Source organism: Oncorhynchus mykiss, chromosome 5 (genome assembly GCF_057628025.1).
Source record: "Oncorhynchus mykiss isolate SJ-2025 chromosome 5, ASM5762802v1, whole genome shotgun sequence".
In the NCBI taxonomy this organism is placed as follows: Eukaryota; Metazoa; Chordata; class Actinopteri; order Salmoniformes; family Salmonidae; genus Oncorhynchus; species Oncorhynchus mykiss.
Window position 1 is genome coordinate 24344981 of NC_143026.1, and position 135020 is coordinate 24480000.

Here is a 135020-nt window from a genome sequence, read left to right on the forward strand (position 1 = left end):
CGGGGTTCTCCATGCATTGTGCCGACAGAAACAAACATCTCTCTGGTAAGAAGAAGGACGGGGGTGTATGCCTCATGATTAACGACTCATGGTATAATCATAACAACATACAGGAACTCAAGTCCTTTTGTTCGCCTGACCTAGAATTCCTTACAATCAAATGCAGACCGAATTATCTTCCAAGAAATTCTCTTTGATTATAGTCACAGCCGTGTATATCCCCCCCAAGCAGATACCTCAACGGCCCTGAAAGAACTTCACGGGACTCTACGTAAAACCATATATCCTAAGGATGCATTTATTGTAGCTAGGGATTTTAATAAAGCTAATTTGAGAACAAGGTTACCTAAATTCTACCAGCACAATGATTGTTGCACCTGCTCGAGTAAAACATTGGACCACTGCTACTATAACTTCCGCGATGCATACAAGGCCCTCCCCCGCGCTCCCTTCGGCAAATCTGACCATGACTCCATCTTGTTTCTCCCCTCCTATAGGCAGAAACTAAAACAGGTCTCGCCCGTGCTTAGGTCTATCTAACACTGGTCTGACCAATTAGGATTCCACACTTCAAGATTGCTTCAATCACGTGGACTGGGATATGTTCCGGGTAGCCTCAGATAATAACATTGACGAATACGCTGACTTGGTGAGTGAGTTTATTAGGAAGTGCATTGGAGATGTTGTACCAACTGTGACAATTAAAACATTCCCTAACCAGAAACCGTGGATTGATGGCAGCATGCCACTTTAATATTGTTTACATATCCTACATTACTCATCTCATATGTATATACTGTATTTTATACCTTTTATTGCATCTTGCCTATGCCGCACGGCCATCGCGCATCCATACATTCATATGTATATATTTTTATTCCATCCCCTTACATTGTAAGAATAAGGAAGTGGTTGTGAATTTGTTATATATTACTGCCCTGTCAGACTAGAAGCACAAGCATTTTTCTACACTTGCATTAACATCTGCTAACCATGTGCACAATAAAATTGGATTTGAAGACAGTGAATAGGTAAGTTCAGAAAATGGGTTAAGTTTATTAGTTTGAAACCCCGTGGATTCCAAGGATTCTGGCCGAAATCACTAAGTTTAATTGTCCATTTAGTTGGATGTAGTGGAGAATGTCTCACCTTGTGAGGAAATACTGAGAGAGATGCATCACTTGATGAACTGAAAATAGTTTCCTTTCTTATCCAATCAAATCCTTGTTTTGGCATGATGTCACTGTTCAAGCTGTTTTTCCTTAGAAAGACCTACAGCATAGCAGCCCTTTAGCAACCATATCTGTCTTGATCTTCAATATGATAAAGCAAGTGGATTCCATCTTATATTCAAACTTTTACGTTCCTCTTGCATTGATGTCAGTTTGAGTTCTCACGTTAGGATTCAGGCTATTATGGCGAACATTAATGGTCCACATACTCAATGAAATACTTTTTTAATAAACATGGATCATTGGTATGTGTGTCTTTTCGTTTGACATGAACTTGATCTTGGTTTGGTGAAAGAAAAAAGTAAATATGGGGGAATATCCTGTGGGAATTTGAGTGTAAAATATTAAGTGACTGAACAGCAGCAGAATCAGTTTACCACAGCCGCTTGTTGCCAGGTATTACTTTGTCAAAGTCGAGTCAGTCTAATGCATGTCTGCTTCGCTCGTAAAACATTTTAATCAAACTAGGAACGCACGAAAAGATGAATTGCGGGGGTAAAGGGTTGTTTGTCATAGTGGCCTTATTTTATACTGTAGTGTTCCACCCTCCTTGTGATTAAGTGGCTGTCTGATTGACATCATGATGTTCTCAGCTCAGTCTCAGAGACACAGGTGAATAGCTAGCCATGTTGTCCCTATACTGCAATGGCTTCCCTCAGAAATGCAAGACTAATGCAACCAGGAGCTTGTAAGGGGAAACGTTTTTTTTTTTAAATCACCAAACTGAGATGGCCAGCCGTTAGATTGAAAAACACCACTCCATGCAGTGTTGGGACAAAGACAATTCACAGTGAAAGACGGCATGCCACTGGTTAGGAGTCAAAGGTTACAGTGACGTAGGAAGCTAAGAGCGATTGTCTCCTATAGTATGCATGTCAAATATAGGATATGAGGGCAGAGCAGAGGTCAAGTATTTTATGGCATCTTTCAAAGATGCGGTAATGATAGAGGGAGATGTAGTTCTATGTTCTTCTGACAGAGGCTGGATGGAGAGGAAGAGGGAGCATAATGGTCTTGGCAACAGGTCTGCTCTACCTCACTATATCTGTCTCAAGGATATACAGTGTAGCGGTATTTATTAGAGAGGAGTAAAGATAAAGATTTTGTTCGGGTGCCAGGCAGGTATTAACCATGCCGAAAGGAAAAAGAGTAGAATAGAGAGAGTACCACTACCAGACCCACACACATCAGCAGAAGAGACTGCCTAGAGTGTAGTCTGTTTACCAGATAGCCAGTGGAGAGAAAAGAGAATACACACCCTATAAAACCCACATTACAGCACAGGGGTAACCCCACCAATAATACCTCATACAATAATAATAATAATGGCAGAGCAATTGAACAGCGACTTCATACAAGAAAGAACCCAGTCATCAACAGAGAATTTGTAATAATCTGTATTATCTTCCAGTGGAGGAGTGCAGAGGGTATGAATGTGGGGGGTGTTCATAGACACAACAAAGGCCTTAAAAATGTCCACAATCTTCATTTGTACACACCACCTCAATACAGTTCACATAACAATACACAACTTGCAAACAACATTCCTTTTACCTAAAATGTCCACCCAAACACTTCTGGCAGGGCAATATTCCAGCTCTAATGAACTTCAACGGGAAGTGCATTTGAAAATAGAAAGTCTGTTGCAGGGTAAAGCACTGGAACGATAGAGGGAAGAGAAAGAGAACAAGAGATCTTCAGGTGTACTGTCTGACCGTCCGATGGTTTGTTGGTTTGTATGTCAAAGCTTTGCAACAATGTTGCTACTAATCCATGGATCCATAACCTGTGCGGTCCCAACCGATAACAACCACGACCTAGAGCGGTCACACCGATGATTGAGTTAAATACTTTATAAACTACACACGCTGAAAATAAACAAGGACATCTGCAGCATAGCACACACAATCAAACTGTCCGCCAACCAAGAGCTCCTCCCCAGAGAGTTGTCTTTATTTCCTCCTTCCTTACTGCTGATGCGCTCTTAAAGTGGCAGCGCACGGTGAAGGCTCCGTGCAGGATTTTGTACAGTACAGATTCATAAAAAGCAATATATCAGATCTTTACAGTATATCAATGTAGATAGTGGGCTACCTCATGGAAAGAGATTCATGGTCATGGTTTTGTCTTGGTAAAGGTAAAGGTAAAGGTTCCATGACACTCTGCTGACTCCACAGATAACCCTCCACCTCCCAGGATGCTTGGCTTTATAGACTACCTGAGGTTTACCTCTTATGACCTGTGGCCTGTTCTGAAGACTGAGCAGATATAAATATATTATGTAGAACAGATATTATTGTCAGATATCCTGTTGTCTCTATTCAATAAATTTCAATGTGCAAAGTGTGTGTTCCACTGCAATGACTGGTGCCTGTATCTACACCACTCTCCTCACCAGCCTGCTCTGCTCTCAGTTTCTCTGAGCACTCAGTGAGGAGGGCATACTGCCATGGGCACCCTCTGGCAGCGGGGGAGAGTATGGTGGGTGCCAGCTGATTTTTGTTCCACAAGACAGTGCTTTCTCTCTTTACCGTTGACGCTGGCTGATCGTGGTGAAGCTGAAGCACAGACCAACACCACCACAAGGCCTGCAGAGCTGGCTACTCAGCAGGCTGACATCATCTCTGGAGAGATGGGAAATTTGGGTTTGGTTCTTGCCTCAAAGCATGGCATGCAGTATCCTGGTTCAGCGGCATTTCCTTCCTTTCAAAATGGCATGGTTTGGCTCAGAGAAGTGTTAGCATTGAAAATTGTGAAGGTTTATTTTTAGATATTTTAGGTTTAGCCACCCTGGTCTGATATTAAATTACAGAATGAATGATACCCGTTCGTCAGTCATGGAAAAAGTAGCATGTTCTTTCACTGTCTCTGTTTAAAATTAATGAGCTTAAATCTATTTTCAGATGTATTAAAGCCTGCACATCTGCAGACTGAAAGAAAATCTCAAGATTATAAATGCATGTTTTGTGTTTTGACATCTTCTGAAGCTATGCCTGCATATCCTCCAGGTTTCGGAAATTCACACATGATTTCCAATTTCTCCTTTTCCCTTTGCCAAGACTGACAGTTACTTCAGGCCTGTGGTATTGTGTCAGTACAGCAGTTGATGTGTGATATGTATTTACTGCCTTTTAATTTATATTACTGTCTGGCCTGTCATGATTTAAGGACTGTGAATGTAATGGAGCTAGCTTATTTCTATTTAGTACAGATGTAGCTAATTCACTGCACTCTTCATTTATCAAGGCAAATGTCAGGCCATTGAATACTTGGTGCAAAGACACACTAAACTAACGGTAATTAGTCCAATTAAAGCGACCTGACCAAATTCACATAGAAATGTGTGTTATAGATCTGTCAAAGCAGTCTAAGAAGCAAGTCTAAGAAGTGCTATTTCTATGCTGCCCATTCTTAAGTTTTGTTTGTGCCTCTTTTACTTTAGCTTTTGTACACCAGCTTAAAAGAGCTGAAAATACAATATTCTTGGTTATGGAAAATATATTTCACAGCGGTTTAGATGGTACAATGATTATCTACAGTGTACTGCTTGTTTTGTCACATAAACTGAAATTAGGCTAACTATTAGAATTTTAGCAACCAGGAAATGGCAGAGCGATTTCTGCATAGTGCATCTTTAATAGATACATGGGACATTGAAATAGATACTGGTTTGAACATGGTCTTGTCTATCTCATTCTGACTCTGACCCAACCTCTGACATCCAGTAGCTTAACAGGGATGACATCACCGTCCTCCTCAATGTATGGAGTGGTGCTGTTTAGACCACGGAGCAGCTGTGGAGCGTGCGTCTTTGACAGGCCTTTGGCTTTGGGACATCTTTGCCCGCTTTCTCCGGTCTCTTTGTAACTAAAGCCTAGTCAGTACATACGCAATGAGCTGCTATCCCACTGCTGACAGTGACTACACACTGGGAGCGGCTAGATGTGATAGCTATGTCAGGCTAGCTCAGGTGACCTACGGGGATTTAGTACTAAAGTATTTGTAACATTACTGACCCTGCTGATCTCTTGGCCACGGTTTATAGGTTTCTATCTTGGACCAGATCTACATTCTCCGGTCATGTCTCTCTTGCAAACAGTTATCTCAAAGAGACTAACCTGGATAAATAAAAGTTTATGTAGATATTAAAAAGAGTCACAAGGGATGTGATGAGTTGCTACAGTCCCCTGAACCATTTTGGAGATCCCATCCACTGTGAAGTTTTTTCCAATGGGGATACTGGACTGTTCATCATAGAACTGACAAACCAAATCTTGCTAATATAAACCATGTCTCTAGGGCAGGGGTGCACAGCTCCAGTTAGGAAGTTAGCAGGACTAGGATGAAGATGTCCATAGACCCTGATTGGTAACACTTTACAATAAGCTTCCATTTGTAAAGCGTTTATAATTATGTTATTAATGATTATTTAATCACTCGTAATATCGCATTGATCAAAATAATCCAATCCAAAACAATCCAAAATAATCCAATAACTGGCTAGTGTTTGCCAAATAGTGAGCCAATATTTAGCTCCAGTTATTAGCCATTTATAAATGCACATAACCCATATGTATCATCATAATACCTTATTTTCAATGGTTGCAGTTGAACAATAGTTATCTTCTCACTTTTGGGTGTGATGCATTGGTCCCAGGAATATTTATTTATTTGACTAGGCAAGTCAGTTAAGAACAAATTCTTATTTTCAATGACAAACTGAACTTAATGCAGAACGACAAATTTGTACCTTGTCAGCTCGGGGGTTTGAACTTGCAACCTCTAACCACTAGGCTACCCTGCCGCACCAAAAGGCAGGAGATATTACGGTTACCATTTCACACCAGTGTTCACTATACTTGGACTATGACAGAGAAGTGGTAAGTGTGTTGATATAATAATGTGTTAGGAATGATGGAGAAGGAGGAGAATAGAAGAAACCCTGATGAAACCCTGATGCCCTGGTCAAATTTGCATCCAGAACATTATTCCATCATCATTCCTAACACATTACCAGATTATATCAACACACTTACCACTTCTCTGTCATAGTCCAAGTATAGTGAACACTGGTGTGAAATGGTAACCGTAATACCTTTGGTTGGTGAAACAATGGAGGAGGTATCTTCTCACAACATTGAATGTTTTGGTCTTCATACCCACCATTCATTGACTGAACACGTTTAAGAAAGTGTTGAATCTTCTCTCAGGTATGTTATGATGAGTACAGAATACTGCCTATAAGTATGTCTAAGCTCTGAGTGAACACTCAAATCATCTATCAATTATTTATTAGTGACAGACCTATAAACATTTATAACTGAGTTATCAGCATTTATAACCGCTAAAAGTACAACTTATTTTGTAGTGACATACCTATGAATATTTACATCTGAGTTATCAAAATTTCTAACTGCTAAAATGACATCTTATTTTAAAGTGGCAATACACTGACCATTAACAAATGAGTTACCAACATTTATAAGTGCTGAAAAGATAACTTCAAAGGAAGTGGAAATCTACTGACCATTTATTAATGAGCTGCAAACATTTATAACAGCATATAATCTCATCAATACATAGAAAGAACTACATGTAATTTTATAGAAGGATACATTTGGAAAACTATTTTAATTGCAGTGAGGCAAATCTGTAGCCTACCATTGGTATAGTGAGTAGCCTGACAAGGGAGTTGTCTTTTTAAAACATCTTGAGGATAGGGGAGACGCTAGCGTAGAGCGCCAGATTCAAATAAAATGCTATAAAATTCAAACTTTCATTAAATCACACATGTAAGATACTCAATTAAAGCTACATTCGTTGTGAATCCAGCCAACATGTCAGATTTTAAAAATGCTTTTCGGTGAAAGCATATGAAGCTATTATCTGATAGCCTGCAGCCATCCTCACCAGCAGTAAACATAGGAGCTAGCGTAGCAGGCGCTACACAAAACGCTGAAATAAAATATAAAATATGCATTACCTTTGACAAGCTTCTTTTGTTGGCACTCCCATAATTGTCCCATAATTGTCCCATAAACATCACATAAACATTTGTACGATTAATTCCGTCCATATACAGTGCCTTGCGAAAGTATTCGGCCCCCTTGAACTTTGCAACCTTTTGCCACATTTCAGGCTTCAAACATAAAGATATAAAACTGTATTTTTTTGTGAAGAATCAACAACAAGTGGGACACAATCGTGAAGTGGAACGACATTTATTGGATATTTCAAACTTTTTTAACAAATCAAAAACTGAAAAATTGGGCGTGCAAAATTATTCAGCCCCTTTACTTTCAGTGCAGCAAACTCTCTCCAGAAGTTCAGTGAGGATCTCTGAATGATCCAATGTTGACCTAAATGACTAATGATGATAAATACAATCCACCTGTGTGTAATCAAGTCTCCGTATAAATGCACCTGCACTGTGATAGTCTCAGAGGTCCGTTAAAAGCGCAGAGAGCATCATGAAGAACAAGGAACACACCAGGCAGGTCCGAGATACTGTTGTGAAGAAGTTTAAAGCCGGATTTGGATACAAAAATATTTCCCAAGCTTTAAACATCCCAAGGAGCACTGTGAAAGCGATAATATTGAAATGGAAGGAGTATCAGACCACTGCAAATCTACCAAGACCTGGCCGTCCCTCTAAACTTTCAGCTCATACAAGGAGAAGACTGATCAGAGATGCAGCCAAGAGGCCCATGATCACTCTGGATGAACTGCAGAGATCTACAGCTGAGGTGGGAGACTCTGTCCATAGGACAACAATCAGTCTTATTGTCAGGTGCGTGAATGAGGACCCAAAAGCGAATTAACAAACAGAGTCTCTTTAATGATGAACACACGTGGGCTCAGATGGACAGGTAGATTCCGACAGGACAGGACAAGGTTGCAGCAAACACGATGATAGTCTGGTTCAGGCATGAGACACACAAACAAGAATCCGACAAAGACAGGAGCAGAAACAGAGAGAGATATAGGGACCTAATCAGAGGGAAAAAGGGAACAGGTGGGAAAAGGGGTGAATGAGGTAGTCAGAGAAGACAAGGAACAGCTGGGGGAAAGAGGGACAGAAACGGTAACCTAGTACGACCAGCAGAGGGAGACAGGGTGAAAGGAAAGGACAGAAAGACACAACATGACAATACATGACAGTACCCCCCCACTCACCGAGCGCCTCCTGGCGCACTCGAGGAGGAAACCTGGCGGCAACGGAGGAAATCCTCGATCAGCGCACGGTCCAGCACGTCCCGAGAGGGAACCCAACTCCTCTCCTCAGGACCGTACCCCTCCCAATCTACGAGGTACTGGTGACCACGGCCCCGAGGACGCATGTCCAAAATCCTACGGACCCTGTAGATGGGTGCGCCCTCGACAAGGATGGGGGGGGGGGGGGGGAGACGAGCGGGGGCGCGAAGAACGGGCTTGATACAGGAGACATGGAAGACCGGGTGGACGCGACGAAGGTATCGCGGAAGAAGAAGTCGAACTGCGACAGGATTAATGACCCGAGAAATACGGAACGGACCAATGAACCGCGGGGTCAACTTGCGAGAAGCCGTCTTAAGGGGAAGGTTCTGAGTGGATAGCCAAACTCTCTGACCGCGACAATATCTAGGACTCTTAGTTCTACGCTTATTAGCAGCCCTCACAGTCTGCGTCCTATAACGGCAAAGTGCAGACCTGACCCTCTTCCAGGTGCGCTCGCAATGTTGGACAAAAGCCTGAGCGGAGGGGACGCTGGACTCGGCGAACTGAGATGAGAACAGCGGAGGCTGGTACCCGAGGCTACTCTGAAAAGGAGATAGCCCGGTCGCAGACGAAGGAAGCGAGTTGTGGGCGTATTCTGCCCAGGGGAGCTGTTCTGACCAAGACGCAGGGTTGCGAAAAGAAAGACTGCGTAAGATGCGACCAATAGTCTGATTGGCCCGTTCTGCTTGACCGTTAGACTGGGGGTGAAAGCCGGAAGAGAGACTGACGGAAGCCCCAATCAAACGGCAAAACTCCCTCCAAAATTGAGACGTGAATTGCGGACCTCTGTCCGAAACGACGTCTGACGGAAGGCCATGAATTCTGAAAACATTCTCGATGATGATTTGTGCCGTCTCTTTAGCAGAAGGAAGCTTAGCAAGGGGAATGAAATGAGCCGCCTTAGAGAACCTATCGACAACCGTAAGAATAACAGTCTTCCCCGCTGACGAAGGCAGTCCGGTGACAAAATCTAAGGCGATGTGAGACCACGGTCGAGAGGGAATGGGAAGCGGCCTGAGACGGCCGGCAGGAGGGGAGTTACCGGACTTAGTCTGCGCGCAGACCGAACAAGCAGCCACGAAACGACGCGTGTCATGCTCCCGGGTGGGCCACCAAAAACGCTGGCGAATGGAAGCAAGCGTACCCCGAACGCCAGGGTGGCCGGCTAACTTGGCAGAGTGAGCCCACTGAAGAACGGCCAGACGAGTAGGAACGGGAACGAAAAGAAGGTTCCTAGGACAAGCGCGCGGCGACGGAGTGTGAGTGAGCGCTTGCTTTACCTGCCTCTCAATTCCCCAGACAGTCAACCCGACAACACGCCCCTCAGGGAGAATCCCCTCGGGGTCAGTGGAGGCTACTGAAGAACTGAAGAGACGAGATAAAGCATCAGGCTTGGTGTTCTTAGAGCCCGGACGATAAGAAATCACGAACTCGAAACGAGCGAAAAACAGCGCCCAACGCGCCTGACGCGCATTAAGTCGTTTGGCAGAACGGATGTACTCAAGGTTCCTATGGTCAGTCCAAACGACAAAAGGAACGGTCGCCCCCTCCAACCACTGTCGCCATTCGCCTAGGGCTAACCGGATGGCGAGCAGTTCGCGGTTTCCCACATCATAGTTACGTTCCGACGGCGACAGGCGATGAGAAAAATACGCGCATGGGTGGACCTTGTCGTCAGAGAGGGAGCGCTGAGAAAGAATGGCTCCCACGCCCACCTCTGACGCGTCAACCTCGACAACGAACTGTCTAGAGACGTCAGGTGTAACAAGGATAGGAGCGGATGTAAAACGATTCTTGAGGAGATCAAAAGCTCCCTGGGCGTAAACGGACCACTTAAAGCACGTCTTGACAGAAGTAAGGGCTGTGAGAGGAGCTGCCACCTGACCGAAATTACGGATGAAACGACGATAGAAGTTCGCGAAGCCGAGAAAGCGCTGCAGCTCGACGCGTGACTTAGGGGCGGGCCAATCAATGACAGCTTGGACCTTAGCGGGATCCATCTTAATGCCTTCAGCGGAAATAACAGAACCGAGAAATGTGACGGAGGAGGCATGAAAAGTGCACTTCTCAGCCTTCACAAAAAGACAATTCTCTAAAAGGCGCTGGAGGACACGTCGAACGTGCTGAACATGAATCTGGAGTGACGGTGAAAAAATCAGGATATCGTCAAGGTAAACGAAAACAAAGATGTTCAGCATGTCTCTCAGGACATCATTGACTAATGCCTGAAAGACAGCTGGAGCGTTAGCGAGGCCGAAAGGAAGAACCCGGTATTCAAAGTGCCCTAACGGAGTGTTAAACGCCGTCTTCCACTCGTCCCCCTCCCTGATGCGCACGAGATGGTAAGCGTTACGAAGGTCCAACTTAGTGAAAAACCTGGCTCCCTGCAGGATCTCGAAGGCTGAAGACATAAGAGGAAGCGGATAACGATTCTTCACTGTTATGTCATTCAGCCCTCGATAATCTATGCAGGGGCGCAGAGACCCGTCCTTCTTCTTGACAAAAAAAAACCCCGCTCCGGCGGGAGAGGAGGAGGGGACTATGGTACCGGCGTCAAGAGCTACAGACAAATAATCCTCGAGAGCCTTACGTTCGGGAGCCGACAGAGAGTATAGTCTACCCCGGGGGGGAGTGGTTCCCGGAAGGAGATCAATACTACAATCATACGACCGGTGTGGAGGAAGAGAGGTGGCCCTGGACCGACTGAACACCGTGCGCAGATCGTGATATTCCTCCGGCACCCCTGTCAAATCACCAGGCTCCTCCTGTGAAGAAGAGACAGAGGAAACAGGAGGGATAGCAGACATTAAACATTTCACATGACAAGAGACGTTCCAGGAGAGGATAGAATTACTAGACCAATTAATGGAAGGATTATGACAAACTAGCCAGGGATGGCCCAAAACAACAGGTGTAAAAGGTGAACAAAAAATTAAAAAAGAAATGGTTTCGCTATGATTACCAGAAACAGTGAGGGTTAAAGGTAGCGTCTCACGCTGAATCCTGGGGAGAGGACTACCATCCAGGGCGAACAAGGCCGTGGACTCCCTTAACTGTCTGAGAGGAATGTCATGTTCCCGAGCCCAGGTCTCGTCCATAAAACAGCCCTCCGCCCCAGAGTCTATTAAGGCACTGCAGGAAGCTGACGAACCGGTCCAGCGTAGATGGACCGACAAGGTAGTGCAGGATCTTGAAGGAGAGACAGGAGTAGTAGCGCTCACCAGTAGCCCTCCGCTTACTGATGAGCTCTGGCTTTTACTGGACATGAAGTGACAAAATGACCAGCAGAACCGCAATAGAGACAGAGGCGGTTGGTGATTCTCCGTTCCCTCTCCTTAGTCGAGATGCGGATACCTCCCAGCTGCATAGGCTCAGCTCCCGAGCCGGCAGAGGAAGATGGTAGTGATGCGGAGAGGGGGGCAACGGAGAACGCGAGCTCCTTTCCACGAGCTCGGTGACGAAGATCAACCCGTCGCTCAATGCGAATAGCGAGTTCAATCAAGGAATCCACGCTGGAAGGAACCTCCCGGGAGAGAATCTCATCCTTTACCTCTGCGCGGAGACCCTCCAGAAGACGAGCGAGCAAAGCCGGCTCGTTCCAGCCACTGGAGGCAGCAAGAGTGCGAAACTCAATAGAGTAGTCTGTTATGGATCGATTGCCTTGACATAGGGAAGACAGGGCCCTGGAAGCCTCCTCCCCAAAAACAGATCGATCAAAAACCCGTATCATCTCCTCCTTAAAGTCCTGATACTGGTTAGTACACTCAGCCCTTGCCTCCCAGATTGCCGTGCCCCACTCACGAGCCCGTCCAGTAAGGAGAGATATGACGTAGGCGACACGAGCAGTGCTCCTGGCGTAAGTGTTGGGCTGGAGAGAAAACACAATATCACACTGGGTGAGGAACGAGCGGCATTCAGTGGGCTCCCCAGAGTAACACGGCGGGTTATTGATTCTGGGCTCCGGAGATTCGAAAGCCCTGGAAGTGGCCGGTGGATCGAGGCGGAGATGGTGAACCTGTTCTGTGAGGTTGGAGACTTGGGTGGCCAGAGTCTCAACGGCATGTCGAGCAGCAGACAATTCCTGCTCGTGTCTGCCTAGCATCGCTCCCTGGATCTCGACGGCTGAGTGGAGAGGATCCGAAGTCGCTGGGTCCATTCTTGGTCGGATTCTTCAGTCAGGTGCGTGAATGAGGACCCAAAAGCGAATTAACAAACAGAGTCTCTTTAATGATGAACACACGTGGGCTCAGATGGACAGGTAGATTCCGACAGGACAGGACAAGGTTGCAGCAAACACGATGATAGTCTGGTTCAGGCATGAGACACACAAACAAGAATCCGACAAAGACAGGAGCAGAAACAGAGAGAGATATAGGGACCTAATCAGAGGGAAAAAGGGAACAGGTGGGAAAAGGGGTGAATGAGGTAGTCAGAGAAGACAAGGAACAGCTGGGGGAAAGAGGGACAGAAACGGTAACCTAGTACGACCAGCAGAGGGAGACAGGGTGAAAGGAAAGGACAGAAAGACACAACATGACAATACATGACACTTATATTGCACAAATCTGGCCTTTATGGAAGAGTGGCAAGAAGAAAGCCATTTCTTAAAGATATCCATAAAAAGTGTTGTTTAAAGTTTGCCACAAGCCACCTGGGAGACACACCAAACATGTGGAAGAAGGTGCTATGGTCAGATGAAACCAAAATTGAACTTTTTGGCAACAATGCAAAACATTATGTTTGGCGTAAAAGCAACACAGCTGAACACACCATCCCCAATGTCAAACATGGTGGTGGCAGCATCATGGTTTGGGCCTGCTTTTCTTCAGCAGGGACAGGGAAGATGGTTAAAATTGATGGGAAGATGGATGGAGCCAAATACAGGACCATTCTGGAAGAAAACCTGATGGAGTCTGCAAAAGACCTGAGACTGGGATGGAGATTTGTCTTCCAACAAGACAATGATCCAAAACATAAAGCAAAATCTACAATGGAATGGTTCAAAAATAAACATATCCAGGTATTAGAATGGCCAAGTCAAAGTCCAGACCTGAATCCAACCGAGAATCTGTGGAAAGAACTGAAAGCTGCTGTTCACAAATGCTCTCCATCCAACCTCACTGAGCTCGAGCTGTTTTGCAAGGAGGAATGGGAAAAAATTTCAGTCTCTCGATGTGCAAAACTGATAGAGACATACCCCAAGCGACTTACAGCTGTAATCGCAGCAAAAGGTGGCGCTACAAAGTATTAACTTAAGGGGTCTGAATAATTTTGCACGCCCAATTTTTAAGTTTTTGATTTGTTAAAAAAGTTTGAAATATCCAATAAATGTCGTTCCACTTCATGATTGTGTCCCACTTGTTGTTGTTCTTCACAAAAAAATATAGTTTTATATCTTTATGTTTGAAGCCTGAAATGTGGCAAAAGGTCGCAAAGTTCAAGGGGGCCGAATACTTTCGCAAGGCACTGTATATCGAAAATGTCCATTTATAAAGCGCGTTTGATCCATAAAAAAAACAGCTTAGAAAAACGCAACGTCACCACAAAATATTTCAAAAGTTGCCTATAAACTTTGCCAAAATATTTCCAACTACTTTTGTAATACAACGTTAGGTATTTTTAAACGTTAATAATCGATCAAATTGTAGACGGGGCAATCTGTATTCAATACATGAACGAAAAGAAAAAAGCTCTGCTCTTCATGTCTTGTGCAACTCACAAAAGTGACCCCTGTTCCGAGTTGGCCTACTTCCTGATAAGACAAAGGAATAACCTCAGCCATATTCCAAACACTGGCGACATCGTGTGGAAGTGGTAGGAACTGAAAGTAGGTTCCTATTAAATTTCTAATGGCAAAGACAATATAGGGATGAGAGATGGGGAAAAAAAAATCTGAACAGTTAGTCCTCTGGGTTTTGCCTGCAACATAAGTTCTGTTATACTCACAGACATGATTCAAACAGTTTTAGAAACTTCAGAGTGTTTTCTATCCAAATCTATGAATAATATGCATATCATATTCTTGGCATGAGTAGCAGGAAGTTGAAATTGGGCACGCTATTTATCCAAAAGTGAAAATTCTGCCCCCTAGCTTGTCTTCATTACAAGTCAGAATAGAAATAGACAATAGATTAAGTATTTAAAATACAACGTAGTTGGTCCCCTTTTGCATCTTAATCTGTTTCCTCCTTGTTAAGCATTTCCCAATCCTTGAATCTGAGACCTTATGGGAATCTGTGGGAGACAAGAGCAATTTATGACAATTTAGCATAGACACTCTAGCTACACATAACTCTACTACTCCACTACAGTGGAGGCTCTTCAGAGGAGGAAGGGGAGGAACATCATCCTCAGTGAATTTCATAAAAATTGAAATTGTAAAACATTAAGAAAGTTATACATTTTAGACAAAACTACACTAAATATAATCACATCACCAAATAGCTGATTAAAACACATTATTTTGAGAAGGTCTACAGTAGCCTCAACAGCACACAGTAGGGTAACACCATGGAGTAGCCGGAGGACAGCTAGCTTCCGTCCTCCTCTGGGTACATTGACTTCAATACAAAACCTAGGAGGCTCATTGTTCTCACCCTGTCACGACTTCCACCGAAGGTGGCTCCTCTCTCTGTTCGGGCGGCGCTCGGCGGTCGTCGTCACTGGTCTACTAGCTGCCACCGATCCTTTTCCCTTTTCTTTTGGTTATGTCTGTTTTGTGTTTCACCTGGTTTCTTTTTGGTTAATTAGGGGGGGTATTTATCTCAACATTTCCTTTTGGGGTTTTGTGCGGGATTGTTTTCATTTGACTGTCAGTGAGTTTGGGTTTCGTTTTCATTAGTTCATGTTTAACAGGTGGTTTTTCCCTGGACTGTGTTTGAGTGGGGTTTCGTGGCTACTGCTGTAGTCCGGTGTCCTGTTATTTTTTGACCTGGTTGAATAAAACGCCCTTTTCTTTGGAACTTGTTTCTCCTGCGCCTGACTCCACACCCACATCTCCTTGGGGAGATCTGACAGAATCCCGCACCGTAAATCATGGAGTCAGCAGGAGCGGACGCTCCCACCCCGTCCATGGAGGAGCGTGTTCAACAGCACATGCTGGTATTACACCGTTTAGGGACAGCTATGGATCAGGTGTTGGCGAGAATGGAGAGATGGGAAAGGAGCGGCCTCCCTACCTCGTCTTCAGCCACTCTCCAGCCTGCACCACTACCTTCTCCGGCAGCGTCCGGCCCCAGCGGGATTCGGCTCGCTCTCCTGAGGGACTACGATAAGACGGCTGCCGGGTGTAAGGGGTTCCTGCTCCAGCTGGAGCTTTACCTGGCGACTGTTCACCCGTCCCCCACGGGAGAGGAGAGTGTCAACGTCCTCTGCGTCTTCTGCCTTTCGGGTAAAGCCCTGGAGTGGGCCAACGCGGTCTGGGAGGGCCCGGACTCGGCGAGGGACCATTACCCAGAGTTCACCTGCCGCTTCCTGGCGGTGTTCGATCACCCACCAGAGGGCAGAGCGGTGGGTGAACGACAGTTTCACTTAAGGCAGGAGACGAGGAGTGCACAGGATTTCGCGCTGGAGTTCCGGACCCTGGCCACCGGCGCAGGGTGGAATGACAGGGCCCCGATGGACCATTATAGGTGTAGCCTGCGGGAGGACTTCTGCAAGGAGCTAGCCTGTCGTGACACCACTCTCACTCTGGATCAGCTAATACACATGTCCATCAGGCTGGACAACTTGCTGGCTGCTCACGGGCGTCCTGATCAGGGTCTGTTCGTTCCAACCCCCAGCACTCCTGCTCCGACACCAATGGAGCTAGGGGGTGCTGCCAAAAGGGCCACCGGAGGAGGAGCTGATTAGTCTCTTCCTCATTGATTCTCCTGCGTTTCCAGTGGTGCTGGGTTTTCCCTGGTTGGCAATCACAATCCTGAAATTTCATGGAAAAAGGGGGCTCTTAAGGGGTGGTCAGAGGACTGCTCAGGTAGGTGTGTGGGAGTTTCCATCGGTGTAACGATGGTGGAGAGTCGAGACCACCCCCGAGTATGCCGATTTGGCAATTGCCTTCTGTAAAAGGAGAGTGACCCTGTTACCACCACATCAACGGGGGGATTGTGCGATAAACCTCCAGGAAAACGCTGCACTTCCCATAATTTGCAAATAAATTCATTAAAAATCCTACAATGTGATTTTCTGGATTTTTTTTCTAATTTTGTCTGTCATAGTGGAAGTGTACCTATGATGAAAATGACAGGCCTCTCTCATCTTTTTAAGTGGGAGAACTTGCACAATTGGTGGCTGACTAAATATTTTTTTGCCCCACTGTATCTCCCTCACTAACTTTAAGAATCAGCTGTCTGAGCAGCTTACACAGCCCATCTGTAAATATCCCACCCACCCAACTACCTACCTCATCCCCATATTGTTTTTATTTACTTTTTTTGCTCTTTTGCACACCAGTATTTCTACTTGCACATCATCATCTGCACATCTGTCACTTCAGTGCTACATTTTTGCTAAATTGTAATTACTTCACAACTATGGCCTATTTACTCCTTACTCCATTTGCACACACTGTAGATATATATTTTTCTATTGTGTTATTGACTGTACTTTTGTTAATCCTATGTGTAACCTTGTGTTGTTTTTTGTCTCACTGCTTTGCTTTATTTTGGCCAGGTTGCAGTTGTAAATGAGAACTTGTTCTCAACTGGCCTACCTGGTTAAATAAAGGTGAAATAAAAAATAAAATATTAATTGTCCGCATAATGGTTGCATTCAGATTTTGGCTATACCTACAGTGTCATTGCCATTTGGGATGTTATGAACATCAACTTTTCTCAATCTAAGGAGTTTAAGATGACAGAGTTGTTTAAATGTATGTCTACTCTGGATGGATGTAGAAACATCATTGATTTATTCGTACCATTGCTGAGAATCTATGCAGGCAGCAGGTAGGCTAGCGATTAGAGCTTTGGGCCAGTAACCCAAAGGTCGCTGGTTTGAATATATGAGCCGAGATGGTGAAAAATCTGTCGATGTGCTCTTGATCAAGGAACTTAAACCTAATTTGCTCCAGGGGCACTGTACTACTACCACATTTCACTGCACCTATCCAGTGATTTGTTTGGTTACTTTTTTGGTTACTACATTATTCCATGTGTTATTTCATAGTTTTAATGTCTTCACTATTATTCTATCATGTAGAAAATAGTAAAAATAAAGAAAAACCCTTGAATGAGTAGGTGTGTCCAAACTTTTGACTGGTACTGTATATATTGTTTTGTCTCTGCCGTTCCCAAATTAGTTAAATTCCAGATCATTCCAGTCAGGGTTACAGTGATTTCAAATCCTCCTCCTATCATAAAGTCGTCCAAGCTTTCCAAATACTATTGCCCTGAAGGCGTTTATTCAACACGGTCACAGTCACGTGTGATCTCGATTAAAATGTCCAGTCTCTTTACCATTGTTATGGATTCCCCTTTGATGCCTCATTGCTGACAGGTGCAGTATAATCCAAGTTTAGCCCAATGCAGAGACACACGGTCAAAATAACATTGCATTTATCCCATGTCATACCAAGGAGACAGAACGATTACTGTAGACTAATGGGGGTTCTCCTCTGAGAAATCTTTGAGCTTTGGGCTCTGAACAAGACAGAGGATGGGTGTTGTCCCCTTGGATGAGTTGGATCTCCACGTCCAAATGGTTATATCCCACTAACTCCCCCAAGAAAGGAAACTGTCACCATGATCATAAGAAGAATGTGTCAACATGGTTGTCATGTGGTCGGCTTTCATGCCTATCTGTCTTTAAATCGCTGCATGAGACCATAATCCATCCATGGGTGTTGATGACATTCATGCCCACTTGAATCCTACTATTACTTTGTCTTTAATCTTTGTGGTATGATCTGCCACAATGCAGTTTCCCACATTTGAAAGCATCAACAGTGTCTTTGTGGGTGACCTCTCATGTGACCTCTCTGTGTTCACATCTGCTTGTAAGAAGATTCATCTGGTATGAGTGGTACAACACTGGTGGTACATTGCCGAACAGTGGTACATTGATTGAATCGAATGAACTTCAACAAAACATGTTGTATTGATCCATGGTGGCTGGAACATGCGTGCATCAGCTTTTTATTGGCTATTGTGCATTGACTCCCATCTAATCTACACGTGAAGCTATACTGTGATGCTTCGTTTAACTACGTTAATTTAAAACTCCATTCAGCTTTTAAAGTACGGAAATGGAGCAGTTATTTGTCCAGGCATAATATTAATGATTGTCTTTTAGGTTATAAAACTAGATAACAGTCTTCGTCACGAATGTACCAATATTTTAGATGAAAGTCTGAATTGTGTGTGGATTGTGGTCTACAGCAGTGCTTCTCAAACAGTGAGTTGGGACCCTGCCTTGGCTGATATTTTTGGCCTGGAGACTTTAAACCATTCTAAACTGTGTCCTGGCTAGAAACATTGATTGTGCTTGTTTTGTAACAAACAACTCAAGAAGGTTCAGGATGGGTTGCTGCACCAAACAGTTTAGTCAAATCAAATCACATCAAATTGTATTTGTCACATGCTTCGTAAACAACAGGTTTAGACTAATAGTGAAACACTTACGGGTCCTTTCCAACAATGCAGAGTAAAAGATAAAACAAATAAAAAAAGAATAATAGTAACATGAGGAATAAATACACAGTGAATAACGTATAACAAGTAAAATAACATGGCTTTATATATACCAGTACCAAGTCAATGTGCAGGTGTACAAGGAACTAGATGCTCTCTTCTATCCAGCTCTCTACTGTGCTCTGTTGTATAGGCAGGCCTCCTTGTATTCCAGCCCAGGTTGCTCCAGGCTTGCTTAGTTCATACCATACATCTGATATTTCTCAACACTGAGAGATGACCAACCTTCAGGGAAGGTTGTACAACCTGGCTCTGGTTAGCAGCTACTCAGCTATTTTAGGCTCACAGCTGCAGAAATGCTGTGGTCTCTTGACTTGGACACCTGGACGTATGGATGGAAAATGTGTGGGAGTGAGACACGGGACCTTTCTCCCTGGAGCAGGTATTTTGTGCTGTACCACTGCAGCTAGGAGAAACTGTGGAGGTTTGCTGAAATATTCTGAAACACTTTTGGAGGTTTGAAGGCATGAGCCTCATGCATAATGTGTAGTATTATGGTGCACATAGACTAAAAGCTATACTCGTGCTTTGGGCCTATGACATTTGTCCCTTATTACATTTAAGCTCACAATAGAACAAAGAGGAACATTACTATTGTACTGTGACGCACACAGATACTGTATGGTCATATGTTTTATTTGGTTGGTTATTTTATGGAGCCATCCCTTGTATAATTTTCTAGACCTCCCCGCTATTTGCATTGAATTTAATGTATATGATTACTGCCCCTAGGGGGCGCTGTGACGTCAATGGGGAGCATTAGTGGGTTCATGAGGTCTTGGTTTCTTGAAGTCTTGGTTTCTTCTTCAATCATGGAGAATGCCTGATACTGAGCACTACTAACTCCATCTCATCATTCCAACCTGTTAATTCAGGTATGTAATTTGCAAAGGTAGAATATGACTCAATAAAAATATTGAGATAACATGGTTAACTACATAGTCCATGAGTTTGGTGATGTTCGAAGGTCATCGAAGGAAGTTTTAATCAAGTTAATGATTGGTATTTAAGTAATGGAGGTTCGCTAGGTTGCAAATGGTTTACATGTACATTATAATGGCTTGCATGCAAGCAAAGGGAACAAGATGGCGTCCAAACGTTTTGTACTTTTTCAACCATGTTTTTAGCTCCTATTTGGTTTGTTTTCTATGAAAAAGTCATAGTTCATAAAAGTAATATACAGTACCAGTCAAAAGATTGGACACACCTACTTCTTTATTTTTACTATTTTCTACATTGTAGAATAATAGTGAAGACATCAAAACTATGAAATGACACCTTCAGGTGTTATCGGACACCGATATCATGCTTCCGGACAAGCTGAACACCTTCATTGCCTGCTTTGAGGATAACACAGTGCCACCAACATGTCCTGCTCCCAAGGACTGTGAGCTCTCGTCCTCCATGGCTGACGTGAGTAAGACATTTAATGGTGTTAACCCTCGCAAAGCAGCCGGCCCAGATGGCATCCCTAGCCGCGTCCTCAGAGCATGCGCAGAACAGCTGGCTGGAGTATTTACGGACATATTCAATCTCTCCCTATCCCAGTCTTCTTTCCCCACTTGCTTCAAGGATGTTCACCATTGTTCATGTACCCAAGAAAGCAAAGGTAACTAAACTAAATGACTATTGCCCCGTAGCACTCACTTCTGTCATGAAGTGCTTTGAGAGGCAATTTAAGGATCATATCTCCTTCACCTTAGCTGACACCCTAGACCCTCTTCAATTTGCATAGCGCCCCGATAGGTCCACAGGCGTGCAATCACCATCGCACATCACACTGCACTATCCCATCTGGATAAGAGGAAAACCTATGTAAGAATGCTGTTCATTAACTATAGCTCAGCATTCAACACCATAGTACCCTCTAAGCTCATCATTAAGCTTGGGGCCCTGGGTCAGAACCCCTCCCTGTGAAACTGGGTCCTGGATTTCCTTATGGGCCGCCCCCAGTTTGTGAAGGTAGGAAACAACACCTCCACCATGCTGAACCTCAACACAAGGGCCCCACAAGGGGTCTGCCCAACTCATCACCGGGGACACACTGCCTGCTCTCCAGGACACCGACAGCACCAGATGTCACAGGAAGACCAAAAAGATCATCAAGGACATAAACCACCCAAAACACGGCCTGTTCACCACGCTGTCATCCAGAACATGAGGTCAGTGCAGGTGCATCAAAGCTGGGACCGAGAGACTGAAAAACAGCTTCTATCTCAAGGCTACCACCCGGTTACTCAACCCTGCACCTTAGAGGCTGCTGCCCTATCTACATGGAATTACTGGTCACTTTAATAATGGAACATTAATCACTTTAATAATGTTTGCATACTGCTTTACTCATTTTATGTACAGTGCAGTCGGAAACTATTCAGACCCCTTGACTTTTTCCACATCTTGTTACGTTATATTCTTATCCTAAAATTGATTAAATTACTACACACATTACTCCATAAATGACAAAGCAAAGCACGTTTAGAAAATTGTGCAAATTTATACAAAATAAAAAACAGAAATACCTTAACATAATTATTCAGACCATTTGCTATGACACTCGAAATTGAGCACAGATGCATCCTGTCTCCATTGATCATCCTTGAGATGTTTCTACAACTTGATCTGAGTCCACCTGTGGTTAATTCAATTGATTGGAGATGATTTGGAAAGGCACAAACCTGTCTATATAAGGTCCCAGAGTTGACAATGCATGTCAGAGCAAAACCAAGTCATGAGGTCGAAGGAATTGGCTGTAGTGCTCAGAGATTTTTAAAGGGGAAGGGTATCAAAAAATGTATGCAGCGTTAAAGCTCCCCAATAAACCAGTGGCCTCCATCATTCTTAAATGGAAAAAGTTTGTAACCACCAAGGTCACCCTGACAGGGCTCTAGAGTTCCTCTGTGGAGATGGGAGAATCTTCCAGAAGGACAACCATCTCTGCAGCACTCCTTCAAACAGGCCTTTATGGTATTGACCAGACGGAAGCCATTCCTCAGTAAAAGGCACATGACAGCCCGCTTGGAGTTTGCCAAAAGGCACCTAAAGACTCTCAGACCATGAGAAACAAAACTCTCTGGTCTGATGAAACCCAAATTGAACTATTTGGTCTGAATGCCAAGCGTCACATCTGGGGGAAACCTGGCACAATCCCTACGGTGAACCATGGTGGTGGCACCATCATTATGTGGGGATGTTTTTCAGTGGCAGGGGCTAAGAGACTAGTCAGGATCGAGGGACCGATTAACTTCTTTGGGACTGGGGGGCAGTATTGAGTAGCCTGGGGGGTAGTACTGCTACTCAGGCCCAAAAGCTAGAATTTGCATATAATTAGATTTGGATAGAAAATACTCTGAAGTTTCTAAAACGGTTTGAATGGTGTCTCTGAGTATAACATAACTCATATGGCAGGCAAACACCTGAGAAAAAAACAGGAAGTGCGAAATCTGAGGTTTGTAGTTTTTCAAGTCATTGCCTATCGAATATACAGTGTCTATGGGGTCATATTGTACTTCCCACGGCTTCCACTAGATGTCAACAGTCTTTAGAACCTTGTTTGGGGCTTCTACTGTGAAGGAGGAGAGAATGAGAGCTGTTTGAGCCAGAGGTCTGGCAGAGTGCCATGAGCTGATCACGTGTGCGCCCGTGAGAGGTAGCTGCATTTCATTGCATTTCTAAAGACAAAGGAATTCTCCGGTTGGAACATTATTGAAGATTTATGTTAAAAACATCCTAAAGATTGATTCTATACATCGTTTGACATGTTTCTACGAACTGTAATGTAACTTTTTTGACATTTCGTCTGAACAAGTGATCGCGCATTATGCATTTGGATTACTGGGCTAAACGCGCAAACAAAAAGGAGGTATTTGGGCATGAAAAAGGTTCAGAACACCTCCATAACAAAGGTCAAGGGCAGAGAAAGCTTGTTGGACACTAAGAAAGCTTTATTGTAGAGCATTTATCACAAAATCCAGGGAGGGGCCAGCTGAGTATAAGACTATCATCTGTATATAAATTGATGAGAGAGCGTCCTACTGCCTGAGCTATGTTGTTGATGTAAATTAAGAAGATTGTGGGGCCAAGGATTGAGCCTTGGGGTACTCCCTTGGTGACAGGCAGTGGCCGAGACAGATTTTCTGACTTTATAAACTGGACTCCTTGAGAGAGGTAGTTTGCAAACCAGGCCAAAGATCCCTCAGAGACACCAACACTCCTTAGCCGGCCCACAAGAATGGAATATCAAGGCACAAGGTGAGACCCAAATGCAGACACAGGAGGCAGATGGTTGAAGTCTTACAATGTTTATTAATCCAAAGGGGTAGGCAAGAGAATGCCATGGACAGGCAAAAAGGTCACAACCAGATCATAGTTCAGGAGGTACAGAGTGGCAGACAGGCTCGTGGTCAAGGTAGGCAGAATGGTCAGGCAGGCAGGTACAAAGTCCAGTAACAGGTAAGGGTCAAAATCGGGAGGACTAGAAAAAGGAGAATGCAAAATGCAGGAGACAGAGAAAAACGCTGGTTGACTTGGAAACATACAAGACGAACTGGCACAGAGAGACAGGAAACACTGGGGAAAACATGCAACACCTGGAGGGAGTGGAGACAATAACGAGGACAGGTGAAACTGATCAGGGTGTGACATGGAATGGTCTACCGTATCAAAAGCTTTGGCCAAGTCAATAAAAGTAGCAGCACAACATTGCTTAGAATCAAGGGCAATGGTGACATCATTGAGGACCTTTAAGGTTGCAGTGACACATCCATTACCTGAGCGGAAACCAGATTGCATACCAGAGAGAATACTATAGACATCAAGAAAGACAGTCAGTTGATTATTGACAAGTTTTTCCAGAATGTTTGATAAACAGGGCAAAATAGAAATAGGCCTATAACAGTTAGGATCAGCTTGATCTCCCCTTTAAGTAAAGGTCAAACTGTGGTTGCCTTCCAAGCAATGGGAATCTCCCTAGAAAGGAGAGACAGGTTAAAAAGGTCGGAGATAGGTTTGGCGATGATAGGGGCAGCAACCATAAAGATGAAATGGTCTAAACCATCTGACTGAGATTATTTTTGGGGGTCAAGTTCAAGGAGCTCCTTCAGCACCTCGAACTCAGTGACTGCCTGCAGGAAGAAACTTTGTAGCGGGGCAGGGGAAAAGAGGGAGGAGCATCGGGGAGAGTCGCATTAGAAAGGGTGAGAGATGAGGAACTATTTGACGGGCAAGGAGGCATGGCTGAGTCAAATAGGAATCCTGACTTAATGAAGTGGTGATTAAAGAGCTCAGCTATGTGCTTCTTGTCAGTAACAACCACATCATCAACATTAAGGGACATGGGCAGCCGTGAGGAGGACGGTTTATTATCCAGGTCTTTAACCGTTTTCCAGAACTTCTTGGGGTTAGACCTGCAGAGAGAGAACTGATCCTTAAAGTAACTAACTTTGGCCTTCTGGATATAAAATATAGCCCATCACTGATAATATACATAATTCCAGTGTTCTCATGAGCTGCGTGATGCATAGTGATAACTACTATTGAAATTGATTCTGCACTAAATAATAAACACATGCATATAGACTGAAATACTATCGAATCACCATGATAACATCATCTCCTGCTCATGATTAGAAAACATTGCTACTCACTCCTGTATATTGATGCATTGCCTGTATGCTAGCCTAGCAAAGGCTACTTCCTTCTTTTATTACAGGGGATGACTCCCCATGATGGGGTGTGTGTTCACCAATCTGCCTGAAAGCTGGTATTGGGAACAAACAAGTAGCTAGCTATATAATAGGCTACCTCTGAGGCTAATTCTTTTTAGCTAGCTAGTTTGTAGCCACTATTGACTGACAACAGTAGAGTAGCAACATGGTTGATCCTCGCAATCAGTGACATCCCCGCAGCAGCCAAACATTGAAACATGAGCATATTGAATGACGCGGACGAGGTTCAAACGCACCTAGTGAGCATTCACAAAGAAAATATGATATCAGAACACAGCACCATAGCGAGAAACATCTAGTTACACAGCAGCGTTGATGCAGAGCAAGAAGCGATCGCATATTAGCAGTAGCAGCAAACTGCAGCAGGATGAGAGAGCAGACCCATAAAGCTTAAATACCCACCCAATATGGTAGCCGTGATTGATACTAGCCTCTAATTGGTACCATCTCAGCTAATGCTTCAGCTGAGGCGGGAGCACTTGGGTTTCCTTTCTAAACTGGCTTCTCTTAAAATGTATCTACATTTTTTTACTTTTTTAAAGTTTCACTATTATTCACTATTCACTATTCACTGAGGAGGATGGTCCTCCCCTTCCTCCTCTGTGGAGCCTCCACTGATGGAGTTAAACCATTTTTTTAACTTGAGATCTATTTTTTATACTTAACATGGAATGTGAAAATACTTAATACTACAATACAGTTGTAATGTATACTGAGTGTACAAAACATTAGGAGCACTTTCCTAATATTGAGTTGCACCCTCTTTTGCCCTCAGAACAGCCTTAATTCGTTGGGGCATGGACTCTACAAGGTGTCGAAAGCATTCCACAGACATGCTAGCCCATGTTGGCTGGATGTAGACCATTCTTGAGACAAACAGGAAACTGTTGAGTGTTGCAGTTCTTGACGCAAACCGGTGCACCTGGCACCTACTTCCATACCCCATTCAAAGGCTCTTAAATATTTTGTCTTGCCCATTCATCCTCTGAATGGCACACATACACAATCCATGTCTCAATTGTTACAAGGCTTTAAAATCCTTCTTTAACCTGTCTCCTCCCCTTCATTTACACATTGAAGAGATATTTATGTTGCATGAAAGATTGATTTAGGTGAATTTAATCTCCTTTAAGATATAATACTCACAATGAGGGAGAGGGTAGACACACTGTATGTACTGTACATAAAGCGTAGGTAAAGGTCACTTGTATCTGTGGGAAAGGCTACTGGTAATCATATTATCCCAAACAATATGGTGTTAGGTGATTTTAACACGGCAAAGCACCTCTTCAATGCAAAATATGTATATAATTGTATTTAACCTTTATTTAGCTGGGCAAGGAGGTTAAGAACAAGTTCTTATTTACAATGACAGCCTGGTTGTGATACATCCTGTAATTGAACCAGGGTCTGTAGTGACACCACTAGCACAGAGATGCAGTGCCTTAGACCGCTGTGCCATTCGGGAGCCAATATAAATAAGTCCACCATATCCTATCACAAAGTGACAGGGTATGTATTGAGTTAAGAGTGCAGATATATTTCTAGCTGTCAAAAGATGCTGAGGGAACATTGTTTCCGTTAACGGCAGGACGGACTAAATGGAAGGATGTGCAGTAGACGCCTGCGAATCATCATCTTCTTGTCTGGTTCCTTTCATGTTTGACACAGGAAGGAAGTGTATGAACGTACAATATAGAGAAGAATGAAAAGAGGCAATAATAACACACATAACCAAAATAACATAATAACATAATAACACTACATAATAACACTACATGACCAAAAGTATGTGGACACCTGCTCATCGAATATCATGGGCATTCATATGGGTTGTTCCCTCTTTGCTGCTATAACAGCCTCCACTCTTCTGGGCTTTCCACTAGATGTTGGAACATTGCTGCGGGGACTTGATTCCATTCATCCAGAAGAGCATTAGCGAGGTAAAGTGCTGATGTTGTGCGATTAGGCCTGGCTCACAGTCAGAGTTCCAATTCATCCCAAAGGTTTTGGATGGAGTTCAGGTCAGGGCTCTGTGCAGGCCAGTCAAGTTCTTCCACACTGATCTCGACAAACCATTTCTGTATGTAGCTCGTTTTGTGCACAGGGGCATTGTCATACTGAAACAGGAAAGGGCCTTCCCCAAACTGTTGCCACAAAGTTGGAAGCACAGAATCGCCAAGAATTTCATTGTATGCTGTAGTGTTAAGATTTCCCTTCACTGGAACTATCCCGAACCATGAAAAACAGCCCCAGACCATCCTTCACCAAACGTTACAGATGGCGCTATGCATTGGGGCATGTATCATTCTCCTGGCATCCGCCAAATCCAGATTCGTCCATCGGACTGCCAGATGGTGAAGTGTGATTCATCACTCCAGAGAATGCTTCCACTGCCCAATGACGGCGAGCTTTACACCACTCCAGTTGATGCTTGCATTGTGCACGGTGATCTTAGGCTTGTGTGCGGCTGCTCAGCCATGGAAACCCATTTCATGAAGCTGACGTTGCTTCCAGTAGCAGTTTGGAACTAGGTAGTGAGTGTTGCAACCAAGGACACACTATTTTTACGCACTACACGCTTCATCACTTGGCAGTCCCATTCTGTGAGTTTGTGGCTGAGCCGTTGTTTCTCCTAGACTGAATTCACTCATTTGAAGGGGTGTCCACATACTTTTGTATATATAGTGCATTTTAAGTCTTTGTTCACCAGGGCACTTGATTAGCAAACTCGGAGAGGAAAAGTAAATGTAGTAAACATTAAGTGGTAGGAAACCACACAGCTTGTGTGCTAGTAGGGGATCAAGGAAGGCTTTGCAGACTTTCCAGATGTAATAAAGGCATCACTCAACACAATCTATCATCTGGAAGAGGTCGAACACTCACAATTGCATGCAAAGCACTTCCTAAAAAATGAAGCATTCTAATGCCATAATTCATTCTCTTTTGCTAATGGTCCCACACTCCCAAACATGATGCACTGTAACCATGACTACAGCCAATGATTTCTGCTAATACCTTAAAAAACACATTGTTGCACCACATGTCACTTCAGCAGACAATTCAATTCCATAAATTTGTCACACATGACACCGACAGGTCTTTACTTTGCCCCAAGTAAGCCTCTGCCCTCTGGCCATGTCTTAACACACCATCATTTAACCAAGTTAATAGAACTCGTCCATGCAATTGTGCACATCATTGGTCAAATTGAATACAAGTTTTAACAGTTTCCTCACATAACTTTTCTTGTCAAATAACGAAGATATTTTGAGAAACAGTGAATACATTTAAAATACTTACCTTTCTTCAGTTATACCCTCTCTGATTATGGCAATAAAATACAGTTTCATGGTTATTGTGTCGAGATTCATGGTTATTGTGTTGGTACTGTAAAATACTGGTGAATGGTCCTGTTTACAGATATAGAGATACATACAGTGAGGGGGAAAAAGTATTTGATCCCCTGTTGATTTTGTACGTTTGCCCACTGACAAAGAAATTATCAGTCTATAACTTTAATGGTAGGTTTATTTGAACAGTGAGAGACAGAATAACAACAAAAAAATCCAGAAAAACGCATGTCAAAAATGTTATGAATTGATTTGCCTTTTAATGAGGGAAATAAGTATTTGACCCCCTCTCAATCAGAAAGATTTCTGCCTCCCAGGTGTCTTTTATACAGGTAACGAGCTGAGATTAGAAGCACACTCTTAAAGGTAGTGCTCCTAATCTCAGTTTGTTACCTGTATAAAAGACACCTGTCCACAGAAGCAATCAATCAGATTCCAAACTCTCCACCATGGCCAAGACTAAAGAGCTCTACAATGATGTCAGGGACAAGATTGTAGACCTACACAAGGCTGGAATGGGCTACAAGACCATTGCCAAGCCACTTGGTGAGAAGGTGACAACAGTTGGTGTGATTATTCACAAATGGAAGAAACACAAAAGAACTGTCAATCTCCCTCTGCCTGGGGCTCCATGCAAGATCTCACCTTGTGGAGTTGCAATGATCATGAGAACGGTGAGGAATCAGCCCAGAACTACACGGGAGGATATTGTCAATGATCTCAAGGTAGCTGGGACCATAGTCACCAAGAAAACAATTGGTAACACAGTACGCCGTGAAGGACTGAAATCCTGCAGCACCCACATGCTCCCCCTGCTCAAGAAAGCACATATACATGCCTGTCTGAAGTTTGCCAATGAACATCTGAATGATTCAGAAGACAACTGGGTGAAAGTGTTGTGGTCAGATGAGACCAAAATGGAGCTCTTTGGCATCAACTCAACTCGCTGTGTTTGGAGGAGGAGGAATACTGCCTATGACCCCAAGAACACCATCCCCACCGTCAAACATGGAGGTGGAAACATTATGCTTTGGGGGTGTTTTTCTGCTAAGAGGACAGGACAACTTCACCGCATCAAAGGGACGATGGATGGGGCCATGTACCGTCAAATCTTGGGTGAGAACCTCCTTCCCTCAGCCAGGGCATTGAAAATGGGTTGTGGATGGGTATTCCAGCATGACAATGACCCAAAACACGGCAACAAAGGAGTGGCTCAAGAAGAAGCACATTAAGGTCCTGGAGTGGCCTAGCCAGTTTCCAGACCTTAATCCCATAGAAAATCTGTGGAGGGTTGCCAAACGTCAGCCTCGAAACCTTAATGACTTGGAGAAGATCTGCATAGAGGAGTGGGACAAAATCCCTCCTGAGATGTGTGCAAACCTGGTGGCCAACTACAAGAAACGTCTGAACTCTGATTGCAAACAAGGGTTTTGCCACCAAGCACTAAGTCATGTTTTGCAGAGGGGTCAAATACTTATTTCCCTCATTAAAAAGCAAATCAATTTATAACATTTTTGACATGCGTTTTTCAGGATTTTTTTGTTGTTATTCTGTCTCTCACTGTTCAAATATACCTACCATTAAAATTATAGACGGATCATTTCTTTGTCAGTGGACAAACGTACGAAATCAGCAGGGGATCAAATACTTTTTCCCCTCACTGCCCATGATATAATTTGCATATCGCAGTGTGATGAGGACAAACTGACCGGAAAATTCTGTGGGTTCTAAATATTTACCCTTCTGGTCCTCTGTCATCTGTTATGTGTTCTGGGAGACAAACAGTACAAATTGTGTTGTTAGACATTGTGCTAATCAACACCATAGCTGGAACACAGCTACTGTAAAGTTTTGTGCATGATGGAAAATATGTCTCAATATTTAACATTTTGTTCTTTATTGCAATGATGTCTAGTGAAGATTCCAAACGGAAGATCAATGTTATTGCGTTGAGAGTAATTCTTCACAAAGTCTCCAAAATGAATGGCACTGCTACTGAAAGGGTGCTCTTTGAAAGCAAGGGTGTTAAAGAAAAAAAAAACACGGTGCATCCAAGTGCAACTGCTGCTCCAGTGTGTTATATCACTGGTGACCAATGACAGAAACTCCAAGAGTTGATGCGCTGACCATCTATCTGAGTAATTACTATGGAAAATTGAAATGTTTCTTTACAGAAATACTAGGTCATCTAAAGTACTGAGGAACAGAAGCAGACATTAAATGCATTGCATTTCAGAGCCTAACTTTGCCAGGCATTCAAAATGTCACTGATGTGGTGGTTCAGGAAACACTTGGCAAGGAGTTTGTAATAGTAATAGTAATTCTGTAATCAAATCTTATTAGTTACATGCGCCGAATAAAACAGGTGTAGACCTTAGTGAAACGCTTACTTACGAGCCCCTAAACAACAATGCAGTTAAAAATAAAAAAAAGTAACACGTAATTAAAGAGCTGCAGTAAAATAACAATAGTGAGACTATATACAGGGGGGTACCGGTACAGAGTCAATGTGTGGGGGCACCGGTTAGTTTAGGTAACATGTACATGTACAATGAAGTCGGAAGTTTGCATACACCTTAGCCAAATACATTTAAACTCAGTTTTTCTCAATTCCTGACATTTAATCCTAGTAAAAATTCTCTGTCTTAGGTCAGTTAGGATCACCATTTTATTTTAAGAATATGAAATGTCAGAATAATAGTAGAGAGAATTATTTATTTCAGCTTTTATTTCTTTCATCTCATTCCCAGTGGGTCAGAAGTTTACATACACTCAATTAGTATTTGGTAGCATTGCCTTTAAATTGCTTAACTTGGGTCAAACGTTTCAGGTAGCCTTCCACAAGCTTCCCACAATAAGTTAGGTGAATTTTGTCCCATTCCTCCTGGCAGAGCTGGTGTAACTGAGTCAGGTTTGTAGGCCTCCTTGATCGCACATGCGTTTTAAGTTCTGCCCACAACTTTTCTATAGGATTGAGGTCAGGGCTTTGTGATGGCCACTCATCTCTTGGAGACAGAACACGTCTCCTTCCTGAGCGGTATGACAGCTGCATGGTCCTATGGTGTTTATACTTGCGTACTATTGTTTGTACAGATGAATGTGGTACCTTCAGGCGTTTGGAAATTGCTCCGAAGGATGAACCAGACTTGTGGAGGTCTACAATTTTTTTCTGAGGTCTTGGCTGATTTCTTTTGATTTTCCCATGATGTCAAGCAAAGAGGCACAGAGTTTGAAGGTAGGCCTTGAAATACATCCACAGGTACATCTCCAATTCTCTCAAATGATGTCAATTAGCCTATCAGAAGCTTTTTCTGGAATTTTCCAAGCTGTTTAATGGCACAGTCAACTTCGTGTATGTAAACTTCTGACCCACTGGAATTGTGATACAGCAAATTTTAAGTGAAATAATGTCTGTAAGCAATTGCTTGAAAAATTACTTGTGTCATGCACAAAGTAGATAGTTTGTTAACAAAATATAGTTTGTTAACAAGACATTTGTGGAGTGGTTGAAAAACAAGTTTTAATGACTCCAACCTAAGTATATGTAACTTCCAGCTTCAACTGTAGGTAGAGTTATTCAATTGCCTATGCATAGATGATAACAACAGAGAGTAGCAGCGGTGTAAAAGATGCAATGCAAATAGTCTGGATGGCCATTTGATTAGATGTTCAGGAGTCTTATGGCTTGGGGGTAGAAGCCGTTTAGAAGCCTCTTGAACGTAGACTTGGTACTCCGGTACCGCTTGCCGTGTGGTAGCAGAGAGAACAGTCAATGTCTAGGGTAGCTGGAGTCTTTGACAATTTTTAGGATCTTCCTCTGACACTGCCTGGTATGAAGGTCCTGGATGGCAGGAAACTTGGCCCCAGTGATGTACTGGGCCGTACGCACTACCCACTGTAGTGCCTTGCGGTCGGAGGCCGAGCATTTGCCATACCAGGCAGTGATGCTCTCGATGTTGCAGCGGCATAACCTTTTGAGGATCTGAGGACCCATGCCAAATCCTTTCAGTCTCCTGAGGGGGAATAGGTTTTGTCGTGCCCTCTTCACGACTATATTGGTGTGCTTGCAACCCCTCAGGAAGTCCAGTTTCCAGTTGCAGAGGGAGGTGTTTAGTCCCAGGGTCCTTAGCTTATTGATGAGCTTTGAGGGCCCTATGGTGTTGAACGCTGAGCTGTAGTCAATGAATAGCAATTCTCACATAGGTGTTCCTTTTGTCCAGGTGGGAAAGGGCAGTGTGGAGTGCAATAGAGATTGCATCATCTGTGGATCTGTTGGGGTAGTATGCACATTGGAGTGGGTCTAGGGTTTCTGGGATAAAGGTGTTGATTTGAGCTATGAACAGACTTTCAAAGCACTTCATGGCTACAGACATGAGTGCTATGGGTCGGTAGTCATTTAGGCAGGTTACCTTAGTGTTCTTGGGCACAGGGACTATGGTGGTCTGATTAAAACAGGTTGGTGTTACAGACTCGGACAGGGAGAGGTTGAAAATATCAGTGAAGACACTTGCCAGTTGGTCAGTGCATGCTCGCAGTACACATCCTGGTAATCTGTCTGGCCCTGCAGCCTTGTGAATGTTTACCTGTTTAAAGGTCTTACTCACATCAGCTGCGGAGAGTATGATCCCACAGTCTTCCGGAACAGCTGGTGCTCTCATGCATGCTTCAGTGTAATTTGCATCGAAGCGAGCATAGAAGTAGTTTAGCTCGTCCGGTAGGCTCATTTCACTGGGCAGCTCTCAGCTGTGCTTCCCTTTGTAGTCTGTAATGCTGTAATGGTTTGCAGGCCCTGCCACATCCGACGAGTGTCAGAGCCGCTGTAGTACGACTCGATCTTAGTCCTGTATTGACGCTTTGCCTGTTTGATGGTTCGTTGGAGGGCATAGCGGGATTTCTTATAAGCTTCCGGGTTAGAATCTCGCTCCTTGAAAGCGGCAGCTCTAGCCTTTAGCTCAGTTTGGATGTTGCCTGTAATCCATGGCCTCTGGTTGGTGTATGTATGATCTGTGGTCACTGTGGGAACGACGTCATCGATGCACTTATTGATGAAGCCAATGACTGATGTGGTGTACTCCTTAATGCCATTGGAGGAATCCAATAACATATTCCAGTCTGTGCTGGCAAAACAGTCCTGTAGCTTAGCATCTGTTTCATCTGACCACTTTTTTTGTTGAGTCACTGGTGCTTCCTGCTTGCCAAATGGAGCGTGATGGAGAGCTTTGTCTTAGAACTAATTAAGAGTAATCTTGGAAGGAACTGTGATCATGCAGAACTCACTTTGGGAAGACAATGTACTACAACTATAACATACTATCAGACCTGGGCAGAAAATAGTTGTATTTTGTATTTTATTTGAAAATACAAACTTTTTCCAAATACTTGAGGTAGTTGAATATAGTTTATATAGAGTTTCAACTAAAAGGCTAATTAAAATACAGGTATCAGAATTATTTTAGTTAACATTAAGATTTAAAAATATAGATATATTTGATGGCTGCCAAATACTTGACAAAAAAACAAAAATTACAACAGTTAGTTGAGTTATATTGTCATAAGCACAGGGTTTGGAGGGCTCTTAGATATGAATCCTAATATAGCCTATAGCCTAGAATTAAATACATGAGGGACATGGAATCACCTCAACACTAGAGTAGACCCCATTTGCAGCTTCAAAATTAATAATACAGTAAAACGTATTTTACTGTAGTTCTTATACATGTGTATTATTACAATAGCAACATTGTGGTTACATAGGACTTTATAAATTGCTTTATAAGTTCATAATAATGGGGTTATTACATAAATGGAGTAAGGAACAGTCACTATTCCTCTTGTGTACAGTAGTTATAAAAACTCAGCTCATTGCTACAGAATTAAAATTGAATTATCAAAGTATTATGTAACAACATGCTAATAATATGCTGTTCCAACAGTAATTACAGTTTGAGTACACAGGCACAATACTAATTTGTTAAGTGTTACTGAGAATGCTAACAGTAATAAACTATGACTAATATGTGTTGAAAGGAAATGAAATATCCAAAACTGATTCTTGAATAAACTACATCCGAGATAGTTGGAAAATCATGTTAGTTGATATTCTGAGTAAACCATCCCTTTTAATGATGGTATAGTGTGTGTTTGAATCAAGAATACTTACCCGCAGATGGTTTGCATATGGTTCAAAGTTGTTTTTTTCTAAGCTTCCAACTTGCTGTTTGCACTGCAGCATTTTCAGGTATCGTAAAATTATTTGCAGCTTTCTACCTTTTCAGTGTCATGTTGAAAGAGTCATACAGTAGTTGAGCGTCACAACTTATTTATACTTATCTGTACAAAATATAGGGGGAAATGGACATTCAAGAGAATGGACATTTACAGAATGTACAGATAGAAATGTATTGTGTAGATCAAATATGACTGTCAGATAGATTGAATTACTATATTGTGTTCTCTAGTAATTATATTTCTATCTTCAACATGCAGTTCCAGATAAAGCCTTGCCATTAGTTGAAGGGATCCAATCCAATAGTTTCTGAATGGTAGTCACTTCCTGAGATCTTTAGTCCCCAAAATGGAGTTGCTGCTTTCTCAGATCTGTATTCAAATCGTTTTAAAAACAAGTTACTTTCTGAGATCTGTATTCAACTAGTTTTGAAAAAGTAGTTGCTTCCTGAGATCTGTATTCAAATATGTTTTCAAGTAGTTGCTTTCTCAGATCTGTATTCAAATCGTTTTAAAAAGTAGTCACTTTCTGAGATTTGTATTCAAATAGTTGTAGTCCCCTCCAAAGTAACTATTTGTTCACCCAAAATAAATAGTTACTTTCCGCAAAGCATAGTTAAAACTGTAGTTATCCCAGGTCTGCGTACTATTAGTGATAATACTACTGTAATACCAACATGCCTTGAAGTGATGCTGGCAGGCTGAGCAAGATTTATAAAATTACCACTAGCACTATTACATTTCTGTATATCGGAAATGTCTGAAGGTGTTTTTAATTCCCATCTGAGCCTAGATGAGGAAATCCGTTGTACACTCATGGACATCTGGTCAACAAGCCGGATAATGTTAATAGACTGAGTTCGGTGGAGCATCCCAACATGTGTTTATTGCTGATATAAATTATGACCACATCGAGGTCCTGAGAACCTGGCAGTGTCTGCTGCCAGCCAGGAGGAGTGACTGTCAATGACTGTGGAAGGAATCACTCCAATGAACGTTCAAAGACTCACATCAAGGACGCAGGCCAGCGTTCAATGACATCCCACAATCGTCAGCAGAAGCTTTGGAGGCACTGTTTAAATGTTCAAATGACCATCAGCTACAAAATGTAAATCATTTGAAAGCTAGCTATATAAAGGTAAACGTTTGAGTTTGACGTCATCGCAAAGGTTTCATTTGCCTTTTTCCTGTAAGCTCCTCTTTCAATTTTATAAATATTTAGCCAGAAACATTTTCCAACATCAGGTTCTCTACCTAATATACTGTAACTACACTGAACAAAAATATAAATGCAACATAACACAATGTCAAAGATTTTATATAAGGAAATCAGTCAAATAAATTCATTAGGCCCTAGTCTATGGATTTCACATGACTGGGAATACAGATATGCATCTGTTGGTCACGGATACCTTAAAGAAAAGGTAGGGGTGTGGATCAGAAAACCAGTCTTGTGTGACCACCGTTTGTCCCATGCAGTGTGACACATCTCCTTCGAATAGAGTTGATCAGGCTGTTGATTGTGGCCTGTGGAATGTTGTCCCACTCCTCTTCAATGGCTGTGTGAAGTTGCTGGATATTGGTGGGAACTGGAACACACTGTCATGCACATCAATCCAGAGCATCACAAACATGCTCAATTGGTGACGTGAGTATGCAGGCTACTAGAGATCTGGGACATGTTCAGCTTCCAGGAATTGTGTACAGGTCCTTGTGACATAGGGCCATGCATTATCATGCTGAAACATGGCACGACAATGGGCCTCAGGAACTCATCACTGTATCTCTATGCATTCAAATTGCCATCGATAAAATGCAGTTGTGTTCGTTAGCTTATGCCTGAGCATACCATAACCCCACCACCATGGGGTACTGTTCACAACGTTGACATCAGCAAACCATTCGCCAACACGACGCCATACAAGTGGTCTGCGGTTGTGAGGCCAGTTGGATACACTGCCAAATTCTCTAAAATGACATTGGAGGCGGCTTATGGTAAAGAAATTAACATTCAATCATCTGGCAACAGCTCTGGTGGAAATTCCTGCAGTCAGCATGCCAATTGCACACTCCCTCAAAACTTGAGACATCTGTAGCATTGTGTTGTGTGACAAAACTGCACATTTTAGTATGGCCTTTTATTGTCCGCAGCACAAGGTGCACCTGTGCAATGATCATGCTGTTTAATCATCTTCTTGATATGCCACACCTGTCAGGTGAATGGATTATCTTGGCAAAGGAGAAATGGTCACTAACAATGTAAACAAAATTTGAGAGAGCTTTTTGTGCTTATGGAACAATTCTGGGATATTTTATTTCAGCTCATGAAACATGGGACCAACACTTGACATGTTATGTTTATATTTTTGTTTAGAGTAAAACCTTGAGTTTCAGTAAGTCATAACTAAGAAAAATGGAATGCAGGTATAAATTCTAATCGGAGGAGGCCCAAAAAAGGCCCAAAAAAGTCCCACAAATATGAAACTCATTCCCAGCACCTGATATGACGTCATACGGAGAACACAGCATGTAAATCTCATTATCTTAATTTACCGTGGGTCATAAAACTGTAGCAGGAAATAGAGGGAAAGGATGAGCGAGGGGAGCTTCAGCGTGTGAATACACAAAATTAAAGAGCTTCCTGGAAGGGGTAATATGTCCCACGTTTGATGTTAAGTCCCCTATATGGGGGACTTTGGTTCTGGACCGGTTCCGACTGACATTTTGGTGTACAAAGCACTCTGTGAACGCCGCAGGGTCCCTTGCCTTATAGTGCCATGAAGGGCCATCTGTTGGCTCTCCACTTCCACTTTCTCAGCGGAACTGTCTTGAACTGTCAGGTTTCAGATCCCACATTTACATAAGGAGTGACGTCACATTTCCAGGAAAACATGACCACTTTCTTTTGGTCACAGACAGACAAAATCACTTTGTGTTTATAGCTGAAGTTGTAACAAGTCTTAGCACATTTGAATGGTGTCTCAGCAGCGCTCAGCAGACGTTCAGGAGAAAATGATCTGTCGTCAGTTATATGAAATATTGCCAAGTATGATCATATTTATTTTAATTATGAGTAGGTTGAAGTCTTATACAAAGTTTAGAATGTTTAGAATGCATTTCAGTCATTTCAAGCCCTATTGCCCCACTTTTGTTGAATAGGAAAAAAACAATATATGATTGTTCATATTTTCATAAGATTTGTACTATGTACTTGAGCTTGTGTCCTCAAATGTGACTACAACAGCCATTTCTAGCCATTTTTTAACAGAAAGGTGAGTTCCAGACCTTTCTAAAACTATGCATTCTTGCCATTTGTTCATGGCCATCTCATGAAAAAGAACTACATTTGGGTATATCTATTTGGGTGGAAATAATTGTTTTACTCATCATTCAATCAATATGTGTATGAATATAGTGGGAGTAAGAGAACGAAATAGAGAGAGAACAAAATGAGGAGAGAAGAAAAAATGAAATAGAGAGAGAAAGTTGGAGAGGGTAAAAGAGACAAAAAGAAAGCAAGAGAGACGAGGCATCTTTGCATTATGACGTTCCGACTACAACAGCCCAACACACTAACTCAGCCAGAGGTGCTTCATCTGCAGACGCTGAGCAGAGCAGTGCTGACAGAACCTGTATAAACATGAACAAATATGGGTCTGAAGCCACCAGCCCAGCGGACATTTTATTTTGACGCCTCCATTTGACGTCTTCTCTGAGGTGAGAGCTCCTCTGAGCTTGGTATGATGATGCATGTATATATTTAAAATAAAATGATGATGTGCTTATCCTTAGCCAACATCCTACCTTATTCCACTGAGAGATTCACTTCCAGGAAAAAGAGGGCAATCCTGGCAACGTCCCAAAACAAAATCAGATTGGTTTTGGAGAGCACAACTGCAAAGCAGCCATTTTGTGTGTTGTTTGCTGATGTTTTTTGTGTGGGCTCTGGTATTAGACTGGAAGGCAGTGCAGTAGTTCCCTGAGCCTGGTGAATACTCATTACAAGTTGACAAAGAAGTGATTCAGAGAGCCCAGGCCCAGTGAGAGGATTACACAGGTGTTGTTGAAGGATGCGCAACTGGGATTTATGATACACACTATTTGGCTGAGACTGTTTTGGATTTCCAATCTCCATCAGCTACAAGGCAAGATGATCACCCTCAGTATAAGCGACATAATCATTTGATAGTCACTCATCACTCCAGTTATTCTCTACAAGTAGTGGTGGCTGGTAGACATAGATATAGAAGGATGGGCTCATTGTAATGGCTGGAATGGAACAGTATCAAATACATGACATCCATGTGTTTGATACCTTTCCATCCATTCCATTCCAATCATTACGATGAGCCCATCTTCCTATATCTCCACCCACCAGGCTCCTCTGTCTACAAGTGATGAGAAGACACCCAGGTCCATGTAAGTAATCTGCTTCCAGGTGGCAACACTTCCCTCCTTACCTCTCTACTGTGATAGATCCCCAGCAGCATACCCCTCTGCATACCACTGCTGGCTTGCCTCTGAAGCTATGCAGGGTTGGCCTGTAGGTCCCTGGATGGGAGACCAGATGCTGCTGGAAGTGGTGTTGGAGGGCCAGTAGGGGCCACTTTTCCCTCTGGTCTAAGGAGATCCTAGGGCAGTGAAGGGCACATTGCCCTGGATAGGGTGCTGTCTTTTGGATGGGACATTAAATACGGGTCCTGACTCTCTATGGTCATTAAAAATACCATGGCACTTATTGTAAGAGTAGGGTGTTAACCCCAGTGTCATGCCTAAATTCCCAACCTGGCACCATTCCATCATGGCCACTTAATCATCCCCCACATTCCTAATGGGCATATAGATCTCTAGCTGATGTGTGGTGAGTGTTTTGGCACAAAAATGGTTGCTGTGCATCACATTGGTGTTGGATGAGATGAGTTCCCTCTTACTATGTAAAGTGCTTTGAGTATCTCAGTTGGTAGAAAAGTGCTATATATATCCAATCAATTAATATAGTGTTATGACACAAAATGGCTGTTTTGTATCACTCCGGTGGTAGATAAAATGAGTAAATACCATAGAAATGCTAACTGTTTGCTAAGTTCTACAAAGATGCAATTCATCTTCCAATTCATCTTCCACGTTGGGTGAAATATTCAATACATTTTAGCTGTGTCCTATACACCTCCTGAAAATGCTGTTGAACCATGATTGTTAACGGCTGGCGCCATGAACTGGCTCTATTGCAAACATCTGCAGCAATCAGTGAGATGACCAAATGGAGGATTCCTGTCATTGTCACTAGGGATAGGGATTGTGTTGTCAATAGGGATTGTGTTGTTCATATTTTAATGTTATTCGTCTGGAGGTAATCGCTTTCCGTGGTCCTTTCAACCTTCCTCTTCATTAGCATCTAACATTAGATTAGGCTCTATTGGTTGCTTCAACTTTGTGCTGCATGACCTCATAGTAGTTTTAAGTTTAAATTTTTGTAGCCTTTTGCTATTGAGTGCTAAGGGCTTGGGAGATGCAATCGCTTCAGTTTCAGCTCCACCCTCAAATATCTCCACCAAATCTCACCATATAAATCAAAGGTCATTAACCATGGTGCTGTAGAACTGTCTGATGTGCAGGCTTTAATTCCACCACTAACACATATCATTTAACTAATCAAGATCTTGATGTGTAGCCATTGTGTTTGCGCCCGACTAAAACTTTGCATTTAGAGGCTGGTGACCACTAATGTAAATCAAGTCACATTGTAGACTGGGTGAGGGTCAAACCAGGGGCTAGCATTAACAGAAGCCTTACACATGGAACTAAAGGAAAGACATGCTAATGTCAGTTGTAACCTACCATAACAAACTCCCACGAAATAGGTGAGCCAGTCCACTCACCAACATCTTCCAAAATAGTTACCACAGTTCAAAAGCTTAATCAACCATTGTGTCATCAATAAAATGTACACTGAACAAAAATATATTAACACAACATGTAAAGTGTTGGGTCCATGTTTCATGAGCTGAAATAAAAGATCGCAGAAATGTTCCATACTCTCATATTTTGTGCAGAAATTTGCCAAGATAATCCATCCACCTGACAGGTGTGGCATATCAAGAAGCTGAGTAAATAGCAAAATCGTTACAAAGGTGCACCTTGTGCTGGGACAACAAAAGGTCACTCTAAAATGTGCAGTTTTGTCACACAGCACAATGCCAAAGATTTCTTACATTTTGAGGGAGCATGCATTTGACATGCTGACTGCAGGAATGTCCACCAGAGTTGCTGCCAGATAAATTATTGTTCATTTCTCTACCATAACCAAAAGGCAATGTCGTTTTAGACCGGCCTCACAACCACATATCCAGGATCGTCTGAGACCAGCCTACCGGAAAGCTGATGAAACTGTGGGTTTGCACAAACTGGCAGACCATCTCACGGAAGCTCAACTGAGTGTTCATCGTCCTCACCAGGGTCTTGACTTAACTGCAGTTCAGCATTGTAAACGACTTCAGGCAGATGGAAGACAGCTTGTATGGCGTCATGTGGGTGAGCGGTTTGCTGATGTCAATGTTGTGAACAGAGTGCCCCATGGTGGCGGTGGGGTTATGGTATGGGCAGGCATGTGTTACGGACAACGAACACAGCTGCATTTTATCTATGGCAATTTTAATGCATAGAGATACAGTGACAAGACCCTGAGGCCCATTGTCGGCATGATAATGCACAGCCCCATGTCACAAGGAGCTGTACACAATTCCTGGAAGCTGAAAATGTCCCAGTTTTTCCATGGCCTGCATACTCACCAGACATGTCACCCATTGAGCATGTTTGGGATGCTCTGGATCGATGTGTACGACAGCGTGTTCCAGTTCCTGCCAATATCCAGCAATTTCGAACACAGCCATTGAAGAGGAGTGGGACCACATCCCAAAGTCTTAATCAACTCTATACAAAGGAGATGTGTCACGCTGCATGAGTCAAATGGTGGTCACACCAGATATTGACTGGTTTTCTGATCCATGCCCCCACATCACTGTGACCAACAGATGCATAACTGTATTCCCAGTCGTGAAATACATAGATTAGGGCCTAATGAATTTACTTCAATTGACTGATTTCCTTATATGAACTGTAAATCAGTAAAGTTTTTGAAATTGCTGCATGTTGGGTTTATATTTTTGTTTATTACAGATAATCATTCATGTCTCATACAATACAGATACCACGTTTGAGATTTGTTCCCTTATGTTGTTGTGTGGCTCGCTGGTTGTCAAGGTGATTTCTCTCCATCTTACTCCCTGTGTCACATTGTTTATGAATAACTGGTTATGTGTTGGTTATTTACTGTCAGTCCCCCTTCTGGACAATAAGTAATTGGCCAAGAGTCTGGCAAAACTCTGTGTTTGCATACTTCTCAATCGCCTGGCTCTCTTGCAGAGGAAGATTCAATAGGCTCGCGATCACCGACCTGACAGTTTGGTCAACGCTATGTTTGGTCATGTCAACCTAAACTTTGACATTGTGCGCCTTTTTTGGTCAAAAGGCAAAATAACATGTAATGGTGTGGAATGCTCAAGCACTATTCTTAGTTACTCCAGAAAAGGTGCTGACGTTTAAGTGATAAACAGATAAACAGCTAGCTATCTAATGGCCACTCCGCTCATATAGGACTGATAAAGGCCTAGTGCACAAATTTGGTGGGTGACATTTTTTTTGCCCCCAATATATATTTTTAAATGTTAAGTGTTTTTTTTTATTGTGATCAGCACCCCTACTTTCTGCGGCTATGAGCTACCTCCTAAAGTAGTATAATCGGCACACTACTGGGTAACACTTTATTTGGATAGTCCATCTGTCGATGCTCTACAGACTATCAGCAACATTTCAACTACTACCCCTAACCCTAACTTTAATCCTTATCCTAACCCTAAACTTAACCCTTAAGTTAACCCTAACCTTAACCCTTACCCTAACCATTATTCTAAACCTAAACCTAGCAAGCAGTTGCTTAACAACAGATAGTTTGTTGATGTATGACCATCTGTAGAGCATCTACAGATGGAAAATATGGACTATCCAAATAAAGTGTGACCCACCAGTGTGCTAGCTTTCTTTCTCTTTTTGTTCTCTCCATCAGACTGTCAGATTATTTAGTCCTAGTCCTGTCATACTACAGAAAGAGACCAATGTAAAGGATTTTATCTTCAGAGACGATGTAAGAAATTGATTCAACAAAGATAATAGTATACAGACATCACTGCGTCTGTTTTAAACATCTCTCAACCATTTTCACCAATGACAGGAGAGGAAATACCTCTTATGACCCATGGTGCATGATAATGACAGCTTGGTACCGAGGTCGTGTCAGAGGCCTTGTGTTTTCACTGCTGATAATTGTAGTGTTTTGGTGATGAAAGTCATGAGCTGGAACTCCGTTGGTTAGATGTATTTGTTTTCACACTCTTTACTTCAAACATCTGGATTTCTCTGGCTGCCTGCTGTTCGGTTAACCATTTGACCATGTCCTTGAGGTCAATGCGAACAGTATTCTTTCATTACAAGTGTTTATGTGAAACATGAAGTCGCCAGAGCAATATATCTGCCTGCTACTGTAGATATGGGACAAACATTTGTATTTGTTTTTCTGTGTTGAAAACAATATTGTTGAAAATGTGTTGAATACATCTTGAATAAAGTTACTGTGTTATTACTTTGGTAAATATGTAAATATCCTGTGCATTAACCGAGAATAGTCCATGACAAATTTCAAAATGATTATCTAGTGTTGTTGTTACTGCTTAATTTCATGTAACAACAATCAGCATTTGAAATCCGCTGTAAATACTTACAGTGGCAAGAAAAAGTACTGTATATGACCCCTTTGCAATTCCCCGGATTTCTGCATATATTTGACATATAATTTGATCTGATCTTCATCTAAGTCACAACAATAGACAAGGACAGTGTGCTTAAACTAATAACACACAAATTATTGTATTTGTATTGTCTTTATTGAATACATAATTTAAACATTCACAGTGTGGGTTGGAAAATGTATTTGAACCCCTAGGCTAATGACTTCTCCAAAAGCTTATTGTAGTCAGGAGTCAACTAACCTGGAGTGGAATCAATGAGACGAGATTGGAGATTTTGGTCAGAGCCGCCTTGCCCCATAAAAAACAACATTTGAGTTTGCTATTCACAATAAGCATTGCCTGATGTGAACCATGCCTTGAACAAAAGAGATCTCAGAAGACCTAAGATTAAGAATTGTTGCCCTGCATAAAGCTGGAAAGGGTTACAGAAGAATCTCTAAAAGTCAGTCCACGGTAAAACAAATAGTCTGTTAATGGAGAAATTTCAGCACTGTTGCTACTCTCCATAGGATTGTCCGTCCTGCAAAGATGACTGTAAGAGCACGACGCAGAATGCTCAATGAGGTAAAGAAGAATCCTCTACTGACTCCTAATCCCGCATGCGGGAGCGTAATCATCGCCTGAAATGAATTAGCATAACGCAACGGACATAAATATCCCTAGAAAATATTCCTATTCATGAAAATCACAAATTAAAAATATTGAGACACAGCTTAGCCTTTTGTTAATCACCCTGTCATCTCAGATTTTCAAAATATGCTTTACAGCCAAAGCTAGACAAACATTTGTGTAAGTTTATCGACAGCCTAGCATAGCATTTTGTCCAGCTAGCAGCAGGTAACTTGGTCACGGAAATCAGAAAAGCAATCAAATGAAATCGTTTACCTTTGATGAGCTTCGGATGTTTTCACTCACGAGACTCCCAGGTAGATAGCCAAAGTTCATTTTCCCCAAAATATTATTTTTGTAGGCGAAATAGCTCTGTTTGTTCTTCACGTTTGGCTGAGAAATCGCCCGGAAATTGCAGTTACGAAAACTGCGAAAAATATTCAAAATTAGCTCCATAATATCGACAGAAACATGGCAAACGTTGTTTCTAATCAATCCTCAAGGTGTTTTTCTAATATCTATTCGATAATATATCCGTCGTAACAATTCGTTTTTCAGTAGGACCGATTGGAGTAATGGCTACCTCTGTATTTTACGCGAGTGTCACCCTGGGAGTCATCAGGTGACCACTTACGCAATGTAGCTGCCTACGGCTATTCTTCAACATAAATGCGTAAAACTACGTCACAATGCTGTAGACACCTTGGGGAATACGTAGAAAGCGTAAGCTGGTTGATAGCACATTCACAGCTCAATAAGGACTCATTGGAACGCAGCGCTTTCAAAATATGGGGCACAACCGGATTGGATTTTTCTCAGGCTTTCGCCTGCAACATCAGTTCTGTTATACTCACAGAATATCTTTACAGTTTTGGAAACGTTAGAGTGTTTTCTATCCAAAGCTGTCAATGATATGCATATTCTAGCATCTTGTCCTGACAAAATATCCCAATTAAAACGGGAACGTTTTTTTCTCCAAAAATGACAATACTGCCCCTAGAGTCGCAACAGGTTTTAAAGACCTACAGAAATCTCTGGAAGATGCTAACATCTCTGTTGACGAGTCTACAATACATAAAACACTAAACAAGAATAGTGTTCATGGGAGGACACCATGGAAGCAACTGCTGCCCCCAAAACTTTGCTGCACATCTGACGTTCGCAAAAGAGTACCTTGATGTTCCACAGCGCTACTGGCAAAATATTATGTGGACAGATGAAACTAAAGTTGTGTTGTTTGGAAGGAACTCACAACACTATGTGTGGAGAAAATAAGGCACAGCACACCAAAATCAAAACCTGATCCCAACCGTAAACTATGGTGGAGGGAGCATCATGGTTTGGGGCTGCTATGCTGCCTCAGGGCCTGGACGGCTTGCTATCATCGACGGAAAAATGAATTCCCAAGTTTATCAGGACATTTTGCAAGAGAATGTAACGCTATCTGTCCACCGATTGAAGCTCAACAGAAGTTGGGTGATGCGACGGGACAACAACCCAAAAGACAGAGAGAGAGGGAGGTCATGTGTAGATGAGCTCCCACATTTTTTTAGATAGATTTAGAGTTAGACAAACTTAGATTTCTTGGCAGGGATATATACAGGATATTACCCTAAACAACATAACCTTCCAAATCAAAACTCCAAGCCTACTACCTGATTTTTGGATGTAATTACTTGGATGCTTCCTACATCTAGGATTATTATTCCTAAACTATACATCAAATGCTCTGGCAAACAAGCAGAGACCTGAAAACACCATCCAACCTGGAGCTGAGTGAGTAATGCTTAGTCTGAAGCTATTTTTGTTCTTTAAAAAAAACGTTTTTAACTTTCAAAAGCCAATTACAATGATATATTTGACTTATTAAAACCTGTCACGGCTAGACGTGCCGCTAGCGGGACACCTCGACAACATCCGGTGAAATTGCAGAGAGCGAAATTCAAAATAAAGAAATATAAATATTTAACATTCATGAAAATATATGTGTAATACATCAAAATAAAGCTTAACTTCTTGTTAATCCAGCCGCTGTGTCAGATTTCAAAAAGGCTTTACGGCGAAAGCACACCGTGCGATTATCTGAGGATACAAAACCATGAAAACATTTTTCAACCAGGCAGGTGCGACACAAAAGTCAGAAATAGCGATATAATAAATGCCTTACGTTTGAAGATCTTCTTCTGTTGGCACTGCAAAAGGTCCCAGTTACATCACAAATGGTATTTTTGTTCGATAAAGTCCTTCTTTATATCCATAAAAACTCACTTACCTCACTACCTACGCACTTCAGTCAATAATCCATCGGTTTCCCTCCATCAAAATGCATACAAAATTAATCCCAAACGTTACTAATAAACTTTTCCAAACAAGTCAAACAATATTTATAAACAAACCGCAGGTACCCTAACATGTAAATAAATGATACAATTTAAGACGGAGAATAGTATGTTCATTACCGTAGATAAATAACAAAGAACGCGCTTCCATCCACGTACATGGAAACACTACAGCCAAAATGGGAGCCACTTAGGAAAACTACAACTTCTAACAAATTTTTCAAAAAACCATCCTGAAACTCTTTCTAAAGACTGTTGACATCTAGTGGAAGCCATAGGAACTGCAATCTGGGAGGATTTCGCCTTATAATAAAAGTGACAGCCATTGAAAACAGTGGTAGGCTGAATTTTTTATTTTTTGGGGATGGTTTGTCCTCTGGGTTTCGCCTGCCATATCAGTCCTGTTATACTCACAGACATTATTTTAGGTTTTAGAAACTTTAGAGTGTTTTCTATCCAAATCTACCAATGATATGCATATCCTAGCTTCTGGGCCTGAGTAACAGGCAGTTTACTTTGGGTACACTTCATCCTGATGTGAAAATACTGTCCCCTAGCCCAAAGAGGATAAGGACTGAAAGCTGAGGCTACCAAGCTTTGCTAGGACAAAGAGTTACAACTTCAATTAGCACACCCTGTGAAGCGAGAGGTGTCGAAGCCTTTGAGCCCAACAAATGGCAAGCTACCCCACCCAGATCCAGAGGCCTTGAAGCCCCCTCCTGCTGTTCAAAGACCGTCCAATGGCATTTTATTCAAGAAATCTGCCTCCATAAATAAAAGCTTCCCCCAAGTGGGTGACACCTACTCCCTGCTGCACTGCTGCTTGGATTCCACCTGGCGATCTGTACATTGTCTGCCCTGGCCTGTCTCCCCCTGTCTGGTCTCTCTCTGGATCAGTTGAAAGTGTGGGTTCACAGCTCCAATCCAGATGTGTTGGTCATTACTGAAACGTGGTTAAGGAAGAGTGTTTTGAATACTGATGTTAACCTTTCTGGTTATAACCTTTTTCGGCAAGACAAATCTCCCAAAGGTGGGGGAGTGGCAATCTTTACCAAGGAACACCTTCAGTACTCGGTTGTCTTCACCAAGTCTGTCCCCAAACAATTTGATTTGCTGGTTTTAAGTACTAAACTTTCAAATATCTCTTTGTTGACTGTTGCTGGGTGCTATCGTCCTCCAACAGCACCGGCCTGTACCCTACCTGCCCTAAGCTCTGTCCTGGCCCCTTACACCAAGTCTAAATTTGTCCTGCTAGGTGACCTAAAGTGGAACATGCTTAAACCACCTGACCAAGTCCCAAAGCAATGGGACTCCCTAAATCTTACTCAGATTACCAATCCCACAAGGTATGACTCCAAACATCCAGAAAAGGCTGCTTTTCTTGATTTTATCCTCACAAATAATCCTGATAGGTATCAGTCTGGTGTTTTCTGTAATGACCTTAGTGATCACTGTTTTACAGCCTGTGTTTGTAATGGCTACTCAGTGAAACAACATGTCCTGATTTGTCATAGATGCTTGCTAAAAAACTTTAATGATCATGCCTTCCTTCATGAACTGGCCTCTGTAAAATGGTGTAGAATCAGCTTGTTCCCTTCTGTCAAAGACGCTTGGACCTTCTTTTTTAATATTTTCAGTGGTTTTGTTAACAAGCACGCCCCCATAAAGAAAATGAGATTTAAAAAAAGGTTCAGCCCCTGGTTCGAACGTGATCTTACAGAGTTACTCCACCTAAAGAATTGCATTTGGCAAAAGGCTCAGCACACACATACTCAAGCTGACTGGCTATCTTTCAGGGAAATAAGTGCACTTAGGCTATCCAGAATGCCAAAGTTAGTTACTTTAAGGAGCAGTTCTCTCTCTGTGGGTCTAACCCCAAGAAGTTCTGGAAAACTGTTCAAGACTTGGAGAATAAACCATCCTCCTCACAGTTGCCAATGTCCCTTAATGTTGATGATGTGGTTGTTACTGACAAGAAGCACATAGCTGAGCTCTTTAATCACCACTTGATTAAGTCAGGATTCCTATTTGACTCAGCCATGCCTCCTTGCCCGTCTAACATTTCCTCATCTCCCACCCCTTCTAATGCGACTATCCCCAATGCTTCTCCCTATTTTCCCCCTGCCCCACTACAAAGTTTCTCCCTGCAGGCAGTCAATGAGTCCGAGGTGCTAGAGGAGCTCCTGAAACTTAACTGCAAAAAAACATCTGGGTCAGATGGTTTAGACCCTTTCTTCTTTAAGATTGCTGCTCTTATCATTGCCAAGCCTATCTCCGACCTTTTGAACCTGTCTCTCCTTTCTAGGGAGGATCCCATGAATTGGAAGGCAGCCATGGTTCATCCTTTATTTAAAGGCGGAGATCAAGCGGATCCTAACTGTTATAGGCCTTTTTCTATTTTGCCCTGTTTATCAAACATTTTGGAAAAACTTGTCAATAATCAACTGACTGTCTTTCTTTATGTCTATAGTATTCTCTCTGGTATGCAATCTGGTTTCCGCTCAGGTAATGGATGTGTCACTGCAACCTTAAAGGTCCTCAATGATGTCACCATTGCCCTTGATTCTAAGCAATGTCATGTTGCTATTTTTATTGACTTGGCCAAAGCTTTTGATACGGTAGACCATTCCATTCTTGTGGGCCGGCTAAGGAGTATTGGTGTCTCCGAGGGGTCTTTGGCCTGGTTTGCTAACTTCCTCTCTCAAAGAGTGCAGGTTATAAATTCAGAAAATCTGCTGTCTCAGCCACTGCCTGTCACCAAGGGAGTACCCCAAGGCTCAATCCTAGGCACCACACTCTTCTTAATTTACATCAACAACATAGCTCAGGCAGTAGGAAGCTCTCTCATCCATTTATATGCAGATGATAGTCTTACACTCAGCTGGCCCCTCCCCAGATTTTGTGTTAAATCCTCCGCAACAAAGCTTTCTTAGTGTCCAACAAGCTTTCTCTACCCTTAACCTTGTTCTGAACAGCTCCAAAACAAAGGTCATATGGTTTGGTAAGAAAATGCCCCTCTCCCCACAGGTGTGATCACTACCTCTGAGGGTTTAGAGCTTGAGGTAGTCACATCATACAAGTACTTGGGAGTATGGCTAGACACTGTCCTTCTCTCAGCACATATCAAAGCTGCAGGCTAAAGTTAAATCTAGACTTGGTTTCCTCTATCGTAATAGCTCCTCTTTCACCCCAGCTGCCAACCTAACCCTGATTCAGGTAACCATCCTACCCATGCTAGATTACGGAGACATAATTTATAGATCGGCAGGTAAGGGTGCTCTCTTGCGGCTAGATGTTCTTTACCATTCGGCCATCAGATTTGCCACCAATGCTCCTTATAGGACACATCACTGCACTCTATACTCCTCTGTAAACTGGTCATCTCTGTATACCCGTCGCAAGACCCACTGGTTGATGCTTATTAATAAAACCCTCTTATGTCCCTTATCTGAGATATCTACTGCAGCCCTCATCCTCCACATACAACACCCATTCTGCCAGTCACATTGTTAAAGGTCCCCAAAGCACACACATCCCTTTGTCACTTGTCTTTTCAGTTCTCTGCAGCTAGCGACTGGAAAGAGCAGCAACAAACACTCAAACTGGACAGTTTTATCTCAATCTCTTCATTCAAAGACACAATCACGGACACTCTTACTGACAGCTGTGGCTGCTTTGTGTGATGTATTGTTGTTTCTACCTTCTTTCCCTTTGTGCTGTTGTCTGTGCACAATAATGTTTGTACCATGTTTTGTGCTGGTACCATGTTGTTTTGCTACCATGTTGTTGTCATGTTGTGTTGCTACCATGCTGTGTTGTCATGTGTTGCTGTCTTGCTATGTTGTTGTCTTAGGTCTCTCTTTATGTAGTGTTGTCTCTCTTCTCGTGATGTGTGTTTTGTCCTAAATTTATATGTTATTTATTTATTTTTAATCCCAGCCCCCGTCCCCGTTGGAGGTCTTTTGCCTTTTGGTAGGCCGTCATTGTAAATAAGAATTTGTTCTTAACTGACTTGCCTAGTTTAATAAAGGTTAAATAAAATACATAAATAAAGACAGACAGACAGAAGTAAATCAACAACAGAATGGCTTGAACAGAAGAAAATACGTCTTCTGGAGTGGCCCAGTCAGTCCTGACCTCAACCCGATTGAGATGCTGTGGCATGACCTCAAGAGAGAAGTTCACACCAGACATCCTACGAATATTGTGGAACTGAAATAGTTTCATAAAGAGGAATGGTCAAAATTCCTCTTGACCATTGTGCAGGTCTGATCCGCAACTACAGAAAACGTTTGGTTGAGGTTATTGCTGCTAAAGGAGGGTCAACCTGTTATTAAATCCAAGGGTTCACATACTTTTTCCAACCTGCACTGTGAATGTTTACACTGTGTGTTCAATAAAGACATGAAAAATTATAATTGTTTGTGTGTTATTAGTTTAAGCAGACTGTTTTTGTCTATTGTTGTGACTTAGATGAAGATCAGATAACATTTTATGACCAATTTATGCAGAAATCCAGGTAATTCTAAAGGGTTCACAAACGTTTTCTTCCCACTGTATCTGTGCAATTTAATGTAAACCATAACCAAATACCTGAAGGTGTACATCCCTCTCCTAACTCCCTTGTCCTCTCTAATACCATGATCTACCCGCTAATCCAGCTCAAGTCTCCTTTTGACTGTGACAGGGAGTTGTTAGGCCCTGCATCTTGAATGGACATCCATGTTTGACTTCAGCAGGATGGACTGTATCTGCAAGGTTTACTTATGACTCAGACACAAGAACACCTGTGTTGTTTTAAAGAGACTTTTGATTTGTTTATTAGTCTTGCCATCTGTTTGGCAGATTTAGCTTGTGAATGTGTCTGGGCACTAGCCTGTTTCAACCTTTTGTCCTACAGTAGGCCCTTGTATCACACCTTTACTTTATACAGTACACATCATGTGTTCTAAATCCATTTTTGAGGGACCCCCACAGTGTGCACATTTTTGTTTTAGCCCAACACTTACACATCAACTTATCAAGTGCTTGGTGACATACTACGAGGGTCCTGACTGTTGTGAAGTCAACCTTTTGGTTACATTACCTATAGTGATGACTTGCAAGTTGGAGGTGGCTTACATACAAACAAGACACGCTACCCTTCAGAGAGGTCACGGTATACGTGTCAAACACATGTGAAGCCTTCACCTCCGTTCAATAAAAAGAGACAACAGGGTAACCCTCTCACCTCACCACCAAATAAACGTCCCATGTCTACAGGGACTGTCCCCCTCTCTAGTGCACTCCAACAGACTGTCTCCTCATTTTGCTCAGGCAGCCCAGGGAGATTTTAATTTATGTGACTTCACGAGCCATTCATTAGTGTTTGTTTATGATATGTAAATATTTATAACGCCCCAATGTCAAATGATCACCTCTTCTGGAATGCGAGCTACAACAAGTACAGACAAATCCTGGATGGACACAAAAGAAAAGAACGTCATGAGCCCCATGCCCCTGTGTTTTTCTACAGTTGGTATTGAGCAAAACTAAGATTAAATGTGTCCACGTCCTCTGTGGTCTTGGGTTAAGCTTCCGTTTCCATTGTTGTGATTGTGTTTAGATACACAATGACTCCACTTCCAGAGAAGAGGGTTGTTGGGAGCAGAGAGAAGCAATGTGTCTGATTTGACTCTGTTTGTGTTTACATAGTGACAGTGTGTTTATGGAAGATCCATTAAATGGCTGAGGATGAAGTCATCCCCAAAGACTTGAAATACTTTTATTTTTGAGAGAGAAGTCTGAGTTAATGGTAGCACTTAAAATGGCTAAAGTTATAGTGTGTGTTTACAGTACATGAATGCCTAATGTATATGTTTTAGGGTTAAGATAAAAACAGTGAGCACGAGTATGTGTGTAAATGTTTACATTTGTCAACAGACTGCACTAACTAGCGTAACTGTTTGTGATGAGCAGGAAGTGACATGTTGGAAGTCTTGATTGCTACAACATTACTCCTATGACCTATTCCTTATGTGGATGGTAGGACTAGGATCGGTGTTAAAGATAATTGATGACCCCTTTCTATTGTCGTGCCCTCTACAGTGTGAAGGAAGTTGTGCGAAACATAGTGGTGCATTTGGGATCATTTGAATGGTATATAAATCACCATAACCGATTCATGTCTACTTGATAAGGTTTTCTTTGTAATGCCTCAATTTGAAATTGAACTCTATAGGTACAGTATGAGTTCACTGAGAACTGACTTATTTCAATGAGTATATACAGTGGGGAGAACAAGTATTTGATACACTGCCGATTTTGCAGGTTTTCCTACTTACAAAGCATGTAGAGGTCTGTAATTTTTATCATAGGTACACTTCAACTGTGAGAGGCAGAATCTAAAACAAAATCCAGAAAATCACATTGTATGATTTTTAAGTAATTAATAAGCTTCGGTCTATTGGTCTATTGAATATAGTGTCTATTGAAATAACGTCAACCTGTCTTCATATAGTCCCTTGTATCTCAGTTGGTAGAGCATGGCACTTGCAGTGCCAGCGTATTGGGTTCAATTCCTGGGACCACCTGTATGTAAAATGTATGCACGCATGACTAAGTCATTTTGGATAAAAGCGTGTGCTAAATAGCATAAACTGTATAATCTCTAAATAGAGAATCCAAGTTTATGACAATGGATATTAGAGACCTATGAAGATGTGCTTTTTTTCTGTCTGTGCATCAGTCAGTTATCATTAGCAGGTTGAGGGGCCAAGTATTTGTTCAGGCTATGTCATAATCAATTACAACAGCATTTACGACCTACAAGGTGTTCTTGATTAAATAACTGAATCGCAATCTTTTTGGGTAATACGATCATCAGATGAACCTGAGGGAAACTGAGGGAAAAATCAATCAGTTAGGAAATATATTTTCGACAAGAAACAGAAAGGATATCTCCAGGGATGTGTTCCGCTCCCAGCTATGTTATATTAATGATGAAGAGGAAGTGTTCAATATAAAACAAAGTGTTGAATTTGGCTCCTCTTGGAAATCTTTTTGGGTAATACGATCATCAGATGAACCTGAGGGAAACTGAGGGAAAAATCAATCAGTTAGGAAATATATTTTTGGGTAATACGATCATCAGATGAACCTGAGGGAAACTGAGGGAAAAATCAATCAGTTAGGAAATATATTTTCGACAAGAAACAGAAAGGATATCTCCAGGGATGTGTTCCGCTCCCAGCTATGTTATATTAATGATGAAGAGGAAGTGTTCAATATAAAACAAAGTGTTGAATTTGGCTCCTCTTGGAAATTAATGGGGCATTTGCGCTTGGCTTGGCTTCCACGCAGAGCACAGTTAGTCTGTTTAGGTGATATGCGCTCAGTTGAACTGTAATTGCGTAATTGAGACCAGTGAAGCGATTACAAATAGGTGGTAGAGACCAGAACCAGGGGTAGCATTTGTTTGGAACCCTCTGTCAACAAGCATGTCAATTTGAGACAGCTGTTTTTAACCATATAAAAAAGTGAATCATTGTACATTCACCATTACTGTTCAAAAGCAGAAAATAGACATAATTATAATTACAGTATAGACCTATAAGAGTGGATAATGATGAGAGGTGTCCCCTCAATGTAAAAGTACAAGTATTTCATCCTCCTTTTTCCTTCTGCCTCCCTTCTGAGGACTTCATAAACATATGGTACAAATTAACAAAGGTGACCCCCCCTAAGGCAAGTCTACAGTTAAAATACTATACTGTCCTTATGACATGTGATCTCATCAGCATTTACATGCCTACTAACTGTGTCCATCGGATGTGGACTTTTACAGTATATGGGGTTTGCGGGGTTGTATTTTACAGCTCAAATCACCGACACAAAACACCACTCATGTTCCCATAAAATCCGCTTTTTCCCCATTCCCCGATGCTTCGACACAACGGCAAAAAATGTGTCTGTTTCCTGCCTTTTTCAGCCTCACAGCATCTGTTAAACAAATGAAAGTGTATCTCTGTCAGAGATAAAACTCATCGGTCAGGACTAGAGATGACGAGGGGAGAAAATCCCCCATCATTTTGTTCTCTGATAGATTTGGGTTGTTTTATAAGTGGCAGCTACTCACCATATGCTTTTGTCATTATTTGGGACGTGCATAAATGGAATGAGTCATATACAGTTGTCTTGAATGAAAATGCAACTCAATACTCAATATACCCACATGCATTTTTCCATCGTCTGTCTTCGCCCTCTAATTTGGTGGGGGACATACCCAGAATCAGGTATCTAGCCATCCTGGGGCATTTCTGCATTATTTCAACTTTGAAGTTCATTAACTCTTATCTAGTAAGCTAAATGCAACTTTGAAGAATGTCCCTTCAGCTGACTGCAGCCACCCAGTACTTTACTGTATAACAGAGGTTGTGGATGGAGAAGATGAGCTGTGTGTGTATTATCAGTGGGAGAATCAGCCTTGTCTCCCGCCTGATGTGTGTGTGTGTGAATACATGTGCATGCATGTGGGTGTGTCTCTCCCTCTCTCGGTCTCTCTGTCCCTCTGTCTGTCTTTGTGTCTAAGGATTTGTCTGTGTAGGGAGACAAGGAGAGTGATGGATGGCAGGGAGGCTGGATATCTCACTCCAAGTCTATTTTGTCTGGGGAACCTGGATTAAGATGGGCAACAGATGACTGAAGGGACTTAGTTATCACAGGGCTATAGTCGAGACCTGTGGTCAGTAACGAATGGGCAACAGTTGCCATGGCGCCATTGAATGCCCTGCTTTGGGGCAGTTGGGGGGTCATGTGTAGGGACTCGCTACGGGAGTCTCAACCTATTGAATGCCCTGCTTTGGGGCAGTTGGTGGGTCATGTGTAGGGACTCGCTACGGGAGTCTCAACCTATTGAATGCCCTGCTTTGGGGCAGTTGGGGGGTCATGTGTATGGACTCGCTACGGGAGTCTCAACCTATTGAATGCCCTGCTTTGGGGCAGTTGGGGGGTCATGTGTATGGACTCGCTACGGGAGTCTCAACCTATTGAATGGAAGTCCATCATGCATTCATAGATGTGTTGCTTTGTGTATTTGATTTTAATCAGACACGTGAGAGCTGATTCTTTTAGCCCCTTATGTGTTTGATACCAGGTTTCATTTGGATTAACTTGGCTCATTCAGTACCACTCTACTGCTTTACTGTGACTGTTCTCCCTATTTTTTTCCATCCTCTGTCTTCTCCCTCTATTTTTCTCTCTCACATACAGTCACTCTCTCCCTCTCTTTCACTCTTTGTCCTGAGTTGCCAGCAGTCATTTAAAGTACTTAATTAAAAATACTTTAAAGTACCACTTAAGTCGTTTTTTGGGTATCTGTACTTTACTTATCTATTCATATTTTTGACTACTTTTACTTTTACTCCACTACATTCCTAAATACAATAATGTAATTTTTACTCCATACATTTTCACTGATGCCCAAGGGTACTCGTTATATTAGGAATGCTTAGCAGGACACGAAACTGGTCCAATTCACACACCTATCAAGAGAAAATCCCTTTTCATCCCTACCACATCTCATCTGGCAGACTCACTAAACAGAAATTCTTTGTTTGTAAATTATGTCTGAGTGTTGGAGTGTACTTTTGATACTTAACTATATTTTTAGCAATTACATTTACTTTTGATACTTTAGTATATTTAAAACCAAATACTTTTATACTTTTACTTAAGTAGTATTTTACTGGGTGACTTTCACTTTTACTTGAGTCCTTTTCTATTAACATAACTTTACTTTTACACAAGTATGAATATTGGGTACTTTTTCCACCACCGGTTGCCAGTAAGAACAACAACATACCACTTCAATGCAGCAGCCCAGCTAACTCCAACAGTAAGAAAGAGGGAGGGAGGGGGAGAGAAAAGAGAGGAGGGAGGGAAAGGGACAGCTATTTAAGGGCTGTAGCTGAGGAATGGGGGTCTGACCAGAATGCTTCTCTCTCAGTTTAAAAGGCCTTTTATCCTCCTCTCTCTTTCTTTCCCACTCTCTCTCTAGCTCGGATCCTCTGTAGGGTCTAGGTGAGGAGAGCAGGCGCCTGAGCTATCAGTGGCAGAGGGGCTTTTCGGAACAGAAGTGTCATCAGGTTCGAGCACAAGGAGAGAGGTTCCGGAACAGTCTTCAAAGTGGACATCCTTTCATTCCCCTTTATTTAATGTGCTGGGTTCCAACGAGGCAATTTGTGTGAGCTGGTGCTGAAGGCTGTGGTGGCGTAGCTCTAAACTGTCTGGTCTGCTAAAGGTAAGAATGAGAGATTCATTTATTTTTACCTGGATGAAACTGATCTTGGATCTTTGAATGAGTTGTTGCTGCTATTTAGATAATTGATTACTGTGTCCATATTTATAAATATATAAGTCTTCTTGACAGTCAATTGAGATTATTGATGACGTGATCAAACCTTGTGACACTTACATTTATTGTGTTTAGTTGTTCCTGATCATTTTGGAGATATTTATAGATTTATATTTTTTATTGTAAACATTTTGGTTATTAAGGTCAAACCCTTGAAAACATACTCAATTCAATTGCCTAATTCAATTTGACATCCAGGTAATTGAATAAAGTGTTTATGAAATATGAATAAGAGAATGTGGAATAATACGTTTATCATACCAAATGAATGAATGACTTCTATGAAGCCAATGTACATTTGAAATAAATGGGAAAGAAGCAGGATGATCTCAATCAGAATGCAATACTGTCATAATACTTATCCAACAACTGTGGCTTCATTGTTCTCCCTCTGCCAGGCTTCGTTCTTTATTTAGCGACAGATGGCTCTCATTGCTCAGCTTGGCTGACTCGCTAAAGGGAACCAATTATGGTTTATAGGGAACGAATATTAACATACTTCATGCATGCTGAAACTTCTGGGTTTGCCAGTTTGACCCAAGGCTGGGTCTGTGTGATAGAGATGGAGGATTGGGAGACAGACAGAGCAAGGAGAGCATTAGCTGGGTTGAATAACTGATGAGTAATAGAACATGTGGAGGAGTCATCCACCTCTTTGGTCACCTGGGGCTACAGGGCTTAGAGCCCATGTATGATGTATGAATGGCATAGAGCCAAAAACATTTTTCCAGACTCTAGATCAGTGAACTGACTGGACAATGTGCTTTAGAAAATAGGAAAGTGTGTGTGTGCGTGTCTGTGTATATGTGCATTCTTATGTCTGTGAAAGGTGCAGTGGTGTGTGTGTGTGTATGTCTGTGTGTGAGACATGCAGACATGTGTGTGTGTGGGTTATTCAGGAAGTGTCCCCCCCAGGTTTCTGGAAGTCTTTTGCGGTCTGGTGAATAATCGTTTGTCTGTGGGCGACGCAATTATGGTCTTGTTTTATATGAGCTTTCTATTAAGGAGATTACACAGCAGGAGCAGCAGCCGTTGATGCAGCCTTTTCCAGTGTGAGTCATGAGATAAAACAGGCACACTGCATGTCCATTTATTTCAAAATCCATTTGCTCCGCTTAATTGAAATCTCACCGCATGCTGTGTGAGTGGATGATTTTCATAAGGTTCGCACTCTGTGGTCCTGATGGACAGTGCTTTAAGCCTGTGTGTAATTTACACAGTAGCCTAGTGGAGAACCAGGCTTCTCTAAACAGGAAGCCTGGGGAAGTCCATGGCACAAAGTCAGCTAAAAAAGTGTTGGGAACCCGGTGTAAATCAGTGACGCCTCACAACACGTCAAACCAATCAAATGCCTTGCTTGGGCGGAGGTGCTCACTAGATTAGGGTCGTAGGTGCAACAGTGTGGGAGCTACAGGTGAACTTTTGTTTGTTTGTTTATTAACCCAGTGTTAATCATTACACTCTTCATAGACTTATCATATAGGTCGAAAACACTGTTGCACATGTCCTACAGGCTCACATTTGTAATATTTTCAGTTGATCATATGGACAATTGTAGCCTAATTCATCTATGCTATCATGCTATCTACAACCTAAAAGGGTTCTTCGGCTGTCATCATAGGGAAACCCTTTAAAGAACCATTTTTAGTTCCAGGTAGTACCCTTTTTGGTTCCATGTAGAACTCCATATAGGGTTCTACATGGAACCCAAAAGTGTTCTCCTATGGGGACAGTTGAAGAACCCTTTTGGAACCCTTTTTTCTAAGTGTAGTTAGTTTTCCTTGACAATGAATTAACTGATAAAGACCATTTTATGTGGCACATACAGTACACAAAGTTTATCCACAAAGTTTATCATTGCAAATATGTAGTATAATGCATGATGTCAGTCTCAGATATTAAAATCGTATTTTGCTTTTATTTAAAACGTGTCACGCCCTGACCTTAGAGATCCCTGTTTATTCTCTATATTTTGGTTAGATCACAGGTGTGACTAGGGTGGGTACTCTACTTTTTACATATCTATGTTTTCTTTTTCTTTGTTGGCCCAGTATGATTCCCAATCAGAGGCAGCTGTCTATCGTTGTCTCTGATTGGGGATCATACTTAGGTAGCCCTTTTTCCCACCTTCAGTTGTGGGATCTTGTCTTTTTGTGTTGCATATGTTGCACTCCTACCTTTACGTTCGTTGAGTTGTTTATTGTTTATTGGTGGAACATTTATAATTAAAGAAAATGTACGCCTACCACGCTGCACCTTGGTCTTCCTTTAACGACGGACGTTACAGAAGATCCCACCACCAACGGACCAAGCAGCGTGGTCAGGAGGACTGGACCTGGGAGGAAATCCTGGAGGGAGCAGGACCATGGACAAGGGCCGAAGGAGGAGATAGAGGCAGCGAATCCATTTCACGAAACCTCCAGTGATGATCGATGGCCCAGAGCCTGTAGTGATGATCCATGGCACGGAGCCTCCAGTGATAATCCGCGTCCCGGAACCTCTAGTGATAATCCATGGCACAAAGCCTGTAGTGGTAATCCATGGCACGAAGCCTCCAGTAACGATCCATGGCCCGGAGCCCATAGCGACGATCTATGGCAAGGAGCCTGCAGCAACTGTCCCCAGTCCGGAGCCTGTGGCGATGGTCCGCTGTCCGGATCCTCCGGCGACGAGCCGCAGTCCAGAGTCTTGGGCGACGAGCTGCACTCCAGAGCCTCCGGCGGGGGTTCCCAGTCCGAAGCCTCCAGCGGTGGTTCCCAGTTCAGAGCCTCCGGCGATGATCCACGGTCCGGTTCCTCCGGCAACGATTCACGGTCCGGAGTCTCCGGCGACGATCTACGGTCCGGTTCCACAGAAGCGGAGGGATCAGCGTAGGGAGCGGGGGCTACGTCCCGAACCGGAGCTGCCACCGAGGGTAGATGCCCACCCGGACCCTCCCCTATTCCCCTATAGGTTCAGGTTTGCGGCCGGGAGTCCGCACCTTTGGGGGGGGGGGGGGGGGGGGGGGGGGGGGGTACTGTCACGCCCTGACCTTAGAGATCCCTGTTTATTCTCTATATTTTGGTTAGGTCAGGGTGTGACTTGGGTGGGTACTCTAGTTTTTGTATATCTATGTTTTCTTTTTCTTTGTTGGCCTAACATGGTTCCCAATCAGAGGCAGCTGTCTATCATTGTCTCTGATTGGGGATCATATTTAGGCAGCCCTTTTTCCCACCTTCAGTTGTGGGATCTTGTCTTTTTGTGTTGCATATGTTGCACTCCTACCTTTACGTTCGTTGAGTTGTTTATTGTTTATTGGTGGAACATTTATAATGAAAGAAAATGTATGCCTACCACGCTTCACCTTGGTCTTCCTTTAACGAAGGATGTTACATAAGGTCAATGTTACAACTACTTCTGGTACAAAGTCACAGATACTTAGAGGTCCTTTGGAAAGAACTGGTATATGTTGGCCCAGAGCAATACCAAAGTGTTAGATGCAAGAACCTCAAACCCCATGTGCGCCTCACAAAAGACCTCATCCAACATCAACATCAAGTCCAGTTTGACATTGCACAGAAAGTCAGCAGGACCATTGGAGAGCAGACGGACCTCATGCACAGATAAAGACTGTGGTCTGAAGACAGGGTCTGGAAAGCACTCAGTCTCAAGTAGATCTGAAGACATCAACCATAGTAAGTGGGCATCTTGATCAGAAGGTTTTTGCTTTGACACCTGGCAGGTTCTACCCAAACTTCCAGAACTTACAAATAAACCTGTTGCACAAATTGGACTATGAGGAACTAGTGTTGTGGATCAGGAACCACAAACTGAACACCGTGAGAAGAACAAACTGTTCTCTCTTTTGTAGTGGAGATTTTAGCATGTCAATTTTGGTGGGGCAAACTCCCCAACATTTTCTTAGATGCATGCCATCAAAGCAACTACACAACACTAAACAATACATTAATTGCAATATAACAGTGACAAACGGTCCCAACAAACTATTAGGGCCTACAAAAGTCCCAACAGCAGTCCCAACACCTTACCACTACTACACCTGGCATCATTGGAGCCTTGTCTGGCAGCAAAACAGTTCATTCAGCCTCATTTACTGCCTTTAAAAAGACATACCTGATATTTGGACAAACTATGGCATAAGGGGACGACGAGCAGCCCATGTTCTGATTTATGTCAATGTACATTTCTAAACTAATAGATATACTGACTACGTCCGTCGGATTGCCTCTTATCCACTTGTGCCATAGTTTGTACATCTCAATTGTCATTAGAAACCACATTTGTTTAAACAAGTCAGCCATATCAGCTGTGTTTTTTTAAAGGCAGTAAATGAGGCTGAATGAACTGTTTCGCTGCCAGACAAGGCTCCGCTGATAGCCAGGTGTAGCAGTGGTAAGTTGGGACTGCTGTTGGGACAGCTTTATGTAGGCCCTAACAGTTTGTCGGCACCATTTGTGACCATGATAGTGCAATTAATGTATTGTTTAGTGTTGTGTTGTGTAGCGGCATTGCTGGCAGGCATCCCACTTTTTTTTGGGGCCCCACCAAGATTTACATGCTAAAATCGCCTCTGCTTGGTTGTAATTGTTGTCCTGCATGCCTCTCCAAAGGACTTGAATTGCCCTCACATACACCCTTACAGATGGATGAGGTAGCACAATTGTGACAGCAGTCATGTTTGGTGATATTGGTTTTGTGACCTTATCGTCAAGGAGCTGTAACAGTTTCACCTGCCTGTAGCTGGTACTGTTTGACACATACTGTCTCATCTTATCTGAAAGTGCAACAAGCTGTCTTCCATGGTATTGGATAAAGGAATGTTATCTTGTGCCGTTCCTACCCGCTCTTCCATATGGCTGTATGTAGGACTCAAGATCTTGAGGTGGTCCGTAGTTGACTACATGATTGACTTCCTTAAAGTCTATCCCCATTCCCAGTGGTGAAGTAGCCATCACAACTCTGAGATTAGATTACTAATCTTTCAAGGCTGAGATAATGTGCAGTTTTATGTGCTTGGGTGTCTCTGAGGGGTACATGTCCAAAAGCCTATTTCCCAGTGTGTCCTCTGCTCCTGCTGAATGCACAGATTTCTCCCCAAGGAACTGGTGAAAAACCTTGGACAGCAAAGGTCAGTCTTAAATTCTCTCACAGAATATGACGGTCCTTGAAAACGTCTCTACAGGGTCAGAAGACACCTTCTACCCTACCAGTCGGATGTTGTCCCTGTCAGGACATTTCACCACCGCAACTCATTGCTGCATACCCAGGTGCTTCATTATGATCTTCCTTGTAGCCTTGGAAGCTGTAGCTGTGACGGCCAATACAGGAACTGATAGGAGTGACCACAGCTGGCCAACCATTCCACACCACTTCAATACAGAACCTGGAACTGGTATGAGTGACCACAGCTGGCCAGCAATTCCACACCACTTCAATACAGAACCTGGAACTGGTATGAGTGACCACAGCTGGCCAACCATTCCACACCACTTCAATACAGAACCTGGAACTGGTATGAGTGACCACAGCTGGCCAACCATTCCACACCACTTCAATACAGAACCTGGAACTGGTATGAGTGACCACAGCTGGCCAACCATTCCACACCACTTCAATACAGAAACTGGAACTGGTATGAGTGACCGCAGCTCACCAACCATTCCACACCACTTCAATACAGAAATTGGAACTGGTAGGAGAGACCGCAGCCCGAACCGTTCCACACCACTTCCGAAAAGCAGCCTCCTTCCCCTGTCACTTCCCCTTTTATAGGAAATGGGATAAAAACAAGAAAATATGCATTAGCTGTCATAATAAAGGACTAAAAAATACTGGTTCAATGACAAAATTGTCATGTTAAAGCTCAAGTGTGGCCTTTGTGTTAATTTAAAGGAGTGACATTTTAAGAAAAGGTCCAACTGTCATGTCTACTTCCGCTCCTCCCCTCCGGTGTTCAACGTCGCCAGTTTACTAACCACCGGTCCTGGCATTCATCATTACGTGCCCCTGGCATTCATCATTACGCACCCCTGACATTCATCATCATCTACACCTGCACTTCACCATTAGGCCCACCTGGACTCCATCACTCCATCCTACCTGGTCGGAAAACAGTGTCGAGCATAAAATGTACCACCCCCTTCATCAAGTGTGTGGGGGGAGGGTTCTTGAAATGTAACATCCAATTAAAATATTGCTGCTGGGAGACCAGTCAAACCGCTTTTCCAATACACAATTCTCCAGACCTCCAAGGGAGGCGTGAAAACTACGTGATTTTGGAGGTATCGGAACGCGAGACAACTTACACAGTAACTGTTGTCGGCAGTATTCTTAACTAATCTTACTGTAAGTAAAATAAGTTAGCTACTTCGGGCATTTAAATCATCATTGCTGTCAACCTGAGAAAAACTGTTATCTGTGGAGTCACACTTCCCCCAGAACTCAAAGAAGAGGTCACCTTAGACACGTGGAGAATTTTGAATGGGACATCTGTTACTACTTGGCCCCAGTCAGGGTCATGAGGTGGAGGGGGCGGATGCTTTATGGGTCCTCTGCTATGGGGCTGCTTAACAGAAAGAAAGTGACAGGCCTCTGTTGGTGTGGGGGATGTGTGGCTGGACAGGCCTCTGTCATGGGCGTGCAAGTGTGCAGGGGGAGGGGGGAGACTGGTGGTATAGTGGCCCCCTTGAGGCCTTTGCCTCAGGGCCTGTCCTGCTTTTGGAGATGGTATTTCCCTCTCATTTTGACCTCCACTCAGTAGAGAGTGTGACGCCTCAAATATGCAGTTTCTCTCTAGTTATCTTTACCGATCAGATAGAAATGTAAATCTTTCTGTTACATGACCCCAAAAATGTTTTTGTTCATGTGGAATCATGTCTAGTCCAACTGTATGTACCCTATCGAACTATCTTTCAACATGTAGTTTCAGGTGAACACAATTCAGGTAAAGAAAACCCATTTTGAATTAATCTGACCCTTCTCTACTCTTTATCTGCTGTAGCTTTACCAGAGAACTAACCCAGAACCTTCGATCCACATCCTATTGAATAAAATAATGACATCACTGTATGGAAAAACATGACTGCAATACTCATGTGGATTGATCGACTGATGATGTAATTCTTGATTTTCTTTGATCATCTTAGAATACACATGGCCATGTATGGGGCACGGGTTATTGCCTACATATGCAAGATCTGTGTCAAGGAGCGCATACAGACTTTGATATCAGGGCCTGGCACTATAAATCTGCTGGGGCGTCTAGACGGGGTGTGTAACAAGTTGCGTGTGGGACTTGGGGTGCAGATGGCTCCAAACGGCCTGTGAAAATGTTCAGCTTTTTTATTCACTGCTCTCACTTTCTTGGGGATCTGCCAATGAAGCAGTAGTAAATCTGCTGCGATATCCTGCCAAGCATAAAACCCCACACGCTACTTAAACAAAACGTATGAGGCAATGTGATTATTCAATGACATCCTAATTATTGTCAACTACTGTCGAGCTTCTATATTTTATTTTGTCACTTGTTTGTAGCATTATCTTGTGGATAATGATAATTGATACAATTCAGAGTTGGATTGAAGACTTTCTATTTCATTGTGCTGCAGGCGCTGGGAACATAATGTAACAATACAGATCAGATCGGAAACATATGACCCTGCAATGCATGCCATATCTCAAACTCAGGGCGAGGCAGAGTTTACTACTACTTATTGGCATCTCAATAATTTTTTACAACAGCAAAACCAGGCACAACCATTTAGTAATACCTACGTTCATCTGTATGCAGATGGAGGGATGCGCTGTCTAATGAAAATAAGGTGTTTGTGTATGTGTGTATGGGTTATGCTTCACATGAGGGAGAGATCTGTGTGTGTGCATGCAACTGCATGATCACATGTGTCTGTGAATTTGTGTATGTATGTGTCTGTATGAACCAACAAGTCACCTCATGACCTCAGGTATTGCACTCACTACACTCTCACCCACTAAGTGGAAAGATTCCCCAGCTGTTCCAGCAGCTTGGTCAATCAGCCCTTCCTGTTCCCATTAACGGAAAATAAAAAATCCCAAGGGAAAAACGAAATGAGCAAACAAGCAGATGTGCATGATCGACGGCTGTGTCTGGCACAAACCGGGAAGTCCTGACATGCTGTTAACGCCGCTGAGACAAGAGTTTAGAGACTGTTTTCCATAAGAGGTACACCTTGCCACGCTTCACTCCAACCGTTCCCATGGATATGGTGTTATGAAATACAGAGCGAGAACTGAAGACTCCATAGACACCAGATCCTACTCACTGTGTCTGTGTGTAGGTGGTAGTGATGAGTGATAGTGGTGAAGAGAATGTTGCTCTCTCAGCTTCCAATGGAATCAATGAATTGTTGAGTTAGAGATACAACAGACTAACCATGGTTACAGTGCCTACGGGACTATGTCTTTGTTTGTAAAGGGATTGTGCTGCAAGACTACACATTTGGTTTAATTTGCTCAACAAAATAATATTTACTATCTGAGACAAAGAAACTCAACAGCATATTAATGAGGGGCGTGGGGGGGGGGGGGGGGGGGGGGTATTTTTACAACGATACTGACGACCTACAGAGGAGTCTTGTGTGAGCAAAACAACTGACATGTACGTGTTTGTGAGAGTCTCATCTTTCCACAGAGGGGTCACATTAGTGTGTAGCCCAAACAGTTCGGATTCCAAGACGCTTGTGGGGGTCGTAGAGCAAAAAGGAGTCTCATCTTTCCATAGAGGGGTCATAATAGTTTGTAGGCTGAAGACGATTTTGTAAGAAGTCTGATTTTTGGTATGTCTCATGGTCTGACAAACACTGCTCTAGCTATGTCACCTTTCACTGTGAAAGTGTTACATACTGTAGGTGGATGCTGTGGATTGAGACACATGCAATGAAAAAAAACAGATATATCTAGCTTAAACTGACAGATTTTCATGGGGATTTTTCAATTATACAAATTACATTTCCGCGTGGGTGCGGGAATCGACCTTAGGGGGTTTTAACAGTTTTTATTTCTCTCTCCGTCTGTGACACCCCATATGGGACCGACCATAATGCTCTGAATTGAGCAGCCAGGCTGCCCATTTCTCAGAAAGGTGATACAGCTGTGATACAAGTAACCCTGGACCTGCAGGAAAGCTTGTCTTAAGCTTCAGGGGGAATTTAACTAATTGCTAAAGTGTCTGAGCATAAAGGCTGCCCCAGTCTGGACATACAGTATGACTCGTGTGTTAATGCCTTGGTCTTGGACAAGGCAAAACAGATGTCCTGGATCTAGGGCCAACATTCCTCATCCCTGTTTTCCATGTGGGAAAGTTCACAGTTCCACGCCAGGATGGGAGAAGAGTTATAAGGCTCCAGTAATTCTGTTTTAAAGAAAACACTGATATTTATTTATTTTTTCTTTCTAACAAACGTCTCCCTAAGTCCCATGGTGAAAGGGGATGTCCTTGATCAACCCCATTCTGAATCTGAATTATGTGTCCCTGAAATCGCAGGGTGTCCAAAATATATAACTCAAACGAATAATTATAATTTGTTCTGGGATTTTTAATAGGTGTGAATATCATCAATATTTCTGACCATCTCTTGCAGTTAAACTTTAAACCTTCCACTGAGATTCTTTCCTAGCAGATAGAAATGGATTCTGTTACATCTTTATCTCTGCAGACACTTCCAACCCAAAACACACACACACACACACACACACACACACACACACACACACACACACACACACACACACACACACACACACACACTTAAACTTACTGCCTTTTTAACTCATCCTCCCATAATCTACAAGAGATTAGGACTAAAGATAGGGAAAACCTCCCTGCTGCTCTCAATTTCATACACAAACACAGCAAAACCATACACTTCTGAAACAACTCATGAATGAATGAAATCCCATAATTTGGACTTCCCCGTTTCATCATTACACAACACATTTGCAGATGTTAAAATCTCGGTGTTGAGGTCAAATGTGTTGTGTTATATCTGAGTGTTGATTCTAGTGGGGTTAACATCAGTGGGATTGAAATTGACGCCACCTGCGGTGAATAAATAAAGTGTTATTTGAATCACAGTGGAACCAACACCAGGTGGTGTTGTTGTAACTCAACTGAATTGAGTTAATTACCGGTAACATTGAATAAAAATGATATGGGAGGGGTATCATTGCCATATTTCCCAGCATGTTTTGTTGCAGGTTGCTTTTTAGATGAGTTTGTTAAATATATATGTATATATATATATATATATATATGTATATATATGTATATATATGTATATATATATATATGCACATTGATTGATTCAATTTTCTTATACTACACAAAGATAAATAACAAATGTTTCTAAACTAATCCAATCTTTAAGTGGTTGGACTTATTTCCCTTGTTATTGAGATGGTTGTTCCTGTTTAGTTGGTTTAGGTAGTCTCGTTCATCAATCTTCCCTACCTTGACAGTCATTCTATCTGCAGGTTGCGGGTGAGTAAAAGGTCCAGGTGTTGGATATCCTAACTCTGTTTCGATTCCAATAGGAATGATATAAATCAGATTTTATTTGTCACATGCTCCAAATGCAAAGGCGGTAGATTTAATCATGAAATGCGTGTGTTTGTGTGTGTGTTTTCGGTATGCGTGTGTGTGTGTATGTAGTGTATATGAACGTGTGTGGGTTTTGAGTGTCAGTGTAGTGTGTGGGTGTGTGTGTGTATGTATAGTGTGTACTGTATAGTCATGTGAGTATGCATAGACTCAGTGCAAGACAGGGTCAGTGCAGATGCTCTGTGTAACCATTAATGAACTATTTCACAACCACTAGCAAACACAGTCATGGGTGGTACAGGTACATCTAAAATTCACTCGAAAGGCACCCTCAGAAATAAATCTGCAAATAAGGCTTTAAACCCTACAGCGCTAAAACAACACTGTAACACCACAGGTGTTGATTCCCTAACACTGAGAAAGTGTTACAGCAGCAGCTCTTCTAAAGTGTTAATTTAACTCTGAAATTTCAACACCCATGGTGTTAGGGACCCAACACTCTTGGAGTGTTAGTTTATCAACACTTTGAAAAGTGTTAGTTTAATGCAAGGTGGGTGACATACACACTAAGGTGGTGTAAAAAATATATACATATATACATCTATATACAAATTTGCTGTATACTACCCTTTCTACCAATATTGCCCTCACCAGGGAAGAGATCAGCCAACACAAACTTCTAACCCTTTCAAGAAAAGCAAGCAATTTAGGTTACAATTAATCTAAAATATGTCAGTTGCTAAACTCCGGAATTTCTGGGTATTGCTAACTAAGAAAAGTACGTACATGTGGTCCACTCATCATCCACAGAGGCCGTAAATCAAGAGTCTTAGATCCAACAATATTGTGTAGGATCTTAATTTGAGCCAGTTTGCTAAAACAGGAAATGTGAATTATGTGGATTATAATTAAGACATTTTTGTAAGGGTTGATACATTTTTTGTAAGAGAAAATCTGACATTTCTAAGTGAAAATTAAACTTCAGAAGCTTTTTTAAACCTCAAATACAAGTTTCTGTAGTGTATCCTTGACTCCAGGGAATAATGGGGTCCTTGTAATCAGCCTATAACAGATTAACTGCACGTTTGAGTTAGAAACTGACAAATACAGACTCCATATTGATGCAGAGTGTCACGTGGAGCAGAACAGGTGAACCCAAGAGCAGACTCAGATGAGGAGACCGGGATGAGTTAACCAAGGTATTTATTGAAACGGGGGGGAAGATTGAGTGCAGGCCAGGGGAAGCTCGGGCAGGTTGCTGGAAACCAGGTGCGGATGCTGAGGCTGGAGCGAGAGGTGTGGTGACAGGGTAAGCAGGTCCTGAGGGGAATCCAAGGGAGTGTAGAGTGGGGAATCCAGGACAGAGTAGCAGGACCGACAAGAAGTCTAACTGGAGACAGGGACCAGAGTGGGCAGAACTGTAGCGGAGAGGAAAACAGCATCAGGCAAGGAAAAACAGCCACAACAGGAACAAATGGCTAGAACCATGGACTGACTGGCAGCGATTACAATCTGCCAGTGTGGATGTGGCAGGACTGAGTATTTGTAGAGGTCTTGATTATGGAACAGGTTGCAGCTGGTGGGGATCTGCTCTGACTCCAGCACACCTGTCTCCGGCCACACAATCTCACATACACACACAGAGAGAGGGAGAGAGCACTGGGGGAGTGGCGGCAGGTCAAGGAGACACCGGATGAGCACTAGAGGGCGTGGCAGGAGCAGATGTGACACAGAGGTCGTTGGTTTCACAATCTCTGGTGAAGCGTTTACCTACAAATGTGGTAAATAACTTATGGGGTCAATTTGTGATGTGTGTATACTAAACACTATGCTGAAACAGTAGACAGAGCATCCACTATAACATAACCCAAACAATGAGTCCTCCAATTACTGGGTGGGGAGAAATGCCTCACTCATTGCAAGACAGTGGAAGAAAGAAATTTGAGAGGCAGATAGGGTGGGAATGGAAAAGGAGCGCTGGAATTGCCATCACAGGTGTACTACCGACTGAGCCATGGGCTTGCTATAACATTATTTCCACTGAAACCAGAGAGTAGCAAAATAGATGCTCAATAGAGCTGACAGAGTCTATAGTGAGCTGTCATGGGTTGGCTCATCTCTACAGGTCTGGCGTGCCACCTTTCCACTCTGCGTGAAACCTCGTGCCCTTGCCGTTTGAGCTGTCAACTTTGCAGAGTCTACTGTGATACGCATCACTGATGGCATATGCAAAAAAAAGGATATGTTTTCTTTTCAATTATTTTAAAACCTGAAAGGGGTTGATAGCCACAATAATATTGATTGATCAATATTTTGCCTCATCTGGGGGCTTGTTATATTACGTACAACATTAAACTGTCTTAGATCAGGTATGACGTGAAAGCATGTGGGCTGTAACATAACCAGTAGTCAAGTAGTATTTATTATGTTCAAGTGGAAATCAGTGGGGGAGAGTAACACTCTGTGCCAACTGCTGAATTTGCAGTCTATTGTGAACTAGAAAATAGGGCTGGGCATGATCAATCCTACCAGACCTGTGGATTGGCATACCTTCAATGGATCAACCAGGGTCTTGCTACAGTAGTGTCTCCCCTCACACCCACCCAACCTTTGGAAACACTAAACTCAGTCATTCCTCACTGTTTTCCCATGCTGAGGGAGAAGAACCGTTTGATGTTTCTTCCAATCCGTCTCCCACAAATTACAGGACTACAGTGTCCAGCATATGAAGTCATCAGAGTGATCTGCAGTGTCCGGTGGGAATATAGACTATTGGCTGAATCCTAACATGAGATATGTACAAGTAACTCAAACTGTTGCCCCAAATGCACAACTCATATCCATCATGACAGCTGGTGCATAGACCAGCAACAATCATCAGAAGATCAGAAGATCTCCACTTCTTGCAGTCTTTGACCATCTTCTTAAAGCATAATTAATGCAAGTTCAGTTTACATATTCAGTTCTCAAGCTAGGATCTGGCCCTGTGTGTGGGTGTGCATCCCCAGTTTAATGCATGAAACAGCTGGTAAGACCAACATGTACAGTGTGGAGTTAAATAAATCCTATGGAACACAATTTTCCATCCAAACTGCTTATTGACACTAGAATGATCGTGGTGTCAGAGGAACTGGGGTAAAATACCCAGGAAGATTCATCACCGAGCGCTGTGACAGGTCGCTCAAAGAGAAAAACAGGGATGGGATTGTTTGTAGATCAAAAGTCCTCCCTCATGACCATTTGCTGTGAACATGCCCGGTACATACTGATAGGATCTTCTTTTGAGCATTTTCTCACAGCAGGCAAATAATCCTGCAGCAACAGGAAATGTCAATTATTGTGTGGATTACAATTAATTTACATTTTTGTAGGGGTTGATGCATAAATCAAGTCTGACATTTTTAAGTGGAAATTACAAACTTTAGAAGCCTTTGTAGACTTCAAATACGCTAGATGTTTGCATTTCCTGCAACAACAGGGTGATACAGTAAAAATCCTACATCTGTATTCACTTTTGATGGGTACAGAGGTGCAACATGAAACTAGAAATAGGCAGGGTGTCATGCCTGCTCTCCCTCTCTGGAGCTCGAGGGCGCCAGGCTGCACACCTGTCACCTTCATTACGCGCAACAGCGCTCATTGGACTCACCTGGACTTCTTCCCTTTGTTGATTGCCTTCCCTATTTCTGTCTGCTTCCCCGTGTGTTCCCTGTGTCTTCATTAATGTTATGTGTTTATGTCCAGATGCTGTCCTGTCCTATGTCCGTTGCTCAGTAAATGTTCACTCCCTGGGTCTTTGGCTCCGAGGGGGAAGTTATTTCAGGTCTCAGGGTGCATATGTTAATCTCTAAAAGCTGTTGGGGGGGGGGGGGGGGGGGGTCTTCTACTAAGCTAACATATGTAATTATTTTAATTTATTTTGCTATTTGATTTAGAATTTTAGGACCCCTTTTTATCATGACACAAGGCGTGACCCAGATGCAGACACAGGAGGCAGATGGTTGGAGTCTTACAATGTTTATTAATCCAAAAGGAGTAGGCAAGAGAATGGTTGTGGACCGGCAAAAGATCAAAACCAGATCAGAGTCCAGGAGGTACAGAGTGGCAGACAGGCTCGTGGTCAAGGCAGACAGAATGGTCAGGCAGGCAGGGACAAAGTCCAGAAACAGGCAAGGGTCAAACCCGGGAGGACTAGAAAAAGGAGAATAGCAAAAAGCAGGCGAACGGGAAAACCGCTGGTTGACTTGGAAAAACATACAAGACGAACTGGCACAGAGAGACAGGAAACACAGGGATAAATACACTGGGGAAAATCAGCAACACCTGCAGGGGGTGCAGACAATCACAAGGACAGGTGAAACAGATCAGGGCGTGACACTTTTGGTACCCCAAAAAGATATACCTATACCAAAAAATGAATCATAAAGATTGAGGTGTCTGTCCTATGTGTATAAAAGAAAGCTCAGGAGATATATATATTTTTGGACACATATTTAACCCCTTATTTTTGTTAGCACAAAACTACTACACACTTCCATTCATTTGTTTGGGTTACCTTGAGAAGAGTATCACGACAGAGAAAAATGAAAAACACCATCATGTTCGTGAGAGTCTCCCCTGGTTTGTAGTGGTTTGTAGGCCACAGGCATTTTTGTGAGAAGACCCATTTTGGGTTGTCTCGGGTCTGACAAACACTGCAGAAGCTCGGCCATAAGCGGATACAGTGGATTGAGACGTAGCTCATGCAAAAAAAATGTTATTATGTAACTTAGATTGATGCACGGGCGTATCAATAAACTATTTTAAACACATATCTTACAGGTCCAATGCAGCCGTTTTTATCTCGATATCAAATGATTTCTGGGTAACAATTAAGAACCTTACTGTCACGCCCTGACATTAGTTATCTATGTTTTATGTATTATTTTGGTCAGGTCAGGGTGTGACAAGGGTGGGTATGTGTGTTTTTGTCCTGTCTACGGTTTTTGTATATCTATAGGGTTTTTGTATGTCTAGGTAATGTAGGTTTATGGTGGCCTGAATTGGTTCCCAATCAGAGGCAGCTGTTTATCGTTGTCTCTGATTGGGGATCCTATTTAGGTTGCCATTTTCCATTTTGGTTTTTGTGGGTTATTGTCTCTGTGTAGTTGCATGTCAGCACTCGGTCTATATAGCGTCAAGGTCGTTTTGTTTGTTTAGTGTTCTTTATTAAAAGAAGAATGTATTCATATCACGCTGCGCCTTGGTCTCCTCTATATGACGAGCGTGACACTTACTGAGATTGTTTTAAATTAAAATAGTCAAAAAGTAACTAAAATGACAATTTCTCAAACAATAATTTTGCTAGGACTGTCTGGGAGTTGCCTGAGTGGGGTGGGGAAAATTGAAAACTAGCTGTTATTGGCAGAGAGGTTTAGACTCAATCTTATTGGTCTATTAACTAATTTACCGCATGGTAGTGCTGAGCGATTAGTGTTTTTTGACGTCGGTTCGATTATTGAAAAATAATCACGGTTTTCGATTTTGTCTATGATAAAAAATGGTAACATTAAATGCACTATGCATTATGTGGATTGAATGTTGTACCACATAAAACAATTAATAAAAGCCCCATGACGGTAGAGACTGCCCATTACTGCGTATCACTTATTAACCATAATTTATTCACATTATTTTACCTTAATAAAATATTACATTTGGCAGAGTTGCAAAGAAAAATCCATATCTCAAACTCGCCAATAAAAAGAAAAGATTAAGATGGGCAAAAGAACACAGACACTGGACAGAGGAACTCTGCCTGGAAGGCTAGCATCACGGAGTCGCCTCTTCACTGTTGACGTTGAGACTGGTGTTTTGTGGGTACTATTTAATGAAGCTGCCAGTTGAGGACTTGTAAGGCATCGGTTTCTCAAACTAGACACTCTAATGTACTTGCTCAGTTGTGCACCGGGGCCTCCCACTCCTCTTTCTATTCTGGTTAGAGCCAGTTTGCGCTGTTCTGTGAAGGGAGTAGTACACAGAGTTGTATGAGATCTTCAGTTTGTAGGCAATTTCTCGCATGGAATGGCCTTCATTTCTCTGAACAAGAATAGACTGACGGGTTTCAGAAGAGGGGGGATACAAATAGTATGGGTAGCCATTTGATTAGCTACAGCCCTGTTGATGAGAATGGGTGCGTGCTCGGTCCTCATTTTCTTGTAGTCCACAATCATCTCCTTTGTCTTGATCACGTTGAGGGAGAGGTTGTTGTCCTTGCACGACAAGTTCAGGTCTCTGACCTCCTCCCTATAGGTTGTCTCATTGTTGTTGGTGATCAAGCCTACCACTGTTGTGTCATCAGCAAACTTAATGATGGTGTTGGAGTCGTGCAGTCATGAGGGAACAGGGAGTACAGTAGGGGGGCTGAGCACGCACCCCTGAGGGGCCCCCGTGTTGAGGATCAGCATGGCGGATGTGTTGTTACCTACCCTTACCACCCGCCCGTCAGGAGGTCCAGGAGCCAGTTGCAGAGGGAGGTGTTTAGTCGCAGGGTCCTTTGCTTAGTGATGAGCTTTGAGGGCACTATGGTGTTGAAAGCTGAGCTGTAGTCAATGAATAGCATTAACACATTTTGTCCAGGTGTGAAAGGGCAGTGTGGAGTGCAATAGAGATTGCATCATCTGTGAATCTGTTGGTGCGGTATGCAAATTGGAGTGGGTTTCTGGGATAATAGTGTTGATGTAAGCCATGACCAGCCTTTCAAAGCATTTCATGGCTACAGACGTGAGAGCTACGTGTCGGTAGTCAGTGGTCGCTTTCCTCGGCGGGAAAATACACTAAAGGGTTAGGTGTCAATCACTCACAACTTATATAGACAGTGTTCACCCTGTGAGAATATGTAAATAAAGAGAGGGAGAAAATATTTGAATCTTTTCTCATTTACATCTGAGTGAAACCCATTGATTAGAGGGGTTAATGACATACACACGGGATGCCGCTACATCTCAAACTTCATCCCTCTGGAATGTTATGGCCTTTAGTGTCCGGATTTAGCATTGTCAGTTTTACTGGTGCTGTTATCTAGGGTATAATAGACAGAATGCAGTTGGGATGTGCAGGTGTTCAAGTGTAACAACCTCCATTAGTCTGGACAAAAAAGTTATGTTGACTGCTCGTTGATCTATTTTTACCGTCTTGTTGTTCACGGAGTGCACAGGTTATTGTCTGCCTTTACAAGTTTTACAGTCAGAGTGACCCTGTGAAAATGTAGTTATCCATGTGCGTTATTGAGGCTATCTTTGACTTAATGTTTTTCGTTTACCTTCCAGGGCCCCTACACTGTTTTTCCAGATTTGGCCAGTCTTTGTCCCGATATTCCTAAAGCTGAGTCCAGTTAAGAGAGCCAAACATGAGTACTAAAAGCATTCTAGGCTGCCTCTTCCTGACTCTCCTTTTCAGCCTCTGCCAATCTGGGCTGGTGAGAAAAATACTTAGGCATAAACGGGCAACTCTGACAGCCACGGGAGGAGACAACATAACCCTCCCCAGTGCTGACCAGCCAGTGGTCTTCAACCATGTCTACAACATCAACGTCCCTGCTAGCTCCTTGTGCTCAGTGGACCTGGATGCGCCAGGAAGTACCAGCCTTGAGCCCCAGGACGCAGTTCCGCCATCAGGCCTCCACACCACCGAACATACCATGGATGGGCAGAACCAGATTGTTTTCACCCACCGCATTAACATTCCTCAGCAGGCGTGTGCATGCACCGAAGGGTTCCCGGATTTGAAGGACCTCCTGAGCAGGTTGGAGATTCTGGAGGGAGAGCTGTCCACGCTGAGAGATCAGTGCACTACTGGAGACTCTGGCTTCTGCAGCGCTCAGCCAGTCACAGGTACTGTACTGTATACTCGTCAACCTAATCACCTCCAGCTTCTGATTGGCTCATTCAACCCCTCTCCTCTCCCCTGGTCATCACTGTAAATTATCATGTGCTCTCACTTAACTTACCTGGTAAATAAATGGTTAGGAAACACAACACAACAGTTAGGATACTGCAAATAATATAATTGGGACAAGTTTAGGGTGTTTTGAAGGTTAAAGGGTTGAGAAATCCTGGTATATTATAGAATGCTTAGGATGACTGTCACCTCATCACCTCCCCTTCCTTCAGAGGGACATCTGTTTTACTCAACCTCTGGGAAGCTTCACTGGAATTGAATGTGGGGTTGGGCTTAGCAGTGCTTTCTCTTTTACAGGGAAAAATTCTCTTGAAAATGGAATGAACATCGAAGCATGGACATACTCCGTGCTGATTAGAAGATTGTTATTCAGGACATAATTGGGGTTTCAAATGTCTCTGGTCTATAATGATAATACTTGATATATATATTTCGAAATTACATTTGTTAGAGAAGTAGATTGGGGGGGTGAGGGGCAGGATTATGATTCAGAGGATTGTAATCACTTAACTCTGCTCCTTTAGGTGAAGTGGGGACCAAGCCTTACTGCAATGGCCGTGGCAACTACAGTGCTGACACCTGTGGCTGTATTTGCAAGCCTGGCTGGAAGGGACCCAACTGCACTGAGTCTGAATGCCCCAATGACTGCCAGGACCAAGGTCGATGCATAGACGGGAAATGTATCTGCTTCGAGGGCTTTGGCGGGAACGACTGTTTGCTTGAGGTTTGCAAAGTGGACTGTGGTGAGAACGGACAATGCACTGGCGGGGTCTGCATCTGTGCCGAGGGTTTCATTGGAGAGGACTGTTCTCAGACGGACTGCCTGAACAACTGCCTAGGCCGTGGAAAGTGTGTAGATGAGGAGTGTGTGTGTGAAGAGCCCTGGACGGGTTCTGACTGCTCGGAACTCATCTGCCCCAACGACTGCTATGACCGTGGACACTGCGTCAATGGAACCTGCTACTGCGAAGAAGGTTTCACCGGGGAGGACTGTGGGGAGGCAACCTGCCCCAGCGACTGCATGAGTCATGGTTTCTGTGTGAACGGCCAGTGTGTCTGCAGCGCTGGCTACACCGGAGAGGACTGCTCCAAGCTCACCTGCCCCAGTGATTGCAACGATAGAGGTACCTGCTTCAATGGCATGTGTATCTGCGATGCTGGCTACCAAGGAGAAGACTGTAGTCAGCTGGCTTGCCTCAACAACTGCCATAACAGGGGGCAGTGTGTCAATGGGCAGTGCCACTGCGACGTAGGCTACCAGGGAGAGGACTGCTCTGAGCTCTCCTGCCCCAATAACTGCCTCAACCGGGGCCGCTGTGTCAACGGACAGTGTGTATGCGATGAAGGCTTTGGTGGAGAGGACTGCAGTATTAAAACCTGCCCCTCGGACTGCTATGGCCGTGGAGACTGTGTGGACGGCCAATGTGTCTGCTATGCTGGCTTCACTGGTGAGGACTGCAGCGAGCTGAGCTGCCCCAACAACTGCCTGAACCGCGGACGCTGCGTTGACGGGCAGTGTGTCTGTGATGAGGGCCTCACAGGGGAAGACTGCAGTGAGAAGCGCTGTCCCAATGACTGCCTGGGCCAGGGATACTGTGTGGATGGAAAATGTGTCTGCCAGGACAGCTATGTGGGTGACGACTGCTCTGGACTCACCTGCCCTGATAACTGCAATAACAGGGGGCTCTGTGTTAATGGGAAATGCATTTGTGAGGAGGGATACGTGGGAGACAACTGCGGAGAGCTGAGCTGCCTCAACAACTGCCAGGACAAAGGCCGCTGTGTGAATGGACAATGTCTCTGTGAAGAGGGATACATCGGAGAAGACTGCTCAGAAGGTAAGAATGGTTTCATTCAACTGACCCACTGATTTGAGAGAGAAAAAATAACGGAATAATTGGGTTTAGTTCATTTGTTAACATTGCACGCTTGATACTTTCATGTGCTGGTTGAATGCCACATTAAATCCAATTACTTATTTATCCCCAAATACCATTTTAATTAATTTCAAAGGGGTTTTGCAAAGGATTAAAACTTCCATCTATGATTTCCTCTGATGCCAAAAGCTGTGCATTTCAGTTGTCTGTACTTCTGTCTCAAAGATCTTTGGCGGTCCAAACCACTACCAGATGTGAGTCTGGGGAAAGCATTAGCTTTGTGTGGAGGATTGTTAGTGGCTGAGTGGCTTTGGATAAAAGTGTCTGCTAAATGGCATATATACAGTATATTATATATTATTATATTGAGGGCATGGGAAACTTAGTGTCTGAGATAGTAAAAATCTCTGACAAAAATATAACTATTTTCTGTCCCTCTTTTTTCTTTCTTTCTCGTTCTCTTTAGTTTCACCTCCAAAGGGCCTGACCGTAACAGAGGTCACCACTGAGACAGTGGACCTGACCTGGAATAATGAGATGCTGGTGACAGAGTATCTGATCACTTACGTGCCAAATGGTCCTGGGGGTCTGTATCAGGAGTTCACAGTGGGCGGAGACAAGACTGCTGCCACTGTCAGCGAGCTGGAGCCTGGCATCGAGTACCTGATCAACGTCTATGCCATCCTCAGCAACAAAAAGAGCATCCCAATCAGCGCCAGGGTGGCCACATGTAGGTCATGCCCGTTTAACTAGGCTTGCGTAATAAGACATCTTGCCTAAGATGTGAGAACTTGGGTCTCTGAGCAGTCTGGGTTCATGGGAATGTGATCCACTTTAGAAAAAAAAATTACAAAAACATTTGCATATTAACTGTAATCAGAATGCTATTCAGTCCAGTGGAGAAAATTTCACAGCACAATGTTTACACAAGGCTTTCTTTTTAAGAATAGGTGATTCCAACACAACCACTAGATTTGACTGATGCTTAACAAGTTTTGAAACCACACACTGTCTCGATGCACAACATCTTGTCATCAGGCATAACATATTATTGTATCTCGCTCTGTCCTGCCAGATCTGCCAGAACCAGAAGGCTTGAAGTTTAAATCGGTGAGGGAGACCTCAGTAGAGGTGCTGTGGGATCAGCTGGACATTCCTTTTGATGCCTGGGAGCTCTACATCCGCAACACGGTCAGTCTGTCTATGTCTCTTTGCAATCTATCCACCTCTCTGCAAGTGACGTCTGCTGGATCTTGCCTAGAATTCCACTAAACAGCAGGGACAAGATGACAGATTTTCACAAGCTGGCTTTGTTCTTTTAGTGAGGAGATCTTGAAATACTTGGCTATTTATCATGTCCAGTGAAGTAGCAATAACTATCAGGGTTGGGGTCAGTTCAGTTTTCAATTAAGACAACTCAAAATAAGAAGGTTAAAAATTAAACATTCACAATAAACCACAAATTGCTATTACACTATTGAAGCGTGCTGTACTTTACACTTTAAAGAATGGCGCTGATGTGAACCGGTACGTGGAAAATAACTGCATTGCCTCAGATCACAAATCTGGGGGCTTATTATTACTGCCACGTTTTCTGCTCAGCTGCTAATGGCAAAGGTCTGGGCAGCCATAACCCATAATACCCTTCATATTGTTCCCAAGTTCATTTTCACAAAGGGCTGCATCCTCATTATAACAGCAGCCAGTAGCCAGGACATGCTCAGCACTGTTTATTGCTAATCCCATTCTCCTCAGCGCTTGGGCTTTATTGCCCCATACATAAAATGTAAGGACCTGTAATCCATGATCAGCACTTCATCTCTATTACTATGGGCCAAATGGGCTTTGTTTGCAGCATTCTTATCTGAGGTAATCAAATAGCTGCTAAAAGAACCATGAGAAATGTTTATATTGTAGCAATTGTTATTGTTTAACTCAACATTAACTGTGTGAAATATTGATTTTGTTGATCCAAAGGACAAATTGACGTGGCTTACCTCAGTTAGCCTGTTGGATATGTAAGTAGGCTATGTAGCATGTATGAATCCAGGAAATTGTATATTAAAAACAGTATGTATTTGTCCTTTCAGAAAGAGGAGAGTGGGAAAACCCTTACCACCCTTCCATCCTCCCAGACCTTGTATGAGCAGACGGGGCTAGGTCCTGGTCAGGAGTACGAGGTTTCAGTGGGCGTCATCAAGAACAATACCAGGGGACCTCAGTCTACTAAAATCATCACTACCAGTAAGCTTATGTAATGTTTGTTCCCCCTAGTCAAATGCAGATCTGTATGTGCAAACTGGGAAGCCAACTCTTCTGACATTGTCATGCCATGCATGAATGAATCTAAACCAGGCTTCTCCCACTCATCCTGGCGACCACCCACATCCCATGGGGAGGATAAGGAAAATGCCTACACCTCACAAATCACACAAGCAGACAGAGGAACAACTGAACAGATCAATTTAACTGTCAATCATGGCATGAGGATTAGATGGAAAAAGTGGCTAAACCCCCATTGTCGTTTCACACAGTCCAGTTTAACAGTCTTTTTTTGCAAAAGAGAACAATGCTGAGTCTCAGCCCAGCCTGCATATTACAATAGAGAGCATTTGTATCTTTCAAGGAGCCCTGCCATAATCTTTTACTGCCAACTGTTTAGTCCATACATTAAGGTCAAATGGGTTTCTAGCGTGAACTATGCGACCTCGTCTATGGAAAAGCCATTTCATTAAAAATTCCTTGTTGATGGAGCCTATAAACATATCTTCTCCTGACTTGTGCATAATTTATTTATACAGGCTTAAGTTCAGCACAGCTTTCAAGAATGAGGAATGAAGAAGTAGGTGATTTATACAGTGTGAACGAACCTATGGCCTATTTCACCCGGTGAAGTCACCACAGCATGGAGTTGAGAAACTTCTCCTGAACACAGGAACTTACCAGAGGTCCTGTCAGAACACAGATCAGTGAAATCACATACCAAACAGTCAGAGTAACCAAACTGTTAATTACATTTGTTATGCCATAATTGTAACAGTGTTATGCAGGTCTTAAAATGTAGTTAAAGTAAAACCAATACTCCTTGTGTCCTTGTGTCTGTAGCCCAAAGGGAGGACTTAAAACATGTGTGTGATCATTGTCCATAACAAACAGCACATACTTTCACCCTTTTAATTCCTTGTGATTTAATCCTTATTTTAGCAGGTAAATTGACTGAGAACACATTCTCATTTACAGCAACGACCTGATGAATAGTTACAGGGGAGAGGAGGGTGGGTGAATGAGCCTGCAATAGTCATCCTTAACATATTGTATTCCTTGGGTCCCTTTCCCCCAGGGATTGATGGGCCCAGGCAGGTAGAGATGCGTGATGTGACAGACAGCTCAGGCTTGGTCACCTGGTTCCATCCCGTGGCTCAGGTGGATGGTGTCACCGTGTCCTATGGCCCCAGTTCCGACCCCACAGAGAGGACCAGCGTGGACCTGTCCACCTCAGACAAACAGTACAGCATTGACAGCCTCAGCCCAGACACTGAGTACCAGGTGTCCCTGGTCTCCAGGAGGGGAAACAGCACCAGCGATCCAGTCACTGAGATATTCACCACAGGTTGGGGTTTTATTTTATCCACTTCTGATAAGTGCACTCCTGATAAGTGCAAACTGTGTTTGAGCACACTACAATTTTACAGTCCCAATTCAATTCCATGTCCAGTCCATTCTTTTAAGTGTACCTGATAACAGGTACACTTGGATTGATCAAGAGTTCACTGTCAACAGTCTTTATTATATTCCTTTCTTCTTCTTGCATTGTTACAGACCTGGATGCTCCTAAGGACCTGCAGCCACTGGGCCAGACAGACAACAGCGTCACACTGGAGTGGAGAAACAGCCGGGCAGACGTTGACAGCTACAGGGTGAAGTACAGCCCTATCTCTGGGGGTTCCCATGGCGAAGAGGTGTTCCCCCGTGGGTCAGGAGGCAACACTCAGGCAACTATCACTGGTGAGGGTCAACCATGACCAAATCCCAACATGCAATTATGTCAGTAGAAGGTATAAGGACTTTTTTCAAGATAGGATTCGCTATGACTTTGTTACTCTTGATGTCAATTCAATCAGGTACTCAAATCCTTCTCTGTTCTGCTCGATTGCAGGACTGAAGCTAATCAGGTACTCAATTCATCTCTGTTCTTCTCCATTACAGGATTGAAGCCGGGTACAGAGTACGGAATTGGTGTGACCGCCATGAAGAATGAGAGGGAGAGCCTGCCTGCCACCACAAATGCAGCAACCAGTGAGAGCATACGTTGACACGTTTTCATAGGATAGCCACTGTTCAACAGCAGTCCAAATATCCACCACCATAAGTGACCACAGACACTCTGCAGTCGTAGATATATATATATATAAATAACTTTCAATGCAACAGATTATTAGGGAACAATATGAGGCAAACATAGGTGCGTTATGAGGTTCTGATGTTTCTAAGTGGTTTGGGAAACAATCTTCAAACCTCAGAACTATCATAGAACAGAATGAAATATGAAAGCACTATATTATCCATTGTTAAAACAGAAGAATTATGTTTATATCACTACCCTATGAATTGAATATGAATTGTACCTAAGGCTTGATAATCACTGATTGAAAGCTTTATACCCCTTTCCTCCACAGACTTTGATGGGCCCAAGGACTTGGAAGTGAGCGAGTCCACAGAGACCAGCATGACGCTGGTGTGGAAGAGACCCCGAGCCAAGATCCCCATCTACAGGCTGGTGTACATCTCCAAGGATGGCCGGAGGGAGGAGGTGGAGGTCCCTGGAACAGCCACCTCCTACAACCTAAACAACCTGACCCCCGGCATGATGTACACCATCACCCTGGTTGCTGAGAGGGGCTCAAAGAAGAGCACACCTGCCACCCTGTCCGCATCTACAGGTGAGGGTTGAAACAGAATCTTCACAACTGAATCCACCCTCGTATTGCAAGGGACAAATATGTGTGGTTGATCATTTAAGAAAGTAGTTTCAGTTCTGCTTTCTGCAAATAGTAATTTTCCAGTATACAATAATATTTTGCCAATTTGAAGTCATAGATTTGGTTTCAGGTCTGGGTAAAAAACATAGTCTCTTGTGGGAAACATTCAGCAAGTGCTAAACGTATGGATCCTATTGTACTGCTAACAGTTTTGAATTGCATTTTATAATCCTAAGAGATAAAGACATCTGTAACAGCTTTACCAATCCAAACATATTTTACAACACAAGCTCTTGGGAGTGAAATCATTTCCTCATATACATACCAATACTTGACAGAAGAATGTGGAATTACTAAGGGCAAGGGTCCGGTAGTTGTAGGCTGTAACTTACTTTATTAGTGGGACAAAAATAGACAACACTGAGGCCAACAGTAACAGTGCAGAAAGACACACAATCTCTAAATGTCTTCTTTATCTGAATTTGTGCCTTTGTGTTTCTCTTGTAGCCTCTTTCACGTTTTACATAGCCAACCCTGCCCCTGAGCTTACCACTCCCATAGGCTCGGAGGACAATATCATTAGTTTTGTGTCGTTAGACCCCTCTGACCCAGACCTACAGATCTCAGGGATGGGGCTTGAGCTCGAGGATAAGCTGGGAGAGCTGACTGTCTCAGTTGTAACGTCCGAAGGATTTGAACTTTCGTGGGAACCAAAGGCACATGTTGTCTATGATAGTTATATTTTAGAATGTAGAGACACTCTGGGATTATGGGATGTAAAAGAGGTCCATCTCCATGGAGATGCCAAAGGTTCTAGATTTCAAGGCCTGAGGGAATCCACAGAATATCGAGTAAAGCTTTACGGAGTAAGCAATAGCCAAAGATCCTCTCCGCTTGAAGCAGTCACAGTTACAGGTATATGCTTTACTTTTGGGCTGCATGCCTTCAGTACAATAGATATCCCTTTGTTGTTGAACATTTCTCATTTTAAGTCTACCTGGATAGCAAAGTCAGGATTTGAACAAAGGAGTTGAGAAATTCAAAACCAAACCTTTCACGTTTTGCATGATGGTATTGTGATTTTCAACTGCAGTGCATCAGTACGCATGGCATGATATTAGAGGTTTGAGATAATACCATCTTTACAAAACGGCCATTTGGCTTCATCCCATCCAGTCACTTCTTGCATGCTGAGGACGGCAGTCCTAAAACGGAAAGTGTTAATTTCAAACTATGAAGAGGAATCCATGCCTTCTCTATTCCAGAGAAATTCAGATGAAGGACATTACTAAAATTGGTTATAGCAAATATAGCAATGGATACTGGGACTATAAATGCTGTCATTTGCAGGGCATAATTTGCGGCTTTCTGTCAGCAACAATACTATCTATTGGTTGTTTAAAAACACGTTATGGAACCCCCCCCCCCCTCCCCCAAATAGGTTTGTTATCAGAAAAGTTGATACCTTCTAGCTGAAGAGATAAAGCATTAAGAAAATCAGTGAATTCCATGGAATGGCAATTCAAGGAGGTTACAATGTCTCCACTGTTTCCCTGCAGATCAGCATGACATCCAGAAAAGTCAATTAGACTACATTTGCACACCAATTTCCTCCTTCATTGGAGTTTTTAAAAGCACCCAATTTGTTCTCTGTATGTCTGTGCCAACAAACTCATCCACTTCACTGTCATTGCTTGCGATCCCATTCACATTGCATTTTCATTCTGAAATGTTTACAGTATTGCTTGCAAAGGACAATGTTAAAATAGCATATTATGCATCTTAAAACAACAAGACATGAATCAAACTCTAAAGTGTTCCACCAGGGTTCTGTTCCAATATCCTTGCTTGCATAGTACACTAGTGGTGACCTAATATGGATATTGGAACATAAACAAAGTTGTAGGATAACTTTGGCAGTGCATGGCTTCTTCATCCATTTGAAGTGTACTGGGTACTGTCACTACGGTGGACTATTCGGAACCTTCAAAAATTAATGGCCCTCGTAAAAGGGCCATTAATGCATGAGCTGCTCAGTGTAAATGTATGTCTCCGATGCATGTGGAAGTTTATGGTCCCTGACAACAAGAAAACCTGCACAGCACCATAGAGAGAAAATGGTGATGAATGCAGAACTATTCCTTCCAAACCTCAATGGGAGAAAGTTAGACAAAAGACAATATACCTTTTGTTACTGTAATCAATCATTATGCTTTTGTGGGTACTTATGTTCATCTTTTACTCTACCAGTTATTTCTTCTAACCAGATCTTCTTCCCACAGGTTAACCACTCTTTTTGTTTTTCTTCTGCTCCTTTAGAGGTTACAGGTTACACATTTAATCCTTTTGAATGTACTTTCATTTAGCACCCAAGTCTACCTCTACTGATGTAGTCGCTCTGAGTGTCAAAAGTGCTCAGACGACACAGTCTCCTGACACAGGAGCTGTTCATCCAACAGTCCTTCCCCTGGCTCCTCTGATCACAGAGGGGCCTACATCTACATCTCTGTACCCCACGGGGGACATCCCCTCTGGGGCTGAATCTGAACCAGAGGGCTCCAGCCTGGAGACGCTAGGGGACCTCAATGTCACAGACGTGAGCCCCACTAGCGTGAGGCTAGCCTGGTCAGCCCCAGATGAAGCCTTTGATAGCTTTTTGGTGGAGGTGAATGCTCTGTCAGGGATGGCACAAGCTCATGTGACCACGGTACCAGGAAGCGCCAGGAAGACCCTTGTAGAAGGCTTGTCCCCTGGGACACGTTATGAGGTTTCGTTGTATGGGAAGGTGGAGGGGGAGCAGTCTCTGCCTCTTCATGCTTTTGCCAATACAGGTACATGGAGCAGTGATTCTTTCATAGACATCCATAACCATCGGTCATCTTTCTCTCCATCCCTCTCTCCATCCTATCCTTATACATGTCATACATCCTCCCGTTCATCCATCTGTCTTTGTATTCGTGTGTTCTGTGTCATCATAACTGACTAAGAAAGTGCTGCTGAAACACATCACAGTTTAATCCCTGCAATACATTGTATAGTTGATGTGAAATATATGGAATATATAAAGCAGGGTTCCCTAATTTGCGGCCCGCGGGTGATTTTATTTGTTGTTGCATTTTATTTTTTATTGTTGGACATAAAAGACTAAAACCTCCAGCAAATCAACTCCAAGTGATTTCAATTTTGGAAATGTATTCCAAAGTATTCCCACACATAATAAAGAGATACATGTGATCGTATACAAATGTAAGCAAGGTTTGAAATTTGTTTGGGCTTCTTGCGGTCAATTTGCAGTATACAAATTATTTGTAATTATGTTACGGCCCCCTAACCATCCGCTCAAGAAAGAAATCGACCCTTGGCTGAATCTAGTTGATGATCCCTGATTATGGGATATAAAACATAATATGATGTGAAATATCGATTTATGATATATTTCATATAGTGTATATTTTATTGACTGTACTATGATCTGTTTGTCTGCTAGAGGAGCTGAGGCCTGTGGTGGCCAACCTCACAGTCTCTGACGTGACATGGGACAGCTTCAATGTGTACTGGACTCCCGAGGACGGGGAGTTTGAGAGCTTTGTCATTGAGGTGACAAACTTAGAGGGAGGTCCAGAGAGTGAGAACCTCACCCTGTCGGCTGATGCCTTCAACCTGGGCATTTCTGGCCTGAGTCCTAACACTTTGTATAGGATTGGCCTGTACGGGCTCCACCAGGGCTCCTTCCAGGAGCCGGTGTATACTGAAGCCACTACAGGTACCTATGAATGGAGGTGTCCCCCAAGGTTCTGTTCTTATCCCTCTCTTTCTTACTTTTTCTTCACTGTGCCTTTTGAGCAATTTCTCTCTATTCCAGTTGGGATCTGTGGTGAACAGCATACACACACACCTGCCTGTTTCCATTCACATGCAAGCATCCACAGCACTGCACGTAGCAAGCAAGATCACTGACGTAACCCTTCAATGTAGCCTTTTTTACCAATGACAATGTTTCATTCTAACAACACCATGCCATGTGTCATTCTTACCCTCCAGCCACTGTGTCAGTCTTTCACCACAGGGCAGGGTGCTGGGCATCACCCACACAAACCCTTACCTTATAACTGAAACAAGCAAGCTGCCCGCAAGTGACCAACCTCACCCTGTCTCGCCCCCTCTTCACATTCCATCCCATGGCCTGAGTGCATGAAGCCCTCCCCCTGCCATTACATGCATCGTGGTGAGTTTTGATGTGCTGCAACGATTGCAAAAGAAAACCAAACAACACCTCCTCCCCCCCATCCACATTAAACAGTGTCCATTCGCCATCATTCCATCAACCTCCCCCCCCCCCCCCATCCTCACAGACTGAGTAATTAACCAATAGCTTGTTTGCCTGTTGGAGTCATGCTTTAACTGAGTGGCCAGAACGGCTGAGTGACATTAGAGGCCTATGTATTGGTTTCAGTACGAGAGAGACTGGAAATGTAGGCCTAATAGTATACAATGAACAATGGAGGCTGCTGAGGGGAAAACAGCTGGCTGGAAAGGAGCAAATGAAATGGCATCAAACACCTGGAAACCATGTGTTTGATGTATTTGATACTGCTCCAGTCATTACCATGAGCCTGTTTCTCCCCAATTAAGGTGCCACCAACCTCCTATGACAATGAATACTATGTACTGTGTGCGTGTTGTAACAACATTAACTCCTCTTTTGCGATATTATTTTTGTGAAACATTGTTTATTCCAACTATAGTGCAACAAAAACGGCAACTTATTGTCCTACTCAATGTAATGTGTGTGCATGATTTGAACTTGTTTGTGAATGTCTCTTGCACATAAGTGTTTTCCCTTTCCCTTGTCAACAAACTCTTCCAAAGGCATGGAGTGTTTTTAACATCATCACCCATCCATATTATTAACATCATAAGTGAATGGCTCTCCTGCTTGGGTTTGGCAATGTACTATCTCACCAACAACATGTCCACTGTCTTCTAGCCCAGGGTTCTCCAACTCCTGTCCTGCAGAGCTACTGAGTATCCATGCTTTTGTTCCTGCCCAGCACTAACTACAGGTTACAATTGTTTACTATTTGAAACAGGTGAGTTAGTGCTGGGCTGGAACAAAACCTTACATTACACACCCAGTAGCTCTCCAGCACCGGAGTTGGAGAACCCTGCCGTAAGTCACATTCTGACACTAAATTCCACCGTACACTTCTGTCAAAAAGCATACTTGTCAAGTCTAGCAAATCTGAAGCCACCTTTTATTTTCATAGATATCCTGTCCTGTTGACTTTCTTTCTCTCTCTGGCACTTTGGCTATCTGTCACTTTCCCTGTTTGTGTCTATGTCAGTGTCTTACTCTGTCTTGTCTGAACAAACACTGAACAAAACATGCACATCTATTTTTAGAATAAGAGCTAGTCCTGACCTGGCTTAAATTGGAGTAATGATGATATCACTTACACTTTATATGGCACAAATGCTATTATTATTCATGTGACACATTATGATGAGTACTGATGTGTTACACTGCAATATATTTTTACCTTTCTTTAGTCTTCACCACATCCCCAAAAGCTTGCCGTTGTATTGTCAGAATTAAAATGTGCATGTCATTCATTTTTCATTATATTCAAAGACTATCGAGAATGGCAGGTGTGAGGTGAGTGCCATGTGAAATTGCACTTATTATTCTCATTTATCTTTGATAAACAAAATCATCTACAATCTATTATCATCCCCTTAGATAAATAATTGAACATGTAGCAGACAAACGAGTGATTTCATAGGCAATAGGCATATTGCTTTTAACATTTTAGCTTATTTAAAAATCCAATAACTGTTTCTTCCTTTAGTGAGCGAGCCAGTGGTTGGCAATCTGTATGTATCTAATTTAACGTCAGAGAGTTTCTCCATCTCCTGGAATGGCACTGAGGGAGAGTTTGACGGTTATGTCCTGGAGATTATTGATTCAGATTGGCTGAAGGAGCCAAAGGAATATAACATATCCCAGAATGCAATGTCTCATGACATCACAGGGCTAAGGCCCAGCACTGACTATATAGCCTACCTCACTGGGATTGTCAAGGGATCACGAACCCATGCCGTCAGTATTATTGCATCAACAGGTATTTCCATTTTGTTTGTTTTGTTTATTTCTAAAGCCAGAACGAGCGCATGATCACTTTGCTCCATATTGAAGTTTGCAATGCTTTTCTGATAATTTTTCTTGAGCACACATACTTATTATATAAAATACACATTTTTAGTGACTACCCATTGACTTCATTATAATCTGGGTCACTTGAAGTTTTTGACACTGGATTAAATGGAAAACAGTTCATTGAGGGGACAAAAGGATAGTAACAGTGTGCCACCCTTAAAAAAATGAATGAATGCTGACTTTTCTCTCCTTTGTAGCTGCAGAGCCTGACTTGTCCAGGCTAGTTGTTTCTAACGTTACCTCAGACAGACTTTCACTGTCATGGAGGAGGGGGGAGAAGGCTTTTGATAACTTTATAGTAGAAGTCAGAGAGTCTGCTTTGCCCTCGCAGGCCATGGGCCGCACCCTGCCTGGAGCGGCTCGCGCCACAGTTATGACTGGCCTCAAAGGGAGTACAACCTACGACATCAAACTGTACGCTAGCTCCGCTGGACAGAATACACAGCCCCTATTCGCTGTAGTCACCACAGGTATTGCATCGCATGTATTTTTTCTCCATATGTTACATTATAACATATTATAATTCCGAATTCAAAAGCTATTACTCTTAACTAGCTCATGAGTGGTCAAACCCCGACTATGAAAATAATCATAACTTTATAGTTCCAGCCATAGTCCTAGACTGTCAAACAGATAACGTCTAATTTTTATATCACACTCCTCATCTCCCCTAATTCAAAATCACTGTTCTCTTTTGTCCAGAGGCAGTCCCACAGTTGGGCTCAATAGCTGTGTCCGAATCTAGCCCCGATAACTTCACCCTGTCCTGGGGCACAGTGGCTGGTCACTTTGATGGCTTTGTCATCCGGGTCGGTGACCCTGAACAGCTGTTTGATACACTGGAGTTCACGCCGTCTGGCGAGGTCCGTAACATTACAGTCACTGGCCTAGTGGACGCCACTGACTATGACATTGAACTGTACGGTATTTCTCATGGGCGCCGCACCCCTTCCGTTTTAGCCCATGCTGTCACAGGTACTACGTAATTTACTCAAATCTTACCACTTATGTTGAAACACTGACAGGGTGGAAATGTGTGTCCCAGTTGCCAAAGAATTACACATGACCTCTCCAGGGACCCACCCAGGTTTAAGCGGGACAAATTTGCATGCTTTGAATAGTGAGGCGTGATGGATACAGTATTCTTGGATGAGGATCTTTAGTGTTTCAACACCACCTTTTATCTACATGACATGTCCACCGTTTTTAATTAGGAGTTTGTCACCCATTTATAAACATGATATCAATCTATTTAGGCTATGTGCATGACTAGATTCTCCTAATTGAATTGGGGCTCTACAAGTCATAGGGCCAACTGCGCCGAAGACAGCAAGTACTTTTGCAATCATTGCCACATCAACTACCATATGTATTCTCACCACGTCTTAACCCTCCTCTACCCGACCCTAATCCCCCCTCACCCCAAAAAACTCCCGCTCCCTCCAGCATCATTACCCAAAGTGGAAAACTTGACCATTTCTGAGATCACCCCATTCGGCTTCCGCGTGTCCTGGAGGGCGCATCATCCTCAACAACAGGAAGGGGCTCCCTCTACTGGTGGCTTCGGCCACTTTCACATAGTGGTGTCAGACTCAGGCTGGCTACTGGAACCTCAGGAGTTCATTGTCCCTGGCAACCAGAGCTTCTTGGACATCTGGGGCCTGATCACTGGCATAGGCTATGAGGTCAGGCTGACTGGGGTATCCAGTACTGGGCTGGTCTCCCGCCCACTGACCACAGTGGCTGTGACAGGTACCACCCACAGAGGCGTCATGGCTGTTGAAAATGAGGGGGCATGAGCCCCCTACCAATTTGATCAATTTGTAGGATAAAAGGTATACAAGATATAGATGATTTTTCTCACAATTAATTGAAATACATTGAATTCGGTCATCAGTGCCCCCTCAAAAAATAAGGTGCATGATGCCTCTGGCCACACTACACACACTGTAGGCTGAAATTATAAGATGCACACAAGTAAATTGGAGTTATGATTCGGCCTTGTACAAAGAGGCTTCTCCATCACAGTGAGGTGTCACTTGGGACAGCTTGAGGGATTGGTCACTATTCAGTCGAAGTGAAAACACAGGTTTACTTTACTTACTCAAGGGGTGATTGATTCCCAACTTGTACTTTTACTGTATCACAAACAACTAGTAGGCCTTTCCACTGTAATCTTCTGAGAAAGGATGAAATATTAATGCCATCAATGCTTTACTTTGGTGGGGAAGCCTCAACACACAACCCTACTACCTCCTCCAACATCTCACTTACTTTTCCAGAGCAATCTGATTACTCTTAATGTTTTCTTCATCCTCTTCATGTTTGAAGCATCATGGAGGTCTTGCCTGTTTTTTCAGTTTGAAGCTTAATTGTTACAGCGAAGAAGTGTGTGGTGCTCTGCTTTTTCCTCTCTCCAAAATATGAAAATATGTTTTCATATTTTAAACTGTGTTTTCCCCTCAGATTTCTCATAACCCTGTGAACGTTACGGTGTAAAGGATGTCATTTTCAGTGGACACATATCACTGTCACTAAGAATGGTTTGAGGTAGGCTAAGCAAGCAACATCTAAGTTTCACCTGTAAATATTAGACTGATAAGGCGTTTAAAAAACAGTCTTTATTTCCAGTTGAAAATGTCTGAGGACGGTTATGGACCATTGATTGGATAGTAGGCCTAGCCTATAAGTAGGAAAACACAGACAAATCAACATGGCATTTTCAGCATGAAATGTCAGTTGACCTAACCACTCGTTTTCTTATTTACCTTTGAATGCACTGAATGCAGGGCTGGCATTGAGGATGCATGCGGTGTGGATGGATTATTTTGGCCAAATCCTTGGCTTGATGCAACAATCACGGAGAATAGTAATTGTGGATGTTGACTTGCTAATTGACGTCAATAAATGTCTCCACAACCATGAACGTGTCTATTTCTCAATAAAATAACAAAGGAATGCAAAGCACCTTGACGATTTGAAAGCATGTCAGAGTGGTGGTAGCAAGTTCATGAGAATTTAACCAAAAACTAGGAGTCCTACTCTCTCACCTTTTCCATCTAGTCGCCGAAAGTTGCCGTCGTCAAATTTGTTTTCTAGTAATTGGGTGAATGTTTCTCGACAAATACGTCGAATTGAATTCTCTTTCCAACCAGAGGCTGAGCCAGAAGTGGAGCACATGTTTGTCTCGGACATCACTTCAGACAGTTTCCGCCTGGCCTGGACCGCAGATGAAGACATGTTTGATAGATTTGTGATCAAAATTAAGGACTCCACAAAGTTTGCGCATCCACAAGAAGTCAACGTCCTTGGTGACGAGCGAACCAAGATTTTAACGGGACTCACCGGCGGCACCGAGTACGAAATCGAGCTGTACGGTGTCACTTTGGAACAGCGCTCCCAACCAATTACCGGTGTTGCTCGAACAGGTATTTAAAGAAAGGGGCTATTTTCTGACAATCTGAACTATCAGTAAATGCCAAAGCACAATGTGGTCTGCATCTCACATCTCTCGTCTGGTTTCTCTGGAAACAGGTGTCTTGATTACAAGATGCAATACTGATCTTTGTTTTGACTGGGTTTTGTAATAATACCTTTTGTTTTTACTGGTTTCCTTTTCCAAGGGGTATGCCTTCAGGGATATATCTAAATTGCCACTGATAATTATTTTATGTATTAATAGATCTAGGCCTGTGAGCATCAAGGGACCAAACAAGTGGCTCCTGAGTGGTGCAGCGGTCTAAGGCACTGCATCTCAATGCTTGAAGTGTCACCACAGACGCCCTGGTTCTAATCCAGGCTGTATCACAACCGGCTGGGATTGGGAGTCCCATAGGGTGTCGCACAATTGGGCTAGCGTTGTCTGGGTTTGGCTGGTGTAGGCCGTCATTGTAAATAAGAATTTGTTCTTAACTGACTTGCCTAGTTAAATAAAGGTTACATTTAAAAAGTTGGTTTTGCATGTCTCTTTTTCCCCATTTGATATCCTTTTCAGGAATATGGAGACACATGTTTTTGCATTAGATTGTGCTGCTTCTTATGCTTGGATTTAAATGCAGCTCAAAGTCCATGTGTTCTGATGCCCATTATAGACCAATTTTCATAGCCTATACATTTTACTGGCCACTAAACTGGTTAAATTGTGGTTACTAAACTGGTTACATTTTTTTGTAGCATGTTTGACAAAAGTTGAATGGTTTGGTTCATGCATTGAAATGTGCTCCCTAAAGAGCACACTTTTTAGCCTTTTGGGAAGTGTGATACTGATGCACCCCAGTTGATCTGTAGATTGCAGTGGGTTTCAATCTTACTCTGGCTGGGGTGATTGTGGTGGGCCTTTGTTGGTTTTCAGCAAATATGTTTTCTCACTGGAATTTTGTGTGTCTTTGTGTGCCTTTCAGTGTGTATATTGACACACCATAGGGCAATAGGCCTATTCCGTTGAATAAACTGACCTCAGTAAAATCGATTCCTGATCAAAAATCAAACTCAAACAGATCAATCTAACTTTTCTCATTTTTTTGCTTGCCTTTTTAACCCTGACCCCATCGCTGTGCCAGGCCTGGGCGCTCCAAGAGGCATCCGCTTCTCTGAAGTGACTGAGTCCTCGGCCATAGTACATTGGATCATGCCTCGTGCCAGAGTGGATAACTACCGCATCATCTATGTGCCTCTCCAAGGAGGTGAGTGAATAGCCTCATATCTTATAGTGGCAGTAAAGTCTACCCATTATAATAAGGATATTGGACTGCGTTTATATAGTACTTTAGGCCTCAAAAGGGCTTCATGTGGCATGGGGGGAGGAATTTCCTCTCCTCCAGTATTTTTCAAATTGGACAAAGCACTCTCTCTAGTGGAATATAGAATAATCACACGGTTTCATCACACAATAATTTACACTAGTGTAGAACTGTGAATATCTGCAGCTGCTACCAAGGAAGGAAAGGAAACCAGTTCCTTAAAGTGGATTTCGCAGTACGATTTAACAGCACCATTCAACATTTATTTACTTCAGAATAGAAGAACGTAAAGTAGCATAAATGCAATATTTTCTCTCATCAACAGGCAGCCCAATGACAGTGCTAGCAGATGGGACTGAGACCCAGGCCATGTTGCCTAACATGTTGCCAGGAGTGACCTATCAGGTCACCATCTTTGCTGGGAAGGGCCTGGAGGAGAGTGACCCGGGGACAGAGAACATCACCACAGGTGTCCGACTACTCTTTAGCATACATTTACACATTTGACCTTTTACTAAATACATGAAATGATATGACACGTTTGCATTCAAGTGCTTCAGTGCTATGAGGAGGATAGACAGAAGTCTCTGTGTCATGCATAGACATTATGAGCATTTCATAAATCATTAGCTTCATACATTCATACTCAACAGCACATATGGTACTCCTCTACTCTGTCCACCCCAGTCAATTATTCCTGGAAAAAGTATGACATCATTGCATTGGGTTGTTTGCAGGTCATAATATTGTCAGTACAGGTGTTTGTTTTCTGAAGCTGTTGTGGCTACAGGCCTATGTGTGTAACAAAGCTGTGTATTTTCCTCCTCCTTAGCTCTGGACAGGCCTCAAGCTCTTTCTGCTGTCAACGTCACTGACACAACCGCCCTGCTGCTATGGCAACCAGCTCAGGCCACTGTCGATGGCTACGTCATCACCTACAGCGCAGATTCAGGTTTGTGTGTGTTTCACAAGAGGCCCAAGGCACAGATTGCCAGGAGCTGACATGTATTTATGTACATTATGTATTTGTATCAATGGTATCCCTCATCACTAGCCAAAGAGACACAGCACAATAGGACTGTTGGTGGAGGTAACCGGGTGGTGATATTGTCTCTTTCCTCTGCTGTCTGCAGTGTCCCCAGTGATGGAGCACGTTTCTGGGAACACGGTGGAGTTTGAGATGGGCTCCCTGGTCCCTGCCACACACTACACAGTAGGGGTGTACGCCATGAGGGAGGCACAGAAGAGTGGCACCATCACCACTGAATTCACAACGGGTAGCTCTCCAATCAGATGCTTCATATAGGAGTATTGGGTCTGATTTTCAAACAACAATCAAACTGTGTAATATTTTATTGTTCATAAATTCAATGAAGTGCAGTATTGTATTGTCCATGAATTCAATATTAAGACATCTGTGATATCATTATTATTATTTGTTTTTTTGTTGTTGAATTTTACCCCTTTTTCTCGGCAATTTCGTGGTAGGGGCTCGGGAGAGACGAAGGTTGAAAGTCATGCGTCCTCCGATACACAACCCAACCAAGCTGCACTGCTTCTTATCACAGCACGAATCCAACCCGGAAGCCAGCCGCACCAATGTGTCGGAGGAAACACCGTGCACCTGACAACCTTGGTTAGCGTGCACTGCGCCCAGCCCGCCACAGGAGTCGCTGGTGCGTGATGAGTCAAGGATATACCTACCGGCCAACCCCACGGACCTCCCGGTCGCGGCCAGTTGCGACAGAACGCGAACCCAGAGTCTCTGGTGGCACAGCTGGCGCTGCAGTACAGCGCCCTTAACCACTGCGCCACCCGGGAGGACCTGTGATATCATTATTTAACACGTTTAACATGTGATCCTTCAACTTTCCTGTTTGTGTCTGTAGATGTGGATTCTCCTCGTGACCTGGCGGCCACTAATGTCCAGACAGACGGTGCCACTCTCACCTGGAAGCCTCCGCGTGCCGCCATCACCGGATACATTCTCACCTTCACCTCACCCGACGGCACAGTCCGGGTACGGGTTTATGAGTCCGCACACTGGCCCCCACTATCGATCATCAATGGCTATTTTACAGCTACATTTTCCAAAGTGCTTTACATTATGAATAAAGATTGATTTGATTTGAATACAGGAAGTTGTCCTGAGCCCGACAGCCACATCGTACAGCATGAGTGAGCTGAGTGGCTCTTCAGAGTACAGCGTCAGGCTACAGGCCATCGCTGGAGCCCAGCGGAGCCGCCACGTCACCAATGTCTTCACCACCAGTAAGTAGACTGCTACACACACCACCTCCTTCCCATCACAGCTTTACAATGGGCAGATCTCAAGTGATGCTCTATTTCCTATGTACTATGTAGTGCACTGTTCTTGATGTGTGTGTGTGTGTGTGTGTGTGTGTGTGTGTGTGTGTGTGTGTGTGTGTGTGTGTGTGTGTGTGTGTGTGTGTGTGTGTGTGTGTGTGTGTGTGTGTGTGTGTGTGTGTGTGTGTGTGTGTGTGTGTGTAGTTGGAGGATTATACAGATACCCTAAGGACTGCTCGCAGGCTCTGCTAAATGGAGACACGATCTCTGGCACCTACAACATCTACCTGGGAGGGGACGAGAGCCAGCCCATCCAGGTCTACTGTGACATGACCACGGACGGAGGAGGATGGATGGTGAAGAACACACACACACACACACACACACAAAGTCTAAACTCCAGGTTTGATTGGCTTGACCTTTACATGTTTGTGATAACACTGAAGCCAAACCACTGACATCAGGGCTTGTATATGACAGGTTCTGTCAACTCTCTTTACAGGTGATCCTGAGGCGCCAGAATGGAAATCTGGAGTTCTTCAGGAACTGGAAGAATTACACCGGTGGCTTTGGGGACATGAATGATGAATTCTGGTTTGGTGAGTCCACATCTCTCCACCCTTCCTTTATTTGTATTTTATTTTCTCCCTTTATTCAGTATTTGTGGCCAATGCGGAAGTCAAACCACAATCATGGGGTTGCATCACCATGCTCCAACCAATTGAGCCATAGGAAACAGGAATGGCACTGTGATGTTATTTCCTGTCGTTTCAGGTCTGGCCAACCTCCACAAGATGACGGCATCAGGCCAGTACGAGCTGCGTGTGGACCTGAGGGACAACGGGAAGTCGGTCTACGCTCAGTATGACAAGTTCACCATCGCAGAGCCACGTAGCCGCTACAAGATATACTTAGGAAAATATAGCGGCACAGCAGGTAAGGACAATTATAACAATATCTGTGTTTATTAGTGCTCCTGCATAGAAAATCTAGTCAGATCTAACTTGATTAAAATTCCATTGAAAAATACCAATACACTTTACAGTAAAAAAAAAGTTACAATAAAAGACACAATATAACTGTGATTGAACTATCCATATTTCTTCTCACCAGTCAATGTGTTTCTCTTGTTTCCTAGGTGACTCTATGACCTATCACCATGGTCGGCCCTTCTCCACGTACGACAATGACAACGACATTGCAGTAACCAACTGTGCACTGTCCTATAAGGGTGCCTTCTGGTACAAGAACTGCCATCGTGTCAACCTCATGGGAAAATATGGTGACAATAGTCACAGCAAGGTACAGAAAGTGTGGCCTACTATGTATTGACTTCCTTTCTGCTATCACAAAGTGTGTGTGTGTATGTGTGTGTTTGTACGTGTGCGTATATTATATTCTTGTCAGAGTATGAAACGAGATTATTACATGTATTATTTATTACACATACACACATATTTTGAAATACTGCGGTGTGTGAAATGTAAACATGTTAAAAAAAAGTATCCTTTTTTTCAGGGTATCAACTGGTTCCACTGGAAGGGACACGAGCATTCAATCCAGTTCGTCGAGATGAAGATTAGACCCGTCAACTTCAGAAACGTTGAAAGCCGACGGAAAAGATCATAGACTTAATACCTGTACATGGTTATATTGTGAAGATATGTGGTGGAGGGTTTGGAATGGTCAGAATAGGCACTTTTGTGTGTTTGATTTGTTTTATTCTTTGCGTTCATTGGAGAACGCTCAAGCCAAATATGGCTCCTTATATTATGTCCAAAGATATTTGAATATGCCAATTAAGAGTAAGGCAGTTTGATTATGAAATGTGAAACAATGAATGGAGATTTCGGTTACACTTATTTTTATGGTGAGGGTAAAAAGAGTCCTACTGTAAGTTTCACTCTCGCTCTTCTGTTCTATTCTCCCACACTGTTACGTTCTCTTTCTGGCTGTTGATTAAAAAAACTGTATGAGCACCGTTAAGCTTTTCAACTAGGCACATGGAAATAATAACGTGGCTTTATGCCACACCCCTCAGTCTCCCCAGACGTTGAGGGACGGGGAAATAAAGCTATCGAGGTTAAAGGAAAATTCCACTCAAAAATGATATTTTTGTCCACTGTTGATACAGTCCTACAATGTTTTGCATGTCAGCAGATACGTTTTCAAGATACTGGACTTTCAAGAAGCAAAGTGTCACTTGCCACATCAGCATAATGATGTAAAACGCATCATATGATGATGTGACAAATGACACTTTGCCTCTTGAAAGTCCAATGTCTTGGAACCTTGCCTGCTGACCTGCAAAACATTTTGGGACTGGATCAAAGGGGGATGAATGAAAAAAATACAAATAAAATTGTTTCCTTGTACAGACCTGAGGGCAGGACTGACTAAACTGGGTATCATTTGTTTCATATTGAGTGATTGATATTTCAAATGTCATTTTATATTATTTAAACCTATTGGAGTTCATTAACAGTATGTCCACAAATACAACAAAGCAGGACAACTATTCTTGAGAAGATTATGGTAGTGATTTTAACCACTGACATCATTGAATACCGGTTTAAATTATGCCTGACATTTTTTTTCAACTGAATAAAAAACAGACGTCTATATGAAACCCTCAATACAATAAAATATACTTTGTTAAAAGGTGTCGGCATTTTTCTTGCTGCCAATGTCAAACATAGCTGTTTCTTTACTTAAAAGTTTCCCTTCAACAGCAGATGGCAGTGTTGAGTGTTCATGTGTTCATGCCTTAATCATGAGAAAAGCACTCATCAGTATGCGTCACACAGATTGAGAGCATATTAACCTCACTAGGGTACGTGGGACACTAGCGTCCCACCTGGCCAACATCCAGTGAAATAGCAGAGCGCCAAATTCAAAAACAGAAATACTCATTATAAAATAGGCCTAAAATAGCTCAAGTATTCAACAAACAATAATCCACATCAACTTACTAGACTACTTCTGTAAAAGTGTCTCTTTAATGTTGTCTTTTTGTAATCTAGGGTAAACAATAAAAAAGTAAGCTCAAATCAAAAGGATTACATATGCTGTGGTGTCATGTACCTACAGAGTGATAATGTGGATATTTTGGTAAGGGGGACATGTGAAAGCAGTGAAGAATGTAGAGCAGCAGATAGATAGCTAGGGGAGCCAGCCTGGTCTGGGATCATGTGGTTCTACAGGTCAAGTCAGAAGAATCACACATGTATCCCTATCTCCTCATGTTAAAGGCTTAATTAAAGGCCCATGACTTAATTTGAAAAACCACATAACAGTAGCCCCGGTCACTTTCATGTTGACCCATACAGAATAAAAATAATACATCTGACGCAGGTATCAATTTATGACAGTAATGTAGGTGAAGAAAAACATGGTGTGAAATAGTTGCAAAGACCATAAGGCTGTGTTTACTGAAAAGTCCCTGGTTGATATTGTGAGCATTCATCATATACCATGTACATGTAGCACACAAACTAACATCCAGCACACAGGCAAGCATTCCCTTTCGGTAATGCCATGATTGGATGATAATATTACTAAACAGTAATACAGAACAATAATATTTCATAACTAGGCCTGGATGAAATCAGCTTTTTGATCAAGTTTATTTGTCTGCCTTTTTAATCCATTACATTAAATGTACTGTATTGCAGTGTTTTGATTGATGATTTCAAATCCTACTTGAGGGGTTTAAGGAAATTCTTATTTAATCTGTCTGTATTCATAACATATGAACTTGGGTTGCAGGAGATTTCCACTGGGACATGATTGCATGTACTGAATACATTATTGTCCATTTAATTTATAGGGCAACCTCCCACCCCATCGACAAATACACATTAGAATAGAACAAAAATATTATTACGCAACATAATGAACAGACATGAACAGTTAGACACATATATCATACATTGTCACACACATAATGAAATAGAACATCTCTATGGTCACAGATAAATAGGGTCAACAAGTTCAGTAGACCAAATACCGGCATGTTAGTTGACAAATGAATGGATATTTAATGGATAATGTACTGTATGTCAATAATTCTACAGTTGGATGTGAGCCTTCATCACATCCTATTTTTGGTCCAGATTCTGGGTACTGGTGGATGCCATTCATTCCTCGGAAGGTCAGTTCTTTGCCAAGGACATTTCAATTCTCTCACACTAGACAAGTTCCAACAGCTTCCTTTGTATCTGTGGTGGAATCTGACTGAGAGCAGTTGGGTTCATGTCGACAAGTGTTGAGTATATAATAATAATAATTTGAAGAGGCGACTCTGGAATGCTGGCCTTCTAGGCAGAGTTGCAAAGAAAAATCCATATCTCAGACTGGCCAATAATAATAAAAAGATTAAGATGGGCAGAAGAATACAGACACTGGACAGATGAACTCTGCCTAGAAGGCTAGCATCCCGGAGTCGCCTCTTCACTGTTGACATTGAGACTGGTGCTTTACGGGTACTATTTAAAGAAGCTGCCAGTTGAAGACTTGTGAGGCATCTGTTTCTCAAACTAGACACCTTAATGTACTTGTCCTTTTGCTCAGTTGTGCACCGTGTCCTTCCACTCCTTTTTCTATTCTGGTTAGGGCCAGTTTGCGCTGTTCTGTGAAGGGAGTAGTAAACAGCGTTGTACAAGATCTTCAGTTTCTTGCCAATTCCTAGCATGGAATGGCCTTCATTTCTCTGAACAAGAATAGACATGAGTTTCAGAAGAAAGTTCTTTGTTTCTGGCCATTTTGAGCCTGTAATCGAACCCACAAATGCTGATGCTCCAGACACTCAATTAGTCTAAAGAAAGCCAGTTTTATTGATTCCTTAAGCAGAACAACAATTTTCAGCTGTGCTAACATAATTGCAAAATGGTCAATGATCAATTAGGCTTTGCGTGTACTGGAGTGATGGTTGCTGATAATGGGCCTCTGTACGCCTATGTTGATATTCCATAAGAAATCAGCCGTTTCCAGCTACAATAGTAATTTACAACATTAACAATGTCTCCACTGTATTTCTGATACATTTTGATGTCATTTTAATGGACAAAAAATAGCTTTTCTTTCAAAGACAAGGACATTTCTAAGCGACCCCAAACTTTTGAACAGTAGTGCATATCAATATATATGTATATATCTTTTATTTTATTTTTTATTTCACCTTTATTTAACCAGGTAGGCTAGTTGAGAACAAGTTCTCATTTACAACTGCGACCTGGCCAAGATAAAGCAAAGCAGTGCAACATAAACAACAACACAGAGTTACACTTGGAATAAACAAACATACAGTCAATAATAAAATAGAAAAAGTCTATATACAGTGTGTGAAATGAGGTAGGATAAGGGAGGTAAGGTAATAAATAGACCGTAGTGGCAAAATAATTACAATTTAGCAAGTAAACACTGGAGTGATAGATGTGCAGAAGATGAGTGTGCAAGTAGGATACTGGGGTGCAAAGGAGCAAAATAAATAACAGCATGGTGATGATGGAGTTGGATGGACTATTTACAGATGGGCTATGTACAGGTGCAGTGATCTGTGAGCTGCTCTGACAGCTGGTGCTTAAAGTTAGTGAGGGAGATATGAGTCTCCAGCTTCAGTGATTTTTGCAGTTCGTTCCAGTCATTGGCAGCAGAGAGCTGGAGGGAAAGGCGGCCAATAGAGGAATAGGCTTTGGGGGTGTATATCTCCGAGATATAGGACAGACACTTCCAAAACTTATTCCATATGATTTATATATTTTACTGTCTTTTTAGCCATTTATGAATGTGTTATTCAATGTGTTTCTATGGGCTATAGTAAATATTACAGGCCAGATTCAATATTTTATCAAATCATTTCTAAATATATTTTATATATATATGAAATATATATATATACCTAAAAGGGTCCTAAAATTCTAAACCAAATAGCTAAATAATCCATGGTAGGACCATCTTCAAACACTTCCATATGTTGGTTTAGTAGCACCTTACATGTGGAATGATCTCCAATGCACTTTAAAATTGGAGGAATTGGAGCCTCTAGGGCATTTCAGATGGTTGTTAGGGGACCTTTTTACTGAAGAATGTGTCTGTTTTTTATCATTGTGTTTAGCTTTTCGTGCATTGTTGTGTATGATAAAGTGTATTTTAATGTGCATATGAATGTGTAGTTTGATGTGTTTATTTGATGTCGATGTGTATTGTGGTGCTATGCAGGGCTCATCTGGAAAAGAGACCTTGGTCTCAGCATTGACTTCCTGTCAAAATAAAGGTCAAATACAATGGTCAAAAGTAGTGCACTATATGGGGAATAAGGTGTCGTTTCAGATCTGTCCAATATTCCCCCAAAACAAAGCGTATGTGTGTGGCAACCTCCATAAGGTTATACTCAGATCACTCTCAGAGGCCCCATAGAGGTAGACTCACTCTGAAAGTCACGTTGCTTACTCCCCAAGATGTTATATAACATAATATATACTTTGGGTGTGATCCAAAATTCTAAATGTTTAATGGAAGCGTCATTGCTGTGCATTGTTCCAGTCAATGTTTGCTCAGCTTTATGTCATTATTTAATAGCTGCCAAAATGATAGACAAGCTGTTCCTAAGGTTGTAATATAATTCATGACATAACCAACCTAAGTGTGGTGCTTTTTCAGAAAGCCCAGTTTCCGCATCTGGTATTTTGTTCTATTTTCCCATGTCATATGAGTCCTTTAATAACGACTGTATTAGCATGTGTATATATAATCCAAAATGTAACTATGAAAAAAATGCAATTTCCGTACTGCATCACTAACAAATTAGTGATGACATTCTCATTGGTGGTGAACTACTCTGTATGCAAATTCATCAACGTTGTGTATTACCAGATACATATTCCCTTTATTAGTGCTATTTGACTTTCGTTATTTAGGCCTACCCTATTGAATCAAATAGGCAATGAAGAAATAGTTTCACATTTCCACATGGTATTAGTCCACATTGTGCAAAGGTTAGAGGACATCCGGAGGGAACCTGTTTCACATTCACCATGCTATTTAGCCTCAGTGGTACCAATTGGATTGCTATTAATCCCGTTTTTCAAGGAAATCTTTTCCCAAGAGTTTGTTATAATGTCCGTGTTATATTTGAATTGGCTGTACTTTCACAGTGCAGAGACCCTGACACTGTGGCCCGACATATCTAAATCATCTGACACAGGCTTGTCACAGTGCTTCCACGCTTTCCACACTACTGTAAGAGAATTGTCATAGAAAAAATACATCTCTGTAAATAACACAGGGGATGCTCCATTTTATGCTTCATCTCATCGTTTTTTGAACTGAATTGTTCATGTGAAGGCCCTAAAGAGGTGTGTTTGTATAGAACACGCATGCCCATTCCAGAAAGAGGCCAGGTTGAAACTGAAGCCAAAGCTCAATCTCCCAATCTTAATGACTATATCCATTACGTCTGAAATTATAAAGACTATGCAAAAAGATGACAGGGTTGGGCATACAGACTGAACAAGTCTGAGCCTGGGGATCCAGTTGCAAATGATTGTCTTCAAGGAACTCACTATTTGCCTTCTAAGAACTCACTTGTTCACTCACGTTTCTCTGCCAAGAATGATCAGCCCAAATATTTGTTATTGGATGGAGCCCATGTTCAACCCAAAGATCCTGGTCAAACCAGAAGCAGACAACAGATGAGGGGGAGGTGTATTCGAAGAGGTCTCTGGGAGCTGTATAGTCAAGGTTATCTGTGACGGTTCAAGTGTTTTACAACCCATTAGTGTAGTAATAATGCAGTCAATAGGCCGACATAGGTGAAAGATGATCCAGCAACATGCTAGGATATTACATTTTACATGAACAATATGTGATGATCAGTATCTTTCTAATCATAGAGGCTTTTCTATTCCCATACTTAAGAATCGATAACATGAGACAAATTGCCCTCAAGACACAAAGGGCTACGGGGAATATTTTGCAGGATTGTAATTGCGAATGTATGCCCCCGGATCACCTCTACTGACATCTTGAAGATTTACGATGGATGTATTTAACGAATGTGTGCTAGCAATTATGGGTAAGAAAATGAGAGTAGGCCTCGCCTGATCAGGGTGACAGAGAGTGTCAGTGATCCCCCACGTACACACACACACACACACACACACACACACACACACACACACACACACACACACACACACACACACACACACACACACACACACACACACACACACACACACACACACACACACACACACACACACACACACACACACACACACACACACACACCTATCAACAGCGTGAATTATCCCCTCTAATGGTCATAAGGGCTGTCATATGAGATAAAAGATGCTGCTCATTTAGTTAATTGCTCAGGATTTGATCAAATGTATGGAGTTTTGTTGCTATTGTTCCTTTAAGTGGAAAGGAGCAATTTGTGCCCAGGCACTATAGGGCCAGGTTTGTATTTGTATTTGTATTTCTTAGGGATCCCCATTAGCCACTGTTGAGGCAGCAGCTACTCTTCCTGGGTTCCAAACACATTAAGGCACTTACATTACCTATAAAACAAAAGATAAAACAGTACATCATATAACATTATTACACCACTACATATCTACAATACAAAATGTATAATACCACCATACAGTACAACAATATTACAATGCACGTGTGTGTACAGTGCGTGTGTTAGCGCTTGTGTGCTTATACGTGTGGCTATACCTGTGTAAGTGTCTCTTCAAAGTCCCAGCTGTTCCATAAGGTGTATTTTACCTGTTTTATAAATCTGATTCTACTGCTTGCATCAGTCACCTGATGTGGAATAGAGTTCCATGTAGTCATGGCTCTATGTAGTCCTATGCGCCTCCCATAGTCTGTTCTGAGGATCGTGAAGAGACCTCTGTAGGCATGTCTTGTGGGGTATGCATGGGTGTCCGAGCTGAGTGCTAGTAGTTTAAACAGACAGCTAAGTACATTCAGCTTGTCAACACTTCTTACAAAAACAAGTCCTGATGAAGTCCATCTCTCTTCCACTTTGAGCCATGAGAGATTGACATGCATATCATTAATGTTAGCTCCCCGTGTACTTTTAAGGGCCAGCCGTGCTGCCCTATTCGGAGCCAGTTGTAGTTTTCCTTCTTTGTGGCACCTGACCACATGACTGAACATGAGGCAGAGCAGTGCTTTATTATGGACAGACTTCTCCCCATCTTAGCTACTATTGTATCAATATGTTTTGACCATAACAATTTACAATCCAGGGTTACTCCAAGCAGTTTAGTCACCTCAACTTGCTCAATTTCCACATTATTCATTAGAAGATTTAGTTGAGGTTTAAGGTTTAGTGAATGATTTGTCCCAAATACAATGCTTTTGGTTTTAGAAATAACTTATTCCTTGCCACCCATTATGAAACTAACTGCAGTTCTTTGTTAAGAGTCATCCGCATACACACGGGCTTTACTCAAAGTCGTTAGTAAAGATTGAAAAAAGTAGTGGGCCTAGACAGCTGCCCAGGAGAATTCCTGATCCTACCAGGATTATGTTGGAGAGGCTTCCATTAAAGAACACCCTGTGTGTTCTGTTAGACAGGTAACTATTTATTCACAGTATAGCAGGGGGTGTAAAGCCATAACACGTACATTTTTCAAGCACCAGACTATGATCGATAATGTCAAAAGCCACACTGAAGTCAAACAAAACAGCCCCCACAATCTTTTTACCATCAATTTCTCTCAGCCATTTATCAGTCATTTGTGTAAGTGCTGTGCACACTATAAGCGTGCTGAAAGTCTGTTGTCAATTTGTTTACTGTAAAATAGCATTGTATCTGGTCAAACACAATTTTTTCCAAAAGTTTACTAAGGGTTGGTAGCAGGCTGATTGGTCGGCTATTTGAGCCAGTAAAGGGGGCTTTACTACTCTTGGGTAGCAAGGAAGGATGGGACAGGAACATAATTAAATGGCTAATTAATAATTTTATTTTACGTTTTATTTAAGTCATGACGGTCATTGTTTCTAAGACAACATTTTAAACCATTTTCAAAATAAGAATCCTTTTATGGTACTTTGGGTCATCATTTCTCTCTCACTCTTCCCCTCCCTCTCCCTCTCTAGTATGACTTTAGCCCTATAGCTTTAGCTGTGACATAACAGACTCAGTCAGCCCCAAAGCTTCTGCAGCATGGCCTCTAGGAGAGAGATGCAGGCAAAGAGGAATGAAAGCTCATTCAGAGCAGCAGGTTTATTTTAGGGTCCTACTGGATAAAAGTAGATTAACTTCACAATGAATCCCTGGGTACTCAGACGCAGGAGTCAGGTCCTCAGAGGCTCTGCTGGAGCACAAATGTTTTTAAATCTCAATCTGTGTTATGACTGCTAAGTATAGATCTGATCAAATGTCATACCGGTGATGTGTCCAATTTTGACGAGTGCCATGGGGGGACTGGGACATCAGGGCAGCATGCTTTAGTTAGGTGGAGAGTGTATTTGGTGAGTTAAACTGTGGTTATAGTTGTCTCCAGACCATATAGGGTTCACTACAATATGAAAGTTAATGTGCATTGAGAAAATGTTCATTATGTTTAACATGCAATATTTGTTAGAACACACTTCAGTAAGTGCTGTGTCTAGAGGTTTCTCTTTACACGGTTGGTCCATTGCTGTGTGCCACATCAGGGGTTGAGGTGGTACAGAGACTGAACACGCTATTTTGTAAGGTTCATCTCAGTGCAAAGATGCCTTTAGGTGGTCAATTTACACACGAATATTGTTGTTTGAACACATACCGTTTACTGTTAAGTACCAACTGGCATTGAAGGAAAGATGGACAACACATAAGTTATCCTAGTCTTTGTCAATTCAGTTCATATTATCCTTAAGAGTCTGTTGAGGTACCAGTAAGTCAATCTAAGTAAGACAATAAAAAAAACTCTCCTTCAAAAGAAGTCAGTTGAAGCTAGAGATACAGTATCTGGTTATTTGCATGAGCTGCATCTCAATTCACTGCATCCAAGCTACAGCGATGTTTGACAGACCATGAGACACCCCGAAAATTGAAGAATATGTACATAAAGATATATGAATGAGTGATGGTACAGAACGGCATAGGCAAGATGCAGTAGATGGTATCGAGTACAGTATATACATATGAGATGAGTAATGTAGTGTATGTAAACATATAAAAGTGGCATTGTTTAAAGTGGCTAGTGATACATGTATTACATAAAGATGGCAAGATGCAGTAAATGGCATGGAGTACAGTATATACATATGAGAAGAGTAATGTAGGGTATGTAAACATTACATTAAGTGGCATTGTTTTACATCAATTTTTCCAATATTAAAGTGGCTGAAGTTGAGTCAGTATGTTGGCAGCAGCCACTCAATGTTAATGGTGGCTGTTTAACAGTCTGATGGCCTTGAGAAAGAAGCTGTTTTTCAGTCTCTTGGTCCCTGCTTTGATGCACCTGAACTGTCCTCGTCTTCTGGATGATAGCGGAGTGAACATGGCAGTGGCTCGGGTGGTTGTTGTCCTTGATGATCTTAATGGCCTTCCTGTGACATTGGGTGGTGTAGGTGCCCTGGAGGGCAGGTAGTTTGCCCCCGGTGATGCGTTGTGCAGACCTCACTTCCCTCTGGAGAGCCTTACGGTTGTGGGCGGAGCAGTTGCCGTACCAGGCTCAGCTACCTTAGCTTTCTTGGGAACAGGAACAATGGTGGCCCTCTTGAAACATGTGGGAACAGCAGACTGGGATAAGGATTGATTGAATATGTCCGTAAACACACCAGCCAGCTGGTCTGCGCATGCTCTGAGGACGCGGCTGGGGATGCCGTCTGGGCCTGCAGCCTTGCGAGAGTTAACACGTTTAAATGTTTTATTCACGTCGGCTGCAGTGAAGGAGAGTCCGCAGGTTTTGGTAGCAAAGAGAATAACACGAAACGAAACAGTCCTGTCTGGTGACATACACAAAGACAGAAAACAATCACCCACGAAACACAGGTGGGAAAAGGCTACCTAAGTATGTATGATTCTCAATCAGAAACAACTAACGACACCTGCCTCTGATTGAGAACCATACCAGGCCAAACGCAAAACACAACATAGAAAAACGAACATAGACAACCCACCCCATTTCACACCCTGACCAACCTATAACAAAGACATAACAAAATAACTAAGGTCAGAACGTGACAGTACCCCCCCCCCCCCCCCCCCCCCCAAAGGTGCGGACTCCGGCCGCAAAACCTGAACCTATAGGGGAGGGTCTGGGTGGGTGTCTGTCCGCGGTGGCGACTCTGGCGGTGACCCTCGTCACCGACCTCGGACTGGGGACCCTAGCAACGGGTCCCGAATGGACGGGAGATTCCGGCAGCACCGGACAGGCGGGAGACTCCGGCAGCTCCGGAGTGAAGGGCGATTCCGGCAGCACCTGAGTAACGGGCGGCTCTGGCAGCTCCTGACTGGCGGGTGACTCTGGCAGCTCCTGACTGGCGGGCGGCTCTGGCAGCTCCTGACTTGCGGGCGGCTCTGGCAGCTCCTGACAGACGGGCGGCTCTGGCAGCTCCTGACAGACGGGCGGCTCTGGCAGCTCAGGACAGACGGGCGGCTCTGGCAGCTCAGGACCGAGGGACGGCTCTGGCAGCTCAGGACAGACGGGAGACTCTGGCAGCTCAGGACAGACAGGAGACTCTGGCAGCTCAGGACAGACGGGCGACTCTGGCAGCTCAGGACAGACGGGAGACTCTGGCAGCTCAGGACAGGCGGGAGCACCTGTAGGGAGGAGACGGAGAGACAGCCTGGTGCGGGGGGCTGCCACCGGAGGCCTGGTGCGTGGAGGAGGCACCGGATAGACCGGACCGTGGAGGCGCACTGGAGGTCTCGAGCACAGAGCCTGCACAACCCTACATGGCTGGATACTCCCCGTAGCCAGGTCAGTGCGGCGAGGTGGAATAGACCTCACTGGGCTGTGCTGGAGAACCCTACGGATGGTGCCATGTACCCCGGCCTAAGGAGACGCACTGGAGACCAGATGCGCTGAGCCGGCTTCATGGCACCTGGCTCGATGCCCACTCTAACCCGGCCGATACGAGGCGCTGCGATATAACGCACCGGGCTGTGCTTGCGCACCCGGGACACCGTACGCCTCACGGCATAACACGGTTCCTGCCCAGTCCACCTCTCTCCACGGTAAGCACGGGGAGTTGGCTCAGGTCTCCTACCTGACTTAGCCACACTCCCGGTGTTCCTCCCCAAGAAAACTTTGGGGCTGCCTCACGTCCCAGCCACGCTGCCGTGCTGCCTCCTCATTCCACCGCCGCTCAGCTTTCGCAGCATCCGGCTCTACTTTCTGGCGGCGATATTCCCCAGCCTGTGCCCAGGGTCCCTTGCCGTCCAGAATCTCCTCCCATGTCCACTTCGTGCAACCAGCTAGGGACTAAAGTCCAAAAACCTTCACGCCATGCAATCATCAAATTGTACTTGGTTCAATTTCAATTCTGTCATAAATGGGTAGCAGGATGATTTGTTTGTGTCTGGGGGTACATAAAGATCTATGGCCTTAAGATATCACTCATAGACATTCCAGATCCTTTATGAATTAGGATAATTGCATATAGGCCTATCTGCGGCTATGGGGCCCTGGCCTGTTCACCGGACGTACTGCCTTTCCCGGACCTGTTGTTTTCAGCTCTCTGGGGATGGCGGGAGCGGTGGAGATGCTCTGGATGGTCGGCTATGGAAAGCCAACTGACATTTGCTCCTGAGGTGCTGACCTGTTGCACTCTCGACAACCACTGTGATTATTATTAGACCCTGCTGGTCATCTATGAACATTTGAACATCTTGGCCATGTTCTGTTATAATCTCCACTCGGCACAGCCAGAAGAGGACTGGTCACCCCTCATAGCCTGGTTCCTCTCACAGTTTCTTCCTAAGTTCTGGCCTTTCTAGAGAGTTTTTCCTAGCCACCATGTTTCTACAACTGCATTGCTTGCTGTTTGGGGTTTTAGGCTGGGTTTCTGTACAGCACTTTGAGATATCAGCTGACGTAAGAAGGGCTTTATAAATAAATACGATTTGATTTGATTTGATTCACCAAACCGTAAACAACCAATAAAATCCTTTGTGGCCCTTAAAACAGGCATTTTCTGCAGGCGTTACAAAACCAAAGCACAACAGCAAAGCTTCTGTCCTGTTCACAATGCACACATTGATCTCGGGTCAGCCCTGCTGTGAAATGCATGCATTGGCCCATTAACAAACGCAATTTATGGGGACACACCCACACTTCATACAGTACCACAATTCACTCTTACTAATCAGAGCTGATGCCATCTCTGTCATTTCCACAGTGCCTACTGCCTATTGAATTACCAGAGACCAGAGAGATCCCCACTATACTGTACCATCAGTCACTCGCAATTAGATATTCAGGCTCACACGTGGGGCGTAATCTTTCACTTTAAGTGAATTAAAAACGCCAATTTGGGGTCTCTTGAGATCGAGGCTATCATCTGTAGACAGCATTACATTACAGCATCACAGAGGATTACATTTTTTTTATCCCTTTGAAAGCATGACGTTATTCGCCTATATCGATTTCTAGTTCAAACGTGACATCAATTATCCCCACAGCTCGTATCTCATTATTTTGTTTCGCTATCACCTGCAAACCACTCTCTTTTCAGGCTTTGCATTGAAACAATGTGTTCAAGAGGTAATTGAAATGTCGTCAGAAGGCTTTGATTTCACAGAAATCCAAAGACGGTGGATAGATGTTTCAAAGATGTTTCTTTGTCTTGATATCCATCCATGATTACAGGCTACTGCCCCAACCAAGAATGATCAACCGTCAAATCTCAGTCAACTCTAATAACCTTAGGTTGTTGCCATATGAAATGGTTGGCATTCTAGACTAGGTGTGTGTTATCATGGCACCAGCCAGACAGACACTACGTAATCTAATCTATTGCTCCAAGGCAAGCCACCATGTCAGCGAATTACACGCTTAATGGTTAACTCTAAACGAGCATTTACAACATTCATTCTATTACAGGGCAGACTGTCGATCTAGCATAATGCACCCAACAGTATGTGACTTGGCTCGAAAGTCATCTTAATTCCCCTTTAATGATTGTTGATTATGACAGGTGACATTACAGAGTTGGCTGCTGGCTATCTGTGTGTCAGGGTATGGGCAATGTGAAGTCGAGCATAGGTTGAGCTGAGGTCAACTATTTCTACTCTAGTCCTCACAGTATAAGTAGGGCCAGGTGTTTTCCCTGTCCATGTGACCTGACCAGAAAAAATGTTTGAGTTGGAGGAAACTCCTGACCCTACTTATGAGCCTTATAGCAAAAGCATTAAGCCGTCTACCGGCCTTTAACTAGCTAAGCACGGGCTTGACTTAACAGCTTCAGTGTCCCACTTTAGCTCAGGTGGTGAGGTAAGATTAATCATGGCAGCGGCTTAAAGCCTGACTCCTCAAATAAAAGCCTTGAGAGATTGTGTGGGTGTCTCAATAGCGTCTAGTGGCTTCCTTGATCCTTGTCTCCTTTCCTTAATTTGGTGCACTATTGTGATTGGACTGGACAAGTGAAGTCCAATTCCCAGCAGAGTTCAAATACATGCGTATTTAAATATTTGTAGTTTAAATCAGGGGTTGGAACTGGTTCAGGAACAGATCCGAAAACCAATAAAGAAGGACATTGTCTGAGGAACATAATCAGAACCCGTGAATGAATGTGATCTATACTGTTCCAGAACAGAACCATTATTTTAAAAGAATGGGAACTGGTTAATAACGTTATTTTACGTTCCATGCATTTTTTTCCCAGTCCCACAAAAAACACAACAAAGCACCTACGCAAAACCCTCACTTGTCACTCCGGAATTTATTCCAGTGTCTGCCTGCCAGCTGGAAATCTTTGCCAGTGTGTGTGCATGTGTAGTCCACCTGCCCCTCCCCTACGAAGCATAGGCTACAGTACCCTACTGACATTACAAGCGTCATTCATGGAACTCTCGGAAGTTCAAAGATATTCAAAGTTCCTTTATGGAAGCCGCTCCTCTGTAGGTATAATTCTGTGGGCCTAATTCAGATAATGCATGTCATAACAAGATGCCCAGCACTTCAAGCCAAGCCTCTTCCGCCACCCTCTCTTGCTTTCTCCCCGGCTGCAAAATTTCAGTCGCATCACGTGCCCTACATTTCTCTGTCCAATACATGTAAACAACTATAGCTTGCCTTATACTCCATATTCAAATAATGTAGCCCGAATCATATACTTCTACTTCAAGTATTAGAAAATATTTTCAAATAATTTCCCATAAATACTATTTGAAACTATTTTCAAAAACATTTCAAATACCCCTAGGAACAAACAGAAGTGGGTTCAAAAGTATAATGAGTATTCAAATATTTGTATTTGAAAATACACTGTCTGTATTTGAGTATTTTCACGAAATACATGCCAATACTTTCCAAGTGTATTCCCAAATACGTTTCCAATATTCTGCTACTACTACAACTACTTATCCAAATAGTTATCTAAATACATATACATTTTAGTCATTTAGCAGATACACTTATGCAGAGCAACTTACAGTTAGTTCATTCATCTTAAGATAGCTAGGTGGGACAACCACATACTGTATCACAGTAATAATAGGTATATTTTTCCTCAATAAAGTAGCTATCAGCAAAGTCAGAGCTAGTAACAGGAGAGAAAGGTCAAGTGTGAGTGTTTTCATTTTTTGGGGGTGCTGTGTGGTTATTTAAGATACTCTTTGAAGAGGTAAGATTTCAGATGTTTTCGTAAGATGGGCAAGGACTCTGCTGTCCTAGCTTCAGGGGGAAGCTGGTTCCACCATTGGGTTGCCAGGACAGGGAAGAGCTTGATTAGGACCTGCGGAGCTCCCTGTGTGAGATAGGGTCGTACTCTACGGATGTTGTAGAGCATGAACCTGCAAGAGCCAGTCACTGCTTTGATGTTGGCAGAGAATGACAGGGTGTTAGGAATCTGGGAGGGGGACACCGTGGAGTTGTCAACCGTGATGGAGAGGTCTTAAAGAGGCAGGCCTTCCCCAGGAGGAAGAACAGCTCTGTCTTGTTGAGGTTGAGATTGAGTTAGTGGGCCGACATCCAAGCTGAGATATCTGCCAGGCAGATACTTACTTTAAAGTGTTTTTGAATATAATTGAAATACAATAAATAGTATTTGAACCCAGGTCTGATTCCTAGTAAGTTTCCACCATATTGCATTTCCCTGTCCTGGGCTCTTAGACCAACATGAATAAAAGAAAAGAGGTGAGTGTGACTGTGAGTGTCTGCACCTTGGTGGCTGTCTATATCTGAGCATGGTGACAACGAGGGGAGGCAAGGGGATTAGCTGCCTCCTTCGACTGGCAGTGATATAACAGTCTCTAATAATCCATTTCCTAGAAGAAGAAGATAGAAAAAAGAAGGTTAGAGGCTTATAATCACTCTGACTGACAGGAGAGTAAATCATTAAGCCTGCCAGTGATATATGGAGTGATTTAATTATTTGTTTAAGAAAGGCTGTCTGTCAGGACGATTGGGTTCATGTTCATTCTGCTGACCTAGGCTACACGTATCTGACTTATCTACTCCAATGCACACAGTTTCATTGATCTGACCAAAGACCGCAATGCATGAGTGAACTGTGAGCGACAGACAGAGCAAAGCATCAGAGAAAGATGTTGACATCGTAATGCCTCGGTCCGCACTCCAAGCTGACTTCAATGGGATTAAGTATGAAATCTATGTCAGTTGGCATGTTAGGGTTTCAGTAGCTACTTTCTAGGCTAACGAGGAGAGGGACTTTGTTCCGTAATGACTTCCAAGAGATCTGATTCTGAGAGTTTGCAATCCCACAGATATGTATGGCAAATATTAACAGAGTATTGTGTAATGCCAAAAGCCCCATACATCCTCCTTCTATCAGGGCTTTTGAAGACAAGCAGTAGTCTGAATCCTTTACTTATCCTTAACCCCCTAACATAATGCTATTTCGTTTGTTTGACTATACTCAATGTATAGCCTGCTTTTGTGTCTCTATTCTTTTTAAGATAACTTTAAATTAACCTTTAAAGTTGGCAGTCAAAAACATAATTTTCCTGTGTTTTATATTTACACACTATGAGGTTGGAATAATACTGTGACATTGTAAAATTATGATAATGCCCTTTTACTGTAAGAGTTGTTTAAAAAGACCACCTGAAATTTCAGCCTGTTTGGGTGGGATGGAGTTTTGGCCTGCCTGGTGACATCACTAGGCAGTAAATTAGTTAATGGACCAATAAGAAAGGAGTTCCTTACCTCGCTGCCAATAACAGCTAGTTATCAGTTTTCCCCTCTCCACTCTGATCACTCCCAGACAGTCCTAGCGAAACTCTTGAGAAATTGTTCTTTGCTAAGAAGCTATTTTCTTCTTTTTTTAAAACAATTTTAATTGAAAACAATCACTGTAAAGTACTTAATTGTTAACCAGAAATGATTTGATATTGAGATAAAAATGGCTGAATTGGACCTTTAACGTAACCCTTTCTCTATGTTACTTAAACCTTCTACATGTATTCTAGTACGCTCAATATAGGTCACCAGACATGGTGCAATCAATATGGTGAAACGACTGGACACTTCCTCTAGTTTTAAGAGATAATGACAGCCTGAGACTCAATATAAAGTTATTTTCAAATATGTGCAGGTATGGTAGGTTATGACAGGTTATGACAGGTTATAAGTTCAACAAGTTGCCATTCTTAACTGGATGTACATCAGCAGTTTTCCATCTTCATGGATGAATTGCACCAATGTATCTTTTGCAACATGCCCTGACTAACCTCAGAGATGAGATCCAGTTCTAGCCCTAAGGAGGAACTGCCAGAGAAGTTCAAATTTACAAAACATACCAAATATTTTCAAGAAAGTACAGTAAAGTCTACATTATATGGCAAAATGTATTCACACACAATTGAGCCACAAAGTTACCGCATGCATGTACTGTATGTTCAGAAATGGGGATTAGGGGAAGTTTAAAGAAAGCATTTTTAATTGAAGAAAATTGTTTTACCCTAAATGATAAAGTGCATATAGTACATAATGGAGGTCCCCTAAGATACTCACTAAGCTATTTAAATCCAATAATTGTATCTTCAGGCATTCAAGCACTTGAATAGTTTATTTCCAAAACAATATGTTTCACATTTGTGTTTTTTCCTCAGAAATCATTGCTTATGGGTACTTTTGTGTGTGTGTACAATATTACTGTCCTCAGATGTTTAATTCATGGATTTTAAATGTGAATGCTATATATCCACTGTTTAGCTGGAATGGAATGTTTGTATCATGTATATTTGACTGTGATATGTGGTTGTCTTACCTAGCTATCTTAAGATGAATGCACTTAATGTCGCTTTGGATAAGAGCATATGCTAAATTACTAAAATGTCAAATGTAAATGTTTTATATACAGATGTCATATTACTGTATTTTCTTTCTTCTTTTAATTAAATATTGATGTCACAAATGTATCATTTGTACAGTTCTTTGTTAAAAATGTAGTTATTTGTTACATCCATATTCAAGATGGCGCTGACAGAGATGGTCGCCTCGCTTCACATTCTTAGGAAACTTTGCAATATTTTGTTTTTTTATGTATTATTTCTTACATTGTTACCCCAGGAAATCTGAAGTCTTACTACTTACGCCGGAAAGAACTATTGGATACAGTTGAAGTCGGAAGTTTACATAGACTTATGTTGGAGTCATTAAAACTTGTTTTTCAACCACTCCACAAATTTCTTGTTAACAAACTAGAGTTTTGGCAAGTTGGAAAAGGACACCTACTTTATAATTCACTGTATCACAACATAATTTGAGTCAATTTGAGGTGTACCTGTGGATCTGTGGATGTATTTCAAGGCCTACCTTCAAACGCAGTGCCTTTTTGCTTGACATCATGGGATAATCAAAAGAAATCAGCCAAGACCTCAGAAAAACAATTGTAGACCTCCACAAGTCGGGTTCATCCTTGGGAGCAATTTCCAAACGCCTGAAGGTACCACGTTCATCTGTACAAACAATAGTACAAAAGCATATACACCATGGGACCATGCAGCCGTCATATCGCTCAGGAAGGAGACGATTTCTGTCTCCTAGAGATGAACGTACTTTGGTGCGAAAACTGCAAATCAATCCCAGAACAGCAAAGGACCTTGTGAAGATGCTGGAGGAAACAGGTACAAAAGTATCTATATCCACAGTAAAATTAGTCCTATATCGACATAAACTGAAAGGCTGCTCAGCAAGGAAGAAGCCATTGCTCCAAAACCGTCGTAAAAAAGCCAGACTATGGTTTGCAAATGCACATGAGGACAAAGATCGTACTTTTTGGAGAAATGTCTTCTGGTCTGATGAAACAAAAATAGAACTGTTTGGCCATAATGACCATCGTTACGTTTGGAGGAAAAAGGAGGAGGCTTGCAAGCCGAAGAACACCATCCCAACCGTGAAGCACGGGGGTGGCAGCATCATGTTGTGGGGGTGCTTTGCTGCAGGAGGGACTGGTGCACTTCACAAAACAGATGGCATCATGAGGGAGGAAAATGATGTGGATATATTGAAGCAGCATCTCAAGACATCAGTCAGGAAGTTAAAGCTTGGTCGCAAATGGACAATGACCCCAAGGATACTTCCAAAGTTGTGGCAAAATGGCTTAAGGACAACAAAGTCAAGGTATTGGAGTGGCCATCACAAAGCCCTGACCTCCATCCCATAGAAAATGTGTGGGCAGAACTGAAAAAGCGTATGTGCAAGCAAGGAGGACTACAAACCTGACTCAGTTACACCAGCACTTATTGTGGGAAGCTTGTGGAAGGCTACCCGAAATGTTTGACCCAAGTTAAACAATTTAAAGGCAATGCTACAAAATACTAATTGAGTATATGTAAACTTCTGACCCACTGGGATTGTGAAGAAAGAAATAAAAGCTGAAATAAATAATTCTCTCTACTATTATTCTGACATTTCACATTCTTAAAATAAAGTGGTGATCCTAACTGACCTAAGACAATAATTTTTTACTAGAATTAAATGTCAGGAATTGTGAAAAACAGAGTTTAAATGTATTTGGCTAAGGTGTATGTAAACTTCCGACTTCAACTGTATAAGAGCAACATCAACTTACGACCAGGAATACGACTTTCCCGAAACAGATCCTCTCTTCGGACCAGCACCCAGAACAATGGATCTAATCCCAGCAGCTGACCGAAAACAACGGCGATGCAGAAGGGGCAGACAGAACAGTCTTCTGGTAAGGCGTTGTAAACGGGCACATCGCTCACGACTTCATCTTGCTCGTGCCGGCTTATAGGCAGAAACTTAAACAGGATGTACCAGTGACGAGAACCATTCAACGCTAGACTGACCAATTGGAAGCCACGCTCCAAGTTTGTTTTGATCACACGGACTAGAATATGTTCCAGTCAGCCTAAGAGAACGACATTGATCTATACACTGACTCAGTGAGTGTGTTTACAGTGTATTGCGAAAGTATTCGGCCCCCTTGAACTTTGCGACCTTTTGCCACATTTCAGGCTTCAAACATAAAGATATAAAACTGTATTTTTTTGTGAAGAATCAACAACAAGTGGGACACAATCATGAAGTGGAACGACATTTATTGGATATTTCAAACTTTTTTAACAAATCAAAAACTGAAAAATTGGGCGTGCAAAATTATTCAGCCCCCTTAAGTTAATACTTTGTAGCGCCACCTTTTGCTGCGATTACAGCTGTAAGTCGCTTGGGGTATGTCTCTATCAGTTTTGCACATCGAGAGACTGAAATTTTTTTCCATTCCTCCTTGCAAAACAGCTCGAGCTCAGTGAGGTTGGATGGAGAGCATTTGTGAACAGCAGTTTTCAGTTCTTTCCACAGATTCTCGATTAGATTCAGGTCTGGACTTTGACTTGGCCATTCTAACACCTGGATATGTTTATTTTTGAACCATTCCATTGTAGATTTTGCTTTATGTTTTGGATCATTGTCTTGTTGGAAGACAAATCTCCGTCCCAGTCTCAGGTCTTTTGCAGACTCCATCAGGTTTTCTTCCAGAATGGTCCTGTATTTGGCTCCATCCATCTTCCCATCAATTTTAACCATCTTCACTGTCCCTGCTGAAGAAAAGCAGGCCCAAACCATGATGCTGCCACCACCATGTTTGACAGTGGGGATGGTGTGTTCAGGGTGATGAGCTGTGTTGCTTTTACGCCAAACATAACGTTTTGCATTGTTGCCAAAAAGTTCAATTTTGGTTTCATCTGACCAGAGCACCTTCTTCCACATGTTTGGTGTGTCTCCCAGGTAATTTTCATCATAGGTACACTTCAACTATAATTTGCAAAGAAATTCATAAAAAATCCTACAATGTGATTTTCTGGATTTGTTTTTCTCATTTTGTCTGTCATAGTTGAAGTGTACCTATGATGAAAATTACAGGCCTCTCTCATCTTTTTATGTGGGAGAACTTGCACAATTGGTGGCTGACTAAATACTTTTTTGCCCCACTGTATCTATATGTATATATTCTCATTCACCCCTTTAGATTTGTATGTATTAGTTAGTTGTTGGGGAATTGTTAGATTACTTGTTAGATTTTTTGTGTATTGGGTAGTTGTTGGGAATTGTTAGTTATTACTGCACTGTTATTACTGCACTGTACTGTTGGAACTAGAAGCACAAGCATTTTGCTACACTCGCATTAACATCTGCTAACCATGTGTATGTGACCAATACAATTTGATTTAACTGTGTAAAACCTAGTAGTAGTTATTTCTCTGAGAGTGAGGCGGATATATAGCATTATTTGTCTCTGAAATGAAACCACCAATTTAAACAAATACAGGTCTGTCATTGAACAACCCCATGCCATGATTAGATAAGGGAAAAACACACAAAATCTCTTACATCAATAAAAGCTAATTTACCAACATTTCTGAAAATTTATATGTAGCATTTTGGAATTAAACTTTTCACTTACTCTCAAACCTTCCTTGTTTTATTTTTGCAATTTAACAAGGCTAGCCAGTTAAGAACAAATTCTTATTTACAATGACAGCCTACCGGGGAACAGTGGGTTTAACTGCCTTGTTTATGGGCAGAATGACAGATTTTTTTTTTACCATGTCAGCTCGGGGATTCAATCCAGCAAGCTTTCGGTTACTGGTCCAACACTCTAACCACTAGGCTACCAGCCGCTCAGCCATAGCATATGATTAGCATATGAATGAGTATGATAACAAATGCAGACTCTTTCCATGATGAGTATGCTCAGGTGCATGCTTTAGTTTTCACAAAATACTAATTCAAATCAGGGCTGGCATTAGATGGATATCACAGGATAGAAGAGCATGCTGTTGAGACGTTAATCTGACAGAACTTTTAAAATGGAAATCCAAACACTGAGATTAAAACACCCTTGCTGAATTGGACTGGAATGGGCCTACAGCAGTTTTTCTCCCCTACTATGAGTGTGTGTGCATGCACGTGTACTTCCTTGTCTCAAAGCATGTACCACATCCGCCAACAGTACATACCAACCACAGTCAGAACACATAAATACGCATCCCATCTCATTACAACTAAGTACCTCAAAACATTTCACATGGGCCCTCATCTCCTCTCTTTTTAACATGTACGTCATAATACAAATCATTAAATGCGGCTGACCTCTGCTGGCCTCATTTATAAGCTTAACCGTTGTAAATCTCTGTCCTGAAAATGTCTCTGCAGATTAAGCACATTAATCAGAGATGTGGGAGCAGAGGAGACCATTAATGTCATCATCTGTGATCTAACGGCAGGAGAATCCACCTAAAGCAGCGTTATTACCCAGGGCCCAGCTGGGCAGGAGTGTTGCCTCGTTGCAATGCCCTTTTCTGCACTACATTTATGACTGTATATAGGCTACTGTATGAGACTCTTATTCAGGTGTTTCAATGTGAACTGTAAGATTCGCTGGCAGATCTCGACTGCAAGACCAGGGTTGGAGACCCCCACCCTCAGCTCTAACCAGCCTTCCTACACCTAGTGCAGATCAAACTAATGGTGGAACAAACATTATGAACGATGGGTTAGAGTTGTTCATACAGGCAAATGTGTTTAGAACACCAATTTGAATTCAAGATGGGGAAACTACCTTGAACTTGTTAAGGCCTTTAGCTAATGGACACTCCCCCTTTGCCGTTTCATTTGGTTTAACTTCGATACCATAATAGCTTTGTGCATAGAGGTATCTTGGAGTTAGGAGTATAACTAACATTGATAAGATTCCTTAATCAAAATACAAATTATTTAAAATATTTCAGTATTATGAATTGAGTTTATGATTTACTACTTAAACAAGCTGTGACTAAATGCAGCCATAATCTAGTTTACCTCTGTCATGTTATAAGATAAGCACTACATTTGACTATGGAAACATTTGCTCTATGTATTTATTCGTATGTGTGAAAAAGATGCAGTCCGCTGAGGTGTGGCTTGTACTCAGCTCCAGTACAAGTCCAGAGGTTAAGGTCATGTGATCTGTGGTTTTACATTTTCCGTTCCCCAAGCTGACGCAAACAGTAAACAGTGGTTGTCAGAGGATACGCTTGATCAACCTCATCTATATCCTACATCTCGTAGCTAGCTACATCTGCATTCTGGCACTTTAGTTGAGAGGAAGTTCTAGAAGGTGATCGAATTTGAACAAAATACATTTCCGCATGTTTTAAAACTGAACATTTTGGAATTTCCCATCCTGGTGGTTCTAAATGCAGACTAAGGACACTGTACTGATGGGCAGGAGGGTGGTTAGTGTTTGCAATTCAAGGAACTGCAATGGGAAGAATCCAGTCTATATTTACTTTTGGTCTGCATTGCTGAAATGATATCCCTCTCTCACACTCCCGCTCTCTGCAGATGATCACTCAAGTTTTCTGGGATGGCCATAACCTCCAGTGAACTATGTGCCTTTTGAGCTGGAGCAATGTTACATAACCTAGGACAAAGACTCATTGCTCCCAGTCAGTCAGGTCTGGTACGGCCTGCTGGTACGTCACTGGATGTCTTTGTAACACTTAAAACCTGTTAAAAGACTGTGATAAACTTGTTACACACAATGGTGGATAGCAGCCCATACCTACTGGGTTGCTGCTTAAGATTTCGCTGTGGATGGAACCAGTACTTGGTCAAGGCATTAAATAAGTTAATTAACCACAGCCTGGTTAAGGAACACTGAGCTTAATGTGGTACTGGGCATGACAAAGTGAAATGCTAAAATCAAGTGAAATCTGATAAAAAGACCCATTTCATTTAATACATTAACATCCTGTATCTGCAAGTAGAAATGAACTGGTGAAATGTAGGATGTAAAAGTCCATTCTAGAATTAAGTGATGAGTGGTAAAATAGCTAAAACCACATACGCCTCTATAAATTCAGTCACAATGTGAATGTTCTCAGAGGGAACAAAGCGTTCAGACGCTCTCGGTTTTCTTATTACTGGTGACATCAATGCTGTGCCATCATGCCATACCCGGAATTTGCATAACCTAAAAAAAGACACCCAACTGTACACAGAGTTCTGCAACTGAAAAGGAGCCTTCAGTATTTTTTCCTTTGAAGTCATATAGTTGTACTTTTCAGCTGGTATGGATCCATAGATGTCACAATATTCTGGTAAAATGAGCAATTTACTTCAAAAATAGTTTCTTAAACACTTTTATTTCATTTTAACAAAGCCTAATACAGGTTTGAAGCAAAACTGGGGAACACTGTTAAATCTCAATCTCAACATTTCTGTCACAGTCACCATGTCAACTGAAGTCATATAGTCGTTGAGGGTTAAAAGAAAATAAACCTCAAAACGGTGCAGGTTTTTTTCAAAGAACACAGAGCGTAGAGATGACACTTTGGACAAAAGTGACAAACAAGACCAGGGCCACCTGAGATCAAACTACAATTATACAACAAACTTGAAAAGGTATTGTATTGTACAATGGGTATTTATCCCAGAGGTGACATAGTAGCTTGAATCCAAACTTGCTTTGTTTTAACTGGTTCTGTAGTTATTGGCCTCGAGTGAACCAATGTGAGTAAAGCAAAAGAAAAACAGTTAACGACAATTAATCTTATAAAGAGTAGTTCAATATTTTACAACTTGGATGTTAGATGATTCCTCACGCTGAAAGTAGCCTATTGGCCATGAGAAACTGTAATCCATGGTTCAGTTCTATAAACACCCATTAAAAAGCTAACAATCAATGAAAGTGATGGGGCCATGTGAGCATGTTAAAAAAAAAAATGTAAAAGGCCAAATAACCTGAAAACAATTCAAATCAGCTCAATATTTGGTTTGATGTTACTTAAAAGGTCATTTGGGCATTACATTTTTTTGTTATGGCCAATAGACTACTTTCAGGGAGAGGAACCGTCTAACATAAAGTTGTAAAAGAGTGAACTATTCCTTTAAAATGTGTAAAAAGGAAAATTCTACATTTTGAAATAGCTATTGACTCTTGACCAATCAGAATGACGCACATCCACATTGCAGAGCTTAACAGTGGACATGCTGCTTTCCACTAGATGTTGGAACATTGCTGCGGGGAGTTGCTTCCATTCAGCCACAAGAACATTTGTGAAGTCGGAAACTGATGGGCGATTAGGACTGGCTCGCAGTCGGCGTTCCAATTCAACCCAAAGGTGTTCGATGGGTTTGAGGTCAGGGCTCTATGCAGGCCAGTCAAGTTCATCCACACCAATCTCATTTCTGTAGGGACCTCGATTTGTGCACCTGGGGTACTGTCATGCTGAAACAGGAAAAGGGCCTTCCCCAAACTTTTGCCACAAAGTTGGAAACACAGAATTGTCTAGAATGTCTTTGTATGCTGTAGCGTTACAATTTGCATTCATTGGAACTGTGGGGCCTAGTCCGAAGCATGAAAAACAGCCCCAGACCATTATTCCTCCTCCACCAAACTTTACAGTTGGTACTATGCATTGGGGCAGGTAGCGTTCTCCTGGCATCCGCCAATACCAGATTAGCCAGTCGGACTGCCAGATGGTGAAGTGTGATTCATCACTCAAAAAAACGCATTTCCATTGCTCCAATATCCAATGGCGGTGAGCTTTACACCACTCCAGCCGACGCTTGGAATTGCGCATGGTGATCTTAGGCTTGTGTGTGGCAGCTCGGCCAAGGAAACCCATTTCATGAAGCTCCCGAAAAACAGTTATTGTGATGGTGTTGCTTCCAGAGGCAGTTTGGCACTCGGTAGTGAGTGTTGCAACTTAGGGCAGACAATTTATACGTGGTACGCGCTTCATTCTGGGGACATAACGGAGTTGAAAAGAAATGTATCAAGATTATTTTTGTCATGTTAGGTCATACAATATCTATCACTGTGAATTTCCATTGATACATGTTTACAGTGTAGTACAGATTCAAATTCTAATTTACACTCATGGACATTTTAATTTTTGAATAAAGGGGTGAGAAAACTAAAACTGCAGCAGTGACACTGTTTACTAGAGGGTTGCAGCAAAATGTTGGTACTTCCTCCAAGTAACAGAACCACTATGTATTGGCAGACAAAGTCGTACGATAATAAGCAATCATTATTCTAAATGAGTTGATCCACCCCTTTAAACACTCAAAAGATTTTCTGATACAGAAAAAATACTATAGGGACAAAGCATACGGGAAGATCAAATGTCTCCCAATTTATACTTTTAATAACAATTTGTCATTTAAAAACACAGATTTGCTTTGATCTCATTGTGAAGGGGAAGGGTTATATAACAAAATAAATCTATACTGTTGTTTCCATGGAGATGGTTGAAAAGTTGAGTACAACATGCACCATTATGACTGCAGTAATCAACAAATATTCCCATTATTCCATGCTAAGAGCGCACATACTTAAGAGCCATGGGCTTCCTCTCAAATGGCACCCTAGTCCCTGTATCCAATAAGGAATAGGCTGCCACGTTGGATGCTATGGGATGCTACCATTGTTTGTTTTTCGACTAAGATCTAGAACATGTGGCTCTGCTAGAAATATTTGTGACTGAAGCAGCTGTCAAATACTCAAAAGGCTCTCAGCCTGAGAAGAATATCAGTTTGAAGCAAAAAAAGTACTAATAAAACACTCATTTTATCAGTTGCTGATAAAAATTTGTAATAAAGTATGTTACTATTATTTACTTTCTTAAAAAATATGAAGCAGTTTTTATCTTGGCATTTTGACACAAAATATCCTCTTGGATATTTACATGGGAAAAATACACTTTTTCAAGCAATAAAAACAAGCTTATATTATGGGTTTGCAACAGAATAAAAACAACTTTGCAGAAATAAGGGAGACAGAATTGCATAGCATATTAGGATATAACCGAAAAGGAACTGAGCTTTTTTGGTATGGTAGGTTTTCATCGCTTTGTACTGACATTCTCCTCTGTATATATGCATACTTATTTCCATTTTAAGTCCGTTCATATTTTCACTCATCCACAGTAGAGAACAGTTGAGTCTCTGCACTGGTTAGCAAGGGAAAAGTCCGGAATTCTTGCCACCTTGTCATCTCCTTTGCTCCTTTGATTCAACAAGTCCGTAGTCTTTTTCAATAAAACAATTATCCTTTGTCAAAAGTGCCATTTTGCTACATTTATCAGTTGATCCACAGTCTGTCACTGAACACTTAAACACACAGGTGTGTTAGACATCCCCAACACCTTTCAGATACTGTGAGTTTTGGTCACAAGGATGCACAAACTAACTCTCAAACACTCTCAGACACATACACACAGTAAAAACAAATGGGGAAAAGAGGAGGAACAGTAGAAAAACAAAAATGATGCACTCGAGTTTTATCTGCATTTTGACATTCCAGCTGGTAAAGCTTTGAAAAGAACAAGCACCATTAGGAAAAGGCCTCCAATGTCCTCCACTTAGGGAGAGAGTTCAGCAGTTTCGCCTTGACTCTGTGCTCCCACAATAAGCACGAGAGTAACAAGACTACATTCAGGCTCTCGCCACTGCTCACAGTCGCTGAAATGTTTTCAGGCTTCGTTTTGCGGTTGTCTTTAGTCCTTTCCTCTCTTGTGGATAAAAAGTATGTATGTTAGTAGGCAAGACACATCCTAGCTTTTAAAATCCTTAAGGACAAAGTCTGAGTAGACGTTTCTGTCCGACTGAATGGCCGGTAGGGTCCTCACCGCCTCTGCTGTGCGTAGACGGGGTGTGCTAGTGTCACATTCAGAGAGTCATTGTGCTGGACCAGTGACGTGTGCTGGTAGTGGAGGACCAGTTCTTTGAGCGAGCTGTACAGGTTGTAAGGCTCAGCGAAGCCAAACCCTGAGGGTGTCTTGTTGATGACACAGTGCTTCACTTCACCTTCCACCCTGGAGAGGAGAGAGAGAAATGTCAAGTCTTGTCCTGTTAGGTCAGGGTTGTACATTTTTGTTACAGCCCAGCACTACGGCACACCTGACTCTACGACTCGACAAACCACCAAGCCCTTGGTCGAGTGAGGTTCTACCCTACACTAAACTAGTCCATGGTTGAGCTGCAATGTCTACACTGAATGCTACACCAGTCTACAGTGTCTGATGCGTGTTTGCAGTGCGAATGTATTACTGAACAGTGTAGAAGCAGATAGCTGGAATACAGGTTGAGGTAAACAGAAACTGTAAAGCAGCACAGTCCCAACCTTCAAGGGAACACACTACACCTGTACCTAAACGGTCTGTGAACTGTGTTTGCAGTACTTCTTAGGTAAATTATGTCAGTAACCAAAGCAGGTAATGTCAGTTCTGGATGAGGTAGTAGAATGAGTACAAGGTCTTTATACGTACACAACACTGCAGGCGTAGCACCCTGCCTTGCTGCTGTCTCGAACCAGGAATGTTCCGTCCCTCTTCCCCCGGAGGAGGGCCTCAGCCTGCAGCCGGTTGATGTTGCCCAGCTTCCAGGAGCGCTCGTCGTGGTGAGGAAGGTCCTCATCGTCATCCACCATAGAGTATTGACTGGAGAACACAGATGGGCGGAGAGAGGGAGTTCGATAATTAAAGTTTGATATTGAATGTTTCTACCGCATTTAACAATAGTGCAATGTGATTCCCCTTTGTCAACTTCAGACACCAGGAACATTAAAAGGATGTAAGACCAGTCTAGAATACTCACTCTTCTGTGTTCTCGTTTCTGATGTCTAGCCACTCGTTGAGCTTCTTCTGCCTGACTCCCTTCTGGGTCAACCACCTGGAACACAAGAACCATGACAACACCGATTAGAGACAGGAAGTAGGGAGACCTTTACAAGATGTTCCCTCACCAGAACAAAGTTATTTGAATTTGAGACTAGGAGGTGGATAGAGATTATACTTACGTGAGGTACTGATCCCTGGTTTTGCGGAGCTGGATGAGGTCGGGTTTGATGCTGTTCATCCGTTTGTCGATCTCTCGGTAGTCAGCAGCCTGCTTCTTTAAATCCTCCTCCAGACGCCGCTTGCTGTCCACGATCTCACTGATACGAGACTTTAGCTTCTCATAGTTGCCCACGATCCTGAGAAAAACAATAATTCACATAGTTAAGAAACATGAAGAAATTGATCAGTTAAGAAAACGTTACTGTCCAAATTCAACCTTTTTATAATTTTTTGGGGGGGTTTAGATCCAAGTCCTTACCTCTGGATCTCCTTGTCATTGCCTTCCCTCCTGAACTTCTCAATGTACTCCTTGCTGTACCGCTCTTGCGTTTGGCATTGCTCCTCGAATATCTTGATGGTTTCATTGAAGGCTTCGATTGCTGTCCTTTTCATTTGGATTTCCTGGGACGTCCTGGTGTACTCCTCGTAGAGTCGGTCATACTCTCGATTCTTCTCCTGGTACTGCTGATGGTACTCATGGAGCTTCTTCCCCACAGCATCAATATTGTCCTCCTTCACCACCTGATCCTGAGGAAAGGAGAAGAAATGGATTGAATCTTCAGATTTATGATGAACTTGCAAAGACCTTTTAGCTAAGATGTATTGTATGAAAAGTCCTAGACAAATAAAGTTGATGATTATGCTGATGGTTACCTGCTGGTGTTTGGAGACGGGAAACTGCAGCTTCACGTCTAGCTTGGGATTGTACTGGGCCAGGGACTCGTTACGGTAGTGGTTGATGAGCTCCACCACTGAGTTGAAGGTCAGGGGGTCAGAGAAGCCATATTTCCCATCCCGGTGGAATATTTTTATCAGCTTATTGTTACCCCCTTTTCTGAAGTTGGAAACCAATAGAAAACCAATTAAAAACTAAAATATCAACAAACACTTGTTATCAAGAATGGTGAGAAGTCTTTAAGAGGAAGGGAAGTCATACCTCAACGTGAGCGTGTAGTCACCGTGCATCTTGGTGGAGGCGTCACGGACCAAGAACGTACCGTCGGCCGTGTCCCTCAGCTTCTCATTGACCTCCTCGCGGGAGATGTCTCCCCAGTACCACTCGGCGTCCTGCAGCGCCATGTTGTTGTTCATACCGTTGTTAGTGACAGCAGGGGGAGTGGGTTTTGGTGGCTTGGGAGGTAGGGCTGTAGTGGACAAAAGGGGAGAGATGGCTGCTTAGTACATGAAATAGTGATACAGTCAAAACCTTAGTGCATTAAAAACGATCATAGAGTTATCAGGAGGGATGTCAGAAAATCCTGGCGTAGTCAAAGAAAAAAAATATAGATATGTTTTCTTGTCACATACACCGAATAGGTGTATGTGGTGCTTTATAGGGTCAGCCATAGTAGTATGGCGCCCCTGGAGAAAATTAGGGTTAAGTGCCTTGCTCAAAGGCACATTGACAGATTTTTCACCTTGTCTGCTCGGGTATTCAAATCCAGCGACCTTTCGGTTACTGGCCCAATGCGCTAACCACTAGGCTACCTGCCGCCCATTAGATTATAATATAATGCTTAGCCAGCATATTCCTGGGGGGAGCTGGAAGTGGGTGTTGAAATATCTATTACTCTATAGCTGCGAGATGCAATATTATTCCATTTGCTTTGCAGGTAATTAAATTGGCCCACAAATCTGTAGGGATACACATTCAACTGGATGCATCTTTGCCTCGTGAGCAGGAGACGTGAACCCAATCAAACGTCTGCGGCAGTTAGCAGTATCCTCCCCCCATCATCCTCCCCACTACTCTCTCCACTTGAGTGAGAGTGTCAGGGAGAATGGATTTCATTCTGGAAAAAGAAGCCCCTTCCCATCACTATCTCCAGTCTTCGTGTTTGGACCATAAATCACAACGACTGGAAATCAACCCCATCTGTTGACCCGATTATACCATGCACAGATTATCTCTGCCTTTCTGCAGAACGGCCACAAAAAAATACAAAATAAATTACACTGCACAATTTCAGACCTAAATGGAGCACATCTGTGCTCCAGCAGCTCAAATACAAACAGCGCTAAACCATTGGAGTATCATCCTGTAAGTCCTATAACTACATATCTACCAATATAACGGTCTGTAGAGACAAAAAAATAAACAGATCCATTGATAAAAAAAATCCTCGCGTGGCATTGAGCACATCCAGTCCCTTCTCTTCTAATGGCTTCATCTCAGCATCAACATTCTCCCTAATGCAGATTGCCATTCTGATTCCATGCTGCCTGTCTCAGGTTCCCTATAACTGCCTCTCTCTCTCTCGGAGGTAGGAGTTGGCAGGAGCAGAGCTGAAATGGTAGCAGGCTATGTTTAACCCACTAGTACTGCTGCACTCCCTTTGTTTCCTCTCTCTCTAGCAGCCTGCCTACTGACCTGGACCTCGCAAGCTTTTGTATAGCAGGAGAGACACCGAGTCATGTGTATAATACACATGTTTATAACATGAGCCATATCCATGAGATGGAATATTATATGTAACAGTACAAATAACAGCAACACCCAACTGGTGGCAGGAGTGCCTAAAGCCACTGATCCCAAAAAGAGGAGCTCAGAGATAAAGCTTGGAGATGACCAGAGGGTATGGAAATGAAAGCAGCAGGTTTTGGGTTGACAGTCAAGGTGACAATTCACATCACACTGCCTTGTGAACTGCTGCTGCTAGCCCCTAGCCTCAGACTAATCTCCTGGTCATACTGAAACCAGTGTCTCAGCATGCAAAGAGAAAGACTTGTCATGCAACATCCAACGTGACTGAGCGAGTCAGTTCGCCTACCTGGAAGGTCCATCTCTAAGTAAAATAAAGGTTCGGCATCAAACTCAGATCTCAGACACAAGTCCTCCAAATCATCCATGTTTCAGAGATCGCCTTGTTGCACATTTGAATGATAATAGAATATCGTAATACGCCCGGAAAGGTGACCCGTTCTCTTGTACAAGCATCTTGAAACCCATTTTAAAAAGCCATCATAAAGGGCAGCTTGCCTGCTTCCTTGCTCAGTAACGTGTTACATCACTTACCACAGCCAATCACACAGGGGGACTGTCACCGACCACTCCTGCATTTTTCATTTCCTGAGAGCGATGTCGTCATTTTGAAAGCACACTTGCCTTTTTTCTTTTTTGTTGCCGATGCTATCCCTCAATGTGCACAGCCCATGCAGTGCAGATCACAGTACCTATATAGACTAGAACACGCACAGGCTAAAATACCCCTATAACAACCTCCGTACACAGCATCCTTTCCAAAGATCTGACTATAGCTGCTGCCAAACCAAACCGTGCAACATCTTCTCTTAGCTGTAGCACAATGTGAGAGAAAAAAAGCTGCAGCCTCTCTCTTTCTCTTCCTCGCTTGTTCTGACTCTCAGCCCTCCCCTCTGCCCCTCTCTTGCTGGTTGCTCGCCCCACCTCCCTGCACGCTGTGCACCGGTTTAGTCCTGCCCACTGTTGGCACTGAGACAAAGCCAGCTTGGCTGCTGTATCACGTAGGCACAGTGGTGTAAAGTACTTAAGTAGTACTTTAAAGTATTTTTACTTAAGTCGTTTTTGGGGGCATCTGTACATTACTATTTATATTTGACAACTTTTACGCCACTACATTCCTAAAGAAAATAATTTACTTTTTACTCCATACATTTGTACATTTTGAATGCTTAGCAGGACAGAAAAATAGTCAAATTCACACACTTGTCAAGAGAACATCCCTGGTCATCCCTACTGCCTCTGATCTGGCAGACTCACTAAACACAAATGCTTTGTTTGTTATGTCTGAGTGTTGGAGTGTGACCCTGGCTATCTGTAAACATTTTGTACATTTTTAAAATCTATTTTTTTATAAGAAAATTATGCCGTCTGGTTTTCTTAATATAAGGAATTTGAAATGGTCTAGATATTTACTTTTGATAGTTAAGTATATTTAAAACCAAATACTTTTAGACTTTCACTCAGGTAGTATTTTACTGGGTTACTTTCAGTTGAGTCATTTTCTATTAGGCATCTTTACTTTTACTCAAGTATGACAATTGGGTACATTTTCCACCACTGCATAGGCAGGCCAGGCAGAGGAGCTACACTACACGTCCTAAAGCCTGTGCACCGGTCACAGCCTCCCTCCTACTGTCACCTGCATTCCGGAGGCTCCAAAATACACCAGTAATCCTCTAGGAGTGACACTCAGCAAATTCAGGACTTCTCTGCGCGGCTGAGGGACACTAAAATAGCGCCAGTTCTGGGTACTGGTTTAAAACTAGGGGCCAGGAGTGGAACGCTGTCATTGTCATCCCAGGACCAGCTTATGGAGGCGAAAAGGATGAGGGAACGGCGTCTTTCCAAAGGTAGCTTGGTAATGATGAAATAGGCCACATTGACTGAAAGTCAATATACCTGAAAAAAGCTTATCTGCATGATGAGGACAGCTGAGCTTGGCTTTACCTTTTTAAGGACACGATCTCATTTCAATGATAGCTAGCTACGCACTAAATGAAAGTCATACACATAATTTTATACATATTAAAAACATTTCTTAAGATAGCCTACATTATATACAGATATAATACATTACTCAACTTAACTTGTGCTACATATGCATAAGCTTCTTTATCTTGAGCTCGGTCGTAAACCAAATTCCATTTGGGGCCACTAAAATTGCCTCTCTGAAACAGTTTGTTCTAAATGGAAAATTCAGGAATGTAGTCCCTAGATAAATCAGCATGCCTTTCTGACCACACAGACAGACAGCAAGGTGATATATGGGGTCTGTAAGAACCAACAGCTTCTAAAAGACCAGCAGGGGAGAGAGAGAGAGAGAAACACACGGAGAGAGAGAAGCACACAGAGAGAGAAAGAAACACACAGAGAGACACACAGAGAGAGAGAGAGAGAAACACACAGAGAGACACACGGAGAGAGAGAGAAACACACGTGGAGAGACACGGAGAGAGAGACACACAGAGAGACACACGGAGAGAGACAGAAACACACGGAGAGACACACGGAGAGAGAGAGAAACACACGGAGAGAGAGAGAGACACACACGGAGAGAGAGAGAGAGAAACACAGAGAGAGAGAGAGAGAGAGAGAGAAACACACAGAGAGAGAGAGAGAGAGAGAGAAACACACAGAGAGAGAGAGAGAAACACACGGAGAGAGAGAGAGAGAAACACACGGAGAGACACACGGAGAGACACACAGAGAGACACACAGAGAGAGAGAGAAACACACAGAGAGACACACGGAGAGAGAGAGAAACACACGGAGAGAGAGAGAAACACACGGAGAGACACACGGAGAGAGAGAGAAATACACGGAGAGACACACGGAGAGACAGAGAGAGAGACAGAGAAACACACGGAGAGACACACAGAGAGAGAGAAACACACGTGGAAAGACGGAGAGAGTGAGAAACACACGGAGACACACGGAGAGAGAAACACACGGAGAGACACACGGAGAGAGAGAAACACACGGAGAGAGAGAGAGAAACACACGGAGAGACACACGGAGAGAGAGAGAGAAACACACGGAGAGACACACGGAGAGAGAGAGAAAAACACACGTGGAAAGACACACGGAGAGAGAGAAACACACTGAGAGACACACGGAGAGAGAGAAAGAAACACACGGAGAGACACGCGGAGAGAGAGAGAGACACACACGGAGAGAGAGAGAGAAACACACGGAGAGAGAGAGAAACACACGTAGAGAGAGAGAGAGAAACACACGGAGAGACACACGGAGAGAGAGAGAGAAACACACGGAGAGACACACGGAGAGAGAGAAAGAAACACACGGAGAGACACACGGAGAAAGAGAAAGAAACACACGGAGAGACACACGGAGAGAGAGAGAGAGAGACACACACGGAGAGAGAGAGAAACACACGTAGAGAGAGAGAGAGACACACACGGAGAGAGAGAGAGAGAGAAACACACGGAGAGAGAAACACACGGAGAGAGAGAGAGAGAAACACACGGAGAGACACACGGAGAGAGAGAGAGAAACACACAGAGAGACAGAGAGAGAGACAGAGAAACACACGGAGAGACACACAGAGAGAGAGAAACACACGTGGAAAGACATGGAGAGAGTGCGAAACACACGGAGACACACGGAGAGAGAAACACACGGAGAGACACACGGAGAGAGAGAAACACACGGAGAGAGAGAGAGAAACACACGGAGAGACACACGGAGAGAGAGAGAGAAACACACGGAGAGACACACGGAGAGAGAGAAAAACACACGTGGAAAGACACACGGAGAGAGAGAAACACACTGAGAGACACACGGAGAGAGAGAAAGAAACACACGGAGAGACACACGGAGAGAGAGAGAGACACACACGGAGAGAGAGAGAAACACACGGAGAGAGAGAGAAACACACGTAGAGAGAGAGAGAGAAACACACGGAGAGACACACGGAGAGAGAGAGAGAAACACACGGAGAGACACACGGAGAGAGAGAAAGAAACACACGGAGAGACACACGGAGAAAGAGAAAGAAACACACGGAGAGACACACGGAGAGAGAGAGAGAGACACACACGGAGAGAGAGAGAAACACACGTAGAGAGAGAGAGACACACACGGAGAGAGAGAGAGAGAGAGAAACACACGGAGAGAGAAACACACGGAGAGAGAGAGAGAGAAACACACGGAGAGACACACGGAGAGAGAGAGAGAAACACACGGAGAGACACACAGAGAGAGAGAGAGAGAGACAGAGAGAGAAACACACAGAGACACACAGAGAGAGAGAGAGAGAGAAACACACGTGGAAAGACATGGAGAGAGTGAGAAACACACGGAAACACACGGAGAGAGAGCGAGCGTGAGACACACGGAGAGAGAGAGCGTGAGACACACGGAGAGGGAGCGAGCGTGAGACACACGGAGAGGGAGCGAGCGTGAGACACACGGAGAGGGAGCGAGACACACACGGAGAGAGAGAGAGACACACACGGAGAGAGAGAGAGACACACACGGAGAGAGAAAGAGACACACACGGAGAGAGAAAGAGACACACACGGAGAGAGAAAGAGACACACACGGAGAGAGAAACACACGGAGAGAGAGAGAGAGAAACACACGGAGAGAGAGAGAAACACACGTAGAGAGAGAGAGAGAAACACACGGAGAGAGAGAGAGAGAAACACACGGAGAGAGTGAGAGACACACACGGAGAGAGAGAGAGAAACACACGGAGAGAGAGAGAGAGAGAAACACACGGAGAGACACACGGAGAGAGAGAGAGAAACACACGGAGAGACACACAGAGAGAGAGAGAAACACACGGAGAGACACACGGCGAGAGAGAGAGAGAGAGAGAGACAGAGAGAGAAACACACGGAGAGACACACAGAGAGAGAGAGAGAGAGAGAAACACACGTGGAAAGACATGGAGAGAGTGAGAAACACACGGAAACACACGGAGAGAGAGCGAGCGTGAGACACACGGAGAGAGAGAGAAACACACGGAGAGAGAGAGAAACACACGGAGAGAGCGAGCGTGAGACACACAGAGAGGGAGCGAGCGTGAGACACACGGAGAGGGAGCGAGCGTGAGACACACGGAGAGAGAGCGAGCGTGAGACACACGGAGAGAGAGCGAGCGTGAGACACACGGAGAGAGAGCGAGCGTGAGACAGACACATGGAGAGAGAGCGAGCGTGAGACAGACACACACAGAGCGAGAGAGAGACAGAGACACAGAGCGAGAGAGAGACAGAGACACAGAGTGAGAGAGAGACACACACAGAGCGAGAGAGAGACAGAGACACACAGAGCGAGAGAGAGACAGAGACACACAGAGCGAGAGAGAGACAGACACACAGAGCGAGAGAGACAGAGACACACAGAGTGAGAGAGAGACAGAGACACACAGAGCGCGAGAGAGACAGAGACACACAGAGCGAGAGAGCGACAGAGACACACAGAGCGAGAGAGAGACAGAGACACACACAGAGCGAGAGAGAGACAGAGACACACACAGAGCGAGAGAGAGACAGAGACACACACAGAGCGAGAGAGAGACAGAGACACACAGAGCAAGAGCGAGAGAGACACACACACAGAGCGAGAGAGAGACACACACAGAGCGAGAGAGAGACAGAGACACACACAGAGCGAGAGAGAGACAGAGACACACACACAGAGCGAGAGAGAGAGACAGAGACACACACAGAGCGAGAGAGAGAGACAGAGACACACAGAGCGAGAGAGAGAGACACAGAGCGAGAGAGAGAGACACACAGAGCGAGAGAGAGAGACACACAGAGCGAGAGAGAGAGACACACAGAGAAGAGAAAGAAACACACGGAGAGACACACGGAGAGAGAGAGAGAGACACACACGGAGAGAGAGAGAAACACACGTAGAGAGAGAGAGACACACACGGAGAGAGAGAGAGAGAGAAACACACGGAGAGAGAAACACACGGAGAGAGAGAGAGAGAAACACACGGAGAGACACACGGAGAGAGAGAGAGAAAAAAAAAACTAAAATCATGATTTTCCAAAAAAAACCCAGATGTCAGAAACAAAAATGTAAATTCACCCTGAACAACACCTTAATTGAACACACAAAAAATTACACCTACCTTGGTCTGACCATATCTGCATCGGGAAACTTTAATATGGCAGTGAAGGCACTCAAAGAAAAAGCCCGCAGAGCAATGTATGCAATAAAAATGAAATTATTCAAAATCAACATCCCAATTAGAATTTGGACTAAAATATTTGACAGTGTAATCCTACCAATAGCACTTTATGGAAGTGAGGTTTGGGGGCCACTCAATAAACTGGATTTTAAAATGTGGGACAAACATCCAATTGAAACCCTACATGCAGAATTCTGTCGGAAAATTCTACAAGTCCAGAGAAATACACCAACTAATGCATGTAGGGCAGAATTGGGCCGTTTTCCAGTAATAATGAAAATACAGAAAAGATCATTAAAATTTTGGCTACATCTAAATTCAAGTCCAAATTCGAGTCTGCAATTTAAAGCACTTCAAGCCCAAGAGCTGAGCCCAGAAACGAGCCCTCTCAGTCAGCTGGTGTTGGACCTCACCAATCAAGCTGACACCAGCACTGCTTCAAAAGAAAGAATTCCAATAAACAAAATCATGAACCAATCAAAGGAATCATACTTACAATACTGGAAAAACGAAACAAAATCCCAAAGCCGACTAAATTGCTATCTGACCCTAAACAGAGA

The 135020-nt window shown here is 42.9% G+C and overlaps 2 protein-coding genes and 1 pseudogene across 23 annotated transcripts in view; 2 read left to right on the top strand and 1 right to left on the bottom strand.

The window, feature by feature from the left end:
* Positions 1-15524: 15524 nt before the first annotated feature.
* On the top strand, positions 15525-59636 carry LOC149983207 (uncharacterized; annotated as a pseudogene).
* Positions 56215-97971, top strand: tnca (tenascin Ca). 14 transcript variants are annotated; one of them, XM_090234248.1, is made up of 29 exons: positions 56215-56563; positions 74561-75124; positions 75489-77029; positions 77535-77798; positions 78144-78259; positions 79159-79312; positions 80409-80678; positions 80888-81073; positions 81275-81364; positions 81745-82008; positions 82555-82962; positions 84414-84878; positions 85535-85810; positions 87897-88169; positions 88462-88734; positions 88967-89239; positions 89711-90016; positions 91420-91692; positions 92824-92946; positions 93329-93472; positions 93836-93955; positions 94137-94280; positions 94893-95023; positions 95142-95274; positions 95515-95666; positions 95813-95909; positions 96085-96246; positions 96449-96612; positions 96829-97971. In XM_090234248.1, exons 3-29 carry the CDS (start codon positions 76213-76215, stop codon positions 96937-96939), a joined length of 6189 nt encoding a protein of 2062 aa, XP_090090374.1. In that variant the 5' UTR covers positions 56215-56563; positions 74561-75124; positions 75489-76212; the 3' UTR covers positions 96940-97971. The 14 variants fall into 14 exon arrangements, 13 of the variants coding, with proteins under 13 accessions (XP_090090374.1, XP_090090379.1, XP_090090380.1 ...); XM_021602184.3 differs by having other exon boundaries at positions 56216-56563; positions 75716-77029; XM_021602185.3 differs by lacking the exon at positions 82555-82962 and having other exon boundaries at positions 56216-56563; positions 75716-77029.
* A 23115-nt stretch (positions 97972-121086) lies between these two features.
* Positions 121087-135020, bottom strand: part of pik3r1 (phosphoinositide-3-kinase, regulatory subunit 1 (alpha)) — a 56872-nt gene continuing 42938 nt past the window's right edge. For 7 of the 9 annotated variants that reach the window (XM_090234255.1, XM_021602192.3, XM_021602193.3 and 4 more), the window contains 7 exons: positions 126744-126951; positions 126461-126641; positions 126066-126334; positions 125767-125943; positions 125565-125639; positions 125237-125407; positions 121087-124783 (listed from right to left, as the gene is read on the bottom strand). In XM_090234255.1, the coding sequence (XP_090090381.1) occupies positions 124594-124783; positions 125237-125407; positions 125565-125639; positions 125767-125943; positions 126066-126334; positions 126461-126641; positions 126744-126951 (1271 nt within the window). In that variant the 3' untranslated portion in view covers positions 121087-124593. Of the gene's footprint in view, positions 124784-125236; positions 125408-125564; positions 125640-125766; positions 125944-126065; positions 126335-126460; positions 126642-126743; positions 126952-128577; positions 129211-135020 lie in introns of those variants that run through there. The other 2 variants (XM_021602198.3, XM_021602196.3) reach the window with 2 other exon arrangements.

Coding starts and splice junctions, on each gene's coding strand:
- tnca (XM_021602184.3), top strand. CDS start 74,641: ATGAGTACTAAAAGCATTCTAGGCTGCCTCTTCCTGACTCTCCTTTTC. Junction 78,260..79,158: donor AGCTCTACATCCGCAACACG/GTCAGTCTGTCT, acceptor TTGTCCTTTCAG/AAAGAGGAGAGTGGGAAAAC. Junction 88,735..88,966: donor ATTCGCTGTAGTCACCACAG/GTATTGCATCGC, acceptor TCTTTTGTCCAG/AGGCAGTCCCACAGTTGGGC.